This window comes from Eucyclogobius newberryi, unplaced genomic scaffold (assembly GCF_026437365.1).
Source record: "Eucyclogobius newberryi isolate DKJ021-1_F unplaced genomic scaffold, fEucNew1.0.hap1 SCAF_1, whole genome shotgun sequence".
NCBI classification, from domain to species: domain Eukaryota; kingdom Metazoa; phylum Chordata; class Actinopteri; order Gobiiformes; family Gobiidae; genus Eucyclogobius; species Eucyclogobius newberryi.
In genome coordinates, this window is record NW_027315723.1 from 2,989,542 (window position 1) to 3,107,775 (window position 118,234).

Consider the following 118,234-nt stretch of genomic DNA (forward strand, 5'->3'; position numbering starts at 1 on the left):
CCAGAGGCACGGTCCCCGACCGCCACGCGATGTTGCAGAGACGTGTCAACCAAGACAGTCCTACAACATCCAGATACTTTAGGTACTCAGAGCGGATCTCATCCACCCCCGGAGCCCTGCCACCGAGGAGTTTGCGAACAACCTCAGTGACTTCAGCTTGGGTGATGGATGAGCCAGCCTCTGAGTCCCCGGTCTCTACTTCCTCTTCGGAAGACGTAACTGAGGGATTAAGGAGATTCTCAAAGTATTCCTTCCACCGTCTGACGACATCCCCAGTCGAGGTCAGCAGGCCTCCACCCGCACCGTAAACGGTGTTGGTGAGGCACTGCTTCCCCCTCCTGAGGCGCCGGACGGTTTGCCAGAATTTCTTTGGTGCCGACCGATAGTCCTCCTCCATGGCCTCCCCGAACTCCTCCCAGGCCCGGGTTTTTGCCTCTGCGACAGCACGAGCCGCTGCTCGCTTGGCCTGCCAATACCTGTCGATGACCTCCGGAGACCCACAAGCCAGAGTGGCCTGATAGGCCTCCTTCTTCAGTCTGACGGCATCCCTTACTTCCGGTGTCCACCACCGGGTTCGGGGGTTGCCACCGCGACAGGCACAGGAGACCTTGCGACCACAGCTCCGAGCAGCCGCATCAACAATGGAGGCGGAGAACATGGTCCACTCGGACTCAATGTCCCCAACCTCCCCCGGGACATGGGAGAAGCTCTCCCGGAGGTGCGAGTTGAATACCCTACTGACAGAGGGCTCCACAAGACGTTCCCAACAGACCCTCACAATGCGCTTGGGTCTGCCAAGTCTGTCCGTCTTCCGGACTCTGCCCCTCTCTTCACCCGAGTGTCCAAGACACGCGGCCGGAGGTCTGATGACACGACAACAAAGTCGATCATTGACCTCAGGCCTTGGGTGTCCTGGTGCCATGTGCACTGATGGACACCCTTGTGCTTGAACATGGTGTTTGTTATGGACAATCCGTGGCACAGAAGTCCAATAACTGAACACCGCTCGGGTTCAGATTGGGGAAGCCGTTCTTCCCGATCACCCCTCTCCAGGTGTCACTGTCATTGCCCACGTGGGCGTTGAAGTTCCCCAGTAGAACAACGGAGTCCCCGGTCGGTGCACTGTCCAGTACTCCTCCCAAGGACTCCAAGAAGGCCGGGTACTCTGCACTGCTGTTCGGCCCGTAGGCCACCACAACAGTGAGAGACCTGTCCCCCATCCGAAGGCGGAGGGACGCGACCCTCTCGTTCACTCGGGTAAACTCCAACACGTGGCGGCTGAGCTGAGGGGCTATAAGCAAGCCCACACCAGCCCGCCGCCTCTCCCCACGGGCAACACGAGGAGATGGGTTCCAGAGCCCAAACTGTGTGTGGAGGTGAGGCCGACTATATCTAGTCGGTATCGCTCAACCTCCCGCACAAGTTCAGGCTCCTCCCCCCAGCGAGGTGACATTCCATGTCCCCAGAGTTAGTCTCTGTGTCTGGGGATCTGGTCGCCGAGGCCCCTGCCGTCGACTGCCGCCCAGATCTCTCCCCCTTATGGATCCTCCTGCGGGTGGTGGGCCCACGGGAGGGCGGCCCCACGTCGCTCCTTCGGGCTGTGCCCGGCCGGGCCCCATGGGGTAAGACCCGGCCACCAGGCGCTCGCCATCGGGCACCCATCCCAGGCCTGGCTCCAGGATGGGGCCCCGGTGACGCCGATCCGGGCGACGTAATCGGCCTTGTTTGTGAACTCACCATAAAGGGCTTCTGAATCATAAAGAGTATTTTAGAGCTTATTAAAATCAGATTAGATTTGGCTGAAATGCACCAGTTTGTGGTGTTTCTTCAGAGTTTTCTCTTTTACAGCTTTAATAGAACTAAACTTAGCTTTTTAGCTCCAAAGCTAAACATGCTAAACATTAGCTAGTGATTTTATCTTTAAAAATCCTACTATTTTTACTTTAGCTACATCGTAATGAAACAGCAGAGTCCGGTCATAACGCGGCCTCTCGTCCTCGACTTCAGCGCACGGAGTGAACCGCCGCGGCCCGACATCCGTCTGCAAATGCCGCTCCTGAGCAGGAGCGCCGCCGCGCAGCAGGAGCGCTGCCACGCAGCAGGAGCGCCGCCGCGCAGCAGGAGCGCCGCCGCGCAGCAGGAGCGACGCCGCGCAGCAGGAGCGACGCCGAGCACAGCCGTCGTTTCAGGGCGTTGCTGTAGTAAAGCCGTCGCTGGAAACAATCGCCGGGAATCGCTTTATTTTGGGCGTTGCTCCTTTTCCTCTCGTCTCCTGGTTTCACCTCAAATATGTCCCGTCTTTAGCGGCTAACTGGTCGCGGCGTCTAAGCTACAGCGAAGCTACAGTTCGGAGAAACCGCTAAGAGCTGCAGCGCTGGAGTAAACGGCGTCTTACGGAGGTGTTTACGTAAATGACGTACGGCAAGCACAGAGTCAAGACGGTCAAGCTAGTTACGCTAGTTATGCTAGTTCGGCTAATTGTGCTTTTAATTGACAAACCAACAGCCAATCGTGACAAGGACGTCTTGTTTTCTATTGGTGAAAGTTCTATTGGTGTATTTTTATACTTTTCTTTTTTGTTTACCATAAAAAAACGAATGTAAATCCTCCATAAAACCTTTAAAATAAGTGTAAAATAGTTTACGGGGAAATAACTTTACCCCATTCTAAGGTAAATAACTGTTATATCGACAGCTAAAAACTCTTTCGTTTTTATTTTGTAAAAGTAACTGAAACGCCTGAATAATAAAAAGATTGGCGCAGGATTGGAACCGTCAACCTTCCAGTTATAGGGCCACACGTTTATCACAAAAATAAACAGTTAGCATCGAGTAGCAACAAGAGCTAATACAGATGAATAAAGGCTAATTTACACATTCGGTTCACGATCTTTTTTGTTTCTCGTTCTCTCTTTTCAGTTCAATAAAAAACAGCGTTTGTGGAAGAAAGAAAAAGTCGTTTATTTCAACACAAAAAAACGGAACGACACGAGAAGGAAAAGACAACAATCACCTTTAATGACGATTACAAGGGGTTCAAAAGGGAAGACAGACGCCGCTTCCTGCTTCAGCGCTACGCTAACGTGATTGTCTGTGGAACCGCCCTCCTGTTCCCATGACAACGAAACATTACGCTCATACAATACTGGAACTTTTTTTTGTGTGTGTTACCAAATACTAAAAAAATAAAAATTGAAATAAAAAACACTGGTCGGATTCACTGTAAAAACAAAATAGAAATAAAAAAAAAAGGAATATCTTAAAATCTGTTAAAATGACTTGAATTATGACTTTTTAGTTTTGACTAGTTTAAAACAATAAAAGTCGGACACTAATTTATGTTTCAGTAAAATTTCAAACAATATTAAAGGGGCTCAAGTTAAGTTTTCAGGGAGAGGGTCCGAAACCTTCTCTTATCCTGGAGATGTTTTAGTTTTCCTGAAATAGTCTGGGCCGTTTCTATAGAGACAAAATGTAAAACATCCAAAGGAATTTTTTTCACATTTTGTTTTGGGCAATAAAAACTCCTGAAAGACACGTTTAATGCCACAGTGTGGAACATCTCAGGCAAAGCACCAGCATCTTTCAGATTAACGACTCATAATGAAATAAAAATCACAAAAAGTCTAAAACATCTTCATATAATCACACATTTGTAAATAATAATAACAGATTATATTCATTTTTTCAGTACCACTTTATAATACACGTTAATTAGCCTTAAATAAGCATGAACAAAGACTTAATTCGTAATGAACAAACAAAGTAAATACATAATTAATGTTATTATAAAGTGGTGCTTCCTTTATCGTAATAATTTGTACTTTGTTCCTCCTAATGAGAAATGAAGCTGGAAATGTTAATTAATAATAAGCTTATTTGAGTCATGTTTTACCTTTTCAAGAGATCGTTTTTAATACCTTTAAACCCACTTGTTTCTACTTTAATAAAATACATCTAAAATCGTCAAAACTCTGGACTTTCAAGCCATTTTAACTCATGTAGCGATTCCTTTTTTACAGTGCGCATGAAACCATATTTGTTTTCACGTTAAACTTGACACAATTACACGTTTTCAAAAAGATACAAAGGTCGTGATGCAGAAATGACCATGCAGAGTCGTGACCAGAAGACGTTTTTCTGACAACAGCGTGAACGATGGCGTCGCTACGGCAACAGTGAGCTTTCCCAGAGCAGGAAAAGGAATGTCCAAACACAAGACGAGTTTAAACAAGAGTGACTCAGGAATGCTCCGGACAAAACCCTTTAAAGGTCCCGCACTGAGCGACAAAACCCCTTAAAGGTCCCGCACTGTACGACAAAACCCCTTAAAGGTCCCACACTGCGCGACACAACCCCTTAAAGGTCCCGCACTGAGCGACACAACCCCTTAAAGGTCCCGCACTGAGCGACACAACCCCTTAAAGGTCCCGCACTGAGCAACAAAACCCCTTAAAAGTCCTGCACTGAGCAACAAAACCTCTTAAAGGTCCTGCACTGAGCGACAAAACCCCTTAAAGGTCCCGCACTGAGCGACAAAACCCCTTAAAGGTCCCGCACTGCGCGACAAAACCCCTTAAAGGTCCCGCACTGAGCGACACAACCCCTTAAAGGTCCCGCACTGAGCAACAAAACCCCTTAAAAGTCCTGCACTGAGCAACAAAACCTCTTAAAGGTCCTGCACTGAGCGACAAAACCCCTTAAAGGTCCCGCACTGAGCGACAAAACCCCTTAAAGGTCCCGCACTGCGCGACAAAACCCCTTAAAGGTCCCGCACTGAGCGACAAAACCCCTTAAAGGTCCCGCACTGCGCGACAAAACCCCTTAAAGGTCCCGCACTGAGCGACAAAACCCCTTAAAGGTCCCGCACTGAGCAACAAAACCCCTTAAAGGTCCCGCACTGAGCGACAAAACCCCTTAAAGGTCCCGCACTGAGCAGCAAAACCCCTTAAAGGTCCCGCACTGAGCAACAAAAACCCCTTAAAGGTCCCGCACTGAGCGACAAAACCCCTTAAAGGTCCCGCACTGAGCAACAAAACCCCTTAAAGGTCCCGCACTGAGCAACAAAAACCCCTTAAATGTCCCGCACTGTACGACAAAAACCCCTTAAATGTCCCGCACTGAGCGACAAAACCCCTTAAAGGTCGCGCACTGAGCAACAAAACCCCTTAAAGGTCCCGCACTGAGCGACAAAACCCCTTAAAGGTCCCGCACTGAGCGACAAAACCCCTTAAATGTCCCGCACTGAGCGACAAAACCCCTTAAAGGTCGCGCACTGAGCAACAAAACCCCTTAAATGTCCCGCACTGAGCGACAAAACCCCTTAAAGGTCCTGCAGAGGGCGCATGAGCGGGCTCTTTGCACCGCGTGCAGTGAAGTTGTTTGGAAGCTCGTTTTAGCGTCGAAATGAGCAGAATCGTCCAAGAGTCGCGCACTTTAAAATAAACGACGGTGAAAAGACAGCGCTCCCTGGATGATGTCACGAGGTGGAGCGGGACCTTTAATCACAGGAGTGAGTAAAAACAAGGTGATATTTTCAGATCTCGCTCTGGCGTTTGGCCGTCGGCGAAGACGCGAGGTAGAAACAAACAAAACAACAGAAGAAGAAGAAGAAGAAGAAGAAGAAGAAGAAGAAGAAGAAGAAGAAGAAGAAGAAGAAGAAGAAGAAGAAGAAGAAGAAGAAGAAGAAGAAGAAGAAGAAGAAGAAGAAGAAGAAGAAGAAGAAGAAGAAGAAGAAGAAGAAGAAGAAGAAGAAGAAGAAGAAGAAGAAGAAGAAGAAGAAGAAGAAGAAGAAGAAGAAGAAGAAGAAGAAGAAGAAGAAGAAGAAGAAGAAGAAGAAGAAGAAGAAGAAGAAGAAGAAGAAGAAGAAGAAGAAGAAGAAGAAGAAGAAGAAGAAGAAGAAGAAGAAGAAGAAGAAGAAGAAGGTTTTGGTATAAAACAAGGACATTATTTTTTTTCACTTTTCTTCTTAAAGCCGCAGCGCGGAACATTAGTCGTGACGGTGGAAATCGATACTGACTGAAGTATCAAAAAGTATCAGTTTTCATGCAAAAATATCCTGAAATACTCAAATGTAATTGTTTATGAGTGAAATGGGCAGAAGTGGGCGAGTTACAGTTACTGGAGTTACAGTTACTGGAGTTACAGTTACTGGAGTTACAGTTACTCAAGTTACAGTTACTGGAGTTACAGTTACTGGAGTTACAGTTACTGGAGTTACAGTTACTCAAGTTACAGTTACTGGAGTTACAGTTACTGGAGTTACAGTTACTCAAGTTACAGTTACTGGAGTTACAGTTACTGGAGTTACAGTTACTGGAGTTACAGTTACTCAAGTTACAGTTACTGGAGTTACAGTTACTGGAGTTACAGTTATTCAAATTACAGTTACTGGAGTTACAGTTACTGGAGTTACAGTTACTGGAGTTACAGTTACTTGAGTAACTTTTTCAAGAAATTTTACTTCTTGGAGTAATGTTTCTGAAACTCTACTTTTACTTTTTTGATACATTTTTATTGAAGTAACTAGGCCGGGGCCGAACCTGGACTAGACCGGGGCCGAACCTGGACTAGGCCGGGGCCGAACCTGGACTAGACCGGGGCCGAACCTGGACTAGACCGGGGCCGAACCTGGACTAGACCGGGGCCGAACCTGGACTAGACCGGGGCCGAACCTGGACTAGACCGGGGCCGAACCGGGGCCGAACCTGGACTAGACCGGGGCCGAACCTGGACTAGACCGGGGCCGAACCTGGACTAGACCGGGGCCGAACCTGGACTAGACCGGGGCCGAACCGGGGCCGAACCTGGACTAGACCGGGGCCGAACCTGGACTAGACCGGGGCCGAACCTGGACTAGACCGGGGCCGAACCTGGACTAGACCGGGGCCGAACCTGGACTAGACCGGGGCCGAACCGGGGCCGAACCTGGACTAGACCGGGGCCGAACATGGACTAGCCCGGGGCCGAACCTGGACTAGACCGGGGCCGAACCTGGACTAGACCGGGGCCGAACCTGGACTAGACCGGGGCCAAACCTGGACTAGACCGGGGCCGAACCTGGACTAAAACGGGCTCATTTCACCACCACATAATGACAAACGTGTGAACTTAACCCAACTTTATCTCAATGTTTCTTCTTCAAAAACACCAGATTTTGTTTCTTATTTTTTCTTGTTTTTTTTGCTCGATTACATTGATTATGTGTCACGGCCCCACAGTTACTCTAACAGTTACTTTCACTCTGACCATGACTGCGTACTTCTACTTGAGTGACAGTATTTCAAAGTAACTTGACTGCGACTCCTCTGCCTCTGGATATGGGGAATATTCAACACTGTGGCTGCGTCTGAATGTCCTACCCAGCCCTTAACCCCTCGTCCACTCCACACCGCGGCCCGTGACCGCGCGGACATCCGGACGCAGCCCGTGGATTTGCCGTGAGCGGACGGTGGGGGGGGGGGGACGGTGGGGGGGCGGTCCAGCGGGCCGGTCGGGGGGGCCGGTCGGGGGGGCCGGTCGGGGGGGCCGGTCGGGGGGGCCGGTCGAGCGGGCCGGTCGGGGGGGCCGGTCGAGCGGGCGGTGACGTCGGTGAGCGTGCGTTTGCTCCATTGAGAGGTAGAAAATCGACCCTGAGCCGGTTAATGCGCCGTATGAAATGTGCAGCGACCGACACGAGTTCAAACCGTTCGAGTTCAACGCGCGACGGTCGTTTTGAGCCGATTTTAAAACACTTTTGCTGCAAATACATCGAAAAAGTGCAGTTCAAATGGTCATAATGAGCGTAAAATGTGCTGATTCTGCAGTTTAGAGCCTTTTGGTCGTTCAGATTTCTGGAAACGCTTATTTTGTTCTGTGTAAATGCTGCTTTTATTCGCCGGTTTGAAATGTGTTCAGTTCATACGTTGTGACAGATTCATTTAAAAGAAGCGCTCATTTCAGTTTTCTGTTATTAAAGCTTCGACTAGTGATTATTTTGAGACATTGAGACTTTGTAAAACACATTTCTAACCAAATAAAGGTTGAAACGTTGTGATCGAAGACTTCCGGATGGAGAGTATTTTTGAATTAAGAGTATTTTTGTTGAAAATCAGAAATCGTTCCTTCTTTTTTGACATTTAGATTGAATAACGTCGCTGTCGTTTCATCAGAATTACCACTGCTTTTTACACTCGACTCTGTATTTTAGTTACTTTTTAAAAAAAGCCATTCATTTTTAACAAAAGGTGAAATGATTTACGCCCAATAAATAAATAAATACACCATAAATCCAGCCAAACGCGGGCGATTCTGAGCTCGGGTCGGTTTAACTCGTGTGGACACTGGTGGTACTGCGGTTTTGCTTTGTCATTAATGCCACGTCGAACTGTTACATACACTTTACAGTAGAAATGTACAAATGTTTGTCTGGGAGGTTGTTCCGGGCGCGACGGACGACGTTACGCTTCTCCAAACGCAGAGGCCTTGTCTTTTAACAGGTCCAGACACAAGTGGCAGCTCCAGCTCCCTGCCAAAGACAAAAAGACAAACTCGTTCAGCGGCGGCGGCGGCGGGTTAGCAACGAGCGAGCGCGGCAATAGTGAGCAGAAAACAGGTCAAACGTCGGCATTTTCACAATCAAACAGCAGATTCCGACCGATTTTCGTGAGATAAAGTGACATTTGTTTCCCACCAGGACAGACGTCTCGTAAAAGCAGCTCGTTGGGTCAAAATGAGACCGCCGTGTCCAGTCTGCGTCTGATTATAAAGTGTGTTTAAAGTCTATGTGACGCGTAAGACGACACTTTTCAGTTAAACAAAGAAAACGTGATTAGATTTGACCAAATATCTTGCCTGTTTTTCTACAATTTGGTCATTTCTGTCACGTTTTTTTATGTCACTTCCTGGTTTGACGTGTCCAGCAAATATGACATATTCTACAATTGTTACTTAGCAACTGGATAGTAAACAAGAGCCAAAGTCCATTTAAATCGTACAATGGTTACGATCTGACAAACAATCCCACCAGACAAATGTTTTAGGTTTATAATTTCATTTCCTGTTTGTAATTGATGACATCACAGTAGGAAATTACCCAGCAAACACTGGGCAAAAAATGTATCTAATGTCACAGTTTTGTTTATTTGACAAATATAAATATGTGAGAGCGACTTTGTTTTGTTGAATTAATGTTTGGAGTAAAAAAAGTTGTTTTTGTGTAAATTCGGCATAAACTTTGACTGGAATGGAGTGTCCCTGGTGTGATGTCACCTCCTGTATGAGTGTCCCTGGTGTGATGTCACCTCCTGTACGAGTGTCCCTGGTGTGATGTCACCTCCTGTACGAGTGTCCCTGGTGTGATGTCACCTCCTGTACGAGTGTCCCTGGTGTGATGTCACCTCCTGTACGAGTGTCCCTGGTGTGATGTCACTTCCTGTATGAGTGTCCCTGGTGTGATGTCACTTCCTGTATGAGTGTCCCTGGTGTGATGTCACTTCCTGTATGAGTGGCCCTGGTGTGATGTCACTTCCTGTATGAGTGTCCCTGGTGTGATGTCACTTCCTGTATGAGTGTCCCTGGTGTGATGTCACTTCGCGTATGAGTGTCCCTGGTGTAATGTCACTTCCTGTATGAGTGTCCCTGGTGTGATGTCACTTCCTGTCATTTTCTACAGATTTTTCAACCTTTTCTCAACAAATACCGGCTCGATTGGTGTAATACTATCATTTATATGTACAAATAAAGTCACAATTAGAACATTGTAAAAAACTGTCATGGCCCAGCTTCTGACCAGAGTTCACCGGTTCGTTCCCCGACTTCGTGTGGATTTTTCAACTCATGAAGGCAGCGTCAGACACAAACGGCGCACAGCGGTCTCATTTTGACCCGTTTAAGGCCGTGGGCGGGGCGTGCAGGTGTGAATGTGAAGGCGTGTCGGGCGCTCACCTTCAGGAGGCTGCGTCATAGGCGGCTTCAGGCAGTACATGTGGTAACCTCGGTCACAGTCGTCACAGAACAGCAGCTGGTCCTGATGGAGACAAGACGAGCTTCATTTACACGGCAGAGGGTACGACAGGCGGGCACGAGGGTACGACAGGCGGGCACGAGGATACGACAGGCGGGCACGAGGATACGACACACGGGCACGACAGGCGGGCACGAGGGTACGACAGGCGGGCACGAGGATACGACAGGCGGGCACGAGGATACGACACACGGGCACAACAGGCGGGCACGAGGGTACGACAGGCGGGCACGAGGATACGACACACGGGCACAACAGGCGGGCACGAGGGTACGACAGGCGGGCACGAGGATACGACAGGCGGGCACGAGGATACGACACACGGGCACGAAAGGCGGGCACGAGGGTACGACAGGCGGGCACGAGGGTACGACAGGCGGGCACGAGGGTACGACACGCGGGCACGACAGGCGGGCACGAGGGTACGACACACGGGCACGAAAGGCGGGCACGAGGGTACGACAGGCGGGCACGAGGGTACGACACGCGGGCACGACAGGCGGGCACGAGGGTACGACAGGCGGGCATGAGGGTACAACACGAGGGCACGACACGAGGGCACGAGGGTACGACAGGCGGGCACGACAGGCGGGCACGACAGGTGGGCACGAGGGTACGACACACGGGCATGAGGGTACGACACGTGGACACACTTACACGGCAGAGGGTACGACAGGCGGGCACGAGGGTACGACACGTGGGCATGAGGCAACGACACGCAGGCACACTTCATTTACACGGCAGAGGGTACGACACGCTTCATTTACACGGCAGAGGGTACGACACGCTTCATTTACACGGCAGAGGGTACGAAACGCTTCATTTACACGGCAGAGGGTACGACACGCTTCATTTACACGGCAGAGGGTACGACACGAGGGCACAGGGTACGACACGCTTCATTTACACGGCAGAGGGTACGACACGCTTCATTTACACGGCAAAGGGTACGACACGCTTCATTTACACGGCAGAGGGTACGACACGCTTCATTTACACGGCAGAGGGTACGAAACGCTTCATTTACACGGCAGAGGGTACGACACGCTTCATTTACACGGCAGAGGGTACGACACGAGGGCACAGGGTACGACACGCTTCATTTACACGGCAGAGGGTACGACACGCTTCATTTACACGGCAGAGGGTACGACACGCTTCATTTACAAGGCAGAGGGTACGACACGCTTCATTTACACGGCAGAGGGTACGACACGCTTCATTTACACGGCAAAGGGTACGACACGCTTCATTTACACGGCAGAGGGTACGACACGAGGGCACAGGGTACGACACGCTTCATTTACACGGCAGAGGGTACGACAGGCGGGCACGAGGGTACGACACGTGGGCATGAGGCAACGACACGCAGGCACACTTCATTTACACGGCAGAGGGTACGACACGCTTCATTTACACGGCAGAGGGTACGACACGCTTCATTTACACGGCAGAGGGTACGAAACGCTTCATTTACACGGCAGAGGGTACGACACGCTTCATTTACACGGCAGAGGGTACGACACGAGGGCACAGGGTACGACACGCTTCATTTACACGGCAGAGGGTACGACACGCTTCATTTACACGGCAAAGGGTACGACACGCTTCATTTACACGGCAGAGGGTACGACACGCTTCATTTACACGGCAGAGGGTACGACACGCTTCATTTACACGGCAGAGGGTACGACACGCTTCATTTACACGGCAGAGGGTACGACATGCTTCATTTACACGGCAGAGGGTACGACACGAGGGCACAGGGTACGACACGCTTCATTTACACGGCAGAGGGTACGACACGCTTCATTTACACGGCAGAGGGTACGACACGCTTCATTTACAAGGCAGAGGGTACGACACGCTTCATTTACACGGCAGAGGGTACGACACGCTTCATTTACACGGCAAAGGGTACGACACGCTTCATTTACACGGCAGAGGGTACGACACGAGGGCACAGGGTACGACACGCTTCATTTACACGGCAGAGGGTACGACACGCTTCATTTACACGGCAGAGGGTACGACACGCTTCATTTACACGGCAGAGGGTACGACACGCTTCATTTACACGGCAGAGGGTACGACACACTTCATTTACACGGCAGAGGGTACGACACGAGGGCACAGGGTACGACACGAGGGCACACTGTAGCTCAGTCACACTCAGATAAACAAAGCCCATTTAAATACATAAAGTCGTAATTTTCCATTGAATTATTTATGTTGATTTAAAGCAAATATTTAAAACTTTTAATCTTTAGATCTGTTTAAAATGTGTTAAAAGAATACACATTATGCTTTTATCTGCAGCAGTGTAAGAATCATTTATGGATCATGTTTTTTGTTCTGGGACATTTAAAATCACAATATTGCTCTAAAAAAAGTAATAAATAAGTAAAATCACAAGAAAGTTCTGTATTTGAGCTTTATCAATAATATATATGTCATTTTTTTAGATTTAATTTGATGTTGTGACGCAGCCAATCACAGAACCTCACTGCAAACTCAGTTCTGCCGTCACAAGTCGACTAAATGTGGGCGATGTTTCCCGAGCGTCGGCCATGTTTCCCGAGCGTCGGCCATGTTTCCCGAGCGTCGGCCATGTTTCCCGAGCGTCGGCCATGTTTCCCGAGCGTCGGCCATGTTTCCCGAGTGTCGGCCATGTTTCCCGAGTGTCGGCGAGCCTCACGTCGTTCTCGGAGGTGCCGCAGAGGGAGCAGGACTTGCACTCGATGCACTGCCACTGGTACGTCCTCACGGCCTGCATCATGTTCTCCGTGAACTGCAGGCACGACGGGTGGCCTGTAGGGGGCGGAACGCAGCCGTTAGTGGAGCGCACAGAGGTCCAGAAAATACGGCAGCAGCGACGAGTATATTAAAGGACAAATATTCTGCATTATTTGTGTTGTTTTTGGCCTTTAAACATGCTCTGGAGGGCCTTTAGTCTGGCATTACATGTTTTAGAACAAAAAATAAACAAAGTTACAGTTGGACCGCTTCTGTTTCCCCTGGGACTAGTGGAGTTTGGCGCCATCTACCAGCTGCAGCGGGAATTACACACAGTTTAACAAAAACATTGTCTGGCAGTGATTTATGAGCTTAACGAAAAAGGATTCTCAGAACCACGTCGCAGATGGAGAAAAGAGTGTTTTTGAGGCTCGGAGGGGACTCGTCAAGCTAGCGAGAATGAAGCTAACTGCTACTCCAGGTGTGTTTTTGATGAGGAACAATGTTAGAACAGGGTTAAAAAGAGAGAAAAGGTCAAGTTCGCATGTGTCTTTCAACGCAATTTAGTGAAAAGTTCTTTTTATTCAGCAAATTAACGGAAAAACGCTCTTTTTAATCGCGACAAAGCAGCACCGCCCCATCTCGAGCCTCCGTGTGTGTCGTATGTGTGTGTGGTGTGTGTCCAGTGTGTTTTGTGTGTGTGTGTGTCATGTGTATTGTGTGTGTGTGTGTCGTATGTGTTGTGTGTGTGTGTGTGTGTGTGTGAGGGTGTGTGTGTGTGAGGCTGTGTGTGGTGTGTGTTGTATGTGTTGTGTGTGTGTGTGTCATGTGTGTGGTGTGTGTCTTGTGTGTCTTGTGTGTGTGTGTTGTATGTGTCGTGTGTGTCTTGTGTGTCTTGTGTGTGTGTGTCGTGTGTGTCATGTGTGTCATGTGTGTCTTGTGTGTCTTGTGTGTGGTGTGTGTGTGTCGTGTGTGTCATGTGTGTCTTGTGTGTCTTGTGTGTGTGTGTCGTGTGTGTCATGTGTGTCTTGTGTGTCTTGTGTGTGGTGTGTGTGTGTCGTGTGTGTCTTGTGTGTCTTGTGTGTGTGTTGTGTGTGTGTGTGGTGTGTGTCTTTGTTGTGTGTCGTGCACTGACCGGAGCGTCCGCAGTCGGAGCAGGACACCAGCTCCTCGGCTTGGCCCGTCTTCCTGTTCGAGTCCTGGTCGCCGAGGCAGAAGTCGCAGTAGTCGTTGGGGATGATGGAGCCGTCCGGCGCTTTTTGAGCTGCAGCGGAAACACAAGTTCAACAGCGTACACGGGTCGGGTGGAGACGAACGCGGGTCGGGTGGAGACAAACGCGGGTCGGGTGGAGACAAACGCGGGTGGAGACGAACGCGGGTTGGGTGGAGACGAACAAGGGTCAGGTGGAGACGAACACGGGTCGGGTGGAGACGAACGCGGGTCGGGTGGAGACAAACGCGGGTCGGGTGGAGACAAATGCGGGTGGAGACAAACGCGGGCCGGGTGGAGACGAACGCGGGTCGGGTGGAGACGAACGCGGGTCGGGTGGAGACGAACGCGGGTCGGGTGGAGACGAACGCGGGTCGGGTGGAGATGAACGCGGGTTGGGTGGAGACGAACACGGGTCAGGTGGAGACGAACACGGGTCGGGTGGAGACGAACGCGGGTCGGGTGGAGACAAACGCAGGTGGAGACGAACGCGGGTTGGGTGGAGACGAACAAGGGTCAGGTGGAGACGAACACGGGTCAGGTGGAGACGAACGCGGGTCGGGTGGAGACAAACGCGGGTCGGGTGGAGACAAACGCGGGTGGAGACGAACGCGGGTCGGGTGGAGACGAACGCGGGTCGGGTGGAGACGAACACGGGTCAGGTGGAGACGAACGCGGGTCGGGTGGAGATGAACACGGGTCAGGTGGCGACGAACGCGGGTTGGGGGGAGACGAACGCGGGTCAGGTGGAGACGAGCACGGGTTGGGTGGAGATGAACGCGGGTCGGGTGGAGACAAACGCGGGTCGGGTGGAGACAAACGCGGGTTGAGACGAACGCGGGTCGGGTGGAGACGAACGCGGGTCGGGTGGAGACGAACGCGGGTCGGGTGGAGACGAGCACGGGTCGGGTGGAGACGAACACGGGTCAGGTGGATGATGAACGCGGGTCGGGTGGAGATGAACACGGGTCAGGTGGAGACGAACGCGGGTCGGGTGGAGACGAACGCGGGTCGGGTGGAGACAAACGCGGGTTGGGTGGAGACAAACTAGGGTCAGGTGGAGACGAACACGGGTCGGGTGGAGACGAACGCGGGTCGGGTGGCGACAAACGCGGGTCGGGTGGAGACGAACGCGGGTCAGGTGGAGACGAGCACGGGTCGGGTGGAGACGAACGCGGGTCAGGTGGAGACGAGCACGGGTCGGGTGGAGACGAACACGGGTCAGGTGGAGACGAACACGGGTCGGGTGGAGACGAACGCGGGTCGGGTGGCGACGAACGCGGGTCAGGTGGAGACGAGCACGGGTCGGGTGGAGACGAACACGGGTCAGGTGGAGACGAACACGGGTCGGGTGGAGACGAACACGGGTCGGGTGGAGACGAACACGGGTCAGGTGGAGACGGACGCGGGTCAGGTGGAGACGGACGCGGGTCGGGTGGAGACGAACGCGGGTCGGGTGGCGACGAACGCGGGTCGGGTGGAGACGAACGCGGGTCAGGTGGAGACGAGCACGGGTCGGGTGGAGACGAACACGGGTTGGGTGGAGACAAACATGGGTCCGGTGGAGATAAACAAGAGTTAGGTGGAGACGAACGCGGGTCAGGTGGAGATAAACACAGGTCAGGTGGAGACGAACACGGGTCGGGTGGAGACGAACACGGGTCGGGTGGAGACGGACGCGGGTCAGGTGGAGACGGACGCGGGTCGGGTGGAGACGAACACGGGTCGGGTGGAGACGAACACGGGTCAGGTGGAGACGGACGCGGGTCGGGTGGAGACGAACGCGGGTCGGGTGGAGACGAACGCGGGTCGGGTGGAGAGGAGCGCGGGTCGGGTCGAGACGAGCACGGGTCGGGTGGAGACGAACACGGGTCGGGTGGAGACGGACGCGGGTCGGGTGGAGACGAACGCGGGTCGGGTGGAGACGAACGCGGGTCGGGTGGAGAGGAGCGCGGGTCGGGTGGAGACGAGCACGGGTCGGGTGGAGTCGAACACGGGTCGGGTGGAGATGAACACGGGTCGGGTGGAGATAAAGGTGCGCAGGGTTTTAGTGTCCTCAAAGGTATCGATACTCATTTGAACAAACGTGTCGATACTAAAACCATTGAATAAAAAGGACAAATTGGACCTTTAATAACCTTTAATGACCTTTAATGAACAGTTTTAGAGCGATTTTCATCAATATCAGAAGTACAAGACCAAATCATCACGTAATAATATGATATAATATGAAGATTAGTCTTTTAAATGATCATTGTTGCATCAAAACTGGTATTTTTACTGTAGAATCGTTGGTATCGTGACAAACACGACCTTGATTTATTCAGCAATATAACTTTGTACAACAGACGTCACATGAAAACAGCTCGTTATTCAAGTCCAGATTTCGTCCACGATTTCTTCCATCTAGTTTTTTTCGATATGGAGTGTTGAGCGTATCATTTACCATTTTTACTATGAAAATGACCTCAAAAAGAAACAGAAACGCCTAAAGTAAGAGTATAAAGCGATATTTCTGTGGTTAACTTGACCACGTTTTGTGCGACGCTTGAACCTCAAACCGAGACGTTTGCGCACACGTACGAGCACATTCCTCGCTCATTGTTAAAATATCGTCTCAATATCGATAACGAGAAACGGCGAACCAACACCCAGGTCTAAAATGAACATGAATAAACGGCAATTTTCAAACTTCTAAGCTGGAATTCTCCGTTTTGTTTCCATCGGACGCCGGTCGGACTCAAACCCGAGGCGTTTCAACGTTTTGACGCCGTTCCGGGCCGTACAGTTTCGCTCACGTTTGTGCGTGTCCGGCGGCAGCGGCGGGGACGGTGCCATCTCCGGCTCCTTCTCCTCTTCGCCCTCTTCCTCGGCCAGGTGGGTGTGGGTGTAGTGGTAGCTCAGGCCCGGGCGGTTCTTGTAGCGCTTCCCACAGACTAAACGTCACACGGAACACAAAAGCTTTTAAGTCACAGCACATTGTGTTTGTGTTTGCACTACTTGACCTGACGTAACGAGCATTTTATCTTTACAAATCCACAGTAACATTACATTATTATTGTCATTAGTGGTAGTAGTGGTAGTAGTGGTTGTAGTAGTAGTAGTAGCATACATAAAACAGGAGTTATAATTATAATTGGAGGGATTATTTGTTTGATTGTGTTTCAGATATCAATTTGTTTTTCTAATCAATTGAAAATACCAGAATTTGTTGTGTTGTTTACAGTTTTCCATTAAAATGATCAACTTCAAATGATAAATCAGACGTTATGTCCAGACAGTTTCTCTTAAAGTTGCTCTGATGGTTTCCGCAAATACTTTAGTACATTCTCGGGCCACTACTTTGTACTTTTAGTTGAGAGATGTTATTTTGAAGTAATGTTACTCTTACTACACGAATAAGTAAAGTAAGTGAACGCATGACTAGTGCAAACGGCACTGTATCGATGCAGATTTGGCTTGTTTTTGGCGTTTTGAGCTGAAGCCGTTAAAAAAACTGTCCCCAAAACAAACCCGGGAGGATTGTACGACCGTTTGCTACGACAGTGAACGTGTACGATGTCGACGGGGAGGATTGTACGACCGTTTCGACAGTGAACGTGTACGATGTCGACAGGGAGGATTGTACGACCGTTTGCTGCGACAGTGAACGTGTACGATGTCGACAGGGAGGATTGTACGACCGTTTGCTGCGACAGTGAACGTGTACGATGTCGACGGGGAAGATGGTACGACCGTTTGCTACAACAGTGAACGTGTACAATGTCGACAGGGAGGATTGTACGACCGTTTGCCTCGACAGTGAACGTGTACGATGTCAACAGGGAGGATTGTACGACCGTTTGCTACGACAAAGAACGTGTACGATGTCGACGGGGAGGATTGTACGACCGTTTCGACAGTGAACGTGAACGATGTCGACGGGGAGGATTGTACGACCGTTTGCTACGACAGTGAACGTGAACGATGTCGACGGGGAGGATTGTATGACCGTTTGCTACGACAGTGAACGTGTACGATGTCGACAGGGAGGATTGTACGACCGTTTCGACAGTGAACGTGTACGATGTCGACGGGGAGGATTGTACGACCGTTTGCTACGACAGTGAACGTGTACGATGTCGACAGGGAGGATTGTACGACCGTTTCGACAGTGAACGTGTACGATGTCGACGGGGAGGATTGTTTGACTGTTTGCTACGACAGTGAACGTGTACGATGTCGACGGGGAAGATGGTACGACCGTTTGCTACGACAAAGAACGTGTACGATGTCGACGGGGAGGATTGTACGACCGTTTCGACAGTGAACGTGAACGATGTCGACGGGGAGGATTGTACGACCGTTTGCTACGACAGTGAACGTGAACGATGTCGACGGGGAGGATTGTATGACCGTTTGCTACGACAGTGAACGTGTACGATGTCGACAGGGAGGATTGTACGACCGTTTCGACAGTGAACGTGTACGATGTCGACGGGGAGGATTGTACGACCGTTTGCTACGACAGTGAACGTGTACGATGTCGACAGGGAGGATTGTACGACCGTTTCGACAGTGAACGTGTACGATGTCGACGGGGAGGATTGTTTGACTGTTTGCTACGACAGTGAACGTGTACGATGTCGACGGGGAAGATGGTACGACCGTTTGCTACGACAAAGAACGTGTACGATGTCGACGGGGAGGATTGTACGACCGTTTCGACAGTGAACGTGAACGATGTCGACGGGGAGGATTGTACGACCGTTTGCTACGACAGTGAACGTGAACGATGTCGACGGGGAGGATTGTACGACCGTTTGCTACGACAGTGAACGTGTACGATGTCGACGGGGAGGATTGTACGACCGTTTGCTACGACAGTGAACGTGTACGATGTCGACAGGGAGGATTGTACGACCGTTTCGACAGTGAACGTGTACGATGTCGACGGGGAGGATTGTACGACCGTTTGCTACGACAGTGAACGTGTACGATGTCGACAGGGAGGATTGTACGACCGTTTCGACAGTGAACGTGTACGATGTCGACGGGGAGGATTGTTTGACTGTTTGCTACGACAGTGAACGTGTACGATGTCGACGGGGAAGATGGTACGACCGTTTGCTACGACAAAGAACGTGTACGATGTCGACGGGGAAGATGGTACGACCGTTTGCTACAACAGTGAACGTGTACGATGTCGACAGGGAGGATTGTACGACCGTTTGCTACGACAGTGAACGTGTACGATGTCGACAGGGAGGATTGTACGACCGTTTGCCTCGACAGTGAACGTGTACGATGTCGACAGGGAGGATTGTACGACCGTTTGCTACGACAAAGAACGTGTACGATGTCGACGGGGAGGATTGTACGACCGTTTCGACAGTGAACGTGTACGATGTCGACGGGGAGGATTGTACGACCGTTTGCTACGACAGTGAACGTGTATGATGTCGACAGGGAGGATTGTATGACCGTTTCGACAGTGAACGTGTACGATGTCGACGGGGAGGATTGTACGACCGTTTGCTACGACAGTGAACGTGTACGATGTCGACAGGGAGGATTGTTCGACCGTTTGCTACGACAGTGAACGTGTACGATGTCGACAGGGAGGATTGTACGACCGTTTCGACAGTGAACGTGTACGATGTCGAAAGGGAGGATTGTACGACCGTTTCGACAGTGAACGTGTACGATGTCGACAGGGAGGATTGTACGACCGTTTGCTACGACAGTGAACGTGTACGATGTCGACAAGGCCAGAGCTGGAGAAGCCGCAGAAACATGCTAAAGCTAAAGCTAAAGCTGGTTACAATCGCGTCATGCCCCGTTTCGAGCGGCTTTAGCGAGAGCGTTAGTCACATGCAATGCTTTACCACAAAACAAGGACGGCTACATGAGTTAAAACGACTTAAAAGTGCACTGCGTAACTTTCAAGAGCCACCAGCTGTTGGTCTCCATAGATACGTCAATGTTTGAGGAGACAACAGTCCCAAGAAAATCGTGATATACATTTTTTGGCATATGAACAACGCATTATTGGATCAGAATGTCATAAAATATTCAAACATTTCTGAATTTCATCCACACAAACACTGTATTGCATAACTATACTCTTTCTAGAAGCCGTCAGTCACTATTTTAGAAGATTTCTCGGAGTCCCATTATCTTTGACCTGCGCTAATCGCCAATTATTAGCATTTTCAACATAACTCGCAACAACAAAGCCACATTTGCGTTTTTTAATGCAGCGTTTGTACGATGTGATTTGTCGTTGTGTAATTGTCAGAACCACAGCCGACCGTAAACATTAGGACTGTTCTGATATCTGAGCAGTTTATGCCGTTTACGTTGGTTTACGTTAGCGACCAGAACCAAGATGGCCGCCCGTGTCGAACAGGTCACGTGACACTCGCTCTCGGCCGTGAGATCTTTAATATTTTGATTTATTTGAACAAAACTGACGGATAATTAATGGAACGAGATGTGAACATTGATGCCCGAAGCTTGTTTTTATTTGACCAAACATTTCTTGCGTCGACTACAGCCCTGATCGCCATGGAGACGAACCCGCCACCGAAAAGTTACGCAGCGCAACTCTTTCGCTTTATTGTTTAACTCATGTAGACCCAGCATTTTGCGATATTCGATTGAGTACAAGGGATTGTCTTGGTTAGCACTGAAGCACGGAGTAGCACATGTCGCTAGGCTAGGGGATTAGCATTTAGCATTAGCCACTCTCACACCAGGGAAAGTTAAAGGGAAAGTCCATTCAGCGGGAGCAACCTCGAAAAACAGATGGCGGACAGATTCAGATACCTTCTTCAGCCCTTTTTGAGTTATGCTTTTGTTTGTATCTATCTGGAACAGAGAAGACACAAAAGCAAAAATAAAAACGACAAAAAAAAGGAAAAATACAGAACAAAGACACAACATAAATAAAGATGAGGTACATTTATTAGCACACGGCTCGGTCCGAACTGCAAAAACAAAAGCATGCGACTGGTCCTGACTTCATGCTGTGGAAACGCTGAGAGAGTTAAAGAGATGAAGGAGGAGAGTGAGCTCTGGGACCTAAATACACTCTGGACTCTCTTTTTTGAGGGTTTAACGCCACAATGGTTTTCACAACTGCGAGAAAAAAAGTCTACTTGGAATAAAATGACTTGAATACAGAAACTTTATGGGAGAAGTGTTGTCTGGTTCAGATGATTTAACATTTTGGGTTGGGCTCGTTGTGTGGTTTGTGTGCGTTTCGTCTCGTTAAAGTCCGTCTGAAGGTTGTCGAGTTTTTCTCATTCTGACTTAGTTTGGTGGTGTAGAACCTGCGGTAAACATGTATCACAGTTTTACTTCCGTTAAGTTGCAGTTTGTGACGACATTATGAAAAACAAGAGTATAAAATGGCAGGGAGTAGAGCTGAATCCCTCTGTGATGTCATCAGTGTGCGACACAGAGACATAAATAAAGGTGTTTATGGTCTTATTGTGTGTCAGATCAGAACTGTTGTGTCATTTATGTGGATTGTGGCTCTTGTTTACAGTCTGGTTGCTATGGTAACAGCTGTGGAATCACCTCTACCTGTGTCCAACCAGGAAGTACAATTAGACATTTTACACAAACGGTCAAACTGGAGACAAATAGACAAACAATAATAAACAAAAACAAACAAAAATAAAAGCATGAGAGTAACTATATCAAAATGTACTTCAGAATGGGCTTGTTAAAAGTATTAAATCATACTAACAGGACAAAATGTGACCGTTTTAAACAGTTTTTAGCTTTATCAAAACTATATTAAGACCACAATGTTGAATAAAGAAACTATTATAACTTAGTGCTGAAAATGTCGGTGGATTGTCAAAAAGCTTGAAACAGAACATTTCTGATTAAAAGTGCAGTATTGAACTCGGTATGGAGTGTAGAGCAGCCCAGCCCTTCGTCTCATGTCTTTCTTCACTCTTCTCCTCTTTATGTCGAGTCAAGCCCCAGGGCCAGGACTCCAGTCTTTGCAGGTTGGCCCAGGTCATGATCGTTTGGCCTCATCTGAGGTTTTAGTTGAATTGTAAAGTTGAATCATTCATAGGCTTTTAGTTAAGAGTTAATAACGATACATTTAGGTTAGTGACTTGTCCATTTAAATCTAAGACATTTGTGTCATGAAATAGTAGAAAAAGATTATTATTATTGTCATCTGGACCAAAAGGCCGTTAAGATATATCTGCTTTATTTAGGTTTCACTAATACAGACCTAATTATACAATTATTTAAAACAATGTATTTATTTATTCATCAAAAACAAACTGGCTTATTTATTAAAATATATTAAAAGCCAGCATTAAATCTTAGTTACTGAATTCCTATTTCGTATTTTGGAACATTAAAACATTATCAAAATATAGAAATCTTTAAAAATATTAAAATCAATTTTCTGTATAAAATGATTAAAAAAGGAAAGAGATATAAAGTGCCCTCGTTTTGCATCTTCTGCTGCTGCGACATGAGAAGTTTGAGGCTGAGCGTTCGTCCAGAAGAGATCAAACTTCAAATATATTCTTCAACATTGAAATTTTACAATCGTCACAACTAAAAACGTCAGAATAAAAATGTATTTCTGAGAACTAATTATTATATTAGAGTTCTTTTACTTTCCTGTACATTTCCAGCACAAATGTGATGACAGTGAGGCCAGGAACAAGAAGGAAACCTGTGATTGGCTGTGAGACCGAGTCAAGCCCCAAGTCAAAGAGGGACAAGACCGAGTCAAGTCCCAAGTCAAAGAGGGACAAGACCGAGTCAAGTCCCAAGTCAAAGAGGGACAAGACCGAGTCAAGTCCCAAGTCAAAGAGGGACAAGACCGAGTCAAGTCCCAAGTCAAAGAGGGACAAGACTGAGTCAAGTCCCAAGTCAAAGAGGGACAAGACTGAGTCAAGTCCCAAGTCAAAGAGGGACAAGACCGAGTCAAGTCCCAAGTCAAAGAGGGACAAGACCGAGTCAAGTCCCAAGTCAAAGAGGGACAAGACCGAGTCAAGTCCCAAGTCAAAGAGGGACAAGACCGAGTCAAGTCCCAAGTCAAAGAGGGACAAGACTGAGTCAAGTCCCAAGTCAAAGAGGGACAAGACCGAGTCAAGTCCCAAGTCAAAGAGGGACAAGACCGAGTCAAGTCCCAAGTCAAAGAGGGACAAGACTGAGTCAAGTCCCAAGTCAAAGAGGGACAAGACCGAGTCAAGTCTTGATCTTATCGATAAAGAACCTGAGGAATTCACTGCTGTCAGCTTTGCAGGAAACAGGAGTCACTGCAGCTGAAGGACAAACAATAGAATTTATAGTGTCAAACAACACTTTGGGGTTTTTCTTGTTGGATGTTATTAGCTGGCGGAAGTAATCAGATCTGGAACTTTCCATCATTTCATTGTAAGATGATACAAGATCTCTCAGGTGTGACCTATGGACCTCAAGACCAGAGGTTTTCCACAGACGCTCAGTTTTCCGACATAGTCTCTTTAGGTTTAGGATATCTTCATTTATCCAAGGACAAGCTTTTTTCTGTGATGACACAGTGGATTTTACAGGTGCTACCTGATCTAAAATGGATAAACATTGGCTGTTAAAGGAATTAATTAAACTGTCCACATCAAGACAATTCATAAACAAATGAGGATCAAATACAGCAGAAAATTGGACGGCTGTATTTGCAGTGATAATGCGCCTCTGAGACCTGATGTTTGAGGCACAGGCTCAGGAGAAAAGTTCAATTCAAATAAAACACAGCTATGATCACTCATATGGACATCCTCCACACAGAGGTTACAACACTCAGGCCAAGTGAAAACACCAGGTCTAGAGTGTGTCCCTTTTGCTGAGTGGGACCTGAAACATGCTGCTCAAAGTTAAATGTTTCGGTCAAGGTTAAAAGATCCTTTGCAGGGCATGATGAGCCATCGACCCAAATGTTAAAATCCCCAAGAATTAAAACATTTTCCAGCTTTATAATAGAAGATAAATAGTCACTAAAGTCCTTTAAAAAGACAGCAGCAGGACCAGGGGGCCGGTAGACTAAAACACAGTAAAAAGGACTTGAAGAACCAACCTTAATCATCTGTGATTCAAAGGAAGTGAAAGTGTGTGAGTCGATGACTTTACACATGTAACGGTCCTGGGACACAATTGCCAGACCTCCTCCACGTCGACCAGGGCGAGGCATCGCAGAAACGGAGCAGCCAGGTGTGCAGAGTTCATTTAGATGAATAAACTCACCCTCTCTCTGCCATGTCTCCGTAAGACACATGAAATCAAGGTTCATTCAAGGAAAAGGCTTTGTTGGCAATTGAACGGGCATTCAACAAGCCGAGCCGGACCGTGGAACACGTCACGTCCATCGGTTCAGCTGAGCGCAGCGGGACCTGTCGAAGGCACGCCTTACGATCACGTGATTCCCATCTGTTTCGCCGGTAAGCCGACGAAAACAAGGAAGCGGACGGTGGCGGTGGACCCCAGCGCTCATAATTCCAGCGGCGCGCGGGCTCCAGGAAAACAGCCGCCACATCCCGCGCAGGCTCCAGGACTGGTGCAGCCGCGATGGCCCGTGCAGGCGGCGGGAAAACAGCCGCGATGACACGGGCAGGCTCCGGGAAAACAGCCGCAATGACCCGTGCAGGCTCCGGGAAAGCAGCCGCGATGGCCCGTGCAGGCAGCGGGAAAGCAGCCGCGATGAAACGGGCAGGCTCCGGGAAAGCAGCCGCGATGACACGGGCAGGCTCCGGGAAAGCAGCCGCGATGACACGGGCAGGCGGCGAAGGCGGCGACGGCGAACAGCCGCAAACATCGAGGAGCGGGACCAGGCGCAAGCACCGAGCACGTCTCCCAAAGCCCAGGCTCGTGTGCTCCGAACACAAGGCTCGTCTGCGCTTGACTTGCACACCAGACCTTGTGCCTCGTCTCCTCTGCTTCCTCCTCTTCCCCGGCCTCGGGACTGCAGCAAAACGTCAGGTGAGTTGGGTGGACAAACAAGGGGTGGCGGAAAGGCTTGTTTGTACCTGTCCCATGTGTGGAAAAGCGACTCCATCGTCGCTTTGATGTGGAAAAGTGCGCCACGGTCATAAACCCGCACAGCAGACACACAACAGACTAATGTCTGGGCTGATAAAACTGCATACGATGTAACGATCGTCACAAATAAGCGGCATAACAGGAGTCGAGCAGTGGCGTGGCCGAACACAGGCGCCATCTTGGATCAAGGGGTTCAAAGAGGGACAAGACCGAGTCAAGTCCCAAGTCAAAGAGGGACAAGACCGAGTCAAGTCCCAAGTCAAAGAGGGACAAGACCGAGTCAAGTCCCAAGTCAAAGAGGGACAAGACCGAGTCAAGTCCCAAGTCAAAGAGGGACAAGACCGAGTCAAGCCCCAAGTCAAAGAGGGACAAGACCGAGTCAAGTCCCAAGTCAAAGAGGGACAAGACTGAGTCAAGTCCCAAGTCAAAGAGGGACAAGACCGAGTCAAGTCCCAAGTCAAAGAGGGACAAGACCGAGTCAAGTCCCAAGTCAAAGAGGGACAAGACCGAGTCAAGTCCCAAGTCAAAGAGGGACAAGACCGAGTCAAGTCCCAAGTCAAAGAGGGACAAGACCGAGTCAAGTCCCAAGTCAAAGAGGGACAACCCAAATCGATGGCGCGTGAGTCCAAAAAAGTCCAGGTCACATGCAATTATCTTCTGTAAAGAGAAAATAGTTGTAAACACTTTTCATTTTAGGAGAAGCATCAAGTCGTCTCAAGTCAAGATGGTTCCAAGTCCAAATCCAGTCCCAAGTCTTAGTCCAGTTTATCTAGTCAAGTCCAAAGTCCTCAAAAGTCTCGACTTGTGAGTCCCACCTCTGGTCAGCGGTAAAGTTCATCACAAGCGACTATTCTAAATCAAACATTTTGGAACCTTACGATTTGGGGTTCTGAAGCGGTGGATGGATAAGACACCAGATCACAGCTAAAAAAAGACTGGCTGAACAAATAAATAAGCGAGGTCCCATGTGCCGTTCAGAGGGACCTCATTTAACCCCGGGGAAGTGTCTTGCCCAAGGACACAACCACAGGCTGCACTTGTAGGCTGAGGAATTGAACCACCGAGTCACTGCCTTCTACTGGGTCAACCTCGCCTGCGGCACATTCTGAATTCAAGCCATGTTACCTCGCGCAGACGTGCTTTTCTCACTGTGGTTTTGGGGGAGTAACGATAAACACCACCTAGAGGAGGGACGTGGCACTGCGTTCTCTTACTGTCACAGACGTAGGGTTTGTCCAGGTCGTCGTTGTTCACGGCTTCGGCCCGCCTCCGACTCGACCCTCTGTTCTGCGGGACACAAACACACGGCGGGACACTTGGTTTCAGCAGAAGAACGTGAGCTTTTGCGTTTTTAAAAAGCGCTAACCATTCGCCACGATGAGTTTTTACAAAGCGCTTTTCGCAACTACAAGTACAGCCGACAAACTCAACGCCGCACGTTATAATTCGACGCAGACAGCGCACGGCGGTCTCGTTTGACCCCAGCTCTTAAGAGTACATTTAGCATAAAGAGAGAACGTGCAGAATAGTTTACGGAGCAGATGAACGGCAGCGATTTGACTTCATTCGACGCACTCACTTTGCCTCTGTTCCTGTTCTTTCTCTTGGGCGTGTCCAGGTCAAAATCCTCGTCGTCCTGGAAGGCGTCGCCGTTTTCCTCGGCTTCTAGAACTCGCTGGAGACACAGACACGACGGTGGATTGAAGTTTTATGTTAGCTATATTTCTATATTTCGCCTCCATCGTCTCCAGTCCGAGATGTAGTCCAAGTTGATGAAAAGGTCGGGCAATTGATCACGTTTTAATCTCGTAATCGTCAATGGTCCGTTTGGGTCTTTTCAGTCAAGAAGTTCACAGTCAGTAAAAACGTGTCGTTTGGAGCAGAGTTTTGACATTGGAGGAATTGGGACTTTTTTTTGTGTAAAACTGCACTTTTCTGTCTTGTTTTTTTCTTTAATTTAATCATTATTGAAAGACAGTTTTATTTAGATATTTCCCTACTTATTGATTTTTACTAGATTATTTCTATTTGCTTGCTGTACTCAAAAGTTGTTTGTGTCTATGTTTGCAGACCTTCAGGTCCGAGAGCATCTGATGTCGTTTTCATAATAAACTAAACTAAAATCATTCCTGATTTGTGCTTTTTTAATCATGATTCCGATCTTTGCGATTCACAGAAAGACCTTTTAGTAACTCCAAGTTAGCGTTGCTGTGACACGAGGCTAAAACTAGTGTAGACAAAAAACGACTTCTGGTCCTTCTTCAGGTATATTTGGCTCATTTGTCTCACTTCTCTCGGTCCTGTCCTAGACTTTGTTTGGTCCAGTTCAGGTTCAGTCCCGGGCGAGCTGCTCCTCGTCGTACCTGTATCTCCATCAGCGTCTCCTCGTCTTTGCTCAAGCTCTTCTTCTCCAGCAGATTGTCTCCTCTCAGAAGAACCTCCAGGGCCGTGGCTTCCCCCGGGGGCCCCTCACGTTTAGGGGCCAGTTCTGCCTCTGAGCACAGACAGGGAAGAGAAAGAGGGAGAAGAGGGAGAAAACAACATCGTCAAACGAGTACGGACGACACACATCTGCTTAAACTGGACATTCCCGTGGCATTAATTTACTTTGGAAGTGACCAAAATAATGTTCAAATGAGGTATTTAGGCTTTGGAGCGCCCTCCGTTGTAAAAAGTGGGAAAAAATAATGTATAAATAAACAAATACAGCCCTTGGGCAATGTGGCTGCTATACTAACTCAGATCATTGATGAATGATGAACATAGACGCGATCGGCTCGGCCCGAACTCCAATAAAATGGAGGTTGTGAGAACGCCCGTCGCAACAGTGCCGACTAGTTCAAAAATTAAAAACATGAAACTCTTAATCTTTGGCCTAGGCACATGAAACTTGGGACAGTGATAGAGCGACCTTTGACCTCTGACCTTTGACGAGTAAAACACACCGGGCAGCATCGCTCTATGATAAACAGGAAGTCAGCCATGTTGAATCAAAGTGGCGCCGCCACGTTTGACCTTTTTTTCTTCAACATTTTTTGTCCGATCGATGCCAAAACACTTTTTGCATCTCAAGACATTAAAATTTAACAAATATTCAAAAGAATGTTGATATTCTTTACACACCCTCAAAAAAAGTCACGCCTATTGGATATGATCTACGGAGCTGATATTTCACTCACTAATGTGTTTTTAGTGTTTGATTGGAAATAATTAATACTCATGTAACAAATGTACTCTATAGCGCCCCCTACCCATTGTGTGAAAAACTCAATATTGTCTGATTTGTTTGAAACTCATGGTTTATATTCTCCTTCGAGACGCCATGAAATAAGTGCATTGCAGATATAGTGTATTTTCACAATTGGCCAGCAGAGGCGCAATGAATGCCTTCACTTTCTCTTCCTCTTTTATTTTGATGGGACATTTCCTCTCGTGCCGCGGGCTTAGTGTAGCATGTGTGTCACTTAAGGTAGTGTTTAAAAGTGGATAAACACAGGTAACAATGCCTTAATAAAGGTTATTATAATTGTTATCGGGCTGGTTCAGAAGTTCTAGATGCGGCTCTCGTAAGTAGTAAGTAGGAGACAGTAATTAAGTTTGCAGGTATATATTGAGACAAACATATAAGCATAATATACAAGAATGGCCATTCATCAATTATTTACAAAATAGAGTTAGAAGAAGGCATGTACAGCATAAAGTTGAATGCAAAATGAGTTGACTTAAAATCTTGTCTCCTCCCAGGAGATCGCAGCGCCACAGAACCTGAACACGTGAATGACAATGGACCCTAACCCTAAATCTAACCCCTAAACATAACCCCTAACCCTAAACCTAACCTCTAATCCTAAGTTTTTGTAGTAGTTAGGATATGAAGGGGAAAAACAATTAAACTAAATTAAACTTTAAATTACAGGTGGGGGCGGGAGTCAAACTCAGGTTCTTGAGGGTCCCAGACCGTGTCTTTAACCACTGGGCCAACAAAGCTGAAATTTAACCACGCGATACGATACATTACCTCGCATGTGATCTGGGCCGCCAATGGGAGTAAACCAGATTTTAGGTCAACGCCCACCTAGAAGCTGCTCGCCTTCTGATTGGCTGAGAAATCTGCACTGTTCCCAAGCTAAGTACGAAAAAAATATTCGCTGTCCGGAGCCACAACTTATTTCCTGTTTATATGCAGCCGATTGGCGGCGCATCGCCACGTGACCGGCTGAGGCACGGCGCAACAGCGTGATGACGTAATGTAACGAGAGAGACTGCGAGGAGCGCGCAAACGGGAGGGAGAAAAAGCTATGATCCGCGTTTCTCACCTGGGTTACATTAGCATTAGCATTAGAGTTAGCGTTAGCGGCGGGTATCTGTTGCTTGGTGACGGAGGTACAGGGAGGAAGGGGGTGCAGCCAGGTCACCGAGGCTCTCTCTCTCCCTTTTTCCCTGCTCAGGTCAGTGCAGAAGGACCTGATCGCCTGTGACACTTACAAAATAAAAGCCTCTGTGTTTTACAGAAACAGAAGGAGTTTTATTTTGACATAGCCTGACAGTGACAGATGATAGCCTAAAGAACTTGTTAAAAGTTCTATGTTTATTTCTGATGTTAAACAAAAATATTATTGTGACCACGCCCCCAGACTAACCCTATGGTCGCCATTGTCCTTTGATAATGAAAAGACGCTGAGTCAGCAATTTGGTTCACGTCAAACTTTAACAAACTCCTCCTAGGGCGTTACGCCCACTGGCCTCAAATTGGTGTACGTCCTCTGGACAGGTGGGGCGGTCGTACGGAAAGGCGGTCGCGCGGGTGGCTCCGCGGCTTTAATTGTATTTCTTCTTATAATCAGTGATAGATTTTATGTTTTTAACTGAAACATGGCTGGCAAAAAAACACAGAAAATGTAGTTTTAATAGAATCTGCTCCACCTAACTTTAAGTTTGAATCAGAAACGCAAGAAAACAAAAAGGGGGTGGAGTCTGTGCTATATTTAGATATGAAATAATGACCCACAGGTTGTTCTTTTGGGGTGTTTTCATCATGTGAGTATGTCTCCTTTAAAATGAAGCTTAAACAGTCTCATTCTCTTCATTGTTTTACACCAGCCTCTCCAGCACTGACAACGTTTTATTGATGATTTTACTGAAATGTTTCAGTCGCACAGACTTTGATGGTTTGGTCATTACAGGTGATTTCTATGTGCATGTTGATCGTATTTGACCTTCAGTCTTATTCAGCATGTGAGTGGCCCCACCCACAGCAGAGTGGCCCCACCCACATCAGAGGGCACAATCTATATCTCCTAATTAAAGGTAAATATTTCAAATGTTAATGTGGTCGATGCTGCTCTGTCTGATCATTTCTGTCTTCTTTGACCTGTCTGTTTCTCCCAAACCACCGGCTGCTCTTGCAGCTGTTCAGAGGCTGGTCCTGCAGTTGTCCAGAGGAGACACATAAATGATTGACAGGTGCACTGTTTATGGAAATGATCAACTTTGAAAATGTCTCATGTTAAAATGTAACTGATTTGTTGAACTCTACTACATCGAGTGTTTTGAATGTTCTGGACACCATTGCCCGTATGAAGGTTAAATAAAAAAATAAAAAAACAAGCAGAAGGCGTCATGGAGAAATGATGATTCGGTCAGGGCACAGAAAAGGGAGGGCCAAACGGAATGGTGCCCGTCAAAGCTCCAGGTTCAAAAAGAGATTTACAAAGAAAAGCTGAACATGTACAACCTAATTTTATGTAGAACTAGGGAAAGATATTTTCCTGTAATAATTGGAAGCTGCAGTAACAACTCGCGTATCCTGTTGCCACAGTAACAGATAAACAAACCCTCCAGCTCAGCTGCCGTTAGAACTAATTTCCACATCCAAGTGTAATGAGTTTGCATTATTCTTTAATGACAAAGTTCAGGGCATTAAAAATGCTATAAATCCCACAATGCAAAATAAATAACCCTAAAACCACCAAGACACTTAGAGCTGACTCACTTTGCACCTGTAACTGACAAAACTGTCCATGAGATCATCACCAGCTGCCTCCACGATTTACCCTCCAAATTTCTAAAGTCTGTGCTGAACAGTTTATTAGCACCATTAACTCATATGGTTAACATGTCGCTTCAATCTGGAACATTCCCAATGTCTTTGAAAACTGCGGTCATAAAGCCTCTCCTAAAGAAGAGCAGTCTTGATGCTGCAGTACCGGCCCATCTCTAATCTGACATTTTGGGGCAAAGTCCTTGAAAAAGGTTGTTTACAACAGTCACAGATTTCCACTTAAAGGTGGTATGGACGATTTTTTTCAGCAAATTGTTTATCATATTTCCTCGTGGTGTGGATAAATCATTTGTCCTGCCACGTATCAATCATAAAACGCACCTACCGCTCAACTGCAGCCGCGTCAGGCTCGTCCCCACGTTTCCGCGTGCCTAAGCGCATGGATCTATCATAATATAGTTCCCTCAGTGTACGGGGCAAAATGAAGACGGAGAAAGACAGTTCGAGCTGACGCAGAAGTGGACAGAAATCTACGGGAGACGAGTGATGCGATGCGCTCCGTCGTGCTAATAAACAAACGCACGTGTGTGTTGTATCAGTCCGCACGGGTGAGTGCGCATGCGCACTTCCACCTGCATTCTCAAATCGCCGAAAAATCGTCCATACCGCCTTTAATAAACAACTCATTTGATGTTTTTCAGTCAGGTTTTAGACCTCATCACAGCACTGAGACTGCTCTTGTCAAGGTGACAAATGACATCCGCCTGAACACTGACACGGGCAAAGCCTCAGTCTTAATTCTGTTAGATCTGAGTGCTGCTTTCGACACCGTCGATCATGGGATCCTCTTACAGAGACTAAAGGACTGGGTGGGCATCACTGGCACTGCCCTAAACTGGTTAAGGTCCTATCTGGAAGACAGGAAGTACTTTGTTGAAATTGGTAGCTGTGTCTCAGACCACATGACCCTGACCTGTGAGGTCTCCAGTAGATTAGACTGTAACGGCCTGCTCACTGGCCTCTCCAAACGAGTTGTAAAACAGCTGCAGTACATCCAGAACGCTGCTGCTCGGGTCCTGACTAGAACCAGGAAGTACGATCACATTAGTCCTGTTCTCAGGTCTCTGCACTGCCCCCTGTGGCTCAGAGAAGAGACTTTAAAGCAGCTCTGCTTGTGTACAAGTCTCTCCAGGGCCTAGCACCAAAGTACATGTTAGTGCCATATGAATCATCTCGGACTCTGAGGACCTCAGGGACCGTCCTCCTGCTGGTGCCAGAGTCAGGACTAAACATGGACCGGCCTCCTGCTGGTGCCAGAGTCAGGACTAAACATGGACCGGCCTCCTGCTGGTGCCCAGAGTCAGGACTAAACATGGGGAATCTGCGTTTCAGTTTTATGCAGCTAAAATCTGGAACAGTCTTCCTGAAGTTGTGAGACAGGTTCTTCTCTGACAATGTTCAAATCTAAGCTAAAAACTGTTTTGTTTAGCTGTGCATGTGACTGAAAGGATTTTCATTGCACTCTTATCTTTTATGTCTTAATCTGTGATTTCTGTCATGTCTCTGTGATTTTAATGCATTTTTTCCTGTTGTGTGAAGCACTTTGAAATGCCCTGTGTACGACATAAACTTGCCTTGGAGCAGAATACCATTTTACCAGTTCCCAGTTCTCTCATACACAGCTTAACTGTTGTAATTGTAGTCGGATTAGGTTCAAAAGGTCTTAGAGTTTTATAATAAGTTCAGGATTTCTTAAACCGGTGTTTTAGTGTCGTACCTTGACATGTTTGGCAAGTAGTATGACTTACTTTCTGTACAAACTGTTCTCAAACAGTAGGAACAAAAAACATGCCTTGTCTTGAAATAAAATACCTGTGACATCACAAATATTAAAGAACAGCTATAAAAGCCGACTGAGGCTACAAGGCAAGGCAAGGCAAGGCAAGTTTATTTGTAGAGCACATTTCATACACAAGGCAATTCAAAGTGCTTCACAGCAGGAAAAATGCATTCAAATCACAAAGAAATTACAGAAACAGAAATACAATAAAATTAACTAAATTAAAAATTATCAATCCAACTGATTTTCTAAACTAATAAAATCACAAACAAAAGAGAAGAGTGCAAAGAAAAAATCCTTTCAGTCATATGCGCAGCTAAACAAAACTGTTTTTAGCTTAGATTTGAACATTGTCAGAGTAGAAGCCTGTCTCACATCTTCAGGAAGAGACTGTTCCAGATTTTAGCTGCATAAAACTGAAACGCAGATTCCCCATGTTTTGTCCTGACTCTGGGCACCAGCAAGAGGCCGGTCCCTGAGGTCCTCAGAGTCCGAGATGGTTCATATGGCACTAACATATCCAAGATGTACTTTGGTGCTAGGCCATGGAGAGACTTGTACACAAGCAGAGCTGCTTTAAAGTCTATTCTCTGAGCCACAGGGAGCCAGTGCAGAGACCTGAGAACAGGACTAATGTGATGGTACTTCCTGGTTCTAGTCAGGACCCGAGCAGCAGCGTTCTGGATGTACTGCAGCTGTTTTACAGTTTGTTTGGAGAGACCAGTGAGCAGGCCGTTACAGTAGTCTAATCTACTGGAGACAAACACATGGATAAGTCTCTCTAAATCTGGTTTTGACACTATATTTTTGATTTTGGCAATGTTTTTTAGATGGTAAAAAGCTGCTGATGTTATTGATTTGACGTGGCTATTAAAGTTCAAGTCTGAGTCCATTATTACCCCCAGATTTCTAATTTGGTTTGTAGGTTTTAGAGCGAGACTCTGGAGGTGACCGCTAACAGGGAGTCACAGTCTTCAGAGACGAGCCTGGATGCAGGGTAAGAACACAAATGATAAAAGATTATCCTGACTTAAGAAGATGTGATTGTCTGATCACTGAATGATAATAATAAACAAAAACTGTATTTTCATTTAAACAGATGAAGTTCTTCATTTGCCTCGTGACGCTGCTCTCAAATGCAGCTGCCGTTCAAGGTAAATCATTATAATTATAATCATTATTATTAAAATGACTTGAATTATGAAACAATACTAATGCCTCCCCCCATTTCTGGCTTTATTAAGATCTGTCTGGAAAAATGTTCATTTTCCCAGAAGAGACCAACACGGCTCATGTAAAGCTGATGCCCTCCCAGGACAGCCTCAGCGCGGTGACAGTCTGCCACAGGTGAGTGTTTCTGCCAGAGGCTTACGTCCCTATGACACATGCCACACATTTACCAAAGTCACTCATATATAAGAAGAGAATCAACAAAGGCTTTACCAAAATCTGGAAACTGTGAGCTTTGTTTTTCTACTGCGACTCGTCTTATCCTGATGAGTTTCTGTGGTGTAACCTGATAAATGTGTCATGTCTCTCATCAGCTGTTGTTGCACAGTTAACACACGTTAGCACTTGATGATGTTGAATATATTGTATTGTAGTAAATATTGTTTTCCACTTCAAGATCTTTCACTGACCTCACACGAGACCACGCCCTGTTCTCAATGGCCACATCAGCGATTGTAAATGAGTTTCTAATTTTTTGGGACGCCACTGTGCAGAAAATGGCGACTTATATCCAAAATTCTGTAGCTCCTTATGAAGGACTCGACTATGGAGTGAACAAATGGAACTCCATTTGCACAACCTTCGACTCGAGCTCTGGTCTGGTGCAACTGTGGTTGAACGGGGAACCTCTGACCAAAAAATACATCACTAACTCCGTCCTCAGTGGCAAGCCCATCATTATTTTGGGGCAGGTAATTAAGAAAAACAAAAAACATGGCTATATATATATGTGGCTTTTAACCAGGGCTCAGAACACGACTAACTGATGATGAGTTTGTGTTTGGTGTGTGTGCAGGAGCAGGACAGTCATGGCGGATCATTCGACACTGTCCAGTCTTTCTTGGGGATGATGAGTGACGTTCACATGTGGGACTATGTGCTGTCGCCCTGTGAGATCCTCAAGTACATGACAGGCAAGAACTACACTCCAGGAAACGTGGTGAACTGGGCCGCTCTGGACTTCCAGCTCAATGGGAGAGTGCTGATCGAACATAAAGAAATGAGCTGCCAAGTAGAACTATCAAAATCAAATTAATATAATTCTGATGGGTCTAAAACTTTACAATGAGGTAAAATAATATGTGTGGAAAAAGGAAATGCCCAAATGTGGAATTGTTTTCTATCCTGTAAAATGTTGTTTTAAAAAATAAAATATGTGCAAAATGTACGAGACAAAGGTGTATTTGTTACAGAGCCATTTTTGTTGAGCTTTTTGTGACATTAAACTAACAGAAAAAGTATTTTACTGTGTATCTGCTATGATTATTGTGATATGCTGGGTAGGAACCTTTGTGTTGGTATGTTCCTGGGGGGGACACATTAAAAGATATGGTCCGTCTTGACCTGCACATGGCTGTGCCTCGTCTCTACCATAAAGGCTTCTATGTGCCTATTAAACAATAGAACATGAAGTCAGAAGTGGTGCCAATGTTTTTGGAACACAAGAGACAACGAGACGAATGTGAGTTGCCAGCGGGGAAAATCTGAAAAGTAAAAATAACTTCAGTAAGCAGCAGATCCAATTCAACAGTCGGCGGGAGCTAACGGTAACTAGCTTGTTACAGCACCGTAAATACACAAAGATGGCAGAGTATCAAGTAAAACCGCCTGAAAAGTTTTCATTCAGAGCAGAATATCGGACCAAGTGGATAAAACGCTTTGACAGGTTCCGGATAGCGTCAGGTCTCGATACACAAGCCGATGAAAACCAAGTAAATGCACTGATTTACAGTATGGGAGATGAAGCTACGGACATATTAGTCTCTCTACATCTCCATCCAGAACAAGCGAGTACGAGACAGTCAAACAAAGGCTTGAGGCTCACTTTGTAGCTTGCAGAAATATCATTTTTAAGAGAGCTAAGTTTAATCAGTGGCAGCAAGAGATGGGCCGAGAGTTTTATCACCGCGCTGCATTGTTTAGCTGAACATAGTGGATACGACCCACCACATGAGGAGATGGTAAGAGACAGGCTTGTGGTCGCACTCAGAGACATGCGTTTATTCAACAGTTACAAACGGATCCAGAACTGACACTTGAAAATGCAGTCACCAAAGTAAAACAAAGTGAACTTGTCAAGAAGCAACAGGAGATGTTGAAAACTAACTTTAAACGAGACGTTCTCAGCACCCAACTCGACAGTGTGCACTCAAGGCCACAAGGGGGCGCCAAAGTCCAACAAACAAGTGGCAGCCGAACAGACGCTTAAAAAAGTCAAACTCTGCACAGGGTGTGGTGACACTAAAGGTCACACATTTAAACAATGTCCAGCAAAAAGAAAGGACATTATGCGAGGGTGTGCAAGTCTAAACAAATACACAAGGTAAATGTTGCATTAGTAACAGAGGATTCTTCATCAGATGAGATTGCATTTTTGGGCTCCTTGTCTAGTGACTCTTCAGACAGCCCGTGGATGACAGAAATACAAATGGACAATAGCAATGCAGTGTTCAAAATAGACACTGGTGCAGTTAAAGGCGCAATGGACGATTTTTTGGCGATTTGAAAACGCAGGCGGAAGTGCGCATGCGCACTCCCCCGTGTGGACCGATACAACACACACGTGCGTTTGTTTATTAGCGCAATGAATCGCATCGCATCTGTCGTCTCCCGTGGATATCTGTCCATTTCTGCGTCAGCTCGAACAGTCTTTCTCCGTCTTCATTTTGCCCCGTCCACTGAGGGAACTATATTCTGATAGATCAATGCGCTTAGACACGCGGAAACGTGGGATGATCCGCCCACGGCTGCAGGTGAGCGATAGGTGCGTTTTATGATTGATACGTGGCAGGATTAATCGGCAGTCCACGCCACGAGGAAATAAGACTCAAATTTATGCAAAAAAAAACGTCCATTCAACCTTTAAAACTCACATGTATGAAAAAAGACAGTTCAGTGAACTTTAGACAACAAGAGCTGATGGGGCCGGGCAGGTCGCCACTAAAGGTCAAAGGCAAGTTTACCGCAACACTCACTAGAAAAGACACAATGGAGGAGATTCATGTGGTTGAAGGACCACCTGAATGTCCTCCATTCTCTTTTCCGGACTTGGCTCAATGAAAGAATCTTTTCCAGACTTGGCTCAATGAAAGAATACAACATTGAAACTGAGGCACATTCTCCATCTCATCTCAGATTCATCTTTCTAAAGAATCATCTCTGCTTACGACTTTTATAACTCCCTTTGGTCCCTATTGTTGCAATTGTCTGTGCTTTGGACTCTCTTCAGCACCAGAACACTTCCAGAAGCGCATGCAGCAGATTCTGGAGAGCTTGGAGGGCGTTGTGTGTCAAATGGATGATGTTCTCATCTGGGGAGCGGATCAAAAAGAGCATGAGGAGAGGCTAAAGAGAGCTCTTGCGCGTCTTTGGGATTGGGGCGTGACGCTAAGTGCGAATTTTCAGTGGCATACGCATCAAGAGCTTTGAGCATCACAGAGCAGCGTTACGCACAAATCAAGAGCGAAGCACTAGCCACAACGTGGGTTTGTGAGAGATTTGCTGAGTTTCTGATTGGAAAAGACTTTGACATCCAGACCAATCACAAACCTCTGGTCCCACTAGGGATGCGTACCGGTACGACGGACCGGACTTGTAAAAACGTTTCAGTTCAGGTCAAAAAAAAAAAAACGAAACCCCGGTGATTCGGTTCTGGACTCATACAAAATCTAGCACTCACACACTATAACCTTTTCGTTCTAGAATCTAAACCATCTTAAACCTTCCATAGATCGCGAAATTTGCGCTGGAAAACATGTAAACAATGCCATGCGCACACGGATCCTAATTAGTGACGCACGCGTCTTCCCCGAAGTTGAACCCGGCGAAATTAGTTAAAAGATACGAGAGACAGGAGCGCCTCGTACGTGTGAGAGACAGGAGCGCCTCGTACGTGTGAGAGACAGGAGCGCCTCGTACGTGTGAGAGACAGGAGCGCCTCGTACGTGTGAGAGACAGGAGCGCCTCGTACGTGTGAGAGACAGGAGCGCCTCGTACGTGTGAGAGACAGGAGCGCCTCGTACGTGTGAGAGACAGGAGCGCCTCGTACGTGTAAGAGACAGGAGCGCCTCGTACGTGTGAGAGACAGAAGCGCCTCGTACGTGTGAGAGACAGGAGCGCCTCGTACGTGTGAGAGACAGGAGCGCCTCGTACGTGTGAGAGACAGGAGCGCCTCGTACGTGTGAGCGACAGGAGCGCCTCGTACGTGTGAGAGACAGGAGCGCCTCGTACGTGTGAGAGACAGGAGCGCCTCGTACGTGTGAGAGACAGGAGCGCCTCGTACGTGTGAGAGACAGGAGCGCCTCGTACGTGTGTGAGACAGGAGCGCCTCGTACGTGTGAGAGACAGGAGCGCCTCGTACGTGTGAGAGACAGGAGCGCCTCGTACGTGTGAGAGACAGGAGCGCCTCGTACGTGTGAGAGACAGGAGCGCCTCGTACGTGTGAGAGACAGGAGCGCCTCGTACGTGTGAGAGACAGGAGCGCCTCGTACGTGTGAGAGACAGGAGCGCCTCGTACGTGTGAGAGACAGGAGCGCCTCGTACGTGTGAGCGACAGGAGCGCCTCGTACGTGTGAGAGACAGGAGCGCCTCGTACGTGTGAGAGACAGGAGCGCCTCGTACGCCTCGTACGTGTGAGAGACAGGAGCGCCTCATACGTGTGAGAGACAGGAGCGCCTCGTACGTGTGTGAGACAGGAGCGCCTCGTACGTGTGTGAGACAGGAGCGCCTCGTACGCCTCGTACGTGTGAGAGACAGGAGCGCCTCGTACGTGTGAGAGACAGGAGCGCCTCGTACGCCTCGTACGTGTGAGAGACAGGAGCGCCTCGTACGTGTGAGAGACAGGAGCGCCTCGTACGTGTGTGAGACAGGAGCGCCTCGTACGTGTGTGAGACAGGAGCGCCTCGTACGCCTCGTACGTGTGAGAGACAGGAGCGCCTCGTACGTGTGAGAGACAGGAGCGCCTCGTACGCCTCGTACGTGTGAGAGACAGGAGCGCCTCGTACGTGTGAGAGACAGGAGCGCCTCGTACGTGTGTGAGACAGGAGCGCCTCGTACGTGTGAGAGACAGGAGCGCCTCGTACGTGTGTGAGACAGGAGCGCCTCGTACGTGTGAGAGACAGGAGCGCCTCGTACGTGTGAGAGACAGGAGCGCCTCGTACGTGTGAGAGACAGGAGCGCCTCGTACGTGTGAGAGACAGGAGCGCCTCGTACGTGTGAGAGACAGGAGCGCCTCGTACGTGTGTGAGACAGGAGCGCCTCGTACGTGTGAGAGACAGGAGCGCCTCGTACGTGTGAGAGACAGGAGCGCCTCGTACGTGTGAGAGACAGGAGCGCCTCGTACGTGTGTGAGACAGGAGCGCCTCGTACGTGTGAGAGACAGGAGCGCCTCGTACGTGTGAGCGACAGGAGCGCCTCGTACGTGTGAGAGACAGGAGCGCCTCGTACGTGTCAGAGACAGGAGCGCCTCGTACGTGTGAGAGACAGGAGCGCCTCGTACGTGTGAGAGACAGGAGCGCCTCGTACGTGTGAGAGACAGGAGCGCCTCGTACGTGTGAGAGACAGGAGCGCCTCGTACGTGTGAGAGACAGGAGCGCCTCGTACGTGTGAGAGACAGGAGCGCCTCGTACGTGTGAGAGACAGGAGCGCCTCGTACGTGTGAGAGACAGGAGCGCCTCGTACGTGTGAGAGACAGGAGCGCCTCGTACGTGTGAGAGACAGGAGCGCCTCGTACGTGTGAGAGACAGGAGCGCCTCATACGTGTGAGAGACAGGAGCGCCTCGTACGTGTGAGAGACAGGAGCGCCTCGTACGTGTGAGAGACAGGAGCGCCTCGTACGTGTGAGAGACAGGAGCGCCTCGTACGTGTGAGAGACAGGAGCGCCTCGTACGTGTGAGGGACAGGAGCGCCTCGTACGTGTGAGAGACAGGAGCGCCTTGTACGTGTTAGAGACGGGAGCGCCTCATACGTGTGAGAGACAGGAGCGCTGGTAAGATCGCTGGCTTTATTTGAATGGTTTTAAGCTGTGGCCATGTGCGATGTTGTGATGGTTGATGGCCGCGTGTTAAAGGGGCGTGGCCGTGTGTTAAAGGGGCGTGGCCGCATGGTAAAGGGGCGGGGTCAGCGTGGTCTTGTCTGGGTCTTTGTGTAAATATTAACGAAATAAGTGTCATGGTGTGGTGTGATGTATTTGGCATTAAGTAAATACTAAGTCAAAGTAATATTGCTTAATTGTTGCATTCATTAATTGGAGTTTATATTTTGTAATAGTATTTTGTATTTGTATTCTACAGTTGTTAAATATGGTCTGGTGTTTAATGCTGCTAATATGATGTATTATTTTGATTTGTTGTGTAAAATATTCATATTCTACTTTTGATACTGCTAAGTTGATGCTTTATAGTGATTCTAGTTGACTTTTATGCTAGTTTTTGTAACTCTGTTACTTAATTATTTACACTGGTGTTTTGTCTGTTTGAAGGTTTTTACTTGAATTTGAATAAGATAAGATAAGAAAAGATAAGATCATCCTTTTTGGTCCACACATGGGGAAATTTCCTTGTTGCAACGCAGGTAGATACAGAGGAAAAGGACAGATAACATATGGGAAGTTTAAAAAACACTCTTAATAGAATTAAGTAATAATGGATCTGCAAAATGAAAGAGTGGAAATGTGTCTAAAGGCAAAACATTGTATCAGATGAAACGGCTACTTTGACCCTTGACCCAGACTGACCCTGTCAACAATACTCAACATGCTCTTGTTCCTCAAGTAAAACACATGAATGTGTGTTAAATGTTAAGCTATAGTTTAGCAGCTAGCTCGTAGCTCGTAGCTTGTGATTTGTAAGTTGTAACTTCTGTTAAAAACAGTGAATAAAGCAGACAGTGAGTTTATTTCAGTCTGCAGTTAAACCTTGTGTTTGATAGTCGTCCTTGTTCAAGTGTCTAACTTAATTGAGCTAAGTAGCTTGTGTTATGCTGTTATAACATTATGCAAATATGGCATGGTTCAGGTCCGGACTCATTAGGTCCGGACCTGAACCTCTGGATTCGAATCCGGACCTGAACCTGAACGTGGGTTTAGGTCTGCATTCCCACTGTTGGGCTCGAGGAATCTGGATGAACTTCCTCATGAGATTTTCATTCCCAATATCACATGTGCTTGGCAAGGAAATTGCAACCGCTCTTTCAAGAGCAGCGGTTGTATGTGCAGAGGAGCGCCAACACGAGAAAGAGATCGACCTCTACGCAGACGCAATCATCACCAGCTTTCCAGCAACAGAAAAAAGACTCAAAGAGATACAAATCCATCAGGACAAGCACGAAATCCTGCAGCAGCTCAAGCAGTTCTGTGTGAGTGGTTGGCCGAACAAGTTTGAAATAAAAAAAGACTTTTCAACCTTACTTACCTTTTGCAAGTGAACTAACTGGTCAGAATGTTTTGTTGTTACTAGGTTGTAGAGTCAGTTATGTCACATAACTAAGTGCAGAGAAAGAGCTAAACAATCTGTACCACGCAGGTCTTAGTAACGAACTCATTGAGAACTGTGACACATGTGCCAGAGAGAGTGCACAACAAAGAGACGATGTTGGCTTCAGGCTTTCCTTCAAGACCGTGATGTACAGTAGGTGCAGATCTGTTCCAGTTTGGTAAAAAACAATATCTGACTATTGTGGACCTTTCAAGGTTCTCTGAAGTCGCCAAGCTGACATCTACCACTTAAGAGGCTGTTATAGACCATTGTAAGTTTATTTTTGCTAGGCATGGCATACCAGAAGTAGTGAGCTCAGATAACGTTCCAAAAGTTTGCACAAACGTGGGGCTTCTCACACATCACATCTAGTCCGCACTTTCCACAACGTAACAGGGAGGCAGAGCGTGCAGGTAGAACAATCAAAAACCTGTCAACAAAGTCCAGTGATCCTTACTTAGATTTGATGGTTTACCATGACTCACCCTTAGCTAATGGGTATAGTCCCACAGAACTGCTCATGGGACGAAAGACGAAACACACTTCCTGTCATTCCTTCTCAGCTCAATCCAGATAGAGCTGGATGAGCTGGAAGGTGATAAGAACAGAACATAGTTACAGACTAAAACAGAAACAGAACTACAACAAACGACACAGAGGTCACGACGTGCCCAGTCTACAGCCTGGAGAGCATGTGTGGGTCAAAGACATGCATCAGAGGGTCCTACATTGTGGAAACAGGTATCTCTCTCGTACACCTGTGGCTCCACAGCTGCACTTCAATGTTCCGGACACATCTTCAGAGAACAAGCCTACAGAGACTGAGTCAGTCTCACCTGAGGTACTTCCTGCTGCCCGAGTCAGAAAAACACCTGAGTACTTAAAAGACTGTTACCTAAAGTGAAAAGGTTTTGGGGCAGAATAATGAGAACCTGTGGCCCTTTTGTCGTGAACGAATAGACAATGACTAATTTGAACACAGTTGTTACTGTTTATTCCCATATTTGTCCTATTTTTCTCTGTTTAGAATAATGGCATGGAATTGTTTCTGATTTTGAGTATTTCTGTGTAAAGTATAACTATGTAAAGCAAGGATATGCCACTGGCATGTCACAGGACATGTGGCTGCACTGGCTCATATTGATGGCCATATTTTTTATTTTGTTGTCCAGTTTGAAATGATTGATTAAAGATGCTTTCGAATTGGAAACAAGTTGTAGTGTTTGAAGGCAAGATTTGCTTTTGCTACATGTTTTAAGTGTTTTGGGAGAGTAACAGCCTTTTGCAAGCAAAATGTGTCATTTTGTCCAGAGAGCGGGTGTGAACTGTTTTGAGAATGTAATGTCAGAGGTGACAGGTATCAAAACCATCGAGAAAAACTGTAAACAATAGAACAATTATATCATTATATTCACTCATTGTTGAAAACAGCAGCACAAAAACATTCAAAACACTCCTGGCATCGTCCTGTAGGCGAGAGTCCATGCGGCCGGCATGAGCCATACTTGTATCTGGTAAAATGAATGGAAGTCTATGGGGAGTGGGTGGGGGACCCCGACGGGATGGGGAGTGACATAATGACAATTCCACCCCACGGTGGCATGGGGAAGGCTCAGAGCTTTCAAACGATGTATAATATATGGTTAGAGTGGAAACGGCTATATTGTTTTTGCTCGAAATTTTGTTTTTTTATTCTGCTTTCTTATTCTCTTTGAGCTCTAATTGACCCCCTGAACATGCTCAAAAACTCACCAAACTTTGCCCAAAATTCCGGCAAAAAATGTAGGGTTTTTTTTGCGTTAAAAATGGCACCACAGCGCCACCGACAAAAGTCAAAATACATTGCGCCTATGGAAGACGCCCCTACGTCAACTTTGTCGTAGAGCTACGAAATTTGGGCCACGCCCCCAGACAAACCCTATGGCCGCCAACTTTATTTGAAAATGAAAAGACACTGAGTCAGCAATTTTGCTCATGTCGAACTTTAACGAACTCCTCCAAGGGTGTTTCGCCCACTGGCCTCAAAATTGGTGTATGTCCTCTAGACAAGTGGGGCATCTAAAGTTATCCAAATTTTTAGGGTAACTTTTATGGTCTACATAGCTGCAAAGTTACCGCAAACGCATTTTGAAATTTTACAGATCTAAAAATTGCTCCCATTTGAGCATAACAAGTCAGATTAGGACCAAATTAGAATCAGTTGTTAAACGTTCAAGTTTGGAGCGGTTTATGGTGAAAAAATTTAAATGGGCGCGACAGCGCCCCTTTAAGAGTGAATTTTAAATTAACATTGACAGAAAAAAAATAGTTTTACGAAAATTTTCTAAATTTTTCCCAAAATTCTATTTTGATGTCCTGATCAAAAAAGCCAATCAGACCAATGCCCTTATTTTTAGCTATGACATAAACATCCCATGTTATCCCTATGGGAAAATTGCAAAATAGCTCAAATTTCCACATTTTTATGTGTCACACTTTAACAAACTCCTCCTAGTGCGTTTGCCTGACCAACCTAAAATTTTGTGAGAATCATCTTCTGCACTTGGGCATCAAAAGTTATCCAAATTATTATGATATTTTTAACGGTGTATGAGCGGCAAAGCTGCAAACCTTTCCCAGAATTAGAACTATTTGGTCTTCAGAGTGGCCTATAAACAAAACAGTTTTTCCAAATGACATGGCATTTTGCACAAAATTCTAATTTTGCATCCTGATCAAAAAAGTATGGGGGCCGAAGTTATATTTTGTACGGCGTAACCGACAGAAACCTCCCATGTTATCCCTGTGGGAAAATAGCTAAATCTCAAAAATTACCAAATGTTTACACTTCACACTCAATCAAACTCCTCCGTGGGCTATAGCCCGATCAAGAATATCATTCTCAGGAATGTAGCATCAAAAGTTATCAAATTTTTTATCGGGACGCAAAGTTGACTGACTGTTCATTTGCACTGGTTACACACAACATTGGCCATGTCCAATGTGTCGCCGTCTTGTTTCGTTCTTAGATGACACACACAATGAGGGCGCGTTAGCGCCATCTTTCTAAAATCCAGAGAGCAGAGAATTGGTTGGATGCCGCTTGCGGCTTTAATTTTGTACTGAATTAACTTTTTCAGAAACAAAACCCCGGCGTAATAAAGATAACAAATGCTTACGTTATCTTGTGCTATCTCAAAATATTTCACAGTCATTCAGGTTTATGTATCTAGCATTTTATCAGTTTAACGGTTTAAGAAAGTCCAAAACATTTTTTAAATAAGTCACTGATTGTGTCGGGTTCAGACACAATGAGTGCTGCCGACACGAGAGACCAGAATTACGGTTCTCCGTCCCTGCGGCGCACGTCCGGCTCGCGTCGGCCCGGGACACGTTCTCCGTCCCTGCGGCGTACGTCCGGCTCGTCGGCCCGGGACACGTTCTCCGTCCCTGCGGCGCACGTCCGGCTTGTCGGCCCGGGACACGTTCTCCGTCCCTGCGGCGCACGTCCGGCGCACGTCTGGCTCGTCGGCCCGGGACACGTTCTCCGTCCCTGCGGCGCACGTCCGGCTCGTCGGCCCGGGACACGTTCTCCGTCCCTGCGGCGCACGTCCGGCTCGTCGGCCCGGGACACGTTCTCCGTCCCTGCGGCGCACGTCCGGCTCGTCGGCCCGGGACACGTTCTCCGTCCCTGCGGCGCACGTCCGGCTCGTCGGCCCGGGACACGTTCTCCGTCCCTGCGGCGCACGTCCGGCTCGTCGGCCCGGGACACGTTCTCCGTCCCTGCGGCGCACGTCCGGCTCGTCGGCCCGGGACACGTTCTCCGTCCCTGCGGCGCACGTCCGGCTCGTCATTTTCCCTCTCTCTCTCTCTGGGGTGTTGTGTTACATCTGGACGAGCGAGGCAGCGTAACAATGGCCGCGGTCGACCCGACACAAAGAGCGCTCTTTGGTTTGGGCTTCTCGGGTTCCTGGGATATTCCTCTGCAGAGAAAGTGCAGGACACACTCACTCGTGGAAACGGGAGGATGTGCAGGAGCTCGCATCATTTAAACCATTTGAATATTCGTAGTTTTAGAGGTTTGGGCTGGTTACAATTCACGACGTCTTTCCATCATTCTTTTCCATTTTCAAAGCGAGGTTTCTGTTAATTTCGTGATTAAATACCACAGATATTGATTGAGAGGGTTTTATTCAATAATGCCAATAATTACCCAGCAACCACTGGGCCAAAACATATGAGAGCGACTTTATTTGTTGAATTATTGTTTAGAGGGTCAAAAGGGGCGTTTCTTTGTGTAAATTCTGCATAAACTTTGTCTAGAATGAGTGTGATGTCACTTCCTGTGTGTTTGTCCCTGGTGTGATGTCACTTCCAGTCTTTTTCCACAGATTTTTCAAAGTTTTCTCCACAAATACCTGCTCAATCGGTGTAAAACTATCATTTATATGTACAACAAGTATAAATACACCAAATAAAGTCAACATTAGAACATGGTAAAAATCTGGACTAGAACAGGACCGAACCAAGACTGAGACTGAACCTGGACTAGAACAGGACTGAACCAGGACTCATGAACGCACTTGAAGTCAGTCTGGACCTGGATTTGAACCTTCGACCTCAGATTTTACTGCTGTTTCTTTTCGAGTGCGACTTGAGGCAGATACTTTACGTTGTGGACTCATTCTGCATTCGTTGTCTTTTAAACATGCAGGTCAGAAAGTGTTTGTGGCATGAACCCTTGTTTGTTCTTTTCTTTACGTTCTTGTGTTATTTCAGTTCTTGTGTTGGTTCCCAGAAAGCAGAAGGACATTGGTTCAACTCTGATATTGTGTTCGAGGTTTTGGTTCTATCAAAACTCACTCAAACTACCTCCGTTTTATGTGTTAGAGCGCCCTCTGCTGTCAGCAGTGGGAATGAAACAATAAACAGATGTTGACTGTTAATACAGCCACACGTTCGCTGTGAACACAAATTGACCAAACGAGTCGGGTTTATGGACTTAGAGGACAAATGTTAGGCAAATCTGCATTTTTGAGCTTTTAACCCTGATCCAACTTTGTTCCCTCATCAAAAACACACCTGGAGTAGCATTTATCTTCAGATTGATTGATTGATACTGTGTAGAAAGTTCTCTCCTTAAGCATTAAAAACACTCTTATCGGAATATGTGTGATGTCATATTCGACCTATGACATGGATTTAAGTCCAAAAACGGTGAAAAATCTAGGATTTTTACCTGCAACGCCAAAAAAAAAGAAGGAAAACATAACTCGAAGTACGTTTTTGAAGAGAAAACAAAAATAATACATGGTGGTTGAACTGGTTAAAAGCTCAAAAAGTAAATTAAATCACATCAAATAATGTATCCTAGGTCTGAGTTTCAGTCGTTTTAACTCCTGCATGCATCAGTTAATCATAAAAGTCCCTCACGTACAAACCGCTGGTACAGTCGATCACAGGGGCCCGTTCAGGGGCCCGTTCAGGGGCAGCGCCGACGTAGTTTTGGGCCCACGTGAGCCACTGCCACTGAACCAAGTGACCCAACGCTCTAAACAGAGCCATGTGTTCAGATCTACAGTCTGTAATGTTCAGCCAGAGAGAAATGAACTCACCGCGGAGCTGAAACACAACACTGGGAGGAAAAACCACCGCAATCCACAATCCCAGAGTCAAATCTGAATGCTCGGCTTCTTTTTACACGTCAGAAATGTCAGGTAACAAAGGAGATCATCCAAGCCGTGTAAATGAGTACTAACTGCTAAAAAATGAGACAGAATGAATAAATGTTTTACACCATGGATACTGGTTTTGTCTTCATTTTTCCCAGTTTGATTAAAAGATAAACAAAACTAAAATGTGTTGTGTCTTTTCTTTGCATTTTTTATGGCGTTCCCAACATTTATCTGGAAGAAATTCTTAGTTAGTGGCGCCAAAACTGTCAAAAAGTCATCACAAGAGCAAGAGCAAAAAGAGACAATTTAAGAAGCAAGATTAAAAGGTTTTAAACAATCTATAGTTAAAATAAGAAAGTGCTTTTTATCCATCTGTTTTTCTCACATTTACTTTGTCATTCAGAAAGTTAAATCTCATTAAACTGGTCCACACACTTGAGGAACAGTGTTAGTGACGTCCCTGATCTGATCCGAACTGCACTTAGAGGACGACGACCGCAAAAAAAAAAAACTATTCGTGCAGAAAAAGAAAGTGAAACAGTGCGTTAAAGTCGCTATTGACTCTGTAGCTTCTCCTTTCTGAAGTTTTCCCGCATAAATCCTGATAAATAAATGAAAAACAGACTCGTAAAAAGAGTGCTGGACTAAAACACCACCATTAATCGATTAAACGACAAAAGCTCTATTCCTTTACGACACTACAAAGATTCATATTGGAGCTGAGACATGTTTAAATGTATAATATGTGTAATATCGCAAAATTGAAACGTTGAGTATATGATCTATGACAAAAACGGTGAAAAATGAGCTCAAAAAGAGACAGAAACGTGCAGTGCGATCTCCCAAACAAGAGTACAGAGTGGTGAAGTTTGTTAAGTTCGGGAGCAGGACCACACCCCTTTCACGCCCCTTCCTGCAGCTACACTATTTAAGCATCCAGGTCACACACATCAGCGTTCGTGACTTCGTGCCCCTGCCTTCGACCCTCTTCTAATCATTATTCTACTTTATGTCCTTGATGGGGGTTGCTTGAAGCCCCAAAACTGCATTCATTCCTATACTTTTGTGTTGTTCATGTTTCTCGTATGTCAATAAACACTTTACGTCGTAGCCGGGGGTTGTGGTCCTTGCTAGCGAACTGCATGTTTATGATCCATTCTCGTTTGAACTTCAACCAAGACATTTACAGACACATTTGAGCACATTCCTGATCATCTTGAGTCCCGCTTACCCTCTTTCCCTCTCCAAACTGCTTGTGTCTAAATGACCAAACGCCCCAGAGCCGCAGAAACGGTGCCTCCGTGTTTCTGCCGCTCGACCGATGAACCGGACGAGTTGCGTTTTCACCGCAGCGACATCTACGAACCGAACGCATCGAGAACAGCTCTGCAGACGCTCAAGTCAGAGTTACACTCCGGTCATCAGAGTACAAACACATGAAATACTTTGCCCGAACAGTAGATTTCACAAGGCGCGTTACAAAGCGAAGTCTTTGTTTGTTTGTTTGTTTGTTTGTGTGTTTGTTTGGTAGTTACCCAGTCGCAGCTCGCAGAGTCGGAGCTGAGGATCCAGAGGAGGATGAAGTCGTCTCTTCTTCCTCCAGCAGCGAGCGGGGTACGTGTACATCTGCCCCGCTGCTTTTCCTGGACAGAAAACACACAACAGCGATTTAATATTCATATACATTTTAGATTTATATTATACCCTATTATTACATTACATTATTCGTTTGCTCTGGACAAGAACTACAGCTTCCCTGGGGCAGAAAAAGCTAAGTGTGTCTGCCAATCCGTGCCATCAGCCTTAACAACAACCAATCACTCACAAACAACACATGGACAACGAGGGTGTCTTGCCCATCATGAGACGCCTGAGCACAAATGTGTCACAGACGTGTGTCACAGACGTGTGTCACCTTAAGAAAAGTCACGGGACCAAAACATTTAGTGTGGGTGTGGCTCGAGTCACAAGATAAAGCTGCTTGAGAAGGAGAATCAACAAAAGGAAGTTAGACACCTTCATTTGATCAGGGTCAAAACAGTGTTTCAGTGCGAATGGGTATATCTTTTCACAGAGAAAATGAATCAGATTTCTCAGATTGGGCAGCCTGAAATAACACTAAGGGTCAACACAGGGTCAACACAGAATCAACACAGCGTCAACACAGGGTCAACACAGGGTCAACACAGGGTCAACACAGAGTCAACACAGAGTCAACACAGGGTCAACACAGAGTCAACATAGGGTCAACACAGAGTCAACACAGAGTCAACACAGGGTCAACACAGAGTCAACACAGGGTCAACACAGGGTCAACACAGAGTCAACACAGAGTCAACACAGGGTCAACACAGAGTCAACATAGGGTCAACACAGAGTCAACACAGAGTCAACACAGGGTCAACACAGAGTCAACACAGGGTCAACACAGGGTCAACACAGAGTCAACACAGAGTCAACACAGGGTCAACACAGAGTCAACATAGGGTCAACACAGAGTCAACACAGAGTCAACACAGGGTCAACACAGAGTCAACACAGGGTCAACACAGAATCAACACAGCGTCAACACAGCGTCAACACAGAGTCAACACAGGGTCAACACAGAGTCAACACAGGGTCAACACAGAATCAACACAGCGTCAACACAGCGTCAACACAGAGTCAACACAGGGTCAACACAGAGTCAACACAGGGTCAACACAGAATCAACACAGCGTCAACACAGCGTCAACACAGAGTCAACACAGGGTCAACACAAAGTCAACACAGAGTCAACACAGAGTCAACATAGGGTCAACACAGAGTCAACATAGGGTCAACACAGAGTCAACACAGAGTCAACACAGGGTCAACACAGAGTCAACACAGGGTCAACACAGAATCAACACAGAGTCAACACAGAGTCAACATAGGGTCAACACAGAGTCAACACAGCGTCAACACAGAGTCAACACAGGGTCAACACAAAGTCAACACAGAGTCAACACAGAGTCAACATAGGGTCAACACAGAGTCAACACAGCGTCAACACAGAGTCAACACAGGGTCAACACAAAGTCAACACAGAGTCAACACAGAGTCAACATAGGGTCAACACAGAGTCAACACAGAGTCAACACAGGGTCAACACAGAGTCAACACAGGGTCAACACAGAATCAACACAGCGTCAACACAGAGTCAACACAGAGTCAACACAGGGTCAACACAAAGTCAACACAGAGTCAACACAGAGTCAACACAGGGTCAACACAGAGTCAACATAGGGTCAACACAGAGTCAACAGAGTCAACACAGGGTCAACACAGAGTCAACACAGGGTCAACACAGAATCAACACAGCGTCAACATAGAATCAACACAGGGTCAACACAGAGTCAACACAGGGTCAACACAGAGTCAACACAGAGCCAACACAGGGTCAACACAGGGTCAACACAGAGTAAACACAGAGTCAATACAGGGTTAACACAGAGTCATCTACACATTGCTCTCACTAGAGCTGTAAATATTTAACCACTAATTGTAATAATAATTGTAGCCGTGTTTTTATCATAATTGTTATCTGGATTATGCACTCAAAAAAAGCGGCCTTGAAACGACTTTGTATCAATAATAAAGTATATGTATAAATAGTCTCCATCTAGAAGCTTCCAGTCACAAAATCTCAGCCTTTATTGGGTTGATAATAATCATTTAACTAGTCGACTGCTGAAATAATCGTTAGTTCAGCTCGAACCACTGTCCAGTGACCCAGCATTTACACCAAAAAGCAGGGCACTTGAGGTTATAAAGATGACCGTGATGGTGTTGATGCAGCCTCGCGCTCTGGGCACCGCCTCGCTCATCCAAAGCTCTGCGGTTCAATCCCCGGTTCAGTTTGGCTCGTCCAACAATCAAACAAGCAACGGAATCGAATCGAACGTTAGCTGGGGTTGGTGTTTTGCCGCGTGTTTTGAGGCCGGGCTGCGTCGCTCTCCGCCTCGAATTGCGGATGTGGGTCGTCTTGTTTTGGCCGAAGAGAGCGAGCGCCTCCTCGGTCGGAGCCGCGACACAAATAGATTCTGCTCCGTCTCAAACCGAAGCCTCGGGACACACCCTGTACTTTGCGGCAGGTCACGTTCGCCGCAGTTATTCCTGGGACTGCAACGTTTTTTCAGACGAGAGGACTTTTCGACGTCAACCGAGGAGACGAACAGAGAGGCGGACGGTCTGGGGATTTACGGTTGTCAAAACTCGATACCTGGACACTTGAACTAGCACTTTGGGTGACCAGGTAACACAAAGTCCAGCCTTTTCTGAGCATTTTACGAGACTAGACCATATTTTACTGGTCCATGTGGTAAGATAAAAGAGAATACTATGATTTTTTGTGTTTAAAATTACTGTTATTGTGGCATCAAAATAAGTCATTATCAAGTGTTCTCCTTAGTGTTAAAATTGAGTTTTAAATGTTGATATTGTGAACTCTTTTTTTAGGTTTGGTTTGTATCAGAATCGTATTTCAACTGCAATAAAACGCCACTAGTGTCATGTTTTAAAGGTGCACTGTGTAGCTTTAGAGAAGGGTTTTCGTTGTCTTGTTAGTCAAAACGAAACGTGTGTTCGGACAGTGAGCGCGGCCACCTCTCCCCAGACCTGACCTGTAACTTCAGTTAAAATAAGACCTTTATTTGTCAGTGTTAGATTGTCGAGTCCGGAGGAACAAGAGTGAGCTGGTTGTCAAAACTGGCCTGAACTGTTATATTTTTGACTATTTTGTGTTTGAGTTCATAACATAAGATGAGATAAAGTCATAAGTCAAAGCTAAGTCACATTTAACCACTTTTTCTTATGTATTTTATATCACTCTTGCATTGAACTGCTTTGTCCCACAGATGGGAAAAAATGAAAATGTTTAATCCTAACAACGAAAACTAGTCTCCAAAACTACCCACAAAGTCATGATTTTCAAGAAAAGCCCTTAAAAATTGTTTTAAAGAGAAGAACTAAAAGAAAACAAAACAGGAGAAAAACTATAATCCTTTGGTTTTGCAATATCGTCCCGCGCTACAAAAGATCCTACGGGAAAACAATAAGAAACGCTACTTTTTCTCTCTTTTAAGATGTTTCTATGTGTCTATTTTAAGTTCAAATAATTCAAGCCGAATCAGAACCGAGTCTTAATGGACGTTACCGATGTGGCGTTTCCTCAGAAAACTACACGGATTGTTCTGTGGATGTACAAACACTGCAGGCGGCGCTAGCATCGCAATAGCATTTAGCTTGATATTACCGTCACCGTTCTTGGATAGTTGAACAAACTCTAACACTTTATTCGCGTCTCTGTGTCTACGTTTGGCACAGTAAAACCCCTAAAGCTCGTCTTGGCTCTTGTAGGTGCTGAACAGAGGCACAGAGCAGCTCTTCTACGTCGAAATGAATGAGCCGCTTCCGCCCCACAGACAGGACACAAAGTGAGCAGCGTACCTGGTCGCCGGTGCTGTTTCTCCATCCAGATGTAGCAGTTGTTTTGGGCGACCCCTGTCTGCGAGTCGAGGAACGGCATGCGCACGCTCCTCTCGGCGCACAGCCGCGCATTGTAGCTGCGGCAGTGCTCGATGGCCTCGCGGTAGAACTGGTCGCCGAGGCTGCAAAAACACAGAAGGACCAAACACGTGAGCGCCGCGCGATTCTGCATGGTCTGTGGGATTAAAGTGCCCCCTACAGGCTGGACAACGCATTGAATTAAAATGAGGTTAAGACAAATATTTCAAATGTTGCCAACAATTATACACATTTCATCCCAGAATAGCAAATAGTTCAGGTTTATAACTTTACTTCCTGTTTCATCACAGTAGGAAATTATGCAGCAAACACTGGGTCAAAACTCAGCTAATGTCTCACAAATGTTTTTATTTGACAAATATTATGCAAGAGCGACTTTATTTTGTTGGATTAATGTTACAATGATTAATAAATTGTTTCTTTCGTGTAAATAATGCAACATTTTAGATGGAATGAGTTTCCCTGGTGTGATGTCACTTCCTGTCATTGTGTACAGATTTTTGAACTTTTCTCGACAAATACCTGCTCGATTGGTGTAAAACTATCATTTAAGATTTACAACAGGTATAAATGCACCAAATAATGTCATGGGCCCTTTAATGGACACTACTTGGGTGTGGTCGAAATGTGAATTCAAAAGAGACGTATAAAAATAAAAATAAATGGCAAAAAATGACACTTAATGTGAAAGTATTGTCTTTGCACCTCTTTAAAGTTCGTCTCAGTTAGTTTGATGTCGACCCGCTGAGGGGAAGTGGTAACTGTTACTCTTGTTTTAGGACAGTAAAGTGCAGTAGGTCATTATCAACTGTAGTATTCCAGTAAAAAAAGTAAACATCTAGAAAGGGTTTGGCTCTGAGTTACTTTAAAATAAGGTGAATGAAACACTGTTCTTATATAATAGTTCAAAGTATTTACCTGTCTACATAATATATACATTCTACTTCTTAAAGTTACTCCTACTTGAGCAGTTTTGTTTTTTTACTGTACACTGCTGCAAGTTTAAATGGTTTGTATTTATGATAGTCATCTTTAACAAACGTTTACTTGATGGATTACTTTGCTTGTTTAAAGATGTTTCTGACACTAAATAAAGTTGGATTGTATTTTTTAAAATGGGCTCGTCTTGATAACACATTTTGAAATGCTGCTACTGAAAATTATCACAACAAATGACAATACTGACGCTTTTTTATGCCACTGACACAAAAACATTAAAGAGTATCCCGACACAACCTTTTTTGAATGTATAATATCGATAAAAAATACACTTTTACACAGTTTTACAAGTTACTTATTCGACCCTCTGCAACTCAAATCTATAAAATAACAAAACATTTCCCACAGCACAATTTTTTTTTACATGCGATACATACTGAGCCCATTTGTAGATTGAACTGTGACAAAATCGATTCCAATAACTATTCAAAGCAAGATCTCAAGTTCTTAATTCAAGTACTTTCAACAGTGGAGATACAATAGTCTCAGGATACTTTTAACAGTATTTATTGTCATATAAATAAGTCAAATCATCTATGTCTAAGAAGAAAATACTACCATTTAACTACCAACAATTAACCGTATTTGATATCTTTATTTCTAGTCATTGTATCCAACCTCGCCGCCATGGAAACCAGGTGGAAAAGTTTTCACACAATTTTCGCAGCTTTTTCTGTCGCAAATATGTTTTACCCTCTGGACGTGCGCGACGTGATTAGCGCCGCTGAAATCCCCACGGGGAAAATCGCCTCAGAGTTACTGCCTCTGTTATGTTTTCTTTTTTTAATGGTGAATGGAAAAAACATGTGTCCAGCTCTACGACTGGTTCTGGGACAATATCCACCTACAAGCACAATATCCACCTACAAGCACAATATCCACCTACAAGCGCTATGTCCACCTACAGCACAATATCCACCTACAAGCGCTATGTCCACCTACAGCACAATATCCACCTACAAGCACAATATCCACCTACAAGCACAATATCCACCTACAAGCGCTATGTCCACCTACAAGCGCTATGTCCACCTACAAGCGCTATGTCCACCTACAAGCACAATATCCACCTACAAGCACAATATCCACCTACAAGCGCAATATCCACCTACAAGCGCTATGTCCACCTACAAGCGCTATATCCACCTACAAGCACAATATCCACCTACAAGCACAATATCCACCTACAAGCACAATATCCACCTACAAGCACAATATCCACCTACAAGCGCTATATCCACCTACAGCACAATACTCACTACCGCACAATATCCACCTACAAGCACAATATCCACCTACAAGCACAATATCCACCTACAGCACAATATGATCCTACAAGCACAATATCCACCATCAAGACACAGTTTTCTGACAGTTTAAACCACCGTTGGACTAAATAAAGGGGTTTTATGGTATTATTGTGTGTTGGATCAGAACTATTTTGTCATTTATGTGGAGTTTGGCTTGTTTACAGTCTGGTTGCTCGGTAACAGCTGTGGAATTACCTCTACCTGTGTCATATTTGCGCTCATGTCCAAACAGGAAGTACAATTATAAACTTTCCACGGTCAAACAGGGCACAAACGGGCAAAATGTTCAGTCAAATCTGAAATATATGTGTGTTTAGTGCGTTTTCGTGAGATGTGCAGTTTAACCTGTCGTATTGACTTTAAACCGAGCAAAAAGGCAAAATAACAGAGAGTTTTTACCCAAAAACAAGAAACGACGAGCCGCAGAACCTGAAGCAATGGTCCGGACCGCGACAGGAAAGACATTCAGAGAGTAAGAGACGGGATAACCACGGTAACGCAGGGGTGAAAAGGGTCGCTGCTGTTTTAGTTTTTTTTTTGCAGAAGAGAAAATCCCCTCCTCCGAGTCCAAACACTGCATCTTTGTGCGTTTCATATTAACCAGGCACTTCTGTCCACTCTGACATTCTTGGCATTTCTGAGCATTTCCGCAGCGAGAATCTGTGGACTCTCGTTTATTCAATGACTTCGGTCCGAGCACGCGTAACTTCACTTGTGTTTGCTTCACGTTTTCCGGCAGAGACGACTGTGTTTACGGAGATTCAAACTACAGGATAAGATAGTTTTGTACGGAATAACAACACTAGCGCGTGCAACATTTCCTCAACAAATAAAACCAAAAATTGTGCCTGAATTGTACATTTTAATCATCTAAAATCACAAAAAGACATTCAGTAATTCCAAGTTTGTGTGTCCGTGAGACGCGGCTAAAGCTACTTCCGTTTCTTTTCAGCTTTCTCGGCATTTACCGTATTTTCCGGAGTATAAAATGCATAATAGAGAAGAGAAAAAACATATATAAGTCGCACTGGAGTATGAAATGCGGTTGCAAGTGTGAAAATAACAAATAATATCACTTATAAATCGCTCCGGAGAATAAGTATAAGTATAAATATAAGTCGCACCCCGGCCAAAACCTATGAAAAAAGGTGCAACTTATAGTCCGGAAAATACGGTATTTCACTTTTCTGCAAAGCTTCTAAGCCGCGTTTTAACCTGTCTTTATGCAATGGACCGGGTTTAGATAACGCGCTTTCGAGGTTTTACGCACTGGAAATTAGGGGTGAGTGATATTGACACAAATAGATGTCTCAGTATTTTCTCAGCATAAACAACGCCTCAGGAATGTGCAAAAATGTGTCTGTAAAAGAGTTTCAAATGTCTCACAAAAACGTCTGACAACGAGAGGAAATGCAATAGTCCACGTGTATGACTCATAAAGCCGGGATATTTTCACCACAACGACTTTAAAAGGGATTTTCACAACTCTCGGCTCGGCCCAGAGCGAGTTTTGCCGTCCCGGGTAAAGCTAACAAACATTAGCATGCTAACGGTGCACCTATATAGACTTAAACGCTTTATATTTAGTTGCCGACAAAGCACTGTGGTCTCATTTTCACCCGGCTCGACGCTTTTACAATAAATCTGTCAGATCAAAACTGATTTTACATTCAGGTGCAAAAATATCCCTTTTTACCTTTTTTAGGGAATATTACACGATACAAGATGTTTCTTTTCTTTATCAGAAAATGTTTAACAGTTTATTTTTCATATCTCCAAAACTATTTTTCTACATATCAATCTTTTCTGCTGGAAATGTTATATTCCGTGTCTCGACAAAGCGAGTGTCGATAAACAGGAAACAGCTGTTGCTAACGTGCTTTGCTAGCTTTGTTTTGCTAACCACGTGGGCTGGACATATAAGTTAGCTTCAGTGGAAACACGAGCATTATCACAAGATCAAGTCTGCGTTTCTTAAGAAATTATCACTATTCTTTTGTGTTTCTGTCGGCTTTTCGCTGCTGCGTTTTCACCCGAGTCTGCGTTTTCACCCGAGTCTGCGTTTTCACCCGAGTCTGCGTTTTCACCCGAGTCTGCGTTTTCACCCGAGTCTGCGTTTTCACCCGAGTCTGCGTTTTCACCCGAGTCTGCGCGTTTTCACCCGAGTCTGCGCTTTCACCCGAGTCTGCGCGTTTTCACCCGAGTCTGCGCGTTTTCACCCGAGTCTGCGTTTTCACCCGAGTCTGCGTTTTCACCCGAGTCTGCGTTTTCACCCGAGTCTGCGTTTTCACCCGAGTCTGCGTTTTCACCCGAGTCTGCGTTTTCACCCGAGTCTGCGTTTTCACCCGAGTCTGCGTTTTCACCCGAGTCTGCGTTTTCACCCGAGTCTGCGCGTTTTCACCCGAGTCTGCGTTTTCACCCGAGTCTGCGCGTTTTCACCCAAGTCTGCGCGTTTTCACCCGAGTCTGCGCGTTTTCACCCGAGTCTGCGTTTTCACCCGAGTCTGCGTTTTCACCCGAGTCTGCGTTTTCACCCGAGTCTGCGTTTTCACCCGAGTCTGCGTTTTCACCCGAGTCTGCGTTTTCACCCGAGTCTGCGTTTTCACCCGAGTCTGCGTTTTCACCCGAGTCTGCGTTTTGTCTTATCCAAAATTCTCGCTGCGCTACGCAACGCGAGCCCGATGAATTTGGAACCTTCAAACGGAATCTCAAGTCAAAAAACTAACAAAAATAACAATATTAGCTTGTCATAGCATATTATTAACTATTAATAGCCAGATGAACTGCGCTTTGGCTCCATCTACTGGCTGCAGAGGGAATTACACTTCAAGCTCAGACTTCTTGATGAAGGGAGGGAAAATGGGGCTAAAAGTAGATTTTTGATTAAAAACAAAATAATAATGACAATAATATTTTTTTTAAGTAAAAATTTAAAATAGATAAAATGAATAAAATAAGATAAATAAAATAAATAATAATAAAATAAATAAAATAAATAAAATAAATAAAATAAATAAAATAAATAAAATAAATAAAATAAAATAGACTGGAGACACTTTCGGACCCAAACTCGGCTCCAAACTGAACCAGTGGAAACAGCTCTAGAGTTGTCAAACAGGACAGCGTAAAAGCCTCAAATTGCGTCTTTGTTTCTCGATGATAAATATTCATGCGTGGCCGGTTTAATCCTCTCTGAGCGGGAGGAGCGGCGGGACGAGCTGTCGATCGTTCTCCATTTGCATCTTCTCTCAGTGCTTTGTACTCGACCCATTCAGAGCTTTTATCATCAAGGGCTGCGCTTTTATTCATCGCTTCCACAAAGGACTGCATTTTAAACGTTATCGGCCACTGTTTTTCCTCAAGCAAGCCAATAAAGAGCACAATGATCCTGACGGGTTTAACAGCGTTGAACGATGCGTGTAAATGTAAAATATCAACCGTCTTGGATAGTATTTGTCTCCTAAATTACTTTAAGATGTCTCGGATTGCACCAAAGTCATATTTTACATTCAGAAACATCCAAAAGACATTGTTTCCTGTTGACTACCTGTCAGAGACATTTATTGCAGTTTTATCTCGCCTCCCACATTCGTCGCTAAATAATAATCATATATATTCCCGGCGTGAAACAGCGAGCGATAGCCCCCCCACAAGGTTAAAGCGTTACACTGCGCACGGACACGTCTGAGCGCCGGGCACGTTTGTAATTTATGATCTGACGCTTCGCTGAACCTGCAATAAAGACGGGCATAAAACACGATATCGGGAATGGAAGACGCACCGCGGAGGCCGTGTCGCTGCACGGGCGTGAGCGAGGGAGCGGCCAGAGGAAGCGTCGAAGAAAAGAGGACAAGAGACACGGAAGCAGGAGACAAACGCTCGAGTTAACAATCTGATTCTTCCTTTTGTTCGGGTTTTGTTGGTTTAGCTCAACAAGTGATGACACCGCTGCCTTATGGGTGGGAAAATGTCATTTCCGTCGACGTTTTCCTCCGTTATTTGACTGTTTTTATCCAGGGCAGTGAAAGGTGTTGACAGCAATTAAGTTAGTAGTTGATTCAAATGCTATATTTTTGCTAACATGGTCAAAATTGGTCCAAATTGGTCCAAAGATAAGATACGATAAGATAATAACCCGAACCCTTTATTTCTGCACTGGACAAAAAAGACACTAAGTTGAAAAGTGGTTGAATTAAGTGAAATGTAGCTTCATTTAAGTATATTTTGAGTTTCTTAAAAGAGGATTTGCCAATAAAATAAATAAAATAAATAAAATAAATAAAATAAATAAAATAAATAAAATAAATAAAATAAATAAAATAAATAAATCAGCATGAAAGCCGATGGCGACAACTCAAATTGCGTCTGTTTCTCGACGATAATCGTAGGTTCTGTCATTATTTCAACTGTAGTTGCATTTTTTTCTCATGTCAAGTTAGAAAAACGCTTCTCTTTGACAGATATTTTATGCTTGTTCCATCTTACTTTAAAGGTAGGTTTAGAACAAGATAAATACTACTCATTTCGAGCACTTATTCACTCATTATATCGTTGTAGATGGCCGTAGCGTGCAATGACCTTTACGCAGACGCGACTCGTTCAATGTTGGACCGCGTTTCTCTCATTCGACCCTGATGAAAACATAATCCTTACATTGCGACCCCCTTTCTCCCCCCGCCTCCCTCTTTACAAAGGAAACTCCCCCCGCCGCCTCCCTCCGCCTCCCCCCGCCTCCCTCCCTCCTTACCCCGCCTCCCCCCTCCTTACCCCGCCTCCCCCCTCCTTACCCCGCCTTACCCCGCCTCCCCCCTCCTTACCCCGCCTCCCCCCTCCTTACCCCGCCTCCCCCCTCCTTACCCCGCCTCCCTCCGCCCCCCCCCGCCGCTCAGAACAAAAACACATGTACAGAAAACGCGCTGCAGCAGCTCGTGTCCCCCCTTTTTCGGACTAACCGGCCGTTTTCCGGACGACGCGGATTAACGGCGGCGACATCGTTGAGTCGAAACGTGAAAAATGAACAAACGATCTCTTCTTCTCTTCCATAATGAACTTTATTCGTTAATATTCTTTATGCAGAAGCATTAAATTGCCACATTTCAACCTTTATCTGGCTGAAAATGTCATACAAAAGTCTCAAAGTGCTGACTGGTCCACCTTTAGTTCAAGTCTCTCTCTCTCTCTCTTCATCCTTCTCTCTCTCTCTCTCTCTCTCTCCCCCCCTCCCCGCCCTTAGACAAAGACCAAACCCCCCCAAAATGACAGATGCAGTAAATAGAGCCACCGGACAAGACCCCCAAACAAGGTCTCACTCCTCCTGCCTCGGTCGCGCTCTCTTTCCTTTCCTTCTTTCTCACTTTCTCGTCTCCTTCTGTTTCTCCTGCACCACTCTCTCTCTCTCTCCTTCCTTCTCTGTCCCGTTTCTTCCCCATCTATCGCTCTCTTTCTCTCTCTCTTCCAGTCTCTCCTACTCTTTCTCTCTCTTTCTTTCCTCACTCCTGGGCTCTCTCTATCATATGTTTCTTTCTTTCTCTCGTCCTTCTTTCTCTCTTTAACTCTGTTTCTTTGTTTATTTCCTTTGCTCTCTCTCTTTTAATTCTCCTTTATTTTTCATTCATTCTTTCTCTTTCTCTCTTTAATTCTTTCTTTCTCTCTTACTTCCTTCCCTGTTGCTCTCACTACTTCTCTCTCTCTCTGCCTCTCACCTCTTGTCCTTCTTTCACTCTGTCTGTTCCCTCATCTCTCTCTCTCTCGTCTCCTCCTCCCTTGTCTCCTACTCCCTCGTCTCCTCCTTCCTCGTCTCCTCCTCCCTCGTCTCCTTTCTCCTCATCTCCTCCTCCCTCGTCCCCTCTCTCCACGTCTCCCCCTCCCTCCTCGTCTCCTCCTCCCTCGTCCCCTCCCTCCACGTCTCCCCCTCCCTCCTTGTCTCCTCCTTCCTCATCTCCTCCTCCCTCGTCCCCTCCCTCCACGTCTCCCCCTCCCTCCTCGTCTCCTCCTCCCTCCTCTCCTCCCTCCTCTCCTCCCTCCTCGTCCCCTCCCTCCACGTCTCCCCCTCCCTCCTCATCTCCTCCTTCCTCGTCTCCTCCTCCCTCGTATCCTCCCTCCTCATCTCCTCCTCCCTCCACGTCTCCCCCTCCCTCCTTGTCTCCTCCTTCCTCATCTCCTCCTCCCTCGTCCCCTCCCTCCACGTCTCCCCTCCCTCCTCGTCTCCTCCTCCCTCCTCGTCCCCTCCCTCCACGTCTCCCCCTCCCTCCTCGTCTCCTCCTCCCTCGTCTCCTCCCTCCTCGTCTCCTCCTCCCTCGTCCCCTCCCTCCACGTCTCCCCCTCCCTCCTCGTCTCCTCCTTCCTCGTCTCCTCCTCCCTCGTATCCTCCATCCTCATCTCCTCCTCCCTCGTCCCCTCCCTCCACTCTCTCCCCCTCCCTCCTCGTCTCCGTCCATCACTCACATCGGGGGGGGGAGGGGCGGCAGAACAGATGTATCCAACAAACACAAAAACGACGCCCCTCCTCGTCTCCTCTGACCTACATCTCCCACAAACATGTCGTCTTTACATTTACACAAACACAAAGAGCTGACCACGTTGAATGCCTTGGTTGCCATGGCACCAGGGCCCCGGCCATTAACTGTAATAACAACAATAACACAGTCCCATAGATAATAATAATCGCATTGTTTATAGCTACAGTTTAATCAGGTTTTTCACTCGTACTTCTCTGCAGTTTTCACATAAGATCCTGATGCGTTTGAGGACTTTTACCAGCACGAGTCGCATCCCCTTTTAGTCGATTGGACAGGGGTGTGTTCGGTCGCCCAAGAACTTCTCAGTTGACTACAGAAGTTCACGTGGATTCAATCGGGCAAACAGGTCGTCTCCTTCCGTCGTATTTAAACCCAACCGACGCAGCGAGCGGCTTCTCATTACTGACGGGACCACGCGGAAAGACGAAACCCGTGGTCATGGGATCTGTGTGAGAAATAGTGCCACGCCGGAATCAGGGCTGGGCGATTAATCGAAACGTCAACAGATTGAGTGAAATCGTCAATTATTGTTTAGGAGTTGTTTTTGTTAGTTGATAGTTTATGTTCATCAAATCATTACTGAAAGCCATTTTGCCTAGCTTTAAGTAGAATTAAATTCATCTTTTGACACTGCAGAAGTTTATTGAAACAAAGCCACGGGGAAGTTGTGCTGTGATCAGGGAGGTCAGGATGACTCAGGTCACAATGTAATCGAACCAAAAAGCTATAATTGTGACAATTTTAGTGGCAGAATTTGGTATTTTTTTGTTCTATATACAGCCCAAAAAATAAGACCAAAATGGAATGTTACTCCGCTGTTTTTGTCACATTTACCGTATTTTCCAGACCATAAGTTGCACCTTTTTTCATAGTTTTGGCCGGCGTGCGACTTATACTCCAGAGCGACTTATATGTGATATTATTCGTTATTGTCACACCGACAACCACAACCTCTAGGCTCTAAGCAACGCAGAACACTTCCTCTGGAGTTTGTGGAGTTGTTTAGAAGTGACACAGAGGAAGAAGAATTCAATGGATTTAGTGATTTGGGGTAAAACTGATGCTTTGGTAAACTTGTTAGCATGTTCTTTATGCTATAGTTATCTGAATAACTGTTCATATGTTACGTTAACATACCAGACACTTACCACAGTTCTGTCTGTGCCTCATGTAGCTGAAGGTGTTAGCGTTAGCATACGTCATGTAGCTGAAGGTGTTAGCGTTAGCATACGTCATGTAGCTGAAGGTGTTAGCGTTAGCATACGTCATGTAGCTGAAGGTGTTAGCGTTAGCATACGTCATGTAGCTGAAGGTGTTAGCGTTAGCATACGTACACCTATTCACCATGTTCTCTCATCTGTTATTATTCTAAACTGCATTTCAAGAGGAAATGTCTGTTCTTGGACTTGGATTTTATCAAATAAATTTCCCCCCAAAATGCGACTTATACTCCAGTGCGACTTATATATGTTTTTTCTTCTCTATTATGCATTTTTTGGCAGGTGCGAATTATACTCCGGAAAACACGGTAACTCGTAAAGTCTCAGTAATCGTCAAAAACCGTGACGTTTTTTCCCCACAACAATCGTAACACAAACACTTGACATCGCGACATCGCTAGCTGGAACCAAAGCTAACGGCGGAGTGACTTTTATTCCGTGGCGACTTGTTTTTCGGACGAGCCGTGAACAGGAAACTCGCGTGAATCCCGTAAAAGTGCCATTTGAGCAGCAACAATTAGCAAACGACAACAGTTACAATCGCCGCGGTCGCAATAACGTCATCTTTGGGAGCTGAACGCGTTTCCTCCGGGTTTTTTTCTTCTTCTGTCTAAAAGAATCCACAAGAATCCCACGTGTACGATATCCGTTTGCATCGTGGAGATTTTCGTTCTTCTCTCAAATGTTAATGTTTCCCGCGGATTCGGAGGCGGAAAAGGCTAACGCATTTCTGTTTTATCCAAACGCTGGGTTTATATTGTCACTTATCTCCTTTGTTCAACCTTTGAACACTTCATTTTCAAACAGTGTAGTTTCTTTTCATGCTTTTTCATGCTCAAGAGAATCCGGCGAGTCAAAAGTATCGTTTGTCAGACTAGGTTCATTGTTTAGCTTGATTTAGACCGCGTGGGACAGAATTAGACCGCGTGGGGCCACCGTAGTCTCCCTGGTTAACGGGAAACGCTGCTCACTGTTAAAGTCACAGTCATTACCGGCAATTGTCTCCTAAGTGCTTCCTTTGGCCTGTCACGATACTTTGCAAATCAAACTATTGCGATACACGAGAATATCGAAAAGAGATCGACACATGAGCGATTGTCTGGAATCTCGAGAGCTGATTTTGACAATTTTCCCCCAAATCAGAGAATAAGAATTTACTACAAACTAGAGTTGTCAAAAGTATCGAAAATCTGACACTAATCGATACTAGAACAAGTATCGAAACTGAGTTGAGCGGATTTAAGTATCGACGGCGATAAAATCACGCAAAGAGGAGGAAATCTGACCTTTCTTTTACAGTTTTGGAATGATCTTGAGCTTTATCAGAACAAGCGCGAAACCACGAGGAAACATAAAGAAAGCGCAATTACTTTGGGCAAAAAATGACAAATAACAAACAACAAAGTCACTCATAAACCCAGAGTATTTTAGTACAAACTGTAGCACAAACGAGAGCGGTTTTGTCACGTTTCACGCCGTTCCTCTTCGCTCTAAAACCATAAGCTTCACGCGTGTTCTTTAGGCAGCGAAACGTCGGCCTCTGCTGCAGATTTAAGGCCGATACCACTGAAAATATCGACTCGATATATCGACACGCCGGTATTTCGATAACACATCGTAACTGCATCGCGCCGCGGGCAAAAAAAAGCAGAAGAATTGCGGTAAAAATCTTTGCTAAATGAACGTATCATTCAAATAATATACGACGCAATAAAGAAATAACAGAATGGAACACTAAAGTCGCATTTCGAATCATTAATTAGTCATAGATATGTTAATTAAACAACCCTCCACAGCTCAAATGTTCATGTAACAATATATTTTGAAAAATGAGTGCATAGGAAAGTACACTAAGCCCAAAAAAAATGTGCTTTATTATTAAGGCTGCAACTAATGATAATTTTGCTCATCGATTAGTCTAGCAATAATTGTGCAGATTAATCGAATAGTTAGATTGGTCACATGATGAAAGGATTCTTACTAAAAGGGGAAAAAGAATCAAATTCTTTAAATTGACACATTTCCTGCATCATTTTTATGCAGTTGCGGCTCAATTTGAGACAGATAACGTTTTTTTTTCAGCTGCATCAGCGTCTGGACCAGTTAACGATTATTCCATGACTAAATGAGTTGACAATTAGTTAAATAATCAATTTGTTGTGATTAAAGTTGTTACAGCTCTAATCTAAATATTGAGTCGATAGAATAATTATCATGATTAGAGGCCGAGTGCTCCTGGATATTTATGTAATGTTCATTTAATTAAGTCCATTCCATTTATTTTCATTTAATTGTATTAAAGGCCTAAGGCCCAAAGTCACTGGGATGGGCTCCAGTCACCCCCGACCCCGAAAGGGAACAAGAGGTAGAAAATGAATGAATTTATGAATTTTTTTAAACTTTTTTAAAAATGTAATTGTATTTTTAAATTTATTTATATTTGTATTTGTGATCCAGTATTTTATGAGATTATGCATCATAAATGTCACCATCCTTGGCACACACTGCACTTTTCTTTTAATATATAATCCATGTGTAGCAATCTTAATCTTAAATAATCCCTCAAATAAAGAAAGAAAGAAAGAATACGATAGCACTCAATAGCACAAAAAATAGCACAAAAAATCTAATTCATCAAAATAAAAGACAACAGAATCAGAATAAGGTTTATGACCATTTGTCAATGAACAAAAAATTCACAAACAGAGGAAATTGTCCTGGTAATTCATGCAGCACAAAACAACAAAACGATGAACAATGAACAAAACAGCTCTTAGGAAGTGTTCATGAGTCCAACGGCAGAGGGAAAGAAACTGTTCTTGTGATGGGAGGTTCTGGTCCAAATGGACTGTAGCCTCCTGCCTCAGGGGAGTGGCCTCCTGCCTGAGGGGAGTGGCCTCCTGCCTGAGGGGAGTGGCCTCCTGCCTGAGGGGAGTGGCCTCCTGCCTGAGGGGAGTGGCTCAAATAGTCCATGTGCCGGGGGAGAAGGGTCGGCTGTGATCCGACCTGCTCGTCCCAGAGCCCTGGTACAGGTCCTGCAGAGATGGAAGTCTGCAGCTGATCACCTTCTCAACAGAGCGCTCAATGCGCTGTAGTCTCTGTTTGTCCCTGGCTGTGGCTCCAGCGTACCACATGGTGATGGAGGAGGTGATGGAGGAGGTGATGGAGGAGGTGATGGAGGAGGTGATGGAGGAGGTGATGGAGGAGGTGATGGAGGAGGTGAGGATGGACTCAATGATGGCCGTGTAGAACTGCACCATCATCTGCACTGGCAGTTAGCTTTCCTCAGCTGCTGCAGGAAGTACATCCTCTGCTGGACCTTCTGGATGATGGAGCTGATGGTGAGCTCCACTTGAGGTCCTGGTGATGGTGGTGCTGAGAAAGTGGAGAGAATCTACAGTGGAGATGGGGGGGTCTGTGATGGTGGTGGGGTGGGGGGGGGGAGTCCAAGATCATCTCCACTGTCTTCTGGGCGTTGAGCTCCAGGTTGTTACAGCTGCACCAGGACACCAGCCGCTCCACCTCCTGTAGACGGACTCATCCCCGGCCGAGATGAGCCCCATGAGGGTGGTGTCGTCATGGTGATGAGGGTGGTGTCGTCCACAAACTTGATTAGTTTAACGGAGTCGTAGTGCTGATAGTGTCTGAGACATTCTTCCCCAGCCGCACACACTGCCTCCGATCCGTCAAGAAGTCAATGCTCCACCTGCAGGTGGAGTCGGCGCTCCCCCTGCAGGTGGAGTCGGGGCCTGCAGGTGGAGTCGGCCCCCTGCAGGTGGAGTCGGCGCTCCCCCTGCGGGTGGAGTCGGCGCTCCCCCTGCAGGTGGAGTTGGCGCTCCCCCTGCGGGTGGAGTCGGCGCTCCCCCTGCGGGTGGAGTCGGCGCTCCCCCTGCGGGTGGAGTCGGCGCTCCCCCTGCGGGTGGAGTCGTGGAGTCGGCGCTCCCCCTGCGGGTGGAGTCAGGCAGGTTGAGCTGGGAGAGCTTGTCCTGGAGCAGAGCAGGAGGTGGTGTTGATCCTGGTGTAGGTTCCTGTGAGTCCAGGTGCTGCAGGTGAAGTGGAGAGCCAGGTTGATGGCGTCGTCCACAGACCTGCAGATGCTAAAAAAACTGAAACTGTCTCTGTGGGAGTCGTGGTTCTAATGGATAAAAGCTCTTCACGGACGTCAGAGCGGACACACTAATGAGACAAAAACATCTCACGCTCACACGGACCAGGCAGAGCAAGAGCTCCGACATGATCATGATGAAATGCTCATTTCCTCAAAGTAATTCAAACATTTACATATGAGACTCTAGACACGACTGAAGACACGTTAAAGACATGTTAAAGACATGTCTAAAGACACGACTGAAGACATGTTAAAGACATGTTAAAGACATGTTAAAGACACGCTAAAGACATGTCTAAAGACACGACTGAAGACACGTTAAAGACATGTCTAAAGACACGACTGAAGACACGTTAAAGACATGTTAAAGACATGTTAAAGACACGACTGAAGACATGTTAAAGACATGTTAAAGACACGTTAAAGACATGTTAAAGACATGTCTAAAGACACGACTGAAGACATGTTAAAGACACGTTAAAGACACGTTAAAGACATGTCCAAAGACACGTTAAAGACACATCTAAAGACACGTTAAATACACGTTAAAGACACGTTAAAGACACGTTAAAGACATGTTAAAGACATGTTAAAGACACGTTAAAGACACGTTAAAGACACGTCTAAAGACACGTTAAAGACACGACTGAAGACACGACTGAAGACACGTTAAAGACATGTTAAAGACACGTTAAAGACACGTTAAAGACACGTTAAAGACACGTTAAAGACACGTTAAAGACATGTTAAAGACACGTTAAAGACACGTCTAAAGACACAACTGAAGACACGTTAAAGACATGTTAAAGACATGTTAAAGACATGTTAAAGACACGTTAAAGACACGTCAAAGACACGTCTAAAGACACGTTAAAGACATGTTAAAGACACGTTAAAGACACGTCTAAAGACACGTTAAAGACACGACTGAAGACACGTTAAAGACATGTTAAAGACACGTTAAAGACACGTTAAAGACACGTCCAAAGACACGTTAAAGACACGTCTGAAGACACGTCCAAAGACACGTTAAAGACACGTCCAAAGACACGACTGAAGATACGTTAAAGACACGTCTAAAGACATGTTAAAGACACGTCCAAAGACACCTTAAAGACACGTCTAAAGACACCTTAAAGACACGTCTAAAGACACGTCTAAAGACACGTTAAAGACACCTTAAAGACACCTTAAAGACACGTCCAAAGACACGTCCAAAGACACGACTGAAGATACGTTAAAGACACGTCTAAAGACACGTTAAAGACACGTCCAAAGACACGTCCAAAGACACGTCTAAAGACACGTCCAAAGACACGTTAAAGACACGTCTAAAGACACGTCTAAAGACACGTTAAAGACATGTTAAAGACACGTCTAAAGACACGTTAAAGACACGTCCAAAGACACGACTGAAGACACGTTAAAGACACGTCTAAAGACACGTCTAAAGACACGACTGAAGACACGTCTAAAGACACGACTGAAGACACGTCCAAAGACACGTTAAAGACATGTCCAAAGACACGACTGAAGACACGTTAAAGACACGTCTAAAGACACGTTAAAGACACGTCCAAAGACAAGACTGAAGACACGTTAAAGACACGTCTAAAAACACGTTAAAGACACGTCCAAAGACACGTTAAAGACACGTCTAAAGACACGTCTAAAGACACCTTAAAGACACGTCTAAAGACAAGTTAAAGACACATCTAAAGACACGTCTAAAGACACGTCTAAAGACACCTTAAAGACACGTCTAAAGACACGTCTAAAGACACCTTAAAGACACGTCTAAAGACACGTTAAAGACACGTTAAAGACACGTTACAGACACGTTACAGACACGTTAAAGACATGTCTAAAGACATGTTAAAGACACGTTAAAGACACATCGAAAGACACGTCTAAAGACACGTTAAAGACACATCTAAAGACACGTCTAAAGACACGTTAAAGACACATCTAAAGACACGTCTAAAGACACGTCTAAAGACACCTTAAAGACACGTCTAAAGACACCTTAAAGACACCTTAAAGACACGTCTAAAGACACGTCTAAAGACACGTCTAAAGACACGTTAAAGACACCTTAAAGACAAGTCTAAAGACACGTCTAAAGACACGTCTAAAGACACGTCTAAACACATTTCTGTTGGATCGACATAAATATTGTGTGAATATCGCTATCGAGACGCTCCAGAGAAGTCCAGATATTCTCAGTGTTCTCAGGGGTTTTGGCATGACGGGCCAACGTTCAGCACGGCTGAGTAAATTGTCATTATCCCGTTTTAATTCCATTGACCGAGCTCCTACAGGTAATATTCAGGTATGAAAAGAGTGATCTTAATGGGATATTGGGCTGAGCAAAAAAATATGTCTGTTTGCCGTAACCCAACAACGGTATAAAACTAGCCGACTGAATTTTTTTTTTTTCTTATATTTCGCCGACTCACCAACTGTCCTTTTCAAAAGCGCCGTGTAGAATAATTTAATAGCGCTGATCAACTTATCGGCACTCGCACGGTGATCTTAATATGGTATTGGGATCGCCGCATGCTTTTAGATTGGATTTGAAAACCCGTATAAAATCATATGGACGGGGGCCGACTAGGCGAAATACGAGTAGCTTCGGCATTCTCCGGACTCATAAAAAGTACTTACAAAATTCAACGCATATCGCGGCGTATTTTCCGACGCTTTTACCATGCGCCGTCTGACGTTACAAGTAGCTTCGGCAAACGAGTAGCATTCTCCGGACCACGGCTCGGCAGCCAATCAGAGCCAAGCACACAAATGTTGTCGACCAATCAGCGCGCGGCATGCACATTTTCACTTGTAAACAGTAAACTGTAATGGCGGACTATCGTCAAACGCTTCCTGGCCCGAAGATTAAGATTTATTAATAAAATGACCCCGTCCATGCACTCGAAAATGTCATAGGCGAAAAGTCATTTTTTAAGTACTTTTTACGGCGCTCGCACGGTTTGTCCCACCACCATCCTTCAGCCTCAGCCCAGTGAGAACACTGCATCGCTCCATGCTGATTGTTGTTTATGTATTTACTGAGCACGTTTACAACCGAAACGCTGAACAACAACGAGCAAAACGATTAAAAAGCAGCAACAACGGTCAAATAAAACGAGTACGAGCAACAAACGACGAGAGAAACAAATGTGAACTATGTCTGGATTTTCAAAAAGACAAATTTAATCCTTATTCATTGATTCACACACAAACACACACACACACACACACACACTTACACACACACACTTACACACACACACACACACACACACAGACACACACACACACACACACACACAGACACACACACACAGACACACAGACACACACACACACATACACACACACACACAAACAAACAGACACACACACACAGACACACACAGACACACAGACACACACACAAACAGACACACACACAAACACAGACACACACACAAACACAGACACACACACAGACACAGACATACACAGACACAGACATACACAGACACACACACACACACACAGACAGACAGACACACACACAGACACACACAGACACAGAAACACACACACAGACTCTCACACACACACACACACACACACAGACACACACACAGACACACACACAGACAGAGACAGACACACAGACACACACAGACACAGAAACACACACACAGACACAAACACACACACACACACACAGACACACACACACACACACACACACACACACACAGACACACACACACACACACACAGAGACACACACACACACACACACACACACACACACTGGGCCCTGGAGGATTCTGGGACAATCTAATCTTATGGAAATGTAAGACAGTGATGAGGCTTGTGCGCGCGGCGATAACACAAACATTATCATCAGACACTGACATCATCTGTTTTCATACAGATTTCATCCAAAACACAGAACGTTTCAGAGCCTGGACCAATATTTACACTATTTATATATTTACACATATTTATGTCTCTAGGGCTGAAATGTGTCTTTAAATTCAGACTTTTTTGGGGGCAAATTACACCATTAGTTTCAATCAACTTTTCTTGTGGTATTTTGAGAATTTTTAATCGTAAATTATATACAAGAATACAAGAGTACATTCAAGAGTATATTAGCATCTTCAAAACAATAAGAATACCAGTTTTGCCCTGGTTTAATCCTTTTTTAGTCGCGGTTTAGTCCAGATTTAGTCCTGGTTTAGTCCTGGTTTAGTCCTTTTTTAGTCGCGGTTTAGTCCAGATTTAGTCCTGGTTTTGTCCTGGTTTAGTCCAGATTTAGTCCCGGTTTAGTCCAGGTTTAGACCCGGTTTAGTCCTGGTTTAGTCCAAATTTAGTCCAGGTTAGTCCAGGTTTAGTCCCGGTTTAGTCCCGGTTTAGTCCCGGTTTAGTCCCGGTTTAGTCCAGATTTAGGCCAGGTTTAGTCCAAGTTTAGTCCAGGTTTAGTCCAGATTTAGTCCCGGTTTAGTCCCGGTTTAGTCCCGGTTTAGTCCAGGTTTAGTCCCGGTTTAGTCCAGATTTAGTCCAGATTTAGTCCAGGTTTAGTCCTGGTTTAGTCCTTGTTTAGTCCTTGTTTAGTCCTTGTTTAGTCCAGGTTTAGTCCTGGTTTAGTCCAGGTTTAGTCCAGGTTTAGTCCAGGTTTAGTCCAGGTTTAGTCCTGGTTTAGTCCTGGTTTAGTCCCGGTTTAGTCCCGGTTTAGTCCCGGTTTAGTCCAGGTTTAGTCCTGGTTTAGTCCTGGTTTAGTCCAGGTTTAGTCCTGGTTTAGTCCTGGTTTAGTCCAGGTTTAGTCCAGGTTTAGTCCAGGTTTAGTCCAGGTTTAGTCCTGGTTTAGTCCAGGTTTAGTCCAGGTTTAGTCCTGGTTTAGTCCAGGTTTAGTCCTGGTTTAGTCCTGGTTTAGTCCAGGTTTAGTCCTGGTTTAGTCCTGGTTTAGTCCTGGTTTAGTCCTGGTTTAGTCTCAGTTCTCATGTTGTGTGTTGGTGCTTAATGGAAAATTTTCCTTTTTTTCAAATGCAAATTCACCAGATCAAAAATTGGGATCAAACCAAGACAAAACCCGAAACTAAACCTGGACTTGACCCGGTCTAAACAAGGACTAAACCAGGACTAAACCTGGACTTGACCCGGTCTAAACCAGGACTAAAACAGAACCAAACAGAGTCCACGTGACGATCAAAAACTGGATCAATTCAGGACTAAATAATGAGGTAAAAAAAGCACGGCGGGCGTAAGCAGGACGCCTGAAGTATCTCCACGTGTCTGAGCCAAACGGAGCTCAAAACGAATAAAACGGCGCAATTAAACAGGAGCTCACGCAGAAAACAACTATTCACACAGAGAAGTACGAGTAAACGGTGTCTTTACATGTTAGAGACGTGGAAACTCATCACACACTCACTCCAAATCCTCTCCTTTCTGCTGTTGTACCACGGAAATCCTATTAATACAAGCAACCGGTCGACACAAGACGCGTTCGACCGATTAATCGACCAGACGACTGAAGGATCACAGCTAAACCAGAGCAGTGAACAGTTCAAGACTAAATATGCTCAAGGAAAAGCTTAAACACCACATTTTCAACCATCTCCATTGTTTAATTTCCTCTTCACATACGACTGTTTTTAATCTAGAGCGGTCGATATTTTGAGGCCGATATTATCAATGATTACGTGTTTTTTTTCTGCTGGAACTGATGATGCTGCACGAGAAGGTTCAAACTAAGCGCCAAACGTCTCCTTTTGTCGGGTTTTTCGGCCCAAACTGAATATTATCCGATGCCAGAGCTTCGAAAGGCAATAACCGACGGGCGAAAAGGCAATAACCGACGGGCGAAAAGGCAATAACCGACGGGCGAAAAGGCAATAACCGACGGGCGAAAAGGCAATAACCGACGGGCGAAAAGGCAATAACCGACGGGCGAAAAGGTGCAGACGTCAGATACCGTTCTCTGTCCTCACGTCACAGTTTGATCCAAACTCTTACGACAGGAGCGTCAAACTTTTTACACCGAGGGCCACTGTGACACTTATACTGAGCAGAGGGCCACATTGTGACACTTATACTGAGCAGAGGGCCACATTGTGACACTTATACTGAGCAGAGGGCCACATTGTGACACTTATACTGAGCAGAGGGCCACATTGTGACACTTATACTGAGCAGAGGGCCACATTGTGACACTTATACTGAGCAGAGGGCCACATTGTGACACTTATACTGAGCAGAGGGCCACATTGTGACACTTATACTGAGCAGAGGGCCACATTGTGACACTTATACTGAGCAGAGGGCCACTGTGACACTTATACTGAGCAGAGGGCCACTGTGACACTTATACTGAGCAGAGGGCCACATTGTGACACTTATACTGAGCAGAGGGCCACATTGTGACACTTATACTGAGCAGAGGGCCACATTGTGACACTTATACTGAGCAGAGGGCCACATTGTGACACTTATACTGAGCAGAGGGCCACATTGTGACACTTATACTGAGCAGAGGGCCACATTGTGACACTTATACTGAGCAGAGGGCCACATTGTGACACTTATACTGAGCAGAGGGCCACATTGTGACACTTATACTGAGCAGAGGGCCACATTGTGACACTTATACTGAGCAGAGGGCCACATTGTGACACTTATACTGAGCAGAGGGCCACATTGTGACACTTATACTGAGCAGAGGGCCACATTGTGACACTTATACTGAGCAGAGGGCCACATTGTGACACTTATACTGAGCAGAGGGCCACTGTGACACTTATACTGAGCAGAGGGCCACTGTGACACTTATACTGAGCAGAGGGCCACATTGTGACACTTATACTGAGCAGAGGGCCACATTGTGACACTTATACTGAGCAGAGGGCCACATTGTGACACTTATACTGAGCAGAGGGCCACATTGTGACACTTATACTGAGCAGAGGGCCACATTGTGACACTTATACTGAGCAGAGGGCCACATTGTGACACTTATACTGAGCAGAGGGCCACATTGTGACACTTATACTGAGCAGAGGGCCACATTGTGACACTTATACTGAGCAGAGGGCCACATTGTGACACTTATACTGAGCAGAGGGCCACTGTGACACTTATACTGAGCAGAGGGCCACTGTGACACTTATACTGAGCAGAGGGCCACATTGTGACACTTATACTGAGCAGAGGGCCACATTGTGACACCTATACTGAGCAGAGGGCCACTGTGACACTTATACTGAGCAGAGGGCCACATTGTGACACTTATACTGAGCAGAGGGCCACATTGTGACACCTATACTGAGCAGAGGGCCACTGTGACACTTATACTGAGCAGAGGGCCACATTGTGACACTTATACTGAGCAGAGGGCCACTGTGACACTTATACTGAGCAGAGGGCCACATTGTGACACTTATACTGAGCAGAGGGCCACATTGTGACACTTATACTGAGCAGAGGGCCCATGACAGAGTGAACCATTTCAAATGTTGCATTTGACATAGTTCCGACGCCTCCATCTTTAATAAGACCTGGAACATTAATTTTAAGTGAAAATAACATCAAAATGATTGAACATTTCCAATTTTGTAGTAAAAAGTACTACTTTTTGTTGTTTGAACCAACTTAGCCGGAAGCGAAGGGCCATTAAACATTGGTCTGTGGGCCGCATTTGGCCCCCGGGCCGTAGTTTGGACATGCTGGACTGAAGTCACATCTACACAGACCTAAAGAGGTGGGTTTTTTCGCACAACCTTTTGGCTACGCGCACGCCACAAAACTGACCGTTATCTGATTTCTGGAGTTATCAGATTATCCCAAATGTCACGTAAACAGTGACGTCTGACGCGAGTAATCGGATTTCTCTCAAGAGATGCTTCGCGTTTGGACAAGGTGACTCCCAAAAGACAAAAAGAACGATTGAAACAGTTATTACTATTGTACACGGTGATCACGCAAACACAACACACCACAGATCGCATTACGGGTTATCTGATTACTCTAGCAGCCGTTCTGTCATGTGAGAAATAATTCGCTTTTTTTAATTTATTTTTATTATTTTTTGTGCTTTTCTTTTATGGAGCAGAAACGCGCACATTTGGTCCACATTTGGTCCACATTTGAGCCGGGTTCGTCTCCCCGCGACCCCCGGAGCAGCCCCCCGTTCACCGCGGCGCGTTCACTGCAGATTTTCCGCCGTAATAATCGTACGTAATAACGCGCCATTGTTTATCCGCCTCTGACAGTGGCGCAACGGCGCAACAACGGACGGCGCGGCATCAATCACCGTGTGCGCTTTGTGTCCGCGGCGATCACGCGTCCGTGCGCAATCCGGCCCGTCCGAACTCGAGCCCAACAACAACAACAACAACAACAACAACACAAACAACAACAACAACAAAACCCGCACAACTTTGGTGCGCGTGAAGCCGTGCGTAAGGAAACGTGCGCATTTTTCCCGGCGTGTTCCGGGGAGACGCGCGCGCGAGCGGAATAACCGACTGCGTGACGCTCCTGCGCGTGCGGCAAACAACGGGAAAATGATGCGAGAATTGTGTTTTATCAAAGCATTTTCTGACGCGTTCAAATCCCACGAAACGCGACACGCCGCAGCGGCCGCAGACTCGCGCCGTCCGATGCGCGCGTGCGGCGAGGGCAGAAGGAGGAAGGCACTTACGTTTTCAGAGGATTATGAATGACAGTCGCCATTTTCCTGCTGGACTGTAACGTAATATTCCAACAAATCTCGGTGTGTGTAGTTTGGGACCCTAAATGAAGGGGGAAAAAAGGAAAAACCTCAGCCAATGCGCGCGTGTCCACTCTGTGTCCGAGCCAATGAGCGCGCGCGGCCGGGGAAGGGGGCGTGGCGTGAGAAGCTGTCAACGGCGCCCCGATCGCTCGCGGATAATCTGATCAAAATGGAACAAATCTGAGCGAAATATACTATTATTATACTAACTGCATATATTTACCCGTGAATTTGTATTATTATTATTATTATTTTATTTATTGTTTTCATGCTTATATTTTTTTTAATCATTCATATTTTTACCATTACTTATTTGCGTCTCTTCTTTCCCGTGTTGTTTTTTTAATCATTTTAAGATACTGTTCGGTAGAATCCATTGTTATAACGTTTATTCCGCTATTTCTCGTTTTGTTTTCCTTCTTTTCACAATTGTTTATTATTATTTATTGTACGGTTGAATCTGCTTTGCTAAAAATGTATTAAAACATGTGTATCCGTACGAAAAAGAGTAATGTTTATTTAAAAATTGTTTAATCGAGAGCTAAACGTGTTTACAAAACGTCCAGTGAGACGCCGCCACGTCACGCACGCTGCGTCAGTGGGAGGGACAAAATGGCGTAGAGCTTCCGCAGCTAGCGAGCGATGCGCAGAAATGACCCGTTTTTGGTTGTAAAAGTACAAAATATTTAATGTAAGAAGTCGCTTTTAGGTAGAATATAAAACATTCCGACGGTAGTTTGACGTAACATCCACAGTTGTGTTTGTTGTAGTCTGTAAAAGCCCGGGAAGACCGCAGGATGCTAACAGGGCTAACTGTAGACACGCTAAAAACATCAATAAAGTCAATGGAATTTAACGAATCTATTTAAATCGTAGCAGAAATGAAGAGATGGAACTGGAGAGACGGAGAGAGGCCGCGGAGGAGACACGGACGTGCTCGAAACCAGGGCTCGAGAGACGATCAGGGGTAACGTTAGCTTATGAGTATAAACCTAACGTTATCTTATGAGTATAAACCTAACGTTATCTTATGAGTATAAACCTAACGTTATCTTATGAGTATAAACCTAACGTTATCTTATGAGTATAAACCTAACGTTATCTTATGAGCGTAAACCCAACGTTAGCTTATGAGTATAAACCTAACGTTATCTTATGAGTATAAACCTAACGTTATCTTATGAGTATAAACCTAACGTTATCTTATGAGTATAAACCTAACGTTATCTTATGAGTGTAAACCCAACGTTATCTTATGAGTATAAACCTAACGTTATCTTATGAGTATAAACCTAACGTTAGCTTATGAGTATAAACCTAACGTTATCTTATGGGTATAAACCTAACGTTATCTTATGAGTATAAACCTAACGTTATCTTATGGGTATAAACCTAACGTTATCTTATGAGTATAAACCTAACGTTAGCTTATGAGTATAAACCTAACGTTATCTTATGAGTATAAACCTAACGTTATCTTATGAGTATAAACCTAACGTTATCTTATGAGTATAAACCTAACGTTATCTTATGAGCGTAAACCCAACGTTAGCTTATGAGTGTAAACCTAACGTTAGCTTATGAGTATAAACCTAACGTTATCTTATGAGTGCAAACCTAACGTTATCTTATGAGTGTAAACCTAACGTTAGCTTATGAGTGCAAACCTAACGTTATCTTATGAGTGCAAACCTAACGTTAGCTTATGAATATAAACCTAAAGTTAGCTTATGAATACAAACCTAACGTTAGCTTATGAATACAAACCTAACTTTAGCTTATGAATACAAAACTAACGTTAGCTTATGAATACAAAACTAACGTTAGCTTATGAATATAAACCTAACGTTAGCTTATGAATATAAACCTAACGTTAGCTTATGAGTATAAACATAACGTTAGCTTATGAGTATAAACATAACGTTAGCTTATGAGTATAAACATAACGTTAGCTTATGAGTATAAACATAGCGTTAGCTTATGAGTTCAAAATTAAAAATTCAGCCTGACTTTAGGTTAATACTTCTTGTGTGATCATTTTATATGAAGGTAAATGTACGAAATATTTATAAATGTTTTGGGTAAAATAGTTTTCCAACCAGGTCAAACCATAAACTTTATAAATGATACACTGCCTGTCCAATAATAATAATATTCGTGACAATTTTAGAAGCAAATTTAAGTCGTTTAAGTTCAATCTGTCTATTAATCTGTTTAAATGACGGGGTTTAAAGGTGCCCTGCTCATGGGCTAAAGTCCAAACATCTATTTGTAATTCTTAACAAGGGACCGAGCGTAATAAACTGTGGGTATTAAAGGAGAGAGCGATACTGACAGTTTGAATCCAACACAAATGTGTCTTCAAACGTATGAGTCGAGGTTTATTATCTGACAAATGTGAAATGTCTGTGAAAAAGAGTCAAGTGCAGAAATATCACATTTTTGTAGCATTTTACTATCTATACATCTTCCAATGTTGCGTGTTATCTTCTAAACCAGGGGTGTCAAACTCCTCCGGCCCCCCCAGACATGTTGGACTTTTTCTCTATCTATTCCATTTCATCCTATTTTATAAAACGGAACTCTCAAGCTGCTTAATACACTTTACATAAAATGCAGAAACTCATCAGAATCAGAATCACAAAAGGTTTATTGCCATTGTCAATGAACAAAATTGACAAACACAGGTGGTTGTCTTGGTGATGGATGCAGCACAAAACAATGATCATTCTGGGAGGCATCAGGGTCAGTTTGTACTCCAAACCCACAAGAGCAAAGTACCATAAAATAAAAAGGGAAATTAATAGGACTTTAATATGCATTCCACCTGGACATTTTCGCTTTATTAAATCCCTAAATCTAATGTTTTGTGAATTACACAAATTACAGCTTTTAAAATAGAATAGTCAAAACCAAGTCATATTCCTGCTGCTGCTGCTGCTGCTGCTGCTGCTGCTGCTTGAACACGGACTCAGTCTTTCACCTGCTGCATATCTGTGCGACAGTCTCCACATAGATCTATTACTAAACTGTATAAAGCTATTTATTTCTTATCGTTTTTATTGTTTTATTTGTCACGTTACATTCGGCCCTCGACCCAGCCTGAGCGTCCAGACTCGGCCCGCGGCCCAAAATGACTTTGACACGCCTGTTGTAAACATTCACAATACATCTAGATTTTCATATTATGGTTTTCTAACTGTGACTATTTTATTATTATTTTTATAAAGACCTTTTTGGTTTATTATAAATGTTTTTTTCATAGTTATTTTTTGAAGACAGGCAAAAAATAATTAAAAACAAAGTAATAGAACACCCTTTATTTTGTATTCTTTTTATAAAGGCTTTTGGGTTTATTTATACATAGTTTTTTAACAACAAAGAAAAATAATAAAGTAATATCACACCCTTGTACAATAAAAATCGAAATAGGAGTGTGTGTGACTGTGATGTGTGGTGTCTTTATTTCAGGAACGACAGAACTTCTGATCAACCCCAAAGCAGATCTGAAAGTCCGGCTGCTCCTTCCTCCTCGTCCTCCTCGTCCTCCTCCTGCTCCGCCCCTGGTACCACACCATTCCGAGCTCATGTCTCGAGCCGCGTTCGAGCCAAACGAACCGCTGCGTTTTGCCTCCACAGAGCTCCCGGGATTCTACTTCGACGCGGAGAAGAACCGGTACTTCCGCCTGTTGCCGGGCCACAACAACTGCAACCCGCTGACGTCGGAGCAGCTGCGGCAGAAGGAGAGCGAGAAGCGGCGGGAGCGGAGCCTCGCAGAGGACGACCGCCCCAGAAAAGTGAGTCCACGGCGCGAGGGCCAAAGGGAAACGGCGCCGTAAAGGACGACCGAGCGTGTTCCCCGGGGTTTTTAATGCAGTAAAACAGGACGTTACTATTATAAGGGCTGATTAAGCGCAACTAATCGATTTATTTTCTGCTTTTTTAGTCACATTTTTTTGTCAAATGATCGCTAACTGGTCTATGTGTAAATTTAGTGTGTTTTTACTGGTGAAAACTCTTCACTTTGGTCTACTTTAGCGAAAAATCTCCAATTACTGGGCTTTTTGTGTTCTAAATCAATTTGTTAATTTAAAAAAATTAACCAGTTTAATCCTACTGTATAGAATAATAATTTGATCGTTAATTCCAGTTCTAAAAACGATGACGGTAACATTTTCACATCCAATTAAATTAGAACTAAAACGGCAACGTACAGGCAAGAACAAGAAATAAGTCGTAAATAAGTAAAACCGATAGAAACACTGACATTAAAACACCGAATTACAGGTTTCACGACTAAGATGGAGCAGTTCTCACTAAAAATATCACAGGAAATGTTCTTAAATTCTTAAAGTTAAGTTTTCGACGTGTTGTGACATTGAAACCCTGAATAACTCTTCTTTGTTCCTTTCGTTTGGTGCAGAAAGCGCCGCAATCCGGACTCAACATGGCTCTGCTCCTGCAAAAGAGACAGTTTGGAACGATCCCCGGCAAATCCTACTGCAGGTACACGAAGAGTTTGGAGCTTTAGTTTGACCTGTACGCATCGCGCTCAATAAACACAGTCTGATGGGTTGTCGTGTTCGTGCAGATTGTCGCACGAGGTCAAAGTGAGCGGAATGAAGCGACAGAAGCTCGAAATCCTCAACACGGACCACAACAGTCAGACGACGGACAACTTCAGGCTGATGGTGGTGAGCACGAACACTCCATAAAGACCAGAATAAACCATGAACTTTACCCGTCTGCATTTTGAATATTTGTTGTGTCGCGAAACGGAAGTGAATTTGGCGTTTGGTTCATTCAGACCAGGTTAGTGTGAGGGTGCAGTACCGCCTGTCACCAGAGGAGGGCGGTGCGACCTTTAGGGAGCAGCTGTGTGATGGAAATGAGAAGTCCATGTTTAGTCCTGACTCTGGCACCAGCAGGAGGCCGGTCCATGTTTAGTCCCGACTCTGGCACCAGCAGGAGGCCGGTCCATGTTTAGTCCTGACTCTGGCACCAGCAGGAGGCCGGTCCATGTTTAGTCCCGACTCTGGCACCAGCAGGAGGCCGGTCCATGTTTAGTCCCGACTCTGGCACCAGCAGGAGGCCGGTCCATGTTTAGTCCTGACTCTGGCACCAGCAGGAGGCCGGTCCATGTTTAGTCCTGACTCTGGCACCAGCAGGAGGCCGGTCCATGTTTAGTCCTGACTCTGGCACCAGCAGGAGGCCGGTCCATGTTTAGTCCTGACTCTGGCACCAGCAGGAGGCCGGTCCATGTTTAGTCCTGACTCTGGCACCAGCAGGAGGCCGCTCCATGTTTAGTCCTGACTCTGGCACCAGCAGGAGGCCGGTCCATGTTTAGTCCTGACTCTGGCACCAGCAGGAGGCCAGTCCATGTTTAGTCCTGACTCTGGCACCAGCAGGAGGCCGGTCCATGTTTAGTCCTGACTCTGGCACCAGCAGGAGGCCGCTCCATGTTTAGTCCTGACTCTGGCACCAGCAGGAGGCCAGTCGGGTCTCATCAAGTTGTAATTTAAACTCTAGATCGTACAAAAGCCGTTTACGAGGTCACATTTTGTCTTAATTATGTTTTTTTTGGTGAATTGAATGAGTAGCTAGTAGAGATGCACCGATCAATCGGCCGCCAATTAAAAAAGCCGGTTTTAAATCCAATCGGCCCCAAACGGTGACCGGCCGGTCACTGTCGTAATTGCCGGTTTTCGGCCGATCACACTGACCCGCATGCGCGAGGCGTAGCAGCTCAACGCGCCCAGAGCAAAACAGCTAAAAACTAGCAAGACTCATTCAGAGCGCGGCGGCCAAAGTGTCCAGTTTACATTCAAGGTCTATGTAAACGTGTGTCAAACACCTGCTGCGTTTTCCGCGGCGCGATTCCTGCTTTTTCGGTGTGGAGCGCGGTGCGTTTTGGCGTTTTCCGCTCTAGACGCTTCGACAGGCGTATAAGCTTCAAGGCGTTAAAATTGTTCGCCGCAGAAAAGTTCAGATTTGTTCAACTTTTCTGCGGCGAGGCGGCGCAGCAGCCAATCAGAGATGACGCTCCTTTTTGTTCCTGTTTTTATATTATAAAACGTGTCCTGTATACATGCACCTTTTTCATATATATAATACTGGGTAGTTTGTGGGAAAATCAGTTGCTAGATAGAAAATCCGTATCGGAAAAAACGGTTTTGGCAGGTCAGAGCTCCTTAAAAAACGGAAATCGGTATCGGCCAAGAATTTTGCAATCAGTGCATCTCTAGTATCTAGTTCTGATTTTAGTTTTCATATCGGTTAGTGCCCCAGTGTAGTCGTATTATCATTAATGAGACGCAGTATTGCGGGATAGGGCTGTGATATTATGTCGTAGTTGGAGATGTTTTGTGTCACAAACTGTTAAACGTGGTTGTGTTGCCATGAAAGGCCCTGATACTGTTATTTATGTGTATTTAACTTGCTGTAAACGTGTCGGACCAAAAAGAGAAAAAACAAACGTAAAATCCACAAAGGTTGAACCTGTTGAACCAGTAAAAGGCACGATAACCGTAACATGTGGTGTGGTTTCCTCTCGGCTGCAGGGCGACTCTTCGTGCGAGCGAGTCTTCACCGTGAGCGACGTCTCTCACGGAGGAGCCAAATACGGCATCATGAACTTCAGCTGCAGAAGGCGGGGCCTCCTCGCTGTGGACATGTGCGACAACCTCTTCTTCACCAACCGTAAAGTGAGAAATGTGCAGCGCGTGCGACAATGTGGGAGGCGGGCGGGACATTAGATGGAGTTGTTATTGTCCTTAAGGCCTCAATTAGCGTCGATGTTGCAGGGGGATTACCGTATCAAATGTGAGAAAAAACATCACGATTTAACGCGGGATCGAGACCAAATGGCTCTGAAATATTTAATTATTTCATTCTCGTGGTCAAACTGTTACTTTTCCTCCAGTTTGTGACCAACTTTATCAAATTTAACTTTCTAACAGTCAAAATAAAGTTAAAATGGACAAAAATGGCCTGACATAAACATTTTAGGTCAATTTTTGGACTGTTTATTGAACAAAAATACTTCAATTTGCCCCTGATTTATTATGTTTTATTATATTGTGATCTGAATAATCACGATCGTCGATTAAAAGAATAATCTTGACATCCCTAATTTAATAATTGAATGTTTGTTTTGTCAAAGCTTTTGTTTTGTCGAGTGAATGAAGCACATTTCAGCGCCGATGTGACTGATGTGACATTATGCGATGTGACATAATATTGATGTGGTATTGCAGTAATGAACGGTCTTAACACATATGATTCCACACTTTATATTTAAATATCCAGACTCACGATTGACACTTGTTTTCTGCAGGTGAATTCTGTTTGCTGGGCGTCGGTCAACCACACAGACTCACACGTCCTGTATCCTTTTCACCTCTGTTTATTTATGTGTTATTCATTTATTATTCAGTAATAAATGATTCAGTTATTTTGTGTGTGTGCGTGCGTGCGTGCACGCTTATCTGAAAAGAAAGACATGTCAGGAAACAGTCACAAACAGGTTGCATTAAATATGTATAAAAGGCATGTAGTTACACTAAATGACCACAAGTAGGAGCCCTAAGCTTACAAATACAGTTACAAATAAACTAACTCTTTCCAAGAAACGTGTCATACAGATACAAGGTAAACTGCATAATATATACATGAGGTACTATTTGCAATGAATATACAGGATAAAGGATGTTCCCTGTTAAAGCTATCACTTTAACAGGAACATCGGCTCTCTAACATACATATGCGCTCTAACTTACAGAACTTTGACATGGCCACAAACGATACTCACATCATATGGACGTACACGATACCTATGTACACAGGATAAAAGGGTTAGGATATAAAGACAGCGACACGAGGCGCCGCTCCTAACACAGTAATGGCAAACAACGGGACTTAGGGAACTACAATAAACCCTGTTGCATTATGGGAGGTGTAGTACTTTCGCTGGACTTTTAACAATCTTCAAAGGGCCCACAACAGGTTTTTACAGCGTTCTAATTGTGACTTTATTTGGTGTAAAAAACTGTGAAAAATCTGTAGAAAATGACAGGAAGTGACATCACACCAGGGAAACTCGTTCCAGTCAAAGAATTTACACAAACAAACAACTTTTTTGACTCTCTAAACATTAATTCAACAAAATAAAGTCACTCTGATATATTTTTATTTTTCAATTCAAATAATTGTGACATTAGATGAGTTTTGGCCCAGTGTTTGCTGGCTAATTTCCTACTGTGATGTCATCAATTACAAACAGGAAGTGAAATTATAAACCTTAAAAATGTGCTATTCTGGGATTAAAGAATTTTCGCTAAATTCAAAATATATTTATCTTAACTGCTTTTTAGTTCAATGAGTCGTCTGACCTGTAGGGGGCGCTTTGATGAACCTATACATTCAAATAAAGGCTAAACTAGACCATAAAACCTTTGTAAAACAGTCTGAACATTGTGCTGGCGACGGTAGAAGATTCTTAACTACTTCTGGCACAATTTCAAATATTTGTGTTTTTCAGAATAAATATGATGCAAAATGTGAAGAATAATGCTTGTTGTTGTTGTTGTTGTTGATGGTCTGTAGTTGTCTCTTGACTGCGGTGTTCAGCTTGTGTTTGGTCGGAGCCGCCGACACTCCCGGCTGCGTCAGTTTACTCCCCGCTTCCCTTTACAGCAACTCCAACCCAGGTAAAAAAAAAAAAAAATTTGCCAAATTTATTATTAAGGCTTTGGTTTTCCCCACTCTTGATTCCGTTGTCGTCGTCCAGAGCAACCGGAGACGCTGTGCAGCTTCAAAATCGCCTCGGCCTGGTCCTGCGCCTGGTGTCTCCATCCGCCGTTCGACAAAACCTTCAGCACAGGTGAGATTTGAACGACAGAGAAGAAACAGAGAAGAAGAGGAAATGTCCAGAGGTGCTGGGAAAACGACGGCGATAAAATTTGCGATTTAAACTGGAAAAGTGTCTCAAACGAAGAAAGTATAAAGGTGGTCCTAAAACCGAGCCTTGGGGGTTTCCATACTTAAAGGGCCCATGACAGGTTTTTATGATGTTCTAATTGTGACTTTATTTGGTGTGTACCTGTTGTACATAAACATTATACTTTTACACCAATCGAGCTGGTATTTGTGGAGACAAATCTGTAGAAAATGACAGGAAGTGACATCACACCTGGGTCAAAGTTTATGCAGAATTCACACAAAGAAACAACTTTTTTGGACTCTTTAAACATTAATTCAACAAAATAAAGTCGGGTTAGGGTTATATATCTTACTCTCATATATTTTCATTTGTAACATTAGATGAGTTTTGGCCCAGTGTCTGCTGGGTAATTTCCTTGTGTGATGTCATCAATTACAAACAGGAGGTGAAATGATAAACTTAGAAAAATGAAACAAGTGAAGCGCGAGTGAGTGAAGCGCCAGTGTGAGTGAAGCAACACGACCCACGACCCGGCCAGTGTGAGTGAAGCGAACGCGACCCACGACCCGGCCAGTGTGAGTGAAGCGAATGCGACCCACGACCCGGCCAGTGTGAGTGAAGCGAACGCGACCCACGACCCGGCAAGTGTGAGTGAAGCGAATACGACCCACGACCCGGCCAGTGTGAGTGAAGCGAACGCGACCCACGACCCGGCCAGTGTGAGTGAAGCGAACGCGACCCACGACCCGGCCAGTGTGAGTGAAGCGAACGCGACCCACGACCCGGCAAGTGTGAGTGAAGCGAATACGACCCACGACCCGGCCAGTGTGAGTGAAGCGAACGCGACCCACGACCCGGCAAGTGTGAGTGAAGCGAATACGACCCACGACCCGGCCAGTGTGAGTGAAGCGAACGCGACCCACGACCCGGCCAGTGTGAGTGAAGCGAACGCGACCCACGACCCGGCCAGTGTGAGTGAAGCGAACGCGACCCACGACCCGGCCAGTGTGAGTGAAGCGAACGCGACCCACGACCCGGCCAGTGTGAGTGAAGCGAACGCGACCCACGGCCCGGCCAGTGTGAGTGAAGCGAACGCGACCCACGACCCGGCAAGTGTGAGTGAAGCGAACACGACCCGGCCAGTGTGAGTGAAGCGAACACGACCCACGACCCGGCCAGTGTGAGTGAAGCGAACACGACCCGGCCAGTGTGAGTGAAGCGAACGCGACCCGGCCAGTGTGAGTGAAGCGAACACGACCCACGACCCGGCCAGTGTGAGTGAAGCGAACACGACCCACGACCCGGCCAGTGTGAGTGAAGCGAACGCGACCCACGACCCGGCCAGTGTGAGTGAAGCGAACACGACCCACGACCCGGCCAGTGTGAGTGAAGCGAACACGACCCGGCAAGTGTGAGTGAAGCGAACACGACCCACGACCCGGCCAGTGTGAGTGAAGCGAACACGACCCGGCAAGTGTGAGTGAAGCGAATACGACCCACGACCCGGCCAGTGTGAGTGAAGCGAACACGACCCACGACCCGGCCAGTGCGAGTGAAGCGAACACGACCCGGCCAGTGTGAGTGAAGCGAACACGACCCGGCAAGTGTGAGTGAAGCGAACACGACCCGGCCAGTGTGAGTGAAGCGAACACGACCCACGACCCGGCCAGTGTGAGTGAAGCGAACACGACCCACGACCCGGCCAGTGTGAGTGAAGCGAACACGACCCACGACCCGGCCAGTGTGAGTGAAGCGAACACGACCCGGCCAGTGTGAGTGAAGCGAACACGACCCACGACCCGGCCAGTGTGAGTGAAGCGAACACGACCCACGACCCGGCCAGTGTGAGTGAAGCGAACGCGACCCACGACCCGGCCAGTGTGAGTGAAGCGAACGCGACCCACGACCCGGCAAGTGTGAGTGAAGCGAATACGACCCACGACCCGGCCAGTGTGAGTGAAGCGAACGCGACCCACGACCCGGCAAGTGTGAGTGAAGCGAACACGACCCACAACCCGGCCAGTGTGAGTGAAGCGAACGCGACCCACGACCCGGCCAGTGTGAGTGAAGCGAACGCGACCCACGACCCGGCCAGTGTGAGTGAAGCGAACGCGACCCACGACCCGGCAAGTGTGAGTGAAGCGAATACGACCCACGACCCGGCCAGTGTGAGTGAAGCGAACGCGACCCACGACCCGGCAAGTGTGAGTGAAGCGAATACGACCCACGACCCGGCCAGTGTGAGTGAAGCGAACGCGACCCACGACCCGGCCAGTGTGAGTGAAGCGAACGCGACCCACGACCCGGCCAGTGTGAGTGAAGCGAACGCGACCCACGACCCGGCCAGTGTGAGTGAAGCGAACGCGACCCACGACCCGGCCAGTGTGAGTGAAGCGAACGCGACCCACGACCCGGCAAGTGTGAGTGAAGCGAACACGACCCACGACCCGGCCAGTGTGAGTGAAGCGAACACGACCCGGCCAGTGTGAGTGAAGCGAACGCGACCCGGCCAGTGTGAGTGAAGCGAACACGACCCACGACCCGGCCAGTGTGAGTGAAGCGAACACGACCCACGACCCGGCCAGTGTGAGTGAAGCGAACGCGACCCACGACCCGGCCAGTGTGAGTGAAGCGAACACGACCCACGACCCGGCCAGTGTGAGTGAAGCGAACACGACCCGGCAAGTGTGAGTGAAGCGAACACGACCCACGACCCGGCCAGTGTGAGTGAAGCGAACACGACCCGGCAAGTGTGAGTGAAGCGAATACGACCCACGACCCGGCCAGTGTGAGTGAAGCGAACACGACCCACGACCCGGCCAGTGCGAGTGAAGCGAACACGACCCACGACCCGGCCAGTGTGAGTGAAGCGAACACGACCCGGCAAGTGTGAGTGAAGCGAACACGACCCGGCCAGTGTGAGTGAAGCGAACACGACCCACGACCCGGCCAGTGTGAGTGAAGCGAACACGACCCACGACCCGGCCAGTGTGAGTGAAGCGAACACGACCCACGACCCGGCAAGTGTGAGTGAAGCGAATACGACCCACGACCCGGCCAGTGTGAGTGAAGCGAACGCGACCCACGACCCGGCAAGTGTGAGTGAAGCGAATACGACCCACGACCCGGCCAGTGTGAGTGAAGCGAACGCGACCCACGACCCGGCCAGTGTGAGTGAAGCGAACGCGACCCACGACCCGGCCAGTGTGAGTGAAGCGAACGCGACCCACGACCCGGCCAGTGTGAGTGAAGCGAACGCGACCCACGACCCGGCCAGTGTGAGTGAAGCGAACGCGACCCACGACCCGGCAAGTGTGAGTGAAGCGAACACGACCCACGACCCGGCCAGTGTGAGTGAAGCGAACACGACCCGGCCAGTGTGAGTGAAGCGAACGCGACCCGGCCAGTGTGAGTGAAGCGAACACGACCCACGACGCGGCCAGTGTGAGTGAAGCGAACACGACCCACGACCCGGCCAGTGTGAGTGAAGCGAACGCGACCCACGACCCGGCCAGTGTGAGTGAAGCGAACACGACCCACGACCCGGCCAGTGTGAGTGAAGCGAACACGACCCGGCAAGTGTGAGTGAAGCGAACACGACCCACGACCCGGCCAGTGTGAGTGAAGCGAACACGACCCGGCAAGTGTGAGTGAAGCGAATACGACCCACGACCCGGCCAGTGTGAGTGAAGCGAACACGACCCACGACCCGGCCAGTGCGAGTGAAGCGAACACGACCCGGCCAGTGTGAGTGAAGCGAACACGACCCGGCAAGTGTGAGTGAAGCGAACACGACCCGGCCAGTGTGAGTGAAGCGAACACGACCCACGACCCGGCCAGTGTGAGTGAAGCGAACACGACCCACGACCCGGCCAGTGTGAGTGAAGCGAACACGACCCACGACCCGGCCAGTGTGAGTGAAGCGAACACGACCCACGACCCGGCCAGTGTGAGTGAAGCGAACACGACCCACGACCCGGCCAGTGTGAGTGAAGCGAACGCGACCCACGACCCGGCCAGTGTGAGTGAAGCGAACGCGACCCACGACCCGGCAAGTGTGAGTGAAGCGAACGCGACCCACGACCCGGCCAGTGTGAGTGAAGCGAACGCGACCCACGACCCGGCAAGTGTGAGTGAAGCGAATACGACCCACGACCCGGCCAGTGTGAGTGAAGCGAACGCGACCCACGACCCGGCCAGTGTGAGTGAAGCGAACGCGACCCACGACCCGGCCAGTGTGAGTGAAGCGAACGCGACCCACGACCCGGCAAGTGTGAGTGAAGCGAACACGACCCACGACCCGGCCAGTGTGAGTGAAGCGAACGCGACCCACGACCCGGCAAGTGTGAGTGAAGCGAATACGACCCACGACCCGGCCAGTGTGAGTGAAGCGAACGCGACCCACGACCCGGCCAGTGTGAGTGAAGCGAACGCGACCCACGACCCGGCCAGTGTGAGTGAAGCGAACGCGACCCACGACCCGGCCAGTGTGAGTGAAGCGAACGCGACCCACGACCCGGCCAGTGTGAGTGAAGCGAACGCGACCCACGACCCGGCAAGTGTGAGTGAAGCGAACACGACCCGGCCAGTGTGAGTGAAGCGAACACGACCCACGACCCGGCCAGTGTGAGTGAAGCGAACACGACCCGGCCAGTGTGAGTGAAGCGAACGCGACCCACGACCCGGCAAGTGTGAGTGAAGCGAACACGACCCACGACCCGGCCAGTGTGAGTGAAGCGAACACGACCCGGCAAGTGTGAGTGAAGCGAATACGACCCACGACCCGGCCAGTGTGAGTGAAGCGAACACGACCCACGACCCGGCCAGTGCGAGTGAAGCGAACACGACCCGGCCAGTGCGAGTGAAGCGAACACGACCCGGCCAGTGTGAGTGAAGCGAACACGACCCGGCAAGTGTGAGTGAAGCGAACACGACCCGGCCAGTGTGAGTGAAGCGAACACGACCCACGACCCGGCCAGTGTGAGTGAAGCGAACACGACCCACGACCCGGCCAGTGTGAGTGAAGCGAACACGACCCACGACCCGGCCAGTGTGAGTGAAGCGAACACGACCCGGCCAGTGTGAGTGAAGCGAACACGACCCACGACCCGGCCAGTGTGAGTGAAGCGAACACGACCCACGACCCGGCCAGTGTGAGTGAAGCGAACACGACCCACGACCCGGCCAGTGTGAGTGAAGCGAACACGACCCACGACCCGGCCAGTGTGAGTGAAGCGAACACGACCCGGCAAGTGTGAGTGAAGCGAACACGACCCACGACCCGGCCAGTGTGAGTGAAGCGAACACGACCCACGACCCGGCCAGTGTGAGTGAGGCGAACACGACCCGGCCAGTGTGAGTGAAGCGAATACGACCCACGACCCGGCCAGTGTGAGTGAAGCGAACACGACCCACGACCCGGCCAGTGTGAGTGAGGCGAACACGACCCGGCCAGTGTGAGTGAAGCGAACACGACCCGGCCAGTGTGAGTGAGGCGAACGCGACCCGGCCAGTGTGAGTGAAGCGCCAGTGTGAGTGAAGCGCCAGTGTGAGTGAAGCGCCAGTGTGAGTGAGGCGAAACACGACCCGCGCGTGCGTTTTGGACGGAACGATGTTTAAATCCTCGTCTTTGTGCAGGTTTGTCGCGGAGAATCATCGTGAAGGACGCAGAAAGCGGTCGCACGCAGACGTACAGCGTCTCCAGCGACGTTCTGGCACAGCAGTTTTCTCCAGCGGTGAGCAAAGAAATGTCCCCGGGTATAATGTGTGTCCACTGGGGGGCGCTGCGATCCCTGCAACGTGCTGGACCGCCACGTTTCCACCGGTTCACTTTGGCCTTTAAAGGCACAGTATGTCAGAGTTAACGCCACACCAGTTATGTGTATTAGTATTATCGTTAAAGAAACAACATTTCCATGGAAACGAGCAGGAAGTGACCCGCTTCAAGGCCATGTACGAGTCAGTTTTGCGGAGATGCAAGCCACTCTCAGTCAGGATAGTTTTTTAATACGCATTTTTAGTGAAATAAAACCATACAAAATGACAAAAACATGCTTTATTTTTGTTTCTTTTGTGGCTAAAAAGTGACGTACTGTACCTTTAAGTGTCGCCACCATCTAAAGTGAAGCGCCCTGGTCCGTGTCTTGGATCCAAAATTGCCCCTGAGGTTCTAGCGCCCAAAGTGGCCCGTTTGCCTCGGGCTCCACACCGCGGCCGGATGATCGGCTCGGAGAGAACGCCGACGCCAAAACAAGACGGCAAAAAAACGGCGACTCGAGCTTGTGAGAAACTGTTGCTTCTCCACTGGTGATAACGAAACACGATGCGTCCAACGTGATCCGAAGCCGAACGCATTCCACGAGGTTAAAACGTGTCGAGGCTTTGCAAAGAAATCAAACAAATGAGGCAAAACCGTTCCCGTTCTCGCTAGCTTCGTCCACGTCTCGCAGTCAAACAAACTTGGAATGACTAAAGGTCTTTTTGCGACTGGCTGACCCCGCCCTCTGTCCTCCAGGAGCCGGTCCTCTTCAGCGGGTGCAGGTCGGGCGAGATCTTCGGCCTGGACCTGAGGCAGCGCGGGCGTAAAGGGCAGAGCTGGAAGACGCTCCGCCTCCAGCAGGAGTCGGCCATCACGTCCCTGAGAGTCCTGAGCGACCACAACTACCTGCTGGCGGCGGACATGCTTGGACAGGTGGGGCTGGAGGACAGGACCGGGGGCTGTGGGACAGGACCGGGGGCTGTGGGACAGGACCGGGGGCTGTGGGACAGGACCGGGGGCTGTGGGACAGGACCGGGGGCTGGGGGACAGGACCGGGGGCTGGGGGACAGGACCGGGGGCTGGGGGACAGGACCGGGGGCTGGGGGACCGGACCTGGTCTGAACCGGGGGACGGGACCGGGGCTGAACTGGGGCTGTGGGACCGGGGCTGCGGGACGGGACCTGGGCTGCGGGACGGGACCGTGGCTGCGGGACGGGACCGTGGCTGCGGGAAGGCACCGGGGCTGCGGGAAGGGACCGGGGCTGCGGGACGGGACCGGGGCTGCGGGACGGAACCAGGGCTGAACTGGGGCTGTGGGACCGGGGCTGCGGGACGGGACCTGGGCTGCGGGACGGGACCTGGGCTGCGGGACGGGACCGTGGCTGCGGGAAGGGACCGGGGCTGCGGGAAGGGACCGGGGCTGCGGGACAGGACCGGGGTTGCGGGACAGGACCGGGGTTGCGGGACGGGACCGGGGCTGTGGGACGGGACCGGGGCTGTGGGACGGGACCTGGGCTGCGGGACGGGACCTTGGCTGCGGGAAGGGACCGGGGCTGCGGGAAGGGACCGGGGCTGCGGGAAGGGACCGGGGCTGCGGGAAGGGACAGGGGCTGCGGGACAGGACCGGGGCTGTGGGATGGGACCGGGGTTTGAGGGACGGGATGTGACCGGGATGGTTCAAATGTCATGTTGGTTGAAGTGTGTGGGTCAAATGTCATGTTGGTTGAAGTGTGTGGGTCAAATGTCATGTTGATTGAAGTGTGTGGGTCACATGTCATGTTGATTGAAGTGTGTGGGTCAAATGTCATGTTGATTGAAGTGTGTGGGTCAAATGTCATGTTGATTGAAGTGTGTGGGTCACATGCAGATAAAGCTGTGGGACGTGCGCGTGGCGAGGCCCGTGCAGCAGTATCAAGGACACAACAACGAACACGCTCTGCTCCCCGTGCACGTCAGTGAAGCAGAGGGACTCGTGCTGGCAGGTGACTTCAACCCTTTAATCAGATTTTAATGAGCCTTTAATGACCCTTTAATCCGCCTTTAATTACCCTTTAACCCTTTAATCAGCATTTAATGACCCTTTAATCATCCTTTAATAACCCTATAATAAACCTCTTATCCTTTAATGAGCCTTTAATAACCCAATAAACCTTTAACCCTTTAATGAGCCTTTAACCCTTTAATCAGCCTTTAATGGCCCTTAAATAAACCTTTAACCCTTTAATGAGCCTTTAATGGCCCTTTAATAAACCTTTAACCCTTTAATGAGCCTTTAATAACCCAATAACCCTTTAATAACCTCCGCCCACAGTGGGTCAGGATTGCTACACGCGGCTCTGGAGTCTCCAAGATGGCCGCCTGCTCCGGACCATCCCGTCTCCTCAGCCCGCGGCCAACGACCTCATCCCGAGCGTGGTCTTCTCCTCCAGCCTCGGGGGACAGAACGGGCCCCCGGGCCTCGTCATGGCCGTCAAAAACGACCTCTTCTACTTCCCGTACAACGCCGACTCGTGACCTTGCGCTGCTCATGAACCATGTGAACCATTTTGTAGACTTTTCGTACCAAAATGAAGGCGTGGCTTTTTGCATTTCGATTTATTCCAGTAAAGTTTAAAGTTCGTACAGCAGGTTTTTTACCATTTTCTCATTTTTACACCAATCAAGCAGCAGTTTGTGAAGAAAAGTTAAAAAAAAAGTATATCGAGCGTCACAGGAAGTAGAACGGCGTTTTCAAACACTCAAGGGAGAAAACACACGTTAATTCAACAAAATAAAACTTTTTTCATATATTTTTGTGATGTCATCATTAACAATCAGGAAGTTATGGAAGCCCATTTCACCAGTGATTAAAAAATAAAAGCGTTTTAAAGTCATAATTATGAGTTTTAGGGCATGAGCAGCAGATTGCGTTGTTAGGCTGTTTACACAATGACATGTGAGTTTGATGAGAAATACTTAAGAGAAGGATTTACAACTAACAAAATACTGCATTTACTTGAGCAGGAAGAGTCTGTGGCGGAGTAAAAATCAAACGGATGTGGCTGAAGTGGCAGCGTTTATTGAGCAACGGCTTGAGACATCAGATCAGGACCATGACCATCGATGGTACATGGCCATCGATGGTACATGGCCATCGATGGTACATGGCCATCCAAGGTACATGGCCATCGATGATACATGGCCATCGATGGTACATGGCCATCGATGATACATGGCCATCGATGGTACATGGCCATCGATGATACATGGCCATCGATGGTACATGACCATCGATGGTACATGGCCATCGATGATACATGGCCATCGATGGTACATGACCATCGATGGTACATGGCCATCGATGATACATGGCCATCGATGATACATGGCCATCGATGATACATGGCCATCGATGATACATGGCCATCGATGATACATGGCCATCGATGGTACATGGCCATCGATGGTACATGGCCATCGATGGTACATGGCCATCGAAGGTACATGGCCATCGATGGTACATGGCCATCGATGGTACATGGCCATCGATGGTACATGGCCATCGATGATACATGGCCATCGATGGTACATGACCATCGATGGTACATGGCCATCGATGATACATGGCCATCGATGGTACATGGCCATCGATGATACATGGCCATCGATGATACATGGCCATCGATGATACATGGCCATCGATGATACATGGCCATCGATGATACATGGCCATCGATGATACATGGCCATCGATGGTACATGGCCATCGATGGTACATGGCCATCGATGGTACATGGCCATCGAAGGTACATGGCCATCGAAGGTACATGGCCATCGATGGTACATGGCCATCGATGGTACATGGCCATCGATGGTACATGGCCATCGATGATACATGGCCATCGATGGTACATGGCCATCGATGATACATGGCCATCGATGATACATGGCCATCGATGGTACATGGCCATCGATGGTACATGGCCATCGATGGTACATGGCCATCGATGATACATGGCCATCGAAGGTACATGGCCATCGATGATACATGGCCATCGATGGTACATGGCCATCGAAGGTACATGGCCATCGAAGGTACATGGCCATCGATGGTACATGGCCATCGATGGTACATGGCCATCGATGGTACATGGCCATCGAAGGTACATGGCCATCGATGATACATGGCCATCGATGATACATGGCCATCGATGGTACATGGCCATCGATGGTACATGGCCATCGAAGGTACATGGCCATCGATGATACATGGCCATCGAAGGTACATGGCCATCGATGATACATGGCCATCGATGATACATGGCCATCGATGATACATGGCCATCGATGGTACATGGCCATCGATGGTACATGGCCATCGATGGTACATGGCCATCGAAGGTACATGGCCATCGAAGGTACATGGCCATCGATGGTACATGGCCATCGATGGTACATGGCCATCGATGATACATGGCCATCGATGGTACATGGCCATCGATGGTACATGGCCATCGATGATACATGGCCATCGATGGTACATGGCCATCGATGGTACATGGCCATCGATGGTACATGGCCATCGATGATACATGGCCATCGATGATACATGGCCATCGATGGTACATGGCCATCGATGGTACATGGCCATCGAAGGTACATGGCCATCGAAGGTACATGGCCATCGATGGTACATGGCCATCGATGGTACATGGCCATCGAAGGCCATGGTACATGGCCATCGAAGGCCATGTACCATCGATGGTGCTGCCAGGTAAAGTATGTATTACTACGATTATTGAACGGTGAAGGTCTCGATCTGCGGTCAAGAAACGGGCTACGAAGATGAATATACCACAGTCGGGGTTCAAACTATGTCAGGCATACGACAAACTTAAGCTATTTGTAGTTAAGCCAATCAGGCCTTAGTTATTTTATTACTTGGTTTACGGATCCGCCGCACTTAGATTATTGATTTATACAATATAAATGAAATAAATGATCATACTTTTTTTTTTTATAAAGTACCGCCGACAAAGCAAAATAGCATTATATTGAATGTAAAAAGCGGTATTAAGTCAAAAGATAAGAGCGCGTGAAGCAATTTCTCGCCAAACTCCTGCGGTAGTGAGAGACGCAGCCGCTCTGAGCTGCTCTGTCCCTGCGCGCAGTCCCGGGGAGAGCGCGCGCCCGTCTCTCTGTCTGCTGTGCGTCTTTATATCGCAAATACACATTTTAAACCTGTTTACTACATTTTCTTCAGCGCGTTTTGCCTTGACTGGGTGGGTGGGGGAGGGTGCACACTTAAGCGTCAGTTCTGTCTGTCTAAAACACGCTAAATCTACAGTTACACGCTCCTGTGCGCTGCCTCTCCCCCCCCCCCCTCTCCTCCCGTGGTGCGTTTTGGGCAAACCCGGAAGAAAACATCTTTTGAAATTGAAATTATATTTATATTTCGTACGCCTGTGCAATATATTTAATTTAAAAATCCGTAAACCAAGTAATACAATAACTGCGGCCTCAGTGGTTGTGTTGATGGTTCCTCCTGGAAGATGATTTGGTGACTGTTCTGCCAGAGTCCGGCCTGGTTTAGGAACTGAGAATGGCCATATTGCAGAACTTCAGCGCTTCTTGCATTATTCTGGAGTCGAAGCTGAGGCAGACGCAGTATCTTCAGGTCCAAGCACAGGAAACCAGCGACTTGAACGACGGTGGCTCCAGTATCTTCAGATCGAAGGTCCAGTTTTTCCTGGCCGTGAAGGATGCTGGTGTCATTATGTGCCCTTATGTGGCCTTATATGTCATTATGTGCCCTTATGTGGCCTTATGTGTCATTATATGTCCTTATGTGTCATTATGTGCCCTTATGTGTCATTATGTGTCATTATGTGCCCTTATGTGGCCTTATATGTCATTATGTGCCCTTATGTGGCCTTATGTGTCATTATATGTCCTTATGTGTCATTATGTGCCCTTATGTGTCATTATGTGTCATTATGTGCCCTTATGTGGCCTTATATGTCATTATGTGCCCTTATGTGGCCTTATGTGTCATTATGTGCCCTTATGTGTCATTATGTGTCATTATGTGCCCTTATGTGTCATTATGTGCCCTTATGTGTCATTATGTGCCCTTATGTGTCATTATGTGCCCTTATGTGTCATTATGTGCCCTTATGTGTCATTATGTGCCCTTATGTGTCATTATGTGCCCTTATGTGTCATTATGTGCCCTTATGTGTCATTATGTGCCCTTATGTGTCATTATGTGTCATTATGTGCCCTTATGTGTCAGTATGTGCCCTTATGTGTCAGTATGTGCCCTTATGTGTCATTATGTGCCCTTATGTGTCATTATGTGCCCTTATGTGTCATTATGTGCCCTTATGTGTCATTATGTGTCATTATGTGCCCTTATGTGTCAGTATGTGCCCTTATGTGCCCTTATATGGCCTTATGTGCCCTTATGTGGCCTTATGTGTCATTATGTGTCATTATGTGCCCTTATGTGCCCTTATGTGTCATCATGTGGCCTTATGTGTCATCATGTGCCCTTATGTGTCATCATGTGCCCTTATGTGTCATCATGTGCCCTTATGTGGCCTTATGTGCCCTTATGTGGCCTTATGTGCCATTATGTGCCCTTATGTGTCATCATGTGGCCTTATGTGTCATCATGTGCCCTTATGTGCCCTTATGTGCCCTTATGTGTCATTATGTGTCATTATGTGTCATTATGTGTCATTATGTGTCATTATGTGTCATTATGTGGCCTTATGTGCCCTTATGTGTCATTATGTGTCATTATGTGGCCTTATGTGTCATTATGTGTCATTATGTGTCATTATGTGTCATTATGTGTCATTATGTGTCCTTATGTGTCATTATGTGTCATTATGTGTCCTTATGTGCCCTTATGTGTCATTATGTGCCATTATGTGTCATTATGTGTCATTATGTGTCATTATGTGCCCTTATGTGTCATTATGTGTCATTATGTGCCCTTATGTGGCCTTATGTGCCATTATGTGTCATTATGTGTCATTATGTGTCATTATGTGTCATTATGTGTCATTATGTGTCATTATGTGTCATTATGTGCCCTTATGTGCCATTATGTGCCATTATGTGTCATTATGTGTCATTATGTGTCATTATGTGTCATTATGTGTCATTATGTGTCATTATGTGGCCTTATGTGGCCTTATGTGCCCTTATGTGTCATTATGTGTCATTATGTGGCCTTATGTGTCATTATGTGTCATTATGTGCCCTTATGTGCTTGTTGTCTGCGACATGATCTCTTTGGTTCTTGTTAAGCTTTAATTGAAGTCTTTGAACTGCTGCTTGTTTCTTGCCGTCTGCAGTGTCCGAAGACTCGATCTCCATATGGGAGGTTCTCCTTCAGGTCCTCATCGCTCATCACTTTACTGCACTGGGATCAATCTAGAGTTAAATACACATGACATTTTATGAAACATACAATGATTACAAATGTTCCTACTTTACAAATCTGTTCACAAGTTCAGAATGTTCAGGTTCCAACAATCTGTGTTTTGTCCCACGGCAAGTTTAAAAGTCCAAATTATGACTTTAAAACTCAAAATTATTAGTTTGAAATTTAAATTTTGATTTTTAAACTTTAAATTATGACTTCCTGGTGAGCTTTTATTTTTTAATCACTGGCGGGAATGGGCTTCTATAGGAAGTAGCATTAAACAAAACATGCTAATCTGGATAAACCTGCTTTTACCTCTCGGCGCCAGAACTGAAAGACTATTGTGATGAATGAACATTTTGCATGACTTTATTTGTTTACATAATGTGACTTTATCTCTGCATTTGAACTCCCTTTTATAAAACATCACACACACGTTCCATCAGCCAAGGTGGATTAAAACAGGTCTAAACCAGAACTAAACCAGGTCTAAACCAGGTCTGAACCATGTCCAAACCAGGACTAAACCAGGTCCAAACCAGGACTAAACCAGGTCCAAACCAGGACTAAACCAGGTCCAAACCAGGACTAAACCAGGTCTAAACCAGGTCTGAACCATGTCCAAACCAGGACTAAACCAGGTCCAAACCAGGACTAAACCAGGTCCAAACCAGGACTAAACCAGGTCCAAACCAGGACTAAACCAGGTCCAAACCAGGACTAAACCAGGTCTAAACCAGGTCTGAACCATGTCCAAACCAGGACTAAACCAGGTCCAAACCAGGACTAAACCAGGTCCAAACCAGGTCTAAACCAGGACTAAACCAGGTCTAAACCAAGTCTAAACCAGGTCCAAACCAGGACTAAACCAGGACCAAACCAGGACTAAACCAGGACTAAACCAGGTCCAAACCAGGACTAAACCAGGACTAAACCAGGTCTAAACCAGGTCTAAACCAGGACTAAACCAGGACTAAACCAGGACTAAACCAGGACTAAACCAGGTCCAAACCAGGACTAAACCAGGTCTAAACCAGGTCCAAACCAGGACTAAACCAGGACTAAACCAGGTCCAAACCAGGACTAAACCAGGTCTAAACCAGGTCCAAACCAGGACTAAACCAGGACTAAACCAGGTCCAAACCAGGACTAAACAACTTTCTCCAGCTGAACTCAGACAAGACTGAAATCACGGTCTTTGTCACAGAAACAGAGAAAGTGTTAGCGTTCACCTCCAGAGTCTCGCTCTAAAACCTACAAATCAAGTTAGAAATCTGGGGATAATAATGGACTCAGACTTGAACTTTAACAGCCACAAATCAATAACATCAGCAGCTTTTCACCATCTAAAAAACATTGCCAAAATCAAAAGTGTCTAAACCAGATTTGTAGAGACTTATCCATGCGTTTGTCTCCAGTAGATTAGACTGTACCGGCCTCCTGCTGGTGCCAGAGTCAGAACATGTGACTGAAATGATTTTCTTTGCACTCTTTTCTTTTATGTCTTAAACTGTTTTGTGAAAAACTTTGATTTTCCTTGTGTACGAATTGTGCTTTACAAATAAACTTGCCTTGCCTTTATTTACATCTGATTTACCTTTGGTTTTGTTTGGAGACTGAACCAGGCACGTTTGTCTTAACAACAGACTGTATTTATTTGGTGTGGGCTTATAGTAAGTAAGTAAGTACATTTTATTTATATAGCACCTTTCACAGACAGAAGTCACAAAGTGCTTCACAAAACACAGAATAAAACAATGAAAACACAAAAAACTTACAGTGAACAATACATATACAACAATATACAGTAAAATCAGTCCGTAAAACAAGTGCATTTAAAAGGCTTGACTAAATAAAAAGGTTTTAAGCTGACCCTTAAAAGCAGTAACTGAGTCCAGTGACCGTAGGGAGAGCAGAAGATCCTTCCAGAGTTTGGGGGCAACAGCCTGGAAGGATCTGTCTCCTCTGGTCCGAAAACGGGTGCGAGGAACCAGCAACAGTTTCTGGTCCAAGGACCTTAGTGAGCGAGAGGGAGCGTACGGTTTGATCAGATCGCTGATGTACGATGGGACCTGACCATTTAAAGCTCTAAAAGTTAAAACAAGAATTTTAAACTGTATCCGGTAGGAGACCGGCTCCAGTGAAGGGCTTTGAGGGTGAAATGTGGGCTCTACTATTTGTGCGGGTCAAGATCCTCGCTGCAGAGTTCTGGACCAGCTGCAGACGAGAGAGTTCCTTCTTGTTAAGACAGGAAAACAAACTGTTACAATAGTCTAAACGTGAAGACACAAATGCATGAATTATAACTTCCAGGTCATTTTGAGACACCATTTTCCTGAGCTTAGAGATTTTCCTCAACTGAAAGAAACAGTTCCTGGTCAACAGCTTAGAGTGGTGCTCTAAAGACATGTCTTTGTCAAAGACAACACCCAAGTTTCTAAGATTAGGTTTTGCAGTCTGGCCTAAGACACCCAAGTACTGCTTTATCCCTGGAATGACATCATCAGGGGCAATAATCAGAGCTTCTGTTTTGTCTGCATTTAGCTGCAAGGAGTTTTGACTCAGCCATTGTTTAATTTGCACTAAACAACTGACCAAGGAGTTCAGCTTCTGGATCTCAGAAGGTTTAAAAGAGCAATAGAGCTGAATATCGTCAGCGAACAGGTGATAGGACACATCACTAAACTCTTTAATGATCATTCCCAGGGGAATTATATAAAGCAGAAATAGGACGGGACCCAAGACGGAGCCCTGAGGAACTCCACACAACAGATCAGCTGAATCAGACATTATTTGGTTTGCAGCAACACTAAAGCTCCGACCGGATAAATATGAGGAAAACCAATGAAGAACTGACCCTGAACGTCCAATCAGGTCCCTCAGTCTGTTTAACAGGATATGATGGTCGACAGTGTCAAAGGTCAACCGTGCAGACAGATCCAACAGAACTAGAACAGTGCATTTTCCTGAATCAGCAGACATCATAATGTCACTGGACACTTTCAACAATGCCGTTTCCGTAGAATGATGTTTGCGGAAACCAGATTGAAAAGAGTCGTGAATGTTTGACTGATCAAGGAAATCTGACAATTGTTCAGAGCCCACCTTCTCTAGGATCTTGGACATGAACGGGAGCTTTGATATGGGTCTGAAACTTTTGGGGTCTGTTGGGTCCAAGTTTGTTTTTTTCAGTAAAGGCTCAACTATGGCATGTTTAAATGGACCAGGAAACACACCAGTAGAAAGAGAGAGATTTACCATTTTGGTCCCCCAGGGGCCAATAACATCAAACACTTTGAGGAAGAGCCTGCAGGGAAGGGCATCTGATGTACAAGAGGAGGGTTTCATCTTGGTCACCAGAGCTGAGATGTCTTCTAGAGTGACAGGCTTAAAAGAAGACCAGTTTTGGGAAACAGGCTCCACAGAAACAGGTTTATCAGACAATGGGAGTGGGATTTGGTCTTTGATCATCTTGATCTTATCGATAAAGAACCTGAGGAATTCACTGCTGTCAGCTTTGCAGGAAACAGGAGTCACTGCAGCTGAAGGACAAACAATATAATTTATAGTGTCAAACAACACTTTGGGGTTTTTCTTGTTGGATGTTATTAGCTGGCGGAAGTAATCAGATCTGGAACTTTCCATCATTTCATTGTAAGATGACACAAGATCTCTGAGGTGTGACCTATGGACCTCAAGACCAGAGGTTTTCCACAGACGCTCAGTTTTCCGACATAGTCTCTTTAGGTTTAGGATATCTTCATTTTTCCAAGGACAAGCTTTTTTCTGTGATGACACAGTGGATTTTACAGGTGCCACCTGATCTAAAATGGATAAACATTGGCTGTTAAAGGAATGAATTAAACTGTCCACATCAAGACAATTCATAAACAAATGAGGATCAAATACAGCAGAAAATTGGACGGCTGTATTTGCAGTGATAATGCGCCTCTGAGACCTGATGTTTGAGGCACAGGCTCAGGAGAAAAGTTCAATTCAAATAAAACACAGCTATGATCACTCATATGGACATCCTCCACACAGAGGTTAGCAACACTCAGGCCAAGTGAAAACACCAGGTCTAAAGTGAAAACACCAGGTCTAAAGTGAAAACACCAGGTCTAAAGTGAAAACACCAGGTCTAAAGTGAAAACACCAGGTCTAAAGTGAAAACACCAGGTCTAAAGTGTGTCCCTTTTGGTGAGTGGGACCTGAGACATGCTGCTCAAAGTTAAATGTTTCGGTCAAGGTTAAAAGATCCTTTGCAGGGCATGATGAGCCATCGACCCAAATGTTAAAATCCCCAAGAATTAAAACATTTTCCAGCTTTATAATAGAAGATAAATAGTCACTAAAGTCCTTTAAAAAGACAGCAGCAGAACCAGGGGGCCGGTAGACTAAAACACAGTAAAAAGGACTTGAAGAACCAACCTTAATCATCTGTGATTCAAAGGAAGTGAAAGTGTGTGAGTCGATGACTTTACACATGTAACGGTCCTGGGACACAATTGCCAGACCTCCTCCACGTCGACCAGGGCGAGGCATCGCAGAAACGGAGCAGCCAGGTGGGCAGAGTTCATTTAGATGAATAAACTCACCCTCTCTCTGCCATGTCTCCGTAAGACACATGAAATCAAGGTTCATTCAAGGAAAAGGCTTTGTTGGCAATTGAACGGGCATTCAACAAGCCGAGCCGGACCGTGGAACACGTCACGTCCATCGGTTCAGCTGAGGACCTGTCGAAGGCACGCCTTACGGTCACGTGATTCCAATCTGTTTCGCCGGTAAGCCGACGAAAACAAGGAAGCGGACGGTGGACCCCAGCGCTCATAATTCCAGCGGCGCGCAGGCTCCAGGAAAACAGCCGCCACATCCCGGGCAGGCTCCAGGACCGGTGCAGCCGCGATGACACGGGCAGGCTCCAGGACCGGTGCAGCCGCAATGACCCGGGCAGGCTCCAGGAATGGTGCAGCCGCGATGACACGGGCAGGCTCCAGGACCGGTGCAGCCGCAATGACCCGGGCAGGCTCCAGGAATGGTGCAGCCGCGATGACACGGGCAGGCTCCAGGACCGGTGCAGCTGCAATGACCCGGGCAGGCTCCAGGAATGGTGCAGCTGCAATGACCCGGGCAGGCTCCAGGACCGGTGCAGCTGCAATGACCCGGGCAGGCTCCAGGAATGGTGCAGCCGCGATGACACGGGCAGGCTCCAGGACCGGTGCAACTGCAATGACCCCGGCAGGCTCCAGGAATGGTGCAGCTGCAATGACCCGGGCAGGCTCCAGGACCGGTGCAGCCGCGACGGCCCGTGCAGGCTCTGGGAAAACAGCCGCGATGGCCCGTGCAGGCTCCGGGAAACCGCCGCGATGGCGGAAAGGCTTGTTTGTACCTGTCCCATCCATGTGTCGAAAAGCGACTCCATCGTCGCTTTGATGCGGAAAAGTGCGCCACGGTCATAAACCCGCACAACAGACTAATGTCTGGGCTGATAAAACTGCATACGTTGTAACGATCGTCACAAATAAGCGGCATAACAAGAGTCGAGCAGCGGCGTGGCCGAACACAGGCGCCATCTTGGATCAATACTCAGCTCAGTCGCCACGTGTTGGAGTTCATCCCGGTGGACGAGAGGGTTGCCTCCCTTCGCCTTGGGGTGGGGGACAGGTCTCTCACTGTTGTGGCGGCCTACGGGCCGAACTGCAGTGCAGAGTACCTGGCCTTCTTGGAGTCCTTGGGAGCGGTACGGGACATTGCACCGACCAGGGACTTCGTTGTTCTACTGGGGGACTTCAACGCCCACGTGGGTAATGACAGTGACACCTGGAGAGGGTAGGAGCCCCGATCTGAACCCGAGCGGGGAAGCAGTTATTGAACTTCTGTGCCACGGATTGTCCATAACAAACACCATGTTCAAGCACGTGCCCCCAGGACACCCTAGGCCGGAGGTCAATGATCATCTTACCTCCGGCCGCGTGTCCTGGACACTCGGGTGAAGAGAGGGGCGGACTGTAGAGCACCACCTGGTGGTGAGTTGGATCCGCTGGCGGACGCCGGACAGACTTGGCAGACCCAAGTGCATTGTTGGGTCTGTTGGGAACGTCTTGCGGGTGCTCGAGGGTTCAGGTCTGACTTACTGCCGGCAATGTGAACACAGCTCCTGCTCCGGTCATACAGGGACCGGACAGCCCTGAGCAAAGGGCCCCGGAACCCGTACTCCCGGAGCACCCCCCAAAGGACACCCCGAGGGACACGGTCGAAAGCCTTCTCCAGATCCACAAAGCACATGTGGACTGGTTGGGCAAACTCCCATGAACCCTCGAGCACCCGATGGAGGGTATAGAGCTGGTCCAGTGTTCCACGACCCGGATGAAAACCACTCTGCTCCTCCTGAATCCGAGGTTCGACTATCGGTCGGATTCTCCTCTCCAGTACCTTGGAATAGACCTTACCTGGGAGGCTGAGGAGTGTGATCCCTCTGTAGTAGGAACACACCCTCCCTCTTGAACAGAGGGACCACCACCCCGGTCTGCCAGTCCAGAGGCACGGTCCCCGACCGCCACGCGATTTTGCAGAGACGTGTCAACCAAGACAGTCCTACAACATCCAGATACTTTAGGTACTCAGGGCGGATCTCATCCACCCCCGGAGCCCTGTCACCGAGGAGTTTGCGAACAACCTCAGTGACTTCAGCTTGGGTGATGGATGAGCCAGCCTCTGAGTCCCCGGTCTCTACTTCCTCTTCGGAAGACGTGACTGAGGGATTAAGGAGATCCTCAAAGTATTCCTTCCACCGTCCGACGACATCCCCAGTCGAGGTCAGCAGGTCTCCACCCGCACCGTAAATGGTGTTGGTGAGGCACTGCTTCCCCCTCCTGAGGCGCCGAATGGTTTGCCAGAATTTCTTTGGTGCCGACCGATAGTCCTCCTCCCAGGCCCGGGTTTTTGCCTCTGCGACAGCACGAGCCGCGGCTCGCTTGGCCTGCCGATACCTGTCGATGACCTCCGGAGACCCACAAGCCAGAGTGGCCTGATAGGCCTCCTTCTTCAGTCTGACGGCATCCCTTACTTCCGGTGTCCACCACCGGGTTCCGGGGTTGTCACCACGACAGGCACCGGAGACCTTGCGACCACAGCTCCGAGCAGCCGCATCAACAATGGAGGCGGAGAACATGGTCCACTCGGACTCAATGTCCCCAACCACCCCCGGGACATGGGAGAAGCTCTCCCGGAGGTGCGATACATATATATATTTTGAACATCCCCCCCCACCAGTAGCTCAGTGGAAGAGTGCTTGTCTTCTGATCCAAAAGTCGGTGGTTCGACTCCCCGCTCAATCAGAGCGGTCAGATCCACTGGCCCGCAGGTTGGCGGTGCGATCGCAGCTGCCTCATGTGAATACTGTCGCTGTGTCCTTGGGCAAGACACTTAACCCAACTCGCCCCCCAGTGTCTGCGTATATCTGGGTTAGGGTTATATAAATGTGACCATTTACCATTTATGCTCCTCATTCCTCTCCCTCCCCTCTCTCTCTCTCTCATCCCGATCGCGTCAGGTTTATGGACCTCCAAATTGGTGTAGATGTCCATTTTGCCGTTTGACATAATACCGTACATAGTGATTTTGAAAATAAATCCTACAGTAAAATTGAACGATAATTGACAAGCTGGTGTAGGGGCTTCATAAGAAGAGTTCAGCAGAGTAGGTTTTTACACACCTCTTGAGATATCGATATTATGGACCTTCAAAAAGGTGTAGAAGTCCATTTTGATGTTTGACATATTTGCCATACATATATACATATATATATATAGTGATTTTGAAGATGAATTATGAAAAATCCCTGCAGTAAAATTGAAAGATACTTAGCGAGCAGGTTTTGGGGATTCTCAAGAAGAGTTCGGAAGTGTAAGTTCTCACACAGCTCTTGAGAATAAGTTATTATGGACCTTCAAATTGGTGTCCCTTGACATTTGACATATTTGCCATACATTGTGATTTTGAATGAGTCATGACAAATGTATTGTGACGTTATTTTATTATTGCACTATTGATACACCATTTACACCTGAATAAAATACATGACGTAAATTAATAGTCACACATTTTTCAACAAGTCTCATTTTAAAAAAAAAAAGTCCATACAGTATATGTAATAGGAAACTTTGGATTTCAATAAAGAATGACACATCACATGAATATACTTTGCTTTTCAAAATTCGATTTCACTCTTCACGTTTCGTTTACTCTTCAAACTGGAACACCACTGCCTCGCTTTTTACGTTTACCGTAATTAACAGCCACATCGTGCAACAGCTTTTCTCGTGCGGGCCACATTACCGTCGCCTCCGAAAATGCGGGCCACTTTACCGCGGCACCGGACCGGAGGCAGCAGCAGCATCAGCATCAGGACAGCAGCGGCAGCGCTGCGGCGGCGGCAGCAGCGGCGGCAGGTGAGTGTGGTACGTAGACGCCGAGTGCGCACCCTCGAACGCTTTACAGCGGGGGAAAGTGTCCGGGCAGTGGAGAAACAGTTCAGGGAAGTAAAGGTTCATAATTCATCTAACTGGCGCTCCAAAAATAAGAGCGCACCGCGCGCTCCGTGCGCGGTGCGCTCTCGGGCCGTGATGACGGGGCGGTTAGGGCGCACCGTCACAGACTATTTAGAAATCATAAAGTTTGAATTTACTTATTTAACCTTGTTTGAAATGTTTGCAGTGTGTAAGATGTTGACCTAACATATCAGCTGTTTAAAGAAGGACTTTCATTTAAGCTGCTCCCTCAGCTCAGAAGAATCCACATCATAAACAGCTCAGGTAAATTCAATCTTTTTTTTTCTTTTGTGGATCGTGGGCTTTATTAACAGTAAAGTACAGCGTGAAAACGAGGGATGAGAGAAGGGAGGACATGCAGTACATTGTCAGAATCAGGAATTGAACTCACATAAGCAAAATGTACTTGTGTTCTAATGTTCAGTGTTTTGCCCAAAGACACATTGGCAGAGTGAGGGATATTCACCACAGCAAAGGAAGATTTTAAACTTATGGATCTGAGGATTTTGAACGCGCTGCAGTCTGATAAAGGCTTTAGTTGAGGAGATTCTTCCTTTTCTCAAACTAAATGATAATTAGAGCAGGGCACTGTTTATCTTTATACTTAAATCAGACTCATTTAATGAATGAGTGCGAACCGGAAAATCGAATATAATAAGAATAAAATTATATGAGCCTGATTGTGTCTAATGTGCAGGGCGGGGCAGAGAGCGGGTGAGAGAGGGGGAGACAGTGTGTGGGGTGAGAGTGGGGTCAATGTCAACTATATTAAATATATTATGAATAATCCTGCAGAGATACAAACACAACATAAACTAAAGCTGGTACATTCTACATCACATGACAATCTCTAACATAGAGAATAACAATCAAACAGGAAAGAAGTAGAGCAGAAAACACGACCATGTGACACAAAGTCACATGAGCCTCACCTGTACTGACCTCTAGTGGGTGAAGGTAGACTCTGCAGGGAGAGGAATCTGACTCTGAGGGAGGGCATCTGAACAACTTTCAAATACTGGGCTGTGTGTAGAGAGGGATGGAGCACGTGAAGGGGACACTTCCTACGCTCCTGCCCATGTCCTACCCTCCTGCCCACTTCCTACCCTCCTGCCCATTCCTACCCTCCTGCCCACTTTCTACCCTCCTGCCCACTTTCTACCCTCCTGCCCACTTCCTACGCTCCTGCCCACTTCCTACGCTCCTGCCCACGTCCTACGCTCATGCCCACTTCCTACGCTCATGCCCACTTCCTATGCTCCTGCCCATTCCTACGCTCCTGCTCACTTATACCCTCCTGCCCACTTCCTACCCTCCTGCCCATTCTTACCCTCCTGCCCACTTCCTACCCTCCTGCCCACTTCCTACCCTCCTGCCCATTCCTACCCTCCTACCCACTTCCTACCCTCCTGCCCACTTCCTACCCTCCTGCCCACGTCCTACGCTCCTAAATATGAAAAGAACAAAATGGTTAAATTTAGGGTCTCGGTCGTGGATCACCCGCACCACAGCCTGTCCCTTTACCTGCTGAGATGAACAACAACAATCGTGGTATTTAACGATTAAATTAAGACAAATTACGCTGAGCAGCAGCACATTTCTGTACTTAAAGAATTTATTATTATATACATATTATATATATTATATTCTGTAAATGACCAAATTCTCTTTTTTAAGGCTCAAACAGGTCCGGGGGCTTTTGGAAGAATATCAGAGGCTTGAGCCCCTACGACACGCCCCCACTGATGTGGACAAGTCTTTCTTTTGGTGAAAGAGTCATTTAAAGGACAATAATAATATGATGATGGTGAAGACTGGATTATATTTTCCTCATGGCTTCAACATGGACTTGTTCAGCTGCACCGTTCCTCAGACTCAGGCTCCAAAGTGGATTTATTGGGGTCTTCACTTTCCCCTGGACTCAGGAGGATGATTACGGCAAAGACTGGACTATGTTTTATCTTGTTTCTTCAGGTAAGATCACACATCACACAAAACTGCATTAAATATGAGAGCTGGGCTGTTATGGTGGTGGTTATGGTGGTTTCCTGAGTGACCTGGAGGCAGCAAACAAACGCCTCACACTCTCATGTCCCATCTCCTTTCTGGACATCTGAACTTATGTCTCCCAGTGTTTAGTCCCATGCGTCCAGAGCCATGACCTTTACCCCCCTGAGGCGTTCCTCACCCAAATAGTGAAGTAATACTGTAAAAAATAAAGAAAAAACAAAGATCATAAAACTTTGCTCTGATTATTATTGAAAAGACGTTATTTAAAAACATATTTACTTTAAAAAATGTGTGAAAGTTATAAACCTTTGAGCACGTTCTATGTCCAGCCTACCTATGACGTTCTTTCCGGGTTACCTGCACGCTGTGAGAAACGCCACGAAACTGTAGCACGGTAACATCAGAATTACTGTAAAATGTATTTATATAAAGATATTTTGCCTCAGATCAAAGTATAAACTGGAACCAGAACCTTTAAGGTTTAAAGATGTGTTTTTAACTTATCATAACAGCATTAGATTTAGCTTTATCGTAGAAACTAGTGAACGAGACAACGGCAATTCAGACTGAAAGTAACATTACCGCTACTATCAACATGTGTTTATTTGTTTCCCAAACTCTGTTGTGTACATGCTCGGTAAATATGTTGATGATGAGTTGTTTAATCCACATTTCACAGTTTATTCTGATAAATAACACTGGGCTCTGACTCTGCACATTCAGACATTATTGTCATTGTTGAGTGTTGCTATGGCAGAACTGATGTATCAATACTGAGATGAAAGTATCAGAATACTTCATTAGTATATGTATATTTGAAGGTTTTGTGTCAAACATGTTTGGACTGTTTGTAGTTTTATTGACATCACTCCACTTCACAAACTGCAACTGATATAAAACTATGATTAATATTTACCACAGGTTCTGTTAGTGTTCCAAACCATGGAGCCTGCCGTGCGTAAGTCTTCTGCATCAAAACAACTTCTGTCAACACATTTATGTCAGAATTAAACTGTTTTTGTTTTTACAGACGAAGCAGAGCAAAGACAAGCGCCCAGGTAAGACCAGCTTCAGAGAGTGAGGGTGATGAAGGAGGAGCAGGAGGAGCAGGAGGAGGAAGAAGAGTCAGTGTGTCAGAGTGTCAGAGTGTCTGTGTGTCAGAGTGTCTGTGTGTCTGTGTGTCAGAGTGTCTGTGTGTCAGAGTGTCTGTGTGTCAGAGTGTCTGTGTGTCAGAGTGTCTGTGTGTCAGAGTGTCTGTGTGTCAGAGTGTCTGTGTGTCAGAGTGTCTGTGTGTCTGTGTGTCTGTGTGTCAGAGTGTCTGTGTGTCAGAGTGTCTGTGTGTCTGTGTGTCTGTGTGTCAGAGTGTCTGTGTGTCAGAGTGTCTGTGTGTCAGAGTGTCTGTGTGTCAGAGTGTCTGTGTGTCTGTGTGTCAGAGTGTCAGTGTGTCTGTGTGTCAGAGTGTCTGTGTGTCTGTGTGTCAGAGTGTCTGTGTGTCTGTGTGTCAGAGTGTCTGTGTGTCAGAGTGTCTGTGTGTCTGTGTGTCTGTGTGTCAGAGTGTCTGTGTGTCTGTGTGTCAGAGTGTCTGTGTGTCTGTGTGTCTGTGTGTCTGTGTGTCTGTGTGTCAGAGTGTCTGTGTGTCAGAGTGTCTGTGTGTCAGAGTGTCTGTGTGTCAGAGTGTCTGTGTGTCTGTGTGTCAGTGTGTCAGTGTGTCAGTGTGTCAGTGTGTCAGTGTGTCAGTGTGTCAGTGTGTCAGTGTGTCTGTGTGTCTGTGTGTCTGTGTGTCTGTGTGTCTGTGTGTCTGTGTGTCTGTGTGTCTGTGTGTCTGTGTGTCTGTGTGTCTGTGTGTCTGTGTGTCTGTGTGTCTGTGTGTCTGTGTGTCTGTGTGTCTGTGTGTCTGTGTGTCTGTGTGTCTGTGTGTCTGTGTGTCAGTGTGTCAGTGTGTCAGTGTGTCTGTGTGTCTGTGTGTCAGTGTGTCTGTGTGTCAGTGTGTCAGTGTGTCAGTGTGTCAGTGTGTCAGTGTGTCAGTGTGTCTGTGTGTCTGTGTGTCTGTGTGTCTGTGTGTCTGTGTGTCTGTGTGTCTGTGTGTCTGTGTGTCTGTGTGTCTGTGTGTCTGTGTGTCTGTGTGTCTGTGTGTCTGTGTGTCTGTGTGTCTGTGTGTCTGTGTGTCTGTGTGTCTGTGTGTCTGTGTGTCTGTGTGTCTGTGTGTCTGTGTGTCTGTGTGTCTGTGTGTCAGTGTGTCAGTGTGTCAGAGTGTCTGTGTGTCTGTGTGTCTGTGTGTCAGAGTGTCTGTGTGTCTGTGTGTCAGAGTGTCTGTGTGTCAGAGTGTCTGTGTGTCAGAGTGTCTGTGTGTCAGAGTGTCTGTGTGTCTGTGTGTCAGAGTGTCTGTGTGTCAGAGTGTCTGTGTGTCAGAGTGTCAGAGTGTCAGAGTGTCAGAGTGTCAGAGTGTCAGAGTGTCTGTGTGTCAGAGTGTCTGTGTGTCAGAGTGTCTGTGTGTCAGAGTGTCTGTGTGTCAGAGTGTCTGTGTGTCAGAGTGTCTGTGTGTCTGTGTGTCTGTGTGTCTGTGTGTCTGTGTGTCTGTGTGTCTGTGTGTCTGTGTGTCTGTGTGTCTGTGTGTCTGTGTGTCTGTGTGTCTGTGTGTCTGTGTGTCTGTGTGTCTGTGTGTCTGTGTGTCTGTGTGTCTGTGTGTCTGTGTGTCTGTGTGTCTGTGTGTCAGTGTGTCAGTGTGTCAGTGTGTCAGTGTGTCAGTGTGTCAGTGTGTCAGTGTGTCAGTGTGTCAGTGTCAGTGTCAGTGTCAGTGTCAGTGTCAGTGTCAGTGTCTGTGTGTGTCCTTTCTTTTTGCTGATAATCGTGAATAATCCTCCTGTGATACTTCTCCTCATGATAATCGTGACTCTAAAATCATGACATTCCTACTTTCCACAGATCCATCTTGAGGCCAGTATTTGTCCTCTTCATCACTCATTCAGGGCAGAAAATCCTGGAGAGGACCTTCAGACCTGAATGGAGGACATCCCGTGGAGGGCAGATGCTTCAGTTTCGCCTTCAGGAGTGGAACAGACAAGCTCGAAACGATCTGGAAGCACGTCTGACCGAAGCCCTCACTCCTTGGGTCCGCGGTCTGGGGGCCCTCATCGGGGTGAACCTTGCTCCGGACGGCCTCTCTCCAGTCTGTGCCTTCATCGGTGATGCTGTAGTGTCGGCCCTTGAGTGGGTCACTGACAATGTCTTTGACTTGTTTATATGAAGGTTATTTGTATTTTAAATTTGTTAAAATGCATTTGCTTTTTTTAAATTCAGTGCAAATAAATTCTGTTCTAAACATTTTCAGCGTCTCAAATCTCTGATTAATTTCTGGTTAGAACCAGACTGAAGCCATCAAGCTGATCGTTCACATTGCTCCTGTGGTTTAAAAATGTAATGTCTTTGCCTGATGCCATAGAACTTAGGTCAGCATATGTTTAACATCTGGGTCACACTTCTTATGACTCTGCAGACATCCCTGTGTAAACAGACTGACAGCTGTGGATCCAAGGATGTCTCGCATGAGGTAGAACATTGAGTGTGTTTTTCTGCAATATGTTTAGACTGGTTTTGTGCATACGTGGCACCTGCTGTGCCTTAATAAGCTGAACTCAATGTTTGCTCTGGTCAGATCAGGGAGGGACAGAACGGCAAATGTCAGGGAGAGCTTTTTTGGCTGTGCACGGCTAAAATAAAGAACCACTTTTGAACAAGACAACTTGGTTATATTTTGCCTCATTTTCTCTGTCATTTGTTATAGAATAGTTTCCGCAACAATTTGGTGTCAGAAGTGGATCCTTCGTCCGATGACTCGTCTTCGCGGGCCGTGACCGGTGTTTGGCCATCTGAAACCATAACAAGATTTCAGCCTCATTCCTCATCATTTGGGAGAGAGGACCATCTCATTGGCCTGAGAAGACAGCGTCGGCGCTAGGATCCGAGCAAAGAGAAAAGTTGTGGTGAGTTGTCTTGTTTCAAATGTGTAGACTAGGGTTATTTTTATGTATGTTAACTGTTAATCGACAGACAGACTATTCTGACTAGTCCGGTACCCATTTTTCTTGACATTTTAAACACTAAAGGACGTGTCTGGGACTATTTTTGAGGTAGTACTCTGCACTTTAAATTTTAGTCTAAAAATAGCACCTTTAAATTTATTCAAATTAAAATGTCTTTCTTTAGACATTCTTTACAATTCTAGAACTACTATTTAGACACAATTGCATTTGAACATTTAACTAATTTTTGCTGGACACAATAGCCCATTGTGCTGGTGTCCAAACGCAGCCGCATGGCAGGTGCCTGGGGACAGGGTCAGAACACACGCTGGGGACAGGGTCAGAACACACGCTGGGGACAGGGTCAGAACACACGCTGGGGACAGGGTCAGAACACACGCTGGGGACAGGGTCAGAACACACGCTGGTTAGGTTGTCGGTCGGCACTAAGCCTTCTGTAAAGTCCAGGAAGAGCCTGGCGCACCGACCCACTGACCAATAGTCAGGTTTTAACACTAAAGCTTTGGTCGAGTTTTGTCTGAGACAATTAGTTTAGCTAAAGCTAAATCTAGGGCGGGGCAGACGAGACGAGGTGCATCGGTAAAGATACAAAGCGCCCACATCAGGTGGAGGCGTCGACGAGAGAGTCGTCGAAAAAGAAACATACGCTCAGCACAGACGTGTGCAGTTTGCAGAGAGCTCTGATATGGAAATCAATCTAAAAGTGAAGTGTCCATCCCGGAGACACCTGTCATGCTGGCAATGTCAAATAAATATGGGAAGGAGTGTCTGGAATGCCTGCCAACGTGGGCGAATAAGTTTGGATTTCCAGCTGGAGGTTCACTGAGCACTAATCAAATTGCAAATCTAAAAGCAAAATTAGAAAAAACAAAAAAAGAGACATTAGAGGGAAATAAAACAGTGTCTACAGAGGTAGTGAGAGACATGGAGAAGCACGAGAAATGGATCAAACTGTGGGAAACTGAGGCCGTAACTCGGGAAAGGAAGAAATTATGCAGACAAATGACCGGTGTGAGTGTGAAAGAGAGTGAGAGGGAGAGAGAGCACTGCACAGAGCACTGCACAGAGCACTGCACAGAGCACTGCACAGAGCACTGCACAGAGCACACAGGCTGGTGCAGGCACAAGAACACATGTGCCCCCTGCATACACACGGACACCCGCACCACAACACACACGGACACTCTCACCTGAACATATGACTGTGTCAGTTCCTTCTATTTACCCAGATCTCACCTGCCTTTCTGCGACGCGGCTGGACCCAGATTTAAACACCTGTCCAGTCAGAACCACCATGCCCACACTCGAGGAGGAGGACATGCTGGAGGCCGTCACCCACCCCACACCAGAGAGGGCACCACCCGTACTTCAACCAGCGACACGGGCCCTGCGAAGCAACGCACTGCCAGGACAGCTTCTCACGTGTCCAATGATTGAAGTGGCCGGACCCGATGGGCAATTTTATGTGTACCGGCCCTGGTCAAAGGAGGAGGTCATGGCTGTGGTGAAATCTCTGCCCAACCCAGTCACAGACTGTCTGAACATTTGCCAAAGACTTTGAGGAGTTTTGCCCCAAACACAGAGAGGTGAGTGCTTTGTGTGTGGTCAATTTGGACATTTCTATCGAGACACACACATTCCTGGACCACAGCATGGGGCCTACTTTGGGCCATATCCAGGACAGCCACAGCAACAGGCCTGGTCAGGGCCACAGCAGCAGCCATATCCAGCGCCACCACAGCACCTAAACCAACAGCGGCCTGGAGGGAATTATGGGTTGGACTGACTGGACGGGGCTGAAGGGGGGTCTCAGCGCGTGGCAGAAACAGCAGCCGGGACAACACACCCAGAGCACTTGTCTCTGCAGGAGGGTAACGAGCATTATACACTTCTCACACACGCTATCTCTCATCTTGAGGCTCGAGCTGCTAAACCTAATGAAATTTATCTCACAACATCTCAATCAAGTTCTAAATTTCCAGAGTTCTCTTTAATTGTTAATGGTGAAAAAATAAATTTTCTTGTGGACTCAGGAGCTACACGTTCTGTAGTAAAAAAATCTGCACTAAAAAAAAAGCCGAAGTTAAGTGGTCGCTACACATATTCATTAGCGGCGTCTGGTGAGACATTAAAGGAACACTACACCTCTCCTTTAACATGCTCTGATAGCAGTGGTCAAAAATTCAAACATGAATTTCTATATTCTCACTCGTGTCCTGTCAATCTTCTTGGACGAGATCTCATGTGTCATTTGGGTCTTTGTCTCATCTCCACTTCAGATGGATTAAAGGTGACGACTATCAAAGAATTAAATTATGATTCAAATTTCCTTATGGAGCTCACAGCTCCCAAATCTGATTTCCACTGGAAATTGACCCCTAATTCCTCAATTGAACTGATTTCTTTAGCTCAGAACAAAGTGAAGCAAACTGATGACACTGACTTTAGAGATGTAGGAGAGCTGCAACACATTCCTTGTTTGTCACAGACATAGAACTGAATGATGCTGTGCAGTGGTGTGAATGTGGGGAAGATGTACTAATGACTGACTTCTTTTACTGGGATGATCATTTCTCTGGCGTCTCCGTGCGACTCCCAGACTATCTCAAAAATTTAAATTTGTCTAGTACAAATATGTATCTAGCATTATCAAAACCTATTATGGCTAACTGGGGGGAAACTCAAGATTTTGTTAAAGATTTCTGTGGAGGACTGGGTTGAAATGCCTGATTCTGATGCGTTGTTTTAACATTCCACAAAGTCTTGGAGACAGCGTTTGTCTCTAGCTTTGCAGACTGTTTGTTGTGTTTCCAAAGACATAGATAAGAGCCGCTCTGCTGCAGGAGGGGGTTGTTTTTTCCCCCCAAACATTTACATGCAGAAGGCCACAAAGCGAGCCTTTCTTAATTACAATTTGTTAAAGAGGAAGTCACCTTCCTGGGTCATGTGATATCTAAACATGGCAAAAGCATTTCCACAAAGCGTGTTGCAACAATACAAAATATTCCAAAACCAATAACTAAGAAACAATTGATGTCATTCCTGGGAATGTGTTCATATTGTCGACAATTCATTCCAAATTATTCTGTAATGGAGTCTCCTTTAAGTGCATTCATCCATGGTAAAGGCCTTCGGACTAATGACAAAATGACCTGGACCGAGGAAGCAGACACAGCTTTCTTTGAGTTGAAAATGGCCTTACAGAAGCCGCCAACTCTGGGGTTACCCGACCCAACTAGACCTTTTTACACAGACTGTCCACGAACGAAACGGCTGCATGACGTCTGTCCTTTTGACCATGGGGGCTCCTACGACCTGTCGCTTATTTCTCTGCTAAACTGGACCCAGTTGCAGAAAATTTCTCATCTTTCTATCTCATTGTTATGTTTCCACTGACCGGACCTGAGGGAGGAGCCGCTCACTAACCCTGATTTGATTATATTTCTAGATGGTTCTGCATCTTGGGACGCAGACACAGGACGGAACCGAGTAGGGTTTGCAGTGTGCACTAACTGAGAGGTGCTGGGCTCAGGTCCCCTGCCCAGACACATCTGTAACCATAGGACTGTGACCATTTTTACTGTATATTTTGTGTCTCATGTAGCATCCATCCCACATTATCTCAATGCCATGCAAAGCTTTGCCACAACAGAGGAAATCTCTGTGTGAAAGAAGGCTGGGGCGTGGAAAAGGGGTGAAGTTTGGTTGGTCTGATTATCTAAATATGTTTTCAGGCAGATGGTGCTGATTTCACATGGCCATGACCTGCATCGAAGGGGGAATGATAAATTGGTTCACAAAGATTTTAACATTTATGCCCAAAAGATTTGTCGATGCTTAGTCCCGGCATGTGGAGGCGTTTCCATGGAAACACGCCTCCAGCAACGCAGTGGTCAAAGCTCTGATCACAGAGTACCACGCCGGGGCATGGCGTCCTGTAAAGAATTGTATGCACTGTTGTTCTCTATTTCTGTGCAGGTGAAAACTGCTCTCCCAAAGGCAGCTGAAGCTGTCCTTCAAACCAGGGGAATGGATCCTGGTCCAAGTTCATCTCATCACCGACACTGCAGTGGATTCACGCATCACACTGCAGAGCCATCTTCAGCTCACCTGTGGAGATCAACGACTACGCGGCTGTCTGTCCACCTGTGGGTCAGACACACGGGCCGACCACTGAGGACGTCGTGGGACCTTTGAATTGCAACAATCTCAAGTGCGAGAGAGCGGGGGGCAGAGCAGGTCGTAAGGCTCGACCCGCACAACCAGAGCGGTCTGATCGGGTGCTCCGAGCACGTGGCACTTTGTCAAACCACAGCGCAGTTTAAAGCTCCACTTTTCTCTGCAACGTTTGGTAATCACATCTACACAGACACTCTCCACTTTCCCACTTTCCTCGTGGCTACTGAGCCACACCTGGAGCCCAAGAGCTCTAACAAGATCGACAGGAGCACCAACAGGTCTTTGAACTGTAAATCATGTTTATTGTCCCGTTGTTGTTGTTGCTGTCTGCAGCTTTAACATGGTTGATACTTCATATTGCTCTGTTTAATTTGATATGTCCAAAAGAACAAAGTTTAGACCGTAACACTCGCACTCTGCTGCCTCATGACTCTGGTTGGAGTTCTGATGTGCCAGATGACCACAAAATTTGGACAACAGGGGAAAAAGTATTATTGGCATTGTTCCCAAATCTAGGTGTGGGTAAACTGATGTTGCGTGTAGAGACTCTTAGCTATAGATTTACTTCCTTTATCAACACAACACTTGCTAGTATTGAATTACAGAGAGAAGAGCTGCATGCACTTCGCGCAGTGGCACTTCAGAATCGCATCGTAATCGATCTGATAACAGGCTCAAAGGGTGGAGTCTGCATTTTACTACGCCAAGCTTGTTGTACATACATTCCCGCTAACGATGAGGATGGAGGAGCAATCCAACAGGGACTCGCAAATTTGACTAAGCTCCGTGATCTCAAGGAGTCAGAGACTCTGTCCCACACTCACTCTTCGTCGGTGTTCGACTGGTCTCTGTCCTCCTGGCATAACAGACTTACCAATTTTGCTATAATTATGGTAGTGATCTTAATCCTATTCTCCTGTGTGACCCCATGCTTACACAGGATGATTAGTAAGACGGTTTCTGCCCAATTTGTGTCCATTCAAATGACAGAATCACTCCACCTGGTGATTCTGATCATGTGAGTGACTCAGATGATGACTCCATCTGCAGAGGATCTTGTAGATTAGTTTCAGATATAACAAAAAAAAATTAGATTAGAACCACTTTTTTTTTTTTTTTTCATCTATTCTTAATCTTATACTTAGCCTAATCACCGGAGATGAACTAATTATTGTTTGCGTTTTAAATACATGTGCTCATTTTGCGGTAGTGTGAGGATTGAGACACTGGTTTAAAGTCCCAGGACAAAAGGTTTAGACTCTGAACATGTGTTAAGTGTTTCTCCTTTGACAGTTTTGCTTCTGCTGAATTTTGATGACGTGCTTAACATTCTTTTGATTTTCAGGTTGTTGATTTACTTATATTGATTGATGCATTGTTGACATTTTTTTGCTAATGATTAATAATAAACCAGGGGTTTGATTCTAATCATAAGGGGGGAATTGTGGTTTAAAAATGTAATGTCTTTGCCTGATGCCATAGAACTTAGGTCAGCATATGTTTAACATCTGGGTCACACTTATTATGACTCTGTATGCAGACATCCCTGGGAACACAGACTGACAGCTGTGGATCCAAGGATGTCTCGCATGAGGTAGAACATTGAGTGTGTTTTTCTGCAATATGTTTAGACTGGTTTTGTGCATACGTGGCACCTGCTGTGCCTTAATAAGCTGAACTC

At 46.6% G+C, this 118,234-nt stretch overlaps 3 protein-coding genes across 4 annotated transcripts; 2 read left to right on the top strand and 1 right to left on the bottom strand.

Annotated features, from left to right (window-relative positions):
- Positions 1-8,258: 8,258 nt before the first annotated feature.
- dpf3 (double PHD fingers 3) lies at positions 8,259-75,696 on the bottom strand. Of its 2 annotated transcripts, XM_072440835.1 has the most exons (12): positions 75,588-75,696; positions 52,655-52,815; positions 48,721-48,828; positions 27,352-27,482; positions 26,568-26,663; positions 26,203-26,275; positions 20,759-20,800; positions 16,747-16,884; positions 13,874-14,002; positions 12,701-12,813; positions 9,924-10,005; positions 8,259-8,505 (listed from the first exon to the last, which is right to left on the bottom strand). In XM_072440835.1, the coding sequence occupies exons 1-12, from the start codon at positions 75,617-75,619 to the stop codon at positions 8,438-8,440; spliced, it is 1,173 nt and encodes a 390-aa protein (XP_072296936.1). In that variant the 5' UTR covers positions 75,620-75,696; the 3' UTR covers positions 8,259-8,437. The 2 variants fall into 2 exon arrangements, with proteins under 2 accessions (XP_072296936.1, XP_072297021.1); XM_072440920.1 differs by lacking the exon at positions 20,759-20,800.
- On the top strand, positions 33,811-35,166 carry LOC140356200 (serum amyloid P-component-like). Its single transcript, XM_072441045.1, has 5 exons — positions 33,811-33,826; positions 33,929-33,983; positions 34,074-34,176; positions 34,457-34,751; positions 34,856-35,166. The coding sequence occupies exons 2-5, from the start codon at positions 33,929-33,931 to the stop codon at positions 35,093-35,095; spliced, it is 693 nt and encodes a 230-aa protein (XP_072297146.1). The 5' UTR covers positions 33,811-33,826; the 3' UTR covers positions 35,096-35,166.
- A 560-nt stretch (positions 75,697-76,256) lies between the features above and the next one.
- wdr21 (WD repeat domain 21) lies at positions 76,257-93,087 on the top strand. The gene is made up of 13 exons (XM_072441169.1): positions 76,257-76,626; positions 79,131-79,225; positions 79,299-79,456; positions 80,083-80,165; positions 80,251-80,353; positions 82,220-82,363; positions 82,996-83,045; positions 84,288-84,367; positions 84,448-84,540; positions 90,238-90,335; positions 91,115-91,291; positions 92,226-92,340; positions 92,670-93,087. The coding sequence occupies exons 1-13, from the start codon at positions 76,541-76,543 to the stop codon at positions 92,870-92,872; spliced, it is 1,485 nt and encodes a 494-aa protein (XP_072297270.1). The 5' UTR covers positions 76,257-76,540; the 3' UTR covers positions 92,873-93,087.
- Positions 93,088-118,234: the final 25,147 nt, after the last annotated feature.

Coding starts and splice junctions, on each gene's coding strand:
- LOC140356200 (XM_072441045.1), top strand. CDS start 33,929: ATGAAGTTCTTCATTTGCCTCGTGACGCTGCTCTCAAATGCAGCTGCC. Junction 34,177..34,456: donor GCGGTGACAGTCTGCCACAG/GTGAGTGTTTCT, acceptor TTCCACTTCAAG/ATCTTTCACTGACCTCACAC. Junction 34,752..34,855: donor CCATCATTATTTTGGGGCAG/GTAATTAAGAAA, acceptor GTGTGTGTGCAG/GAGCAGGACAGTCATGGCGG.
- dpf3 (XM_072440835.1), bottom strand. CDS start 75,619: ATGGCGACTGTCATTCATAATCCTCTGAAAAC. Junction 48,829..52,654: donor GAAACAGCACCGGCGACCAG/GTACGCTGCTCA, acceptor TTTTCTGTCCAG/GAAAAGCAGCGGGGCAGATG. Junction 14,003..16,746: donor GCCGCCGGACACGCACAAAC/GTGAGCGAAACT, acceptor TTTCCGCTGCAG/CTCAAAAAGCGCCGGACGGC.
- wdr21 (XM_072441169.1), top strand. CDS start 76,541: ATGAAGAGATGGAACTGGAGAGACGGAGAGAGGCCGCGGAGGAGACAC. Junction 79,457..80,082: donor AGGACGACCGCCCCAGAAAA/GTGAGTCCACGG, acceptor CGTTTGGTGCAG/AAAGCGCCGCAATCCGGACT. Junction 84,541..90,237: donor CGACAAAACCTTCAGCACAG/GTGAGATTTGAA, acceptor GTCTTTGTGCAG/GTTTGTCGCGGAGAATCATC.